Source organism: Lonchura striata, chromosome 1A (assembly GCF_050655825.1).
Source record: "Lonchura striata isolate lonStrDom1 chromosome 1A, ASM5065582v1, whole genome shotgun sequence".
Lineage (NCBI taxonomy): Eukaryota > Metazoa > Chordata > Aves > Passeriformes > Estrildidae > Lonchura > Lonchura striata.
The window spans coordinates 71,645,375-71,789,553 of NC_140741.1; the positions used below are offsets into that span (position 1 = coordinate 71,645,375).

The 144,179-nt window shown below is 38.2% G+C and overlaps 1 long non-coding RNA gene across 1 annotated transcript; it reads right to left on the reverse strand.

The window, feature by feature from the left end:
* Positions 1 to 40,566: 40,566 nt before the first annotated feature.
* LOC146763527 (uncharacterized) lies at positions 40,567 to 96,709 on the reverse strand. The gene is made up of 2 exons (XR_014952210.1): positions 76,013 to 96,709; positions 40,567 to 66,751 (listed from the first exon to the last, which is right to left on the reverse strand). It is a non-coding gene; the product is annotated as an uncharacterized LOC146763527 (long non-coding RNA).
* Between the last annotated feature and the right edge of the window lie 47,470 nt (positions 96,710 to 144,179).

The window sequence follows — 144,179 nt, forward strand, 5'->3', positions numbered from 1 at the left end:
CTAACAAGGTTTTACTCTTGGAGTAGCAGAATTAAAAAATATCCTGAGTAGAAAGGGAGCCACAAGGATTTTTGAGTGCAGTTCTTTGGGGTGCTGTGTGGAGAATTAATTGACTGGCTTTCCCAATCAGTGATACTTCTGCATACTTGATTTCATTGTTTCTGGCTGAAATTGAGCATTTACTGGGTTTATTATGACAAAGAAGACAGACAGAGTTTTTCAAACCCTGTGCCAGATTTTCTAGGCCCACTGGATGTATAAAATTAAGAAAGAAAAACTCACACAATGATTTAACCACAAATTTCACAACTAGAACTACATCTATAGGTATTTTATATCAATTACAGTGGCTGCTGATGAAAGGAAATTACAGTAAAAAAAATCAAACATGAAGGAAAAAAGCAGTTGCAGGAAATAAATAACTGAGAGACAGTGTTTGCAAAAGCCCTGTAATAAGGGGCTTCTCTTCTAAAGAATCACGTTATCTCCCTGCAAAGTCCCAAGTTTCTGAGTCCTTTTAAAGGACTCAGCTGCTCATGGGTGATATCAACTTTTAGCTGGATGAGCCCCAAAATGAGCCACCCAAGGATTAGACCACACTGTTTGCAGCCAGGACTGTGCATGCATAGGCAATTACTCCAGGAGAAAGTGATGAGAGAAAATGTAATGTAAACTCTGCAGTCAGCCAATAAATCTTACAGTAGCCTAATTTTTCTAGGACTGATGCCTCAAGCAATACCTGTGTGGGCCGGAAAGGAAGGAGAAAAAAAAAAAAAAGTCTTGAAGTTTCTAAAATTCCCTTATCCTGTTTATCAGACTACTGTTGCTTCTCTTAAATTGTGACCTTTCCCTTGGGGATTTGGCTCTCCAGATGAGACTTCAAAGTTTTGGGTTGCTGCAGGAGACGTCCTTGACCACGAGTAGACCAAAACCATGTATTATGACCAACTGCAACTAATTTCATGCTGTCAGAGTGGAGAGTAACCTCTGAGTCAGCAGTCACTGCCTGTTTTCAAGTGACTTCGTAGCTCTAACCAATGTCAGCCGGCTGAGGATGAGAAATAAAACCTTTATTTAGTCATATTCTGATCAAATATTGCATATTCAAGATTTCAAACAAGTAGCCAGCTCAGTTGCAATCTGCGTATGAACATTAGGCACTCAGTAAAGAAAGTTAGTTTCAGTCTTGAACATTATATTCCCCCTTCCTGCATCAGGGAGGAATACATGGGATGGTTTCACCTACCTGAGTCAATGAGGAGCCATTGATTTTGAATAGTTATATCAGAGGGAGTAAAAAAAGGCAAAGTGAAGAAACAGCAATTCTTAAGGGCTGAGTTTGTTTGTGTTTTGTGGAGGAGAAATTGAACTGCAATTTGCTTTGTCCAAATTTCCCCACAGACTCTTCCCCCCCTCACACCTTCTTTCTCAATTTTTTTTTTCTTTAAACAAAACATGAGGTCTTCAGTTATTGACTTAGCAGGCATCAGGTTCCAGTCAGTAAAAGAAAAAATTCAATTGTCATTTTAAGACGCTTTGAAGAAAGTTTTTGCTAAGTGGATTTTAAAATATAATTTTGGTTTTGATAGGTTTTTTTCAATTTCCTAGAGGGAATTTTTCTAATTTAAATAAAGTTTTAATGGGGGGAAAAAATATCAAACAGGAAAAAAATCCCCCTAATTTATGTTAGGCTGTAATTTCCCCTAAAAAGACAGCAAATGAATGTCTTGTACGTCATGCTAGAACATAAAGGATATGTTTTTTTTTAAAAATAGAAAATGCAGTCATTTCACATATGCATCGTGTTTATTCTTACTGAAATATAAAGTTGAATGAGTAGAATTCTCTTCCCTGCTTTAAGCCAAATTTTGCCTTTTTATTGCAATTTTCACCTATTACAGCCAAAAATCACATTCAGGGACAGTTAAATCATAGGTCTGGTAACTTATTATGCAATGGTAACCACTTGTGAGTCTGAGCACAAACCTGCATAAATTAGCTACATTAAATTCATATGTTTAATTAATGGAACTGTGCCTACATGGATAGTTATTGTGGTTTTAAAAAAAAACTACCCTGAGAATGCTTAACCCTGTTTTGCTATTAGTTAAAGTCAGAAAAGGGATGATTTTAACTAAGTTGCGTATATTGAGTAGGAAATGAAAAAAATCCAAAGTTTTGATTAGCTTTAATTTTCATCTAGGAAGGTGAAAATTGTTTTCAAGCTTTTTTGAGCTTGTGACTTTATTGTGAATTACTCAACTTTTCCTCAACTATCATGAAATACCCCAGCTATTTAGTGATTGTATTATGCTTATTTGCCCCATTTTTTTCATATATTGAATATAAGGTGAATTAATTGTCAGACCAAAAATACACATTCTTGGAGCACAGAAGACTTGAAATGCATTTTCAATCCCCATGCTAGCAGCACAAAAATTAATTTGTAAAAATTAAAGTAAAACAATCTATTTCTGTGAGAGAAAGTGATGACCTTACCATTCACATTCATTTTTATTTCTTGCCCCTACCCAGCCTCATTCTTTTCTATCACATAATTGTGGTGTTATGTGGTGAACAATCATATTTTATCCATTTTTGACATTCTTTCATTGCTTGTGGTGATATTTTGACTGTTTATTTTCCAGCAGAATTGGTTGCTTGATCCAGTTTTACCCAAGGTCCCACATCAGCGCAATTTATCGGAGGACGAGGAAAAGCAGCGAGCAGGGAGGTGGCAGGGGAAGCTCCTCTCAAGCCTCTCAGCCTCCAGCAGGAAGGTGGGTTTAACCATCCCCAGGAATTTTATGCACCAGCAGGAAGGAGAAAGACAAGGCAGCGCCTGAGCTCCAACTTTGAAAATGTCACGGTGAATTTAGGTATGTAAATCCCTTTAATAGCCCGTCCCTAAGTGATTTGACTGAGGTCATAGTGACATTTTACAACAGATCAGGGAATGAAGCCCAGATGTGCTATGGCCCATATAAGCATCCCAGCTCCTGTTCTAGGTTTCCTTTCTCCCTTTTTCCACTGTAACTTTTCCTTAACACCTTTAAGACGATCAAAACTTGAAGCCTCAATCTTTGGTGGTTTAAAGTATCAAGGACCATCATAAAATTACCATGGGGGACAGGATCTGAAACAACAACAACAACAGTGAGCATGCAGAGTTTTTTTTCTCTATTTCACTCCCAAGGCGAGGAATTTTTACAATACCCTCTGGAGTTCCCCTGGCCTCAGCATCAAACATAGAGTGAAGCAGCCAAGAACAGGCCCACACCCTGCACAACTTGCCAGCAATAATTAATTAACTAAGGAGCAAACAGCAGCAAATATTCCCTGCATAGGATCACACAGTTTCATCTGGTTACATTCCAGTGATTGGAGTGTCACTCCATCTCTTTGTTTTGCCTTTTCCTCAGTGTGTGGGTGTTTTTTTTCTTGCTGTCCATGTTGTTGTTTTCCTTTAAATGAAAACTCAGAATCTGATTTAATAACCTAAATCTCAGTACTGAGCCCCAGGAATGAAAATAGAAATTCAAAAGTTTAATCTCTTTTATACCTTGCTAAACTTGAAACCTCGGTGTCTCCAACAGCCTTTCAAACTGATTATTGCTCCTGCATGGACAGAGCAGATACTTCTTGACAGCAAGAATCTGTTCCTGCCACAAACACTGCTGGAACATCTCTGTCAAGTGATTCATAAGGGACTTCAGCAGCTTGTTGTCAGCTTGTCTGGTGCTGCTGTAATAATGTTCTCCTGATGCCAGTAATAATGCTCTCCTGGAGCCACAGGTGCTCAGAAATGCCTCTTTGAGAAGCACCACCTCGCCAAAATTTAAGAGTTTGGCTTGTCTGCCAGTCCTAACCCAGTAAGACAAATATAAATTTTATGTTTTCCTACCTGCTCACAGGAGTCCATCTGGGACATTGTTTCAGGGCACAAAGCATTACTGCCGAATTAGGGCTAGGTGCTGCAGTCCCATTTGGTATAAGGACTCCCCAGCTAATTAAGCCCCACTGTTAAGAACTTACATTCATTTCTGTCTCCACTTGATATTAGAGACTCGTGGAACCACAGAATCATAGAAGGGTTTGGGCTGGAAGGGATTGTTAAAGGTGACCTGGACAATTAGCAGAGAAATCTTCAACTACATCTACCTTAGAGCTCCATCCAAACTGACCCTTAAAGTTTTGAGGGATGGGGCCCCTCCACCACCTCTCTGAGCAAACTAGATGTTTTACCGCCACCTTTGTAAAAAGCTTCTCCCTTGTAGCTAATCTAAATTAACTCTGTTTCTTTCAAACCCTTCTCCCTTGTCCTATCACGATAGATCCTATTAAAAATTTTGTTCTTATTTTCTCATAGGCCCCCCAGTCTCTCATTTAACAGGTGAGGCACTTAACCAGGAGGTCTCAGGAGCTCCTCCTTTCAGAGGTTCCACATCTCTTGCAAGACTCAGGATGACACTCTGCAGCTCACATCACTGTCCTGGGAGCGTGGTGTGATTAATCGATTATGATTGATTTCAAGCTAACTGCAGGATAAATTTCTCAAGGATTTCTAGGGGCATGGAAGACAAACCTCTTTGCTGAAGCCATTACAGTTTGCAGGGAATAATTCAATATTTCTTACACCCAAAATCAAAGTGCAGGAGGGAAGCTGCTGTTGCTGTGCAGATATGAGCTACTCCTGGAGTTCCCTTTTCCTTGTCTCTCCCAGGTACCTGTGTGTGGATCTTGGCTATGAAGAGATCTTGATATGCCACTGGGCTGCTTCAAAACCTATTTAAGGCATTCACCTGGCTTGTGGGGAGGGGAAGTTTGGATCCTAGCCTGGAAGCCACTAAATATTTCAATACTTGCAATTAAGTATTCAATGCAATGGGGACTCAAGTCTTTTCAGTCATTAAGCTATAGATCTGTGTTTAAATTTGTTTTTTCTTCAACTGAATTAGTGGGGTGAAATAGATGACCAGAAATGTTCCGGCAGCTTCCCCCTGCTCTTCACAACCCAGGACATATATCAACAGGGTGCTGAATATGGGTTAAAGCAGTTTGAAAGAGTTAAAAGATTCAACTAGAATTTCTACTTTTTCAATAAATAGACTCTATTTTGAAGTTGTTTTTTTTTTTTAAGATTAATGCATTTGTTTAACCTATCTTTGAAAAGAAAAGATATGAGTGTCTAATTTAGAAATGTTCTGGGATATACAACTTCAGAGCTGGAAGGCTTGAAACCCTCAGGAATGTGTAGGAAATAAACAAACTTTCATCTCAGCCATTTCTTTCTGGCAGAATTAGGCAAGTTTTTGCTGAATATGATGGCTTTTGTTGCCTCTATTGACAGGCAATTAGAACTCCAGTTTGCAGGTAGCTGCATGAAAATTTGCCACCACAGTGCTTGACACTGTGATACCCAAGTATGCCTAATGGATTGTCCTTCATGAATTAAGAGGAACATCATGAAGGAAAGACTTATGTGCTTTGTCTTTTTGGATGTAGCTGTCATGAAGGCAGGAAAAAAGCCCTGTGATCACCTCCTTGTCAATTCACACCACGTGTGTTGGGCAGGTGGGAACCTGGGGCTGGAGCACTGGGTCTTATCAGGTCTTATCTTTCTGTGGGTTCTCCACAGAATTCAGCCCAGATATGTACACAGCAGATTCTTTAGGCATGTTTCTAAAATTGCACCCTTTTTTCAGCAATTCTTATGCATGTCTAAAGCTTTCAAAGATCATATTATTCCCTCAGAGGCTACAGACTCATTGGCATGGTCCTCATTGCCTGGACCTGCCCTTTGCATAATTGCTCCCATCTAGGCAAAGCAGTTGTAAAACCATCAACAGTTCTAGAAAGCCCAAGTTTGCTACATAATTCAGCTCCCAAATTTGGCCTTTCTTTTATTGGATAAATCTATCTGTTAATGAACACAAACCAGATAACCACTCCTCTTAAAACACTCATTGGGCCAACTCATATTTAAATGTGTGTTATGATATATGGCTTGTTTCATCTTGACCAGATTTTTAAACACAGGAGAACTAAGCAAATGAAAGTGATTTTTGCTATGTGCTGATAGGCTGAAGAAGGCCTTAGTCACAAAATGAAAGTGGCCAGAATTTACCCAATGAGATGTTCTTGGGAAGCATTCAACAGCTGCAAGTGAAGCATTTGAAAGCCCAACTCTTGTGGTTGCAGTTTAATAAACTGTTTCCTATCTGTGCAGCATGATTGTTAGTTATGGAGAAAAGGGTGAAACAGTCTCAGTAAAAATTAGTCAGGGGAGCTCTTTCTCAGCTTTCATCCCAGCTCCTTCTCTGTGTTCACAATTATTCTTCTTTGTTGTTCTTGAGTTAAATTTCAAATGATGGCACACAGGGAAGATTTGCCAGACCTGACTTATCAGGGATTGTGTGTGTAAAGAATTTCAGAGCAACCCAAGGACTCATCATCCCAGTACAGGGAACAAAGAAAAGAAAGAAAAATGTTGAGACGTGTTTTCAGTGCCATTCGTTGCTTATGGGGGAAAGTTTGGCAGCCAAATTGCAAATTTGTTTCAATTAAAAGGTGAATGATAAAGAGAGTGAAAAAGAAAAAGAAATAAAAAAATAGGGTGGATAGAGTTTTCTGGAAAGGGAAGCAGCAGGTTATAGTATTTCTTTTTGCTTTTGCTGGGCTCTTTATTTACTTATTTATCATCAATTAATTAGCAGCACTGCAGAAACACCAGTTCCCAAGCAGCTTGCCACTTGTGCTCAGAGTAAATACCCAGTACACACAACGTAATTAAAAATGTAAATAATACTATCATCAACTGCTAGCTTACGTGTCAGCAGAAAGGACACTGCAGGACTCGGGAGAAGGAGTAACAACAGTGATCTGAGGGCTACAGATCTGCTCTTTGTGTTGACCATGGGGTAGCACATGGGTCTAATCTATTTACTCATCGTGGTGGTACCTCATTGTTGATCACCATCAATATGCACACCGAGCACCAGCCAAAAAGAGAGCAGCCACTGTTGTCATGGTGACGTTGTGAAAAGAGGAAGCAAAAAAAGCTCATCCAGTTACAGGAGGGATGGCTAGGGGTTTGGGAAATGGGGGTTGGAGTCCCTCCCTTGCCACAGGGCTTTGAATAGGATGCTGGCAGCTCAGTCAGTGGCTTGAGAGCCATTCATTTCATTGAAACAGGTGTTTAAATCCTTCTGAGAGTCCTGCCTCAGTTCCCCATCTTTACTACTCCTCTATTCAGTGGCATCTTTATTACTTTGGTGTCTACAGGCACTTATATTTTCCTAGGGTTCACTTATATGTAACATCTCATCCCCTTGTTAATTCTTAAATTTCTAACTAACAAGATCTTTCCTTTGAATGGCAGGATTTTTATCCATTACCTTCCCTAACTCATCTTGGATACTATGAGAAGTGAGTATTCTTGCAAGATCTAAGCCATTGTTGCAAAAATATTTTGAGGGACGTACTCTGATAGACACATATAAACGTTACGGAGATTCCCTATTTCCACTCAAAAAACAACCAAACCAGAACAAAACAAATGAAAAACAAACACACAAACAAAACCAACAGATCAAAAAAGGGAGGAAATGGGTCTCTCAAATTACAGCCACTATGACTGAGAATTGCTGAAATCTCATTGCAATTAAGAAAAGCTAATCATAGACTCAAACAATCATAGAAACATAGAATAGTTAGAGTTGGTAGGGACCTGAAAGATCATATAATTCCCCCTCCTTGCTGTGAGCATGAACCCTTTTCACTCATTTAGGTTGCCTAGGGCCCCTTCCAACCTGGCCTTGAACACTTCCCATCCACTTAGAGCTTTGATTTTGGTGAGAGCTGAGATCAACAGGAAGGCTGAGAGTATAAGGACAATGTGAGCCCTTGCCAAATGTAGAATAAAAATATGTTGTGATTCCAGCATCAACACTCATCCTTTATCAAAAGATGAGAGTACTATGAGGTTTTTGACTTCTGTCTTGCACTAGGCCTGCTGTAGATGTGGATCCTACCCACTGCTTCTCCTCGATTTCTTGGAAAAGGAACTATCTTTTCTTTGTCATTCCCTCCAGAACGCAGGCCTTAAAGAGAAGCAATTGCCATGTCTGGGAACTCACTGCCTCAGGAAAAAAGTCTTTAAGCATTTGTATATGTGGATATACATGCATGCATGTGTGATAATATATGTATATATATAAAATATTTAATCCAGTACATTCAGTCTCTGATTAGGGATACTAATTGTAAACATTGTTTTTAATAAGAATACTATTAATAATAATATTGGTATTGATATTGATGATGATTATGATAATAATAACAACAACAATAGCTAATCTAGGCTGTAGAAAAGGAATACAAAAAGAGCTTTGAAGTGAGGTCTTCAAGATTAACAAAAACACTTTTTTTCATTCCTTAATGCAATCTTAGTTTAATATTCTGATCAGGAATGAAGAAGGAGTTGTGCAAAATCTTTGCTTGGTTTATGCAGGGGCTTTGCATTGTTAACATTATTCCTTCATAGTAATATTTCCTAAACTGAGGGCACTGGATTTGTGTTCTTTTAACATAGAACACTGAAGGGTTTCTACTACTTTAACAGGTTTGTGGTAGCTGCCTTAACAAATGAAAGATATCTTTAAAAATCTCAGATTTTTTAAATATCTATGTATCATTGTATTGATCAAAAAAATGCTTGTGATTGTGTGCTTGTGATTGCTTGTAATTAATTCAAGATACTGGCCAAATTAAAAACCAGGTATTATGATGTTTGTCCTGGCTTATTCTACATATCAATAGGAAAAATCAAATTCTGGTCGCTGCTCAGGGCCTTCCCATGATTTCTTAAAATTTTAATAATTAAATAAAGAAAGCCTAAGATGACTTTGAGGTGTAGTTTTTTGTAGACTGCTCCCTGAGATATGTAATTTGAATACTGATTTCTTCTTTTCTTTTTAAGGAAGCAGCAGAAAGATTTGTTATATTTCTTGCTGAAAAATAAAATGGTATGTTCAGTCACTTATATGCATGTAAAGCCTTTCTTCTTCCCCTTTGACACTAGTATTCTTACTTTTCCCTTCAGATTTTTTTCTCCTAGTGCTGTTTATATGCCATATTACACTCTCTAATTTCCTTTTATCTTTTCTTTATTTTGCAATGTCTCAGTACATGTCTCTTTAAGACAAGTTAATTTAGTCAATTACTCCAGTTTGGTTTCAGATAAAATCTTTAATTTATCCAGGCCCCTCTTTATTCTTTCTAAGATCCTCTTTCCATTAATTTCATGAAACATTCTAATTCTCCATTTTAGGAAAAAGCTAATTTCACTCACTTGCACAGAATTCCTCAGTATTTTTCCTCTATTGCATGTTTTACTTAAACTTTACTATGTGGGGATTGGTGATGTTCTTACCTACTAGAGAAGCTTTCCTTTCCTGCTCTGCCTAGAAAACTACACAGTTCCACTTGGCTTCTCCTGCATCTCTGCACAAGATAGAAAATTATGCATTCCCAAAAGGATGAGGAATTTTTCCTGCTCAGTCACAGGAGAACACCTGTGCTGCAGTCACTGAGGCCATGCCATATCTTGCAAAAGGGTTGTCAAGCCTTGGAGCAGGCTGCCCAGGGAAGTGGTAGAGACAGCAAGCCTGGAATTGTTCAAAAAATGTGGGGATGTGACACTTGATGGCATGGTTTAGTGGTGGGCACGGTGGTGGGGCTGGGTTGACAGCTGGACTTGATGATCTTATAGACCTGATGATTCCAACCTTACGGATGTTGTGATTCCAGATTCTGTACCCCTGGATGGTGGTGTGGGGGATTTTTATTTGGGATTGGCTGGAACACCAGTGGGACAATGCTGGGGCTGCCTGTAGGTCAGCAGGTAGAGGCAGGTGTGCTGTGCAGTCATGCTGGAGTTTCCCTTCACTGGTACTGGAATTTCCCTCCATAGAGTTGGAAATGGAGACTGCAACTCTCTTAGAGCCTCTCCCTCTCCTCTCACCTTGGATTTTGTTTTCCATGAGTGTTTCACATCCTGGCAGTTCCCCAGAATTGTTTTACCTCATCCAGCAAGTTGGTCTCATTTTCCTCATTTAAGAAATGGGAAAGATAAACCCACTGCAAAACAGCTTGACCACCAATAGCCCCAGAGGGCGTGAAGCAATGAGAAGGCAGAGATTGGTTGCTACTGTAAATAATTATATTGCTTCAGAAACAGCTTTTCTTGCTTAGTAATTTTCTTGTTCATCTGCACTCCTTGCTTCATTTAACTGCTCTTAGAGACAGGACTTGACATGTGACAAGTCCAAGACAATATTCAGTCCCCTTGTACCATCCCACTAAAAAAATACTGCAATGTGCTACTGAATTTGGGCAGAAGAAGAGTGCTTTCTGCTTTTCCATGCACAGGCAAAGACAACAGGATCAGGAAACGGAGTTTTCTGAAACTCCACAAAAAGGAAAAAAATAGTCAAGAAACTAAAAAACAACAACAAAAAAAGGAACATGGGGTTTATGTGGCTTGTCAAGATTTTTGGGTGGCTTGTCCAGCTGACCACAAATCTCATCCTGAATACAAGATGGAAGTAGCTTAGTGGCCAGAGTGTTTAAAACCTGGGAGACATGGAGGACTTTTATTGTTAACAAAAGTTCCTGGAAATGGGGATTAAAAATATATCCTTTAAATAAGTTAATACCAAAAATTTATAGCATTCAGCAAAATCAACATGCTTAATTAAGAATAAGTTTACTCCATTTGAAGCATGTTTAAAAAATTACAAGTGGAAAAAAAAAAGACTTAAACAAAACCAAACTCAAAAATAACTGGGTACATTTTGAAACATCAGCATGTTAGCCCATAGGAGATGTATTTTGGTCATCTTCTGCTCCTTGTCTTTATAAATGAGTCTGGTGAGCCAAATTAGAGAAATTATTTCCCTTCTTTGTATTGGACTATGTTAGAACCCCAAAATATATTGCAAAAGATTATACAGTTCTAACCCTGCAAAGTATTGGAAAATGTGATCCAGACCCTCAGCTGGAGGGTAGGAGAGTATTTTAGAAAAAATGCAGTTAGTTCAATTGAGCAATGTTTACATACACAAAATCTCTATATTTCTGTGCAGCATATTGACCTAAACTCCCCTAAAATCAACCCATTTTTGCAAAGGTACTTCAAAAAGCAACCTCTTTATAGAATGCCACCAATGTGAACTACATTTGCAGAGATAACCCCATCACAGTGGACTCACATTTGAAATAATATTTACATATTCAATTTTTTCTATCATGAAATGCTCTATCAACTGTTACATTCCAATAACCATGAACGCAAATGAGTGCAGACTTCAAATGGACAATCATTAACCTATGCTGTAATGATTATACAACATCCTTCAAATACTGAATGTTTTGAATGTGATCAAGTGATTCTTTCTTGTTATTTTGACTTTCATACTAATTATTAAACTTTAATTACCCATTATGGGTAATTATTAATATTTATTGTGCATTCTTGTCATTGTTCATGGGCTTTTATAAAGAGAACTATACTTGATATAGAGAAAAACATCATTAAATTAAATATTCATTTACATGGTTTTGCAGCAACCTATTTTTAAAACAAATGGGTATGAGCCTGTTTTTCTATTAGCTGTTATGTTTATAAATATTGATTTACTGCCCATCATTCTTCTTGACTACATTTCAGTGACTTTCTATACCTTTATGTTTTCTCTATAAGCATTTTCTCCCTTGTTAAGATTACAAATGTGAACAGAATAAAAAAGAAAGTTGTTAGAAAAGCAAGCAAATAAAAAGTTTCTACCAGTTACATTAGCAGTATAAATTATTGCCAGTGTTGGTACCTGGGGTAAGACAGAAGTACGAAATTCAATCAGAGTGTGCTTAAAATAAAATAATGTAAAAATAAAAAATTGTGTATTACTTTCTCTAGAAATTGAGATGGAATAAAGCCAACTGACTTCTGAGCAGCACACAGAGCTTAACTCATTTTAAAAGTGCTTAAACACAGTAAGGGGCCTAGTAGGATTTTCAAAAGTCTCTATGTCTGGACCAAAAATACAAGTGATACCATAGTCCAGGGTTGGTTTTAAATTTAAACGGGCAAAGTGTGGCTTCACAGATGTCCCAGGCCACAAAGTAGGGTAGCACATAGGATCAAAAATAAACTTGGACATCAGTTTCCTTGAAAAATCTACAAATTTGAGCTGAATTCTTTGAGATCTTTTATTAAAAAACATTCCTTAAAATATAACTGCTGGTTGCTTTTGGCCTGAGTCAGTCTCCACCTGAATATTGACAAAGTTCAGTGCCACCAACATGGTGTCTTGGAATTACAGAATGGTTTGGGTTAGGAGGAACCTTAAAGGTCACTCAGTTCCACGCCCTGCCATGGGCAGGGACATTTTCTACTAGACCAGTTTGCTCCATGGCCCATCCAACCTGGCCTTGAACATTTCTAGGTATGGGGCATTCACAGCTTCTCTGGGCAACCTGTGACAATGTCTTACCACTACCACAGTATAGAATTTCTTCCTAATATCCAATCTAAAGCCACCATTTTCCAGTTATCAGTGTTTAATGGGTGTGTGTGGTACCCAGCAGGACTGAGCTCAGGACATGCATTTGACCAGGACATTCAAACACTCAGTACAAACAAATTCATTCCCTCAGTGCAAATTCAAAGCTCAGCCTCAGCCAGAGACATGGCCACCATGCACTTGCTTAAAACATTCCCAGTAGGAAAAGTCAAATCTGAATATTTATAAAAGGTGAGCACGAAATGTGTGTATGCGCTCCATTTAAATGAATTTTACAGATCATCTGCACTAATAATATAAAAAATAAATTTTTGCATTATCTCCCCTTATACATGCTATTTTTTTTAGAAATTTATCATGCATTCATTTCTGTGAGTCTTACATGACTTTATACCCAATTAAAACAAGTTATACATATGTAAAATCTTCACCACCTTAAAGAATTTGACCCATATTGGGAACAATGTGTGATACAGGACTGTATCATCTGTGGTTTTATTTAAGCCTCAAATAATCAGATGCCATATTTAGGTTTGAAAAGCCTTGGTTTTCTGTGCATATCTGGGTTGCTCCCTCAGAAACCCATAAGAACATTGATTTGAAGCAAAGCCCACTCAGCATGCAAGGAGGCAGGAGCAGCAGCTGGTTTATGCACACTTACATGCATACCAATATCATTCTTACAGGTTCATGTAAAAATAATCTCAGGATTTACTTCCAAATAGTCCAAATCCCTCTTTCCCTTTATGATAGGCTCCACTGTGCCTGTTCGGATTTCCAGGTGTCATTTTAGAATGTGAAGTGCTGGTGAAACAGGAGGCAAAGCAGCTAAACCTGCTTCTGAAACAGATGACCCCATCTCCTCTGCACATCAGAGGTGGCCAGTGGATTGACCTGGATGTGTATTCACCTGTTTTCTGGGGGCAGAGGGGCCATTCTTTTATTGGGATTTGTTGTTTTCTTTGACTATAATTCTGATTGAAATCTGAGTAAAATGCATTAAAAATAATGAATGCGTGTTGCCAAAAAAATTCTGCAGAGGTGTAATCTTTGACCTGGTTTCCCTGAAAATGTGCAAGAGAAATGTAGGCATTTCCATGAGCACAGCAGGATTTTTACAGCTCACATTTCTGCTCTGTGGTGCTCTCAGAGGGGCAAACTGCATAGAAAAACATTAGATGCCCGATTAGATAATAGCATTAGCATTTAAGATAAACTTTCCTTTCTTCACAAAGATAAACTCATTATTTAAAACGTGTTTCATCCTCTGGTTCCTCCATAGGAGATACTCATGCAAGCTACCTGCCAATAGCAATTAAAGCTTAGTTTGCAGGGAGAGTGGGTTTAATTGCCAAAGCACTATTTATAGGAAGTCCCCCACGAGGATTACTGAGCTGCAAGAATGCAGATTAAGCAGAATGAGGGCAGCAGGGAGTGTGATGCACTTTGGCTAAACAGCTCTGTCAAGCTCAATAGGTGTGGGAGCCGCAGGAGCGCCGGTGACAGCCCAGCACTGCTTCCCCCTCGCAGAGCTGGGTGCTGCAGACACTCTGCAGTGTGACAGCACACCCTCAGACATTTCCTAGCAAAGCATCCTCTCTCGACAGGTATTTATCCCCTCCCCTCACCACCCAATAACCATCACAGCTGGCAAAATCATCTTTGGGGTTTGCCAGCTTTGTGAGTTGGGGGATTAGGGTTGTGCCTGTCCGCAAAGGATGTAGAGGAGAGCCACAGTTCTGCCCCTAATGGGGCTGGAATACTTCAGGCAAGGGAATTGGTCCTGCATTTCACTCCACGACTTGCAGGAGCAAATGGGTTTATCCCCTGCCTTAGCATTGTCCAGAAAACAAAGAATACCAGGACAGGTAATGAGAGACAGCCACAGTGAGCCCAGGGGCAATAGGGCTACTGTAACTGTAGCTGGGACAGTGATTTCCTGTCTCTTCCTGCCTTCCTCATGATCTACACCTGCCTAGTGAAGGGGAAAAATAGTCTATGTAAAAAGGGGATCATTTAACTATTTTGGCTTGAAAGAACTTTTAAAGGTCATTTAGTGCATCCCTTTGCAATGAACAGGGACACCTCCAACCAGATCAGGCTGCTCAGAGCCCTGTCCAACCTGACTTTGCACATTTCCAGGGATGGGGCATTCACCAGCTCTCAGGACAACTTGTGCCAGTGTTTCACCACCATCAAAATTAAATTTTCTTCCTTACCTATAGTCTAAATCTTCCCTCTTTTAGTTAGAAACCATTATCTCTTTTCCTACTGCAATGAACATGCTAAATGCCCTCCCTGCCTTTGTCTCCGAGATTCTTCATTTGCCCCTTGGTATGTGCACAGTTCACCTGCCCAAATAAGATGTTTGCCTTCTCAAACATCTTCCCCTCAGGCAAGAGACAAACTGCTGTAAAAATGGGAAATTTTATGCTTTCCTGTTAATTCTTCATAATCTTTTTATCATCATCATCAAGCTCAGCAAGAGCATAAATGCTGGGATATTTGGGCAAAGGAGTGACTGAAAATAAATATATCACAGCCTAACATTGATTAAGATCAAATGCTTCAGTAAGCTTTAATATGATTTCTAATTGTTTAAATACATTTTTAAACAATCTTAGCTAAAAATTCATGACAGTTAATCACAAAATGGTAACATATTTTATTTTTCCATGATATTTTCAGCTATGGTTAATGAATAAATTAGCTCATCTGACAGAAATTCACAGGCAAAATAGATGTTGTCAAATCTACAGTTTCACTGAAGGGGTTCCAGCTGAAAAATTACATCCTTCTCTGATTAAATCCCTCATTAAGATTCAGGCCTGTTCTGTCAGTAAATCAGTAATCTGGTAAAAAAAGGATAATATCATCATATTCCTTGTTGGCTTGTCCGTGTCCATTTTATCCCACCTTCTTTATACTCTAAACTCTTTGCAACAGGGATTGTGTTCATCACACAATCCACAACTTGCCAAGAATCCCAGAGTTCTGTCATTGCCTATTAACTCTTGCACTCCCTGGGCTGTAATTATTTCTACACTGATGATAATGAAAGAAAAACATGAGATTTAATATCTTTGAAGGCTTCAGCACTGCTCAAGCATGAGCCTAGATCTAGGCTAAATTTTCAAGATTTCTCTCTGACTGCGAAATTTTGACAGCTCTGTTTGCACTCATTTTTAAAGAAAATTTAATTATCCCTCATAACACCTTGATGGTTGGAGTCAGAGCTTTAGGAAAACACATAGAGAAGGAATTTTACTGAAGGACATGTGGTCTGCAGTAGGACCAGCTTTTGTTATAGTCCATGAAGATGATGATGGCCTCTTGAAAGTCAACAAGACCAAAAGCAGAACCCAATGAGGCCACACCATTTTAGATTACTTCCATAATTTCCACACTGCCTTTTTTTCATTTGCTCAGGTAGAACACCTTATGAGGTTGCCTGGCATCATGTGATTATTTTGTCAGCATCCACAAGAAACAGCTGTTGCAAAACAGACCCTTACATGTCATGTGGAGTGGGGCAATAGAAAACCTGGATTTACCTCAACCTGAAGCCATCCATTTAAAAGCTGAGAGAATTGGGATTGTTCAGGCTGAAGAAAAAAAGACTTTGGGACAGCCTAATTTTGGCCTTCCTTTCATGAAAGGAACCCACAAGAAAGATGGAAAAAAGAGACTTTCAGCAAGCATGTGTAGTGATAGGAAAAGAGGGAATGGTTTTAAAGTGAAAGAGGGCAGGTTTGAATTAAATATTAGGAAAAAAGTCTTGACTGTGAGGGTGGTGAGGCCCTGACACAAGTTGCCCACAGAAGCTGTGGCTGCTCCATCCCTGAAAATGTCCAAGGCCAGGCTGGATAGGGTTTGGAGCAACCTGGTGAATTGGAAGGTGCCCCTGCCCATGGCAGGGGGTAGAAAAGTCTTTCAGGTGCTTTCCAACTCAAACCATTCTATTATTCTATGGTTCAATCACCCCTCCTAATAGGGCAGGTGGAAAACCCTAAAGAGTGAAAGTTACTGGAAAATTCCAGTGCTACATCTGGACAGATATTTAATGACCTAGATTCTGAGGAACAAAACAATGGTTCTCAGAAGCCAAAATCTTAGAAGAGTGAACTACTCTTCTATTATTCTCTGGGGCAATCTAGGGAATGAAGTATGTATATGCTCATGAAATTAAGCAAGGATTGACTGTCTGTTAGTGAGAGGAGAATATTTGGTCTTGCATCACTCAGCATTTCAAAAGCTAAAAGTGTGACGCTTACTTGTTTTTCACAAACATTAATTCTCCTCCTTTTTTTTTATCTATTTCTTCCCTCTTTTTAGACCTACACTCTCACAGAGATCAATGATCCCAGTGACTCCGTGACTTTAAATCTGGGTTCACAAACAGATTAAGCCACACTGAATCCAGGAGTCCCCTAACTTTGAAGCTTGAAGATATCCAGATCTGATCAAGGCTTGGCTCCTCCTCATGCAGAATAGTAATGCATTTTCCCATCCTTTTGACTGGATCTTTGTTCTTAGCTGGCAGAGGGACAACATGGTGATGCACAGCTGAACCACATTCCCCAAACAGAAGGTCAACAAAAAACCAGGGTCTGCCTCTACAGCTTACTCACAAACACCAGGCACAAACAGTAACATGAAGGTTTGAGGGGGAGCATCCTGCTTAGAACCATATGAACTGTGCTCTTTGTTGGGCATGTTTCTCCAAAGATTGTCACTCCTGATTAGTCTTAGTCAGAAGGCAAACTATCTTTTAAACGAACCTCAGAAATTATTATTTTTAAGGCTGGTAATCTATACTAACCAGTTATTGGTGCTATGTTCAGAAGCTCAGACAGAGTTAAATTATGCTTCAGATTAATGTATTGAGCAGTTCAGGGGTTAGACAAACAGCTGTTTCTCAAGCAGACACACTACAAAGCTTAACTGTTCACTGGAAGGGCAGATACAGTCTAGCTGAAGTCCCAGTGGGCCAACTTTTATTTGTTTCTGATTGGGAGATATCCAAAGCTGACTCTATGCTACTGATGACCTCCCTTAGCAGGGGCAGAAAGTTGAACCTCTGGAGCCAGTGTGATTTTACCAGTCTCTGGGAAAAAAAAAAAAAAACACAACAAATCTTCAGTGACTCTGAGATAAACTGCAAAATGTTGCACTTTCACTAATAAACTTTAAAAATGCTGAGGGGAAAAACAAAATAGATGTGCAAAGAGAGAGAGACTACAGGGGAAAACCATATAAAATCCCTGAAACAAGCATTACTTGTGACATTTTGCAAAGGTGTTAGTTAACCAAGCCTGTTAGTTAATGAAGTATATTCTAAACATCAAATTACTCAATGGGAAAAGCTCAACACAGATTGTTTAGTTACCTGGTATCACTTTAAGTATTTCAGCAAAGCACTGAATTCCTTATTCAGAATATCAGCTGCCTAGTTTGGGGTAATGATTAAATACTTACTCTGTGTAAAAGACCTGGTTATAAGGGAAAAAAACATCCCAGTCTAGAATGAAAGATCCTTAAAAAAACCCCAAAAACCAAGAAAACAAAATCCAGAATTAATTGATTCAATGTCAAAAGTCCTATTAGATTCAGTGGCAGAAGCCCTGTTAGTTCCAATAAGTGATTTGATCCTACCCTGATGCAGATATATTTGCCAAACCTCATGACACGTAGATGTGGCATGTGGAGACATGGTTTAGTGTTGCACCTGGCAGTGCTGGGTTAATGGCTGGACTTGAAAACCTTAAATATTTTTTACAGCATAAATAATTCCATCATTCTAAATTTGGTCATTCACTGTTTTGTCAGGGAAAAATGTAGGCTAAGCAATCTTAATAATAACTATGGAGTTTTCTGGATCTTCATGGGTGAACACTCAGAAGAGTTCAGGAATGTGATTTCTGTGACCTGCAGTGGCTTTTCTGACAGTTCCAAACTCCTGTGGACCCTCAGTGTCTGCCTTTCAGATCTTGCTCAGTGGGTAGAGCACTTGCAAGTCCCACTGGTGACCAGAGATAGGACCAGAGGGAATGGCCTGAAGTTTGTCAGGGAAGTTTAGGTTGGATATTGGGAAAAGGTTCACCATCAGAGGGTGATTAAGCACTGGAACAGGGAAATGGTCACAGCACTGGCCCTGACAGAGGTCTAGAAGCATTTGGACAGCTCTCTCAGGTAGGACTCTTGGAGCTGTCCTGTTCAGAGTTGGACTTCAGTGTTCTTTGTCCCTTCTATGATCAATTATAATCAAATTAACTGTGCAAGCTCAAACCCACCAAAAAATGACAAATCTTAAAGAATCCAACATGTTTTTTGGACATGAGCAATGCACAAGTTCTGAATGCAGGCTGTCTTTAGTCAGAGTAATCGACCATCAAGGAGCACCACAGTGATGTTAGACAAGTGTCTTTAGGCTTCTTTCCATCAGGAGGTCACCAAGAGGTCTAATGGGGGTTTGGTATTACCATATGACTTTGCTGAGGTGGCTTGGAAATCTGTCTTGTAGATTAAAAGAAAGTAACACAGAGACAATTCATACTGAGAGATCCAGGGGGAATAACTGGTTATTAGTTCAGTTCTTGTGGGCAGTATGGAAGAAGTGAGTCATTACAAAGGATAAACTCAAATTGCAACCGGCTTTACTTTTATATTGATAACATCTATTGCTAAATTATAGCAATAACAGTGACGTTATCTTGAGAAAAAGAGCTTCAAAGCACCACTTCCCATCTTATTCTGCTCTCTACCTAGAGGAACACTAGTTGCTTAGCTAAAGAACAGAAGAGATGTGGGTTTGATTCCTGGTCATGCTAAAGGTTTCCTGTCTTGCCTTGGGCAAGTCCCTAAATCTCCCTGAGTCTCATTTCCACCTCTGTGAAATGGGGATCATAGAACAGTGTGCCTTTCATCCACCTCAATTTAGAAGGTAAAACCTTTGTGTCACAGGCTGCTTTAACACGTGAACTTCAGCATTTGTGCATGTACAGAAAGACAGGAGAGGGCTGAAAACAAAACTTGCATTTTTGAGGGGTCCCATGAGTACTGAAAACACTGATAAAATTTTATTTAGAATGTACAATAAAAGCAGGGTAGAGTCCTTCTAAACAAATATTCATGTTTCCACCTGAGCTTGTAGTCCAGAATCAGCCAACAGGGATGATGAGATGCTTCTTCCCAAAAGTATCCTGGGCTGCATCACCAGAAGCTTGGCCAACAGGTTAAGGGAGGTGATTCTGCCCCCATTCTCTGCCCTTGTGAGAGCCCTCCTGAAGTTCTGCGTCCAAATATGGAGTCCTCAGCAAAAGAAAGATTAGGATTTGTTAGAGCAAGTCCAAATGAGGGCTACAAAAATAGTCAGAGGTCTGAAACACCTATTCTATAAAGATAGGCTGAGAGAGTTGGAGTTGTTCAGCCTGGAGAAGAAAAGACCCTGGGGAGACCTTGTTGTGTCTTTTCAAAAAGGTCTGTAAAAAGACACTTTTTTAACACAGAACAAGCACCAACAGTTTTAAAGTGCGAGAGAGCAGGTTTAGATTAGACATTAGGAAGAAATTATTTACTGGGACAGTGGTGAGGCCCTGGCACAGGGTGCCCAGAGAATCTGTGTCTTCCCCATCCCTGTAAGTGTCCACTTATAACTTAGATGGGGTTTGGAGTTACCTGGTTCAGTGAAAGATGTTCCTGCCCATGGCAGGGGAGTGGATTAGATTATAATTAAAAGTTCTTTAAAGCCCAAAACATTCTGTGATTCTGATTCTGTGGATCTAAAAGCAGATATTGTGAACTGTTCAATATACTTTATTTCTTTTCAGTACTATAAAGGAATATTTTCCATCACAAGTTATGTGAAATATTCCCCCTTTTCAGCAGTGTGGGGTGGTTTTTTTTGTTTGTTTGTTTTTTGGTTTTGTTTGTTTGTTTGTTTGTTTGTTGTTTGTTGGGTTTGTTTTGTTTTGGTTTGGTTTGTTTTTTTTTGTTTTGTTTTTGTTTTTGTTTTTGTTCTTTTTTTTTGCATATGGCAACATCACTGGAGACCATTGCAGAGCATGTTCCAGGCCCAGGGGTAATGGTTGTTTGGTGCAAGTCAGCAAAGAGCAAAGAGACTTGTAATACAAAAAGGTTGAAAGCTTTGGCTAAAAACAATATTTTCATTTGGCAAAGCTTTGTTTCCATTAGTAACACAAAACGGGCAGGGAGAACCCCTCACCTCTAGCACTGTGCCTCTGAAAAAGTCAGTACTGCTCTGCTGCTCAGAAGAGAGTGGGAAAACCTGGAAGCAGGTAGATTCCTGCAACCTACACCCTGCCACATCCCTAAAAGCTGGAGAGGATGCTAAATCCTGAAATCCTGAAATTTTTAAGCCTTTATTATAATGACACATTGTTAGTTTTACTGTAAACCAAGACATTTTCTTGAATGCTTGAACCTGATTGCTTGTGAAGATCTTGGACCAGTGTTACTTAAAAGCCAAGGACTCTGCTGGAATTGACTCTATCTGCTTATCAGCATTAGTTCCCCGGGTGTGTTTTTAAGCTGCTGTGAACAAATTTCCCTACTGCCACTGATGGCAGCTGTTCCAGGGTCTGATTTCCTTCAGCTTGTGTCCTAAGAAGGAGTAAAAAAGGAGGATTTTTTGATTTTTGTGATTTTTGTCACATGTCATTTCACCTGTTTTTTCAAATTTACTTTTATGCATTCTCCAGGTTCCTGACGTTCAACACAGCTAAACAAAAACAGAGAATAACAGAAAAATCATGGAGTCTTGGCTCATCATCTGGCTAATGTAATGCTGCTGTATTTTTTTTCACTAAAATTTGATTAAATCCTTTTGCAGTAAGAAAAAATATTCTCTTGCCCATTCTTGATTTTCCAATCAAACTGCAAACAGCATACACCTGAAATGAGAAGAATCAGAACCCTAATATCCACTCTGAGTTATAAAACATTGTTGTAATTAACAGTCAGCAGGCTGATTATGAACAGAAGTGTCCCTTCAGGACAAACCAGTGGACCATCTAGCTGAAGAACCCTCTCTAAGTGATGTTAAGTCAGGATGACCACAAGATCCCAGCCACTTTGTGCAGTACATTATTCTAAATCACATTTTACAAAGTACTTGAAGAGTGCATAGCCCTGAGACCAGTCATTGAAATGATTTGGTCAAGATAAAGCAGAAAGTCCCAAGAACATTTTCCAAGGTTTGATGCAAGTTCTGTACCAGGCAGGTGCATTTTTCCACATTTTCCTTCAAGCTAATATTTCACCCAAGAAAAGGGAAAATTTAATTGTGGTATCAGAATTTAATTACGTTGTGACCTCCAGTGTTACCCATTGATGTACTTTTCTTTCAGCTACAATGAGAGCGGAGTCATGGGTTGGCCTGATACTTTCCCTAGAAAGAGAAAACAAGCCCTATAATAATGGTACAGTGTGAAATTGTCCTTCCCTAGGCCTCATTTCTTTAGATTGGCCTCTGCAATCACAATAGAAACCCAGCCCTGATGATTGTGGACTGCAGAACCCTGCAGGTCTTAGCAAGAGCCTGACTTGCCCTTTCTTGCTCTGTGACCATGAGTTCTCTCTTGGATTAGAGAAGGGTGGATGGAGATGGAATTGAGTACACCTTTTCCTCACTCTGGAATTATGCAATGAGTGATGAAGCAATGTCTGACCCATTAAGTTGGCACAAATTATTTTCCCATGAGACCAAATGGAGGGCCAGGAAGAGAATTTTATAAAAATAATCAGTAAAATGTATTGTACTTTTATGGATGAGGCTTGAGTTATCTCAGATTCCCTTCTCCTTCTCCTTCTCCTTCTCCTTCTCCTTCTCCTTCTCCTTCTCCTTCTCCTCCTCCTCCTCCTCCTCCTCCTCCTCCTTCTCCTTCTCCTTCTCCTTCTCCTTCTCCTTCTCCTTCTCCTTCTCATTTTTTTCTCTTTTCTTTTTTCTTTTTTCCTTTTTTTTGATGAGGAAGATTCATTTGTGGTTTCAGCCTGTCCAGTGTTTTTGGTTTTTTTTTTTTTTTTTTTTTTTGATTGAAAAAACTAATTTCATAACTAATACACAGCTAGTTTAAAAAAAAGAATCCTGTTTCTGCATGTTCATGGTAAACAAGGACTCATTCATCCCCAACTCAATGACTTTGAAGCAAATAAACAAGCAAATAAAATGAATGCATTTCTGGTTTGTTGTTTGGGGGGAAAAGTTCATTACAGGGATCACACTGGGGGAAAAACACAACTTGCTTATGGAAATAATGAATTCAAGCCTGGGGCAAATGCATGACAATTCTTCATTTACCTGAGAAAGAGAAATAGATCTGAGAGATATTGCAACCAAGGAAAATCCCAGTTCCTATGTATTTCCATAACTTCTTTGCCATAAAGCAAATACATTTTAATTAAAATATTGGACTGAACTTGACTGTTTTTATAGGCAGCCTCCTGTCATTGATCAAAACCACTTTCTCTTCTTTGAATGTTTTGTTTTATAAAAAATTAACCAGTGCAGGTTTTTCCCCTCTGTCTCGCCTGAAGCAAAACAGAAAGTTTACCCGCCAAAGGCAACAATTTTTGAATTTGCTTTCTTATGAAAACGAGGCACCAGTGTTCAAAGCAATCAACACGAGCTTCTTTCCCCTTGAAATGTTTTTCTAAGCAGCACAAATCCACTTGACATCTGGAAAACTCCACCTGTTCTGTTCACTAGCTCATCGCCGTGAGACGTATTGAAAGTAAATAAGTAGATTGAAGTAAAGATGTGAATGTGCATTAGATTGCATGTGTGAGCAAAAGAGAATTGAGAGAAAACACTATAAAGAGCAAAGGCCAAGGTTTTATCAAATAATTAGAATAATTTTTTAAATATCAGTTGCCAGAATAACAAACAGTTGAGAATGAGGATCCCAAAAGTTTTCCAATCCATTTATTTGAAATTATATGAAGTTAAAGGGGTGCCTCACTAATTCATGAAGCCTGTGACCAGTTTGGAATGTTCAGATCCAAGTATTGCATGTTTTCCATTTCTCTTACTTTTTCCCATTTCTTATGTCTTAATATCATACTGAAGAAATTAAATTGTGCTGAATAGTCAAATACACTGAAGTGCTAGCAATGCACCAATGGACCTGTTTTTTTTTCTCTGAATTTTATTTAAAGTCATAGTAGATCAGTTCTGAACAGTGAAATGGGCTTTACTGAAATAATCTATGGGTTTTTCGTTGGGTTTTTTTGTTTTGTTTTGTTTGGTTGGGTTTTTTTTGTCTTTTCCTGCTGTATGGCTAGGTTCTCTGCAATGAGGTATAGTAACTCACCTAATGCCTTTGGGGAGAATAAAAGCTCCTGGATCTGATGAAATGCTGAAAATTAAAAGTAGCATAGTAATTCATTTAATCAACAAGTATAGCTGCAGTAAAATACCTTTTTTGGGATTGACAGCATACCAGGATCAGAGCAAATGTAGGAAATAAGTACCATAAGAAATCTGGGAAGCAAACAGTCAGCATAGACTGTCTGATTAACTCACAACACAGCGGTGATTTGAGCTGACAAAATGTTATTGGAGGGATCACTCACTTCAACACTGTTTGCTTTGGGAAGCCAGGGAGAGATTTATTATGGCTGAAAGCCTTTACAGCTGTCAGATATAAGTGCTAGTTAAAAGAAGAGAATATAGAGGCTTGAATTAACAGTGGGAGCTTAGGTCTGAATACACGTGAGAGCATAAAGTTTAATCTGAGTGAGGGTATCATCAAAATCTTGCTTGGAAATGCATTACTTTTAGATCATCTTACATACTGGCAATGTGTGTTTACTTTTCATGTATTGTGCCTTTATTGGAATACTTATCAGTGATAAAGAAGTGATGTTGCCATCAGACTAAAAGCTCCTAATGAGATCCCCAATCTCTGTCTTTTTACAGCATAGCTTCTTCACCATTGACTTTAAAAGGACTGAAGGACGTGAATAAACACACACCACTAAAACACTGTTCCTGAATGTTACCTGAAGGATCATTAAAATATAGATACTTCTGCTTAATGCTGATTAATTTTTTGGGCCAGGCCAGAGGAGCAAATATTTTTCAGTAAATGTAACATATTCAAAATCGCAGAACTGGTCTTGATATGAATTCAGCTGCAAAATGTATCGCTTTGTATTTGCTTTGGAAAAAGCATAAGTCCACACATAAGCAAACACTTGAACCTCTATTTTAAAGGGAAGTGGATGAAGGAAAGGGGTAAGTCTCAGTTAATATTTTAATGGTCTATAGACTCTAAATATATCTAAAGACCTGGTCATCAATCCTTCTGAGAATATATTCAAGCTTCTCAGGAATTTGATTTCTTTCCTTAGACATTCTTCCTTACTCAGGTGATTTAATCCAGACTAGCCAAATATAATGACCACACCTCTCTTTGGACAAAAGGATTTCATAAGAATGAAAGGGTGGAATACAGAAAGACTCTAGAAGATGACCCAGAGAATATCAGTTATGGATAAAGTTGTACTTTTAGTATGATACAATTATTAAGGTTGAAAAAAGCTGCTGGAGGTTTGAACTTATCCCTCTCTCAAAGGGCCAAAGCAGAGGCATTAATTTATTGCATCCCAAAATAAACTCAATATAGTAACAACTTAATTGTATGAGTGTGTGACCATTAGCTTGACTTGTCTGAGCTGCTGTGTGTGCTGCAGAGCCAAGGGAGAGCTGTCCTTTCTGACAGAAACAGAATTTGGCTAAGGTTGGCATGGGCCTCTGGAGATCATCTTGTCTAACACCCCTGCTCAAGTCGGCCACCCAGAACAGGCTGTCTAGAATCACATCCAAAAGGCCTTTAAACAAATCAGTCAAAAAGCAGGAGAGAGGAAGAGTAAAAAGTGATGAACCCTATAGTCACCGTGTCACATTATAGTCATGTGTTTAGAAAGAGGTCCAAAGTCTATAAAAAATCAAGGTATTTGTAAACAAACTGCATTAGAATTCTCTTTGTAAAAAAACAACATTCATCACGCCAGATTATCCAGCATTAGAAGTTCCCTTTTATAAAGCCTATTTCTCCTCCATCATACTTATTAACACTTCCAAGAAATAAGAGGGCCCTGAAGTCTGCAGCAAAGCGATGCTTTAGAGCTCATGAAACGTCTGCACGTTCTTTATTATTAGAAGTGACACCATTGTGCCGTCCAAATGGAGGACTGCCAGAACATGCTGCCAGTCACATTCAGAGCAGCATTGAAAAGTCTAACAAAATGCTCTCCTCTCGCAAGTGCTCTCCCAGTTCAGCTCACAAAAATAATTTAGCGAGAACAAGGGTTGTGTGAATTATTAGTGAGCTGTTGAGCAGAAAAAGATAGCTTATAGTTGCAGCTGGCATCGCAAGCTTTTGAGGTCATGCAGCAAGTTGCTCTCTTCATACAAGCTTGCTTAATATGCTGGGTTTGTTTTATGGCAAAAGTCCATTTTTAATAATATAGACATTATTACAGATTTTATATGAGAGAAGGTGTGTGGTCTAATGAGTTGAAAGCTTTGGCACAGATTTCCTGTGTGACCAGGCAATGTGTCTATGCCCAAAGATTGCCAGCTCTTGGGTGAGGAGGGAATATTTTCTCATTTTGCATTTATATAGTGCCTATCACAATGGGAGCTCTATCCCCTGACAGCTAGTAATAAAAAACCCAGTCTGCTTCTTACTCTGGGAGTTCAATCAAAGGAGGTGCCAGCCAGTCATATATTTGTTTTCTGTTAACATGTGATATATATGATTGTCATGTTCACTTGCACAATGCCTGCTTATGTTTCCCCTGATTTCCCCCTACAAAGCCAATACTGTGACCATTATTTGAGGTGTTGCTCACAACCAGCCAAAAGGTGAGGTTTATGGCATGACCATGTGTGAGGATGTGTTATTTTAACTTGCAGCTTGGCTCAAAACACATTGGCTATAATTAATTTGGGTTGTGGTAGATGGAAGTAGATTCAGTCTAGTTGGTGGCCTGCAGTTGCAAAAGTACTAGAAACAATAATAAAGCTGGGCTGTGAAGGGTTGGGTGGTTCTCCTGCCTACTGAGGACTGGGAGGTTAATAGTGTAAAATCTTGATGTACTTTCTTATTTCTTGTTTTAATAGAGAGGAGGCTGGGAAATCCAGTGCAGAATCAGAACCCCACTAGACAGGGGATGCCATGAACAAGTGAGAGAAGACAGTCCCTGAGCTGGCAGCTTTACCATCTCCATGTCAAACAGGATGCAACAGTGGATATTAAATGGACAAGTGGGGGCTGGTCTGGGAGTGTGGGGAATGAGGCAACAATAAACCCAAGTTAATTTAGTGGGATAGAAGAGGTCTGGACTTGTTGCTTGTCTCACCTGAGAATTCATGTGCTGGGAACATCTCGTGAGCTCTGTCGCAGAGTAAGGATTTGCAGGCTCAGGGTGGGTAGAGCTGCAGGTTCCCCCAGTCTAGTGCACAGAGACAGGCAGAGATTTTCCAAGTGTGCTCAAGATTCACAGGGCACTGAATAAGGTGTTTTGCTAAAGTATCTCATGTCCAAAAGTGTCTAGCAACTCTCAAATAATCCTAATGCTTGACTAGCTTAAAGCTGGGCGTGACCCAATTTACATTATTTTAGCCCTAGATTTAACCAAAGAGAGAGGCTAATTCTCTTACCCCATGAAATGGATATTTAAGTTCTTCAGTATTTAAGACTTTATAGCAGTGGTGAAAATTTTGGATACTCTGGAGACAGGTAGCTGCATTTGCATGGTAAATTTGTTCCACTTTATTACATATGTAAATATTTGTAATTTCTGTCCAGTGCACATTCATAAAGTCCTTTGAAAAAGATGTATTTAAACTCAAGAAAGCAAATAACTCCTTTGTATTGATAAGATGCTTGGCAGGGTAAGGACTAGGACAATTTTGGCCTTATATGTGAGTAAAGATGGAAAATAGCAGAAGGTAGAGTTTTAGAGCAGTGTACCCAAGCCAGCAAAGGGCAATAATATTCATTTTGCTGTGGTGGCAAGAGCTACTGATTTCTACTTCAACCAAAACTGAGGGCAATGGCAATGGTTTGGGTGCTGTGGTATAAGTCAGTCACAAGCACTTCCTCAAAGATTTCAGTCCAAATTACCTCACAGACGGGAGTTTTCTCCATTTATCTCTTTGTCTACCATAGATTGGAAGACACTGGTGATTTTTTTAATCTACTATACCCCTGAAAACAGAGGGGATTGAGCCCAAATGTATTCCAAAGTGGTTTTGAGAAATGTTCCAGTTCAAGTTCATCTTGCCTTTAGCAGCAATCCTGGTGTTGCACAATCCTCCTTCAATTTGTTATTAATTCAGTTCATTTTCATTCAGTTCCTTCTGCAATTTCTGATAAGATGGCAAAATAACTGTTTTGTTTAATGAAAATAATCACCTACATGCCCACACACACACGTACAATCAATCACATTTTAAGTATATTAAATAGTGGTGCCTTAAATACTGTGGGAAGTAAGTGGGTTTAGAAAGCATGACCTTAGAACAACTGTGAAACAATTTGCTGCTGACAACAATTTTTTCAAAAGGAACAAGTCTGGATTTATTGTAGTTAAATGGTCCGTTGGGAAACATTCACTATTTTCAATGTCACATACAGGAAACCCGCCACATATATCTTATTAAGAGAAAATGTGTTCTTTCAGATTGTAGATTTTGAGTGAAACATTGCTCATGTGTCTTGTGAAAATAACTCTTTATTTATAGCAACATAGATTTATTTTAACATTTATATATTAATAGATATTTGTGATTGAAGACCAAAATTTCTAAAACTGTGTTTTCTACCATAACTCCAAAGTAGGGAACAACAGAAATTTGAGCTATGCTAGAAACAGACCTCAGATAATAGCAGTGTCTCCAAAGATAAATATGGACAGATGGGATCTTTTCTCCTCCTGTTATCACCAGGTGGGCACCAGCTGTGGTCTGGAAAAGCTGTACAGCTGTGTGAGCTGCAGAAACTGCATGAGCCCACTTCACTTCTGAACTGAAGTGGGCTCACCTGCAGCCAGGTGGGGCTTTGCTTTTACAAACACTTGGCAAAGGACTGGAGCAGCTCTCCAAAAGTTGGTTCCTGTTTGCATGAAGATTAGAGTTATTGAATGACAGAGGTTGGAAGAGACCTCCAAGATCATCAAGTCCAGCCTTTGACTGAACACCATATCAACTGAACCATATACCAAGTTCAGTCATTTCCTGAATACTTCCAGAATTGGTGACTCCATCAATTCCCTTGTCAGCCTATTTCAATGCTTGACCACCCTTTAAGTGAAGAAAGGGTGACAATATTTTTCCAAATATCCAACCTGAACATCCTCAGCACATCTTCAAGCTATTTCCCCTTGTCTTGTTTTCTGTGGGAAAAGACCAAGCCTTACCGGGCTAAAACCTCATTTCAGGTAGTTCACAGAATGCAAGAGAGTAATAAGATCTTCCAGAGTCTCCTTTTGTCCAGGCTAAACAAATATGTAGAAAAAAGGTCTGATGGTTTATTCAGAGTTTGGAGCAACAGTTTTAAGTGCTAAACCACCAAATTCTGCTCTCTCTGGGAGTCCTTGGGGCTGTGCCTGTGCCATGGAACCATAGGTCCCAGGATGGAGTGAAGGGCTGTGGTCTGGTCCATCCCTCCATCACCATGCTCCATGGCACAGACCTGGGCTGGGACAGATAAAACTCTCCCAGGGAATGTTCAGACATAATTGGGATGATAGACAAGACAAGCATTGTTCTCAATAGGCTATTTGGATGTAGCCACCGTGTTGGGGTTTTTTGGGAGGGAGAGTTAGGCATGTGGACATGAGTCAGGCTGCACCACTCAGCCTCAGGGCCAAGGCACAAGGCTCACCTGTGTGGTTCTGCACTCATGAGGTGCTGCAGGAGAATTTCCATCTCTCAGGCCTCCAGATGTAAAATGGGATCACAGTTTCTTGCTAAGAATGAGACCTCTGGAAATAAGTGTATTAAAAAATAAAGTACACAGATTTGTGGGCCAAGTGTATTTTACTTGTGATTTAAAAGCATAAGATACTGCACTTTCGAAAAGCAGATAAACAATTTTATTCTCTTTATCTTATACTGTTTTGCAAAAATGCTAATCTGAAACCAAAATGTAAAACCAATACAATTACCATATTTGGGAGTTTAATGTATTTTCATTTCTTAATTATGCTCTTAAAACAGCAAACTCATGAAACTGAGGTTGAAAATCCTATTTTCTAATCCTCTGGCATACATAAGAAATCTATTCATCTGCAAATATTCTGAATTCAATGGAATTGGTCTTTTTTAAATTAAAAATTATTTCACATTCAATTTTGCAGTCAAAGATTTTTACACATTTTCAAGATGAAAACAAATTGGTGATAAACACATGAGAATTATGAATTTATTTTTCCATTCTTATTTTCAGATTTCCCACCAAAAAAAGTGAGAAAGAAAGAGGGAAAGAGAGAAAGAGAGAGAGAAAGAAATAGAGAAAGAAAGAAAGAAAGAAAGAAAGAAAGAAAGAAAGAAAGAAAGAAAGAAAGAAAGAAAGAAAGAAAGAAAGAAAGAAAAAGAAGAAAGAAAGAAAGAAAGAAAGAAAGAAAGAAAGAAAGAAAGAAAGAAAGAAAGAAAGAGAAGAAAGAAAGAAAGAAAGAAAGAAAGAAAGAAAGAAAGAAAGAAAGAAAGAAAGAAAGAAAGAAAGAAAGAGAAAAGAGACCACAGAGAAGGAAGAGAAAAAGAAAAAGAGAGAAATGTTAAGTAAAATAAAGATATATCTATCACATAAATAGGGAGAGAAAATACATGTTAAATGAGCTGGTTTTAGAGTATCTTATGCTAAGGCTTCAGATCCTGAAGGACAGTATATCTCCCTGCCTCAAGTAGGATAGTTGGGTGTTTGATTTTATGTGAAAATTGGGAGGAATTAGTAACTTTGTTTGTGTGTATTTGCTCTATGTTACAAAACAAATGTCTTTATTGGGTATAAAAGGTGGAAAAGCAGAGAAGAACAGAAAGCCAAACCTGCATGGTAATGAGCAGTGGAACTGGCAGGAGCAATTACTTTACATTCTCCTTGCCTGAAATTATCTATTTCCATTCTATAGCATCTTTGTTTGTCATTCCCCTGCCTATGTGATTATACATAGGCTTCCTTTGTCTTTAAATCCAAAACCATTATCATGTTACCTTTAAAGTTTGGCATACAGCAACACAGGGGTCACCAGAGCCACTTTGTGCAGGGCTTGTATGACTTAATTAGCTAAATAGAACTGTGGGAAAAGATTCTGAATGATCCTCAAGCCTCAGAGAACTGTGGGTTGTTTTTTTTTTTTTTTCAAAATGTTCTTTCAGTGGAGTTTTAAGTGGGAGTCTTATAGAGACACAGATTTGATGAGAATGTAGAATATTTGATGGGAATATATAGGATATACCTGCATTATACAGAAGCCAAGTTCTGCCCCACTGTGGGTATCTCTGAGGATATTGTAAAGAGTGACAAGTTCTCTGAAATGCACAGATTTAATTTTGTCTTGATCACTGTCACCGGAAATGCTGGTTTTTATTCACAGAGTTTACCTAAGGAGCCAAACCATTTTTTCTCAACATCCTGGAATCAGATTTTGTACCTGGTACCTCCTTCCCAAAGAGCTCTGCATGAGTCTTACACACTGTCACATGTTTTTGAAATCAAATCTCCTTTAATGAAGGGAGGCTTGGAAGCAGGAGGAAAAGATGGGAGGACCTGATATTTTTTTCTAACCATGGGAACCCATGGAATTTTTTCTGAGACAGAGGCCAGGCAGAACCATCACTGGGGCTTTGGGACTTTCACATGGTGTTTTAGATACTTGGTGGTTTTTTGTGCCAAATTATTAGTCTCATTACACAGAACGTGGTGCGCAGAATAGAAGGAATTGCAATTTGTCGATTACTGAAATATTGAAGTGTCAGCATTAATTTAATGGGTGTCTTTACTTGGGGAATATCTCAGAGTAACAGGATCGTTTGAGATAGAAGGGACTTTACAGAGATCCAAGTTCCAAGTCCCCTGCCATAGGCAGGGACACCTTCCACTAGAACAGAATATACTGGAATTTTACCAGAAATTTCCACATGGCCAGGATTCAACCTGTTGGACTCATCACAAGGAAAAAGAGAACCATTTTGGGCTTTATATCACATCATTTCTCTATGCCTGTTCACAAAATATTTTACCATAGCTACTTCCTTCAATGAGTGCACCTATATTAGGAATAACCATCTGAGTCCTGATGGGTTTTCTGCTCTGTAGTTTTCAAGCCAAGCCTTTGGCATGTGCTGGAAGTGACTCTATCCAAACAAGACCCTTGCCCCATGGACAGGCACGAATGACACATTGCTGTACCTGAAGTTATTGCCCAATACAATTCAGCCTGCTGGGCAAAATTCTTATTCTCCCACATGTTTCTCCAACTTTATTTTAATACATTAAAGCCCATCCTTACTGACATCATTAATGGCCTACATAAAGTCAAATGTGTAGGAGATCAAGTGGAGGAATCAGTGTTTATATTTGGATGTTATTGTTTAAAGCAAAGCCAAATCATTAGATCAGCAAACAGTACTTTAGCTAGAAACTTGGTCAGATGATAAGCACATAGTTTATTATTAGATAGTACTTTATTATACTTTCAAAGACAAACTAGATTAATAGGGTGAAATTATCGTTTTCCATTAATAATTAAAGTGGTGCAATATCTTTGGAGCTAAACCAAGATGAATTTTTGAAGGGAACTGGATTAGAATTTCAACATAAGGATGGATCCAGACTTTTATGGGCAGGCTCATTTTTATACTGTTCACATGGAGCTTCACAGCCTACTTCAAAAGTCTTCTAATTCCAAACCAATGTCTGTTTAAATTATCTTTATTTAAAAACAATATTTGGCTTGGGTTAAAGAAAAGTCTGTCTCTTTTAACCTAGCACAAATCATGATAAATCCACTCAAGTCAATAGTCAGATTACAGTGTTGAGGTCCAGGTTTTTCAGAGGGTTAAAAAAGGCAGAAATAAGAAAGGAAAGTAAACAAGATTTCCAAAGATTCTTGATTAGATGTTCAGTGGGTTCATAACTCTCCCTAATGCCTACACATGAATGAGGGCCCAGAGGAGGATCTCAGCCTCCCACTCTGACTTTTGATGCAAGTAGATACTACATGAATGTTTGGAGCTGAGCCAAACTATGAGGTTTGGATTTTGGTTCAGATCCAAAACTGATAGAATTTTCTCTTCTGGATTTGTTATACAGTTTTACCTCAGCAAAACAAATAAAGAGATTTCTAGGTTGTCTCTGGGATGAACCTAAAGCCAAAAGAAAAGCTGTATTTTGTCTTCATGCATTTCTGTTTGTTACCTCCTGGCCTATCTCTGTTCACTAGGAAAACCCATAGTATCAGAGGATTTGGGATATTCTGTCACTGCAAACACATCTACTGCATCACTTGGGCTATTCACTGACTCCAACTGCCTTTGAAGCATTTGTTGAAAAAAATGTGAAATCTCTACCTTGGTCTCTTGTATGTGGTATGTCAAGCTATGAATTAAAGTCCCAAAGTTATGCATAAGTCACTGATGTGTTAATTTGGTTAAAGCTAGAGGTGAGCAGCTCATCTTTGTGACTGACAGATACAGTATTAACACCTGTGTCTGCCTTGCTTGGCTTCTCTCTCTTTCCTTTGTAATTGCATCTAAAATCCATACATGGAAAGACTCCGAGTTACTCGTCAGAGTTCGCCTCTCCTGGAGAAATGGCAGCAACAGCTTTTGCTTTCAATTATTACTCAAAAAAAAAGGGGATTTTTATTCTTGTGCTGATCTGTTCCTGGTGGCAGACAGCAAGTAAATTTAGCAATATTTACTATTTCTAAGGTGTCAGCTATTTATTTTTTATTTCGATAAGTTGAGGTTCACTATTGCAGGAGTTGGGAAAATTTTCCACTCTCTCTTTGCTGATCTTTCATAGGATTCCATTCAGAGCCCAAATTTTGTAGTCATGCCCTCTCAACTGACTGTCAGTTTAATACACAGTCCTGCAGAGTTGATCCATCTTTTATACATGCATGCAGGCATCTCTTCCAGTGCAAGTCAACTCCTCAATCTCACATCATCTCCATCAAATTCTCTGTAGAGGGTGGGCTGCTTCCAGCAGGACTGAGGGTCAACCATGTAATTCTGTTTCTTTGCCATTTATGAGAATTGATCTATCTTCTGCTCCTGAAATAATTCTGAATGAATTTCAGATTACTTCATAGTGTTTAATCTGCACATAAGGCTCACTAAAGGAACACTGGAGATCCAGGAAGGCGTACATGATGGAGCATAAGAGCTTTGAATTTTAGGATGAAAAGAGAAGAATAATTTTTGGTTGTTGTTTTATTGCTTCTCTCTTCTTAATCAAGAGAGTTGTACAGGTACATTTTAGTTAATATAATTTTAAATTGTGTCTGTGCAACAACTCAGATCTGTGTATAAACAAGATCGTTCATATATATATATATATATATATATATATATATATACGTGTGTGTGTGTGTGTGTGTGTTTATTTGTCTGAATTTTACTACTCTAAATTTAAGAAAACACAACTTTTCCTCATTTCCTCTTAAAAGTACTCATGGAAACATTAGATAGCTATCAGGAGCTTCCTTCAGCACAGAAATGTCATCCTCATCCATTTGACCTGCTAAGAAATTAATCTCACATCATTGTAAATTTGAGAGAGTTTTTAAGAAGGTAAATGCTTTTTTTTTTCCATTTTCCCCCTTTTAATAGCAAATACTATCAAGAATGTTTGAAAACTTTTAGAATTCCCATCCAAGTTAATCCTTTTAAACCTAGCTATGCTTATTAGCTTTCTTTGAACAGATAAGGCTTAAACAGATGTGTCATTTGAAGAACTGAAGTCAATTTAATAGCAAAGAAGGATACAAAATAGTGGCTACAGAAGGTGAAATGTGGCATTTGATGAAATAGTGGTGATACATTTTTAAATCTCTTCTAAAACTATATTGTTGAAATGACAGAAATTACTAGTGAGCTGTTATGGTTTTAGGAATTATAGGCATCAACCTATTTAGTGGTGCTAAGAAGCAGCTTGAATCCCTGGCTGTCTCTCTCCAGTCATTTCTGATGGCATGGCAGCTTCTGCAGTTCTCTCTATCTGCGACAAGAAGTGCCTTGAATTTATCAGCCGGTGGGTTGAAATGTAAAGATAGGAAACCTCTTTATCCATCTTTAGGAGTAGAAGGAAATTCTTAAGTCATCTGAATTAAAATGGCAATTTTAATTGAGTTCCTGCCTGTATCTCATTGTGCATCCCCCCCGGACGGTGGCAGCTGAGACACACCACATCACCTCATTTGGATTGTCCTATTGTGCCAGGAGATGTGTCTGCTGGGGCTGGGCAGGCTGGTTTAACAGGGATGTGTATAGCAAGTGTCTGCAGAGTTGAAAGACATTTCATTAGACATATCTGCAGCATGCACAGACGGGAGAACTTTACAGTAAGGGCATACGGTGCTGCACCGTCAAGGAAGAGTCAAAGGAAATTTTTCCACTTTGCCATACAAAGCTTATCTTGGAAGGTTATTTACAGTTAATATTCCAAACAGGAGCTTCTGAGTCTCAGAGCCATCTCTGAAAGCATGCTCTGGGAATTTAAAGCAGAGGTAGTTTTGTAAACAGGAGGTGCAGAAAGTTCGGGTGGGGGAGCTGCTGGCTGAACAGCTTTTATCTTCTGCCTCCATTTTAGCAGATATTTGGGGCCTGACTCCCTAAGACAGCAGCCCACTCACCCTGGGAGAAATGTTTCGGCATTTTGGGTCCCTCAGGAGCACTCCAGTAGGATACAGAAGCCTTACTCTAAACATTAATTAAATTCCTTGGTAGCAATCCCTGCAATTAGAAACCATCACAAATTACTTTAACATCTCTTTCCCTTCTGCAGTTGCTGTAATCAAACAAACAAATTCTGTGTGTATTTTTCCAGTATTTGTCTCTGAGGAAAATTAATGCAGACCTAAATTTCAAGGAGATTTTGCAAATCATCCCAGAGGTAACCAGGGAGTTGGGGAAGGGTTAACACCTGTGTCCAGGCTGGACACTGTCCTGGATGATCAGTCCAACAGATGAGGTAATAGGGCTTTGCTGAGGCAGAGGAAAGGGATGGCTTAATGAGAGATGAACCAGAGCTGGAGCCAAATTTAAATTAATTAACTTCAGCTAGACTGAAATTCTATTGTAAAAAGTCAATGACTGGGGCTAGTGAGCAAACTTGGAAACACCAGGCTGGGGAGAGAGTAAAATAATGAGTGTGGCTCTCACAGAGACACTGATAACAAAGCCTTCAATGGTTTGCAGCTGCTGTGACTTGCCAGAGCTGTCTCTGAGCCCATCTCCATGTGACCAGTGTTGCTAAGTCCTGAGTGGTACCTACACACTTCCCTTTGCAAATTCAGCCTCAGAACTGGACAGATCAGAAGCCTTAGATCCTTGTTCTATAGTAATCCCAACCTTCTGGAATAAATTTATTATAAGGCCACTGCAGCTGCTTTAAAGTGTTTCTATTTTGCCTTTTTTCCGTATTTCAGGGAAGAAGGGGTAGGGGACTAAAACCTAAATACATACAAAATGCTTCAGACATAAACACAATCCTGTTATTCATTTATTTTGCAATTTAATTTTTTTTAAGCCAACCTCCTGATTTCGAGTGTATGAAATTCACAACACTATCATGTGACAAAAGCTAACTTGAATAAGCAAGCTCTCCATGACTGAATCTTTTAATATTAATGGTTTTGCTCATATTCAGTAAAGAAAATCCTGGGCCAGATCCTCAGCTCTTGCCAGTGGGGGAGGTACCCCAAAAATAATCTTCATAGAAGTCACTCATACTGTTCCATAGTCTGGCTTTGTAACATAATTTTTTTAAATTTTATTTTAAAAAAATTAAATGTGCAGGCAACACTAATTTCTCTAATTTAATTTATCTAATTTTAATTCATCAAAAAGTCACATTGATTGCATGTTTTGGGCCCCATGGGTAGTTAATGGAGATATCATGACCCTTTCAAAACTGCAGCGGTCTTTGGAAATGTCATCTTCTCAAGAAGTTTTGTAGAGGGAGCCTGAAGAACGGACTTAGAAAGATTTGGGCTGAATGTTCCTAAATTCCTAAGAGAAGCGTAGACAAGAAGGAAAGATACAAATTTGGGATGTTCTCTTGTCTTTGATTCTGATTCAACAAAGTAATCTAAATTCAGCATATGAGATAAAGTGTTGAGAATGTGTGTTTGTGCTTTGCTGATCAGTATTGAGACAAAGTTGTGGATGCTGTTTAGCCAGGATTCATAAGTTTTGTTGCTATATTACCATTAATATAAATTTTGAAGTCTGTTATTAATATAAGAAGAAGGGGTCAGTTGGGCAGCAAGGACAGCACCAGCTCAAAGCTGCTGTGACACAAACCCACTGAGGTACAATAGAGACCTTCCATTGTGCTCCTGCTCTCTCCTTGAACAGACTAAACACACCACACGTGTCCCTCTAGCCACTTAGAAAAAGATGTTATGAAATGGCTGTAGTCACAAATGGAGTTTTAAATGGTTTTAACATAATATGGCAATCTGTTTACAAATCCCAATGTGTTTACAAAACATATCCTTGCTGCCTAATACGTTTATTTTAACACTTTATTCAGGATTAAATGCCATTTTCACATGCTGGGTTTGTTTGGATTTTGCATAAGGTTGTACCACTTATTCAGGAATGTTGGACAATAATGCAGCATTGGGAAAGAGTTCAGCTTTTGTTTGGGTTGAATCACATTCAACTTCTGTTATTCACCATTTAGGGCCTGAGTCATCCAATAACAGTTAGAACTGTTTAGTTTCTGTTCTCAGACAGAACAGGTGACCTTCTCATTGGTATGACCACAGGCAACAGACGTTAATCTCACCTGGACAGAACAGGACAGATGTTAAGTGATTTCTAACATAATCAAGTATTTTTCCATAATGGAGTTTCACTCAGTTAGGAGCAATTATCCACAGCTTTCCAGATCAACATGCAGGTTTGAAACATACTTGGATTCTTCCCCAGTTCTGTAACTCTTGTTGGTAGGTACACAGTTTGCTTTTTATCCCTGCTTTCAGTAGGTGAGGGAATTCTTTTCCTCTTAGGTGAGCAGTTACATGGCACTGGTTGTGTTCTTCAATTCCCAGATGTTTTCAGCACACCTCATACCTGTGCTTCACATTGTGCACCTCGCAAATGCTCCAAACACTCTGAATGTCCAGTTCTGGGCCCCTCGCTTCAAGACAGACATTGAGGCACTGGAGCATGTCCAGAGAAGGGCAGTGAAGCTGGGGGAAGAGTCTGGAGAGGAAATCCTCTGAGGAGAGGCTGAAGGAGCTGGGGTGGTTAGCCTGGAGAAGAGGAGGCTCAGGGAAGAGCTTATCGCTTTCTACAACTTCCTGAAAGGAGATTGCAGCAGGGTGGGGGTCAGCTTCCTCTTCCGAGTAACAAGTTACAGGATGAGAGGAAATGTACTGAAGATGCACCAGGACACATTCAGGTTGGACATCAGGAAGAATTTCTTTGCTGGAAGGCTGGTGCAACATTGGAGCAGGCTGCCCAGGGAGGTGGTGGAATCACCATCCCTGGAGGTGCTTGACAAACTGGACACAGCACTTGGTGTTGTGGTTCAGCTGATAAGGTGGTGCTTAGACAAATATTGGACTTGATGACCTTGGTGGTCTTTTCCATCCTCCATTATTCTATAATTCTATACCATAAGGTACCAGATGACATCTCTTTAGCCACAAACATGACTCTTCATTCTTCCATGATGTACAAGACACAGTAACAAATCAGAAACAGAATTTCTTCCTCCTCAAGGTACTCAAGAGCCAGCATATCAAAAGGATATCAAAACTGTGGAATGAAGATCATGTGAACATATTGTTTCTTTGAGATAATGAACTTCTAGAGAAAGGTTAACAGCTACCTTGTGCTGGACAACAACCACCAATCACATGCCTGGCTCTCACAGGCTTTTTTGAAAGATGTTATTATCTTTTCCTCGTATTATTAATTTCTCGTCTGTCTACTCTACTAAGCAGAATTGACACATAATTTATTTATTTACTTTCACAAGGAAGTCTGCCAATATAGATCAACTTTTTAAAGGAGAAATTGTTAGTGGCATTAGTTAGAAGAAAGGACTTTCCAGTCCCTGCCACTTTCTAGGCCATAGGCAATTTGTATTATAGTTGATATATTCTATATAAAATAAAAATATCATTTATCTTTTGTTGTGGATCATTTAAATAATGTATTTTCACTGCTGGTGAGGACTTCAGCTTTGATGCTATTCGTTGATGGGGATTTAGCCTTCCTTTTGTCATGTTTTCCTACCAGCTATTATCATAAACTCCAAACTTACAGCATAAATAAAGAACTCAATAACAATAGGACATGACTTTTGGTTTGGATTTAGGGGTTTTTTGGCATTTAAACTGAGGGAGTTTCAAAGGAATTTCATTGTAGGTATAGTTTTCTCCAAATTTCACCTAAGCCAAGTCAGCTTGCCCATCAATGATGTTAACATGGATTCAGTCAAACAAGGCAGCAGCAGACCACACCACATATGCCACAGTGTATTATTCTTTCTAATCAAAAGGTTTGCTTTGGTTTTCAAACTGTGGGAAACCTGACACAAGATGCCTGTCGCAGATAGGGAAGGATCCTCTGCTCTTCAGCTCAGGGTAATAATAACAACAACAATAACTTTGATTTTGTTTCAAGACTTCTCACTTGGGATCCTGCAGAGGTTCTAATATCCCGCCATGCCAGCATATTATTTTTGGATTGAATGACTGGATGAGCTTGATTTACATCTTATCTCTCTCCGTAGCCCATAATGTGTTTTTAGGTCATGTCTAAACAATTTACCACAAAAGCAAAATTGGAGGCAGGCAGTGGGAAGCATCTTGGATAAGTCAAGCATCAAAGAGAGAAACCTCAGAGGACGAAGAGGGTTTTATTTGCAGCTGGCTGAGTCATGTTTCATGTGGGGTATGGTCCCTTGCTAATAATAAGCAAACTGCTAAAATACTATTCCACACTTTATTAACTTGCTCAGTGAGTTAGGATGTCCTGTGCAGACATGTTCACTGGTAACTTCTTTTCTCTAAGAACTTTTTCCCTGATAGCCTTTCAGATAACTTTAGAAAAGAGCTTTTTTCCTATGTTTTCCCTGTCTTATGTCACACTGCCAAGCCTCTGAAGAGGCTTCTGTTGTGCTGTGATGCAGCCTGCAAGGCCTGTACACCCTGAATCTACAGCAGAGTCTTCAAAGGAAAGTGTCAGGCATAGCAAGTGAATGGCTGCATTTAAAAATAATATTGATGGGGATTTTTAAGATTGTCAGTTACTACTGTTTCAGTATCAAAAGTGGGCATTTAGGGGGAAAAACAGTTTTTCGGCAAAGATTTTCTTTTCTTTAGAAAGTTTAGCTTTTCATTGTTTTTCTTACAGGATGATTTTGTTTTGATGATGATATGATTATCATTATTATTTCATTTTTAATATATTATTTTCCCTCTTTTTTTTTTATTTTATTTTTTTTGGTCAAAGGGGACAGAAAAGGAGAACAATGTTAGAGAATATTGACTTATGCTAAATTAGTTTGAGACAGTTTCAGGAATTAAATCAGTTTTTGAGATAGCTGTCACTAAATTCTCAAATATGTGGGTACATGGAATGATTAGTTAGATTAGGGAAAAACTGATCAATCCTTTAACTCGTCAGACAAACACCAGGATGGGGGACAATGGCTGACCAGAGCTGGATGTGGCCTCTCTTGTCATAGCTGAGTCCCACAACAGGTTTTGTGTAGCACTCTAGAAACAACTCTCTTTATTATGTAGTGCTTGTGTTGAACAGTAGCAGATTTAAAACAATAATATTATGACTCTTCAGAGATCACAATCAGTGTTTTAAACACTGACTCTAAGACAGTGATTTATCTTAACATAGGTCATGGTTGTCCTGAATAAAATTTAAAATTACAGGGTATAAAAATGCAAGACTTGGTGAAGGACAGAAGAAAATCATAATGAGAAAGAAAATAAAAATTTGTGGTAAAATTGAGATACTCCTAATGTTGTCAGCTTTAGTCTTAATATAAACAGTAGTCCTGTATTTGGAGCATTGTAGTTGGTATGGAGGAGGTGAAAGCTCCTGTACTTAATCAGGCAGAAAAGTGGTTTGCCCCTTGGTCTTCCCTGTCAAATGCAGTTTTTTTTATCCCGTGGATCCTGGTGGATGATCCTGGAAGGAGGATCCCCACTTTGGTAAACAATCCCATCCTTGCTGAAGAAAGCATTTCCTCTATTGTCCACATTTGTAGGCAGTTGTGTCTTCAGATACCAAATACACAATGCTTTCTGTTAAAAAAAAAATAAAAATTAACCAATAAACCAGAAACATTTGAGAAGCCCTTATCTGTTTTATTTAATCCCAGAATGGAAAAAAAAAAAAAAAAAAAAAAGAAAGACAAACCAGCACCAATCAACCAAAACCACCTTTCCCCTTGAGAAATAAGACACTCAATTTTTTTTAAACAATTTTTAGATGCTTCTTCACTGGTTTATGGGGTTTCTTCCACAAAAGCTTCTCACATCCAGAACATAAGTGGTCTCCTGAGCCAAAGTCATGCTGCCTCTCAGGGGGGGACCTGAGGACCCTTATCTGCAATCTGCAGTTGTAGAAATGTTATCTCTTCTCCTCAGAGGGTCAGCACTAGAGGGCAATACAGCCACACAGACACACACCAGTGATTTTTAGTGGACAGTGTTTGCTTCACTGACATAAAAAAAGGGAGGGTGGAGATGAGTTGTCAGAACCGTGAGTCAGAGAGTAAATTGGTCCCACCTTAACCACAGTCCTCTGCCATGCAGCAATTCCCCTTATCAGATTGCTATCAGAAATTAACACTGGGTAAATCTTCAAGATAAATATCATTAGTTCCATTATTAGAGATAGATGATATAATGCAGAGAAGTTTCACAAGGAGGTAGAAATTAATAACTGGAATTGTATGTATGCTATAAGCTACCAGCAAATACAGCTTTATTCTGACTTTTTTTTTTTAATGGTTTCAAGACTGGCAAAAAGCATTTAAATCCAACTGGATTAGCAGCAGCAAAAAATGTCCTTAGACAAATAAGTAAAAGTGATATTATTAATTCCAATCTCTGTTTAGGGTGCTATTCTGAACTTGGCCTTGCCCTCTACTTTACTGAAACTCTATATGAAATTAAGAGATGGCTGATACAGGACAGGCTAAAAAGTTCAATCTGTTGGGACCAGGATTCATTTCAACCCATCAGGGTTCATTATTGCACTAAGTGGTGACATAATTACAGATCTGGGCTCCCCAGGGACTCTCTTGGAGCTGGCTCCAATTTGCAGGCCACCCTGCAGGAGAATGTCAACCCTGCTTATGCCAAGCAGGGGGTTTGTAGGGTACTCCATGACATACTGAACATGAATTCCTTCCTGGAAATCTGTTGCTATCTCCCTGATAAGACTGATTTCGAAACACAGAGAAGACTGAACAGAGCTGAAGTAAATGTTACCCAGCCTGTGTTAATGCACAGCCCTGCATTTCTCCCTCCCCACCACAGTCATGCTTATTTAATCTATCATTATCACCTACTTTTCATGGAAAATAAACCCACCACCTCAAAGGCTGTGAACATCCTTATCTGCTTATATTTTGGCATTGCAATCTTCTTGGTTTAACAGGCACAAATTTTGTATGTACATAGACACCAAGAATGGAAATTTTACTCCATGGAGGAATCTACCTGAGTATTTTATATATGTTCACACTCATGAGCTCATTATGGCACAAGACCTTATAAATATTCGCTAGCAAAACAAGTGGGGTTAGGGACCTACATAAATGTAGATTTTTGACAATTTTTCCATATTTACAAAGTGGAACAGGTCAAGGTTTGTTGCATCTTTACAATTAGGCTGGGACTGGTATCTAAACATACTTAGATCCATCAGCATATCCTACATAAAGAGGAAAAAAAAAAACCCCTTCCCTTTGATTTTAGCCCCTCCAACCATTTATTGTATGATACACTACTTCTCCAGCTCCCTTCTGGCTTTAAGTTTCTTGCAGCTCAACTTCAGCACAAATCTATGTAATGATTTCAATTGAACAGCAACTCATCAAGGCCCAAAAGGTCATGGAAAGAAAGATGGAGCTCAAGTATGCACATCCTGAAAACCTATTGTTTAAAGGACTCCAAATAACTGAAGGAAAGAAGAGAATACATTAAATCAATATGGAAGAAACTTAGAGAGCTGTGTCAAAATGGGTTTAGGTTGGATATTAGGAAAGGTTCTTCACCCAGAGGGTGGTTGGGCACTGGCAAAGGCTCCCCGGGGCAGTGGTCACAGCACTGAGCCTGACAGAGTTAAAAGCATTTGGACAATGCTCATGGACACTCAGTGTGACTCTCGGGGTGTCCTGTCCAGGGACAAGAGTTGGACTCAATAATCCTTGTGGGTCCCTTCCATCTCAGCACATTCTGTGTTTCTATAACATATCAAGGCAAGTCATTGCCTAGGGAGGTATGTACTGACAATTCTCTAGAACACCCCCAGAGAAGTCCAGAACATTTGGAGCAACACACTGGCAGCAGGCAATTTCACATTACCAATTAGACAGTTACTTTTAAGGCAAGGCTGACTGAGCATTGACATATGCTGTCAAAGAAAGTGGAGCATGTATTTTAAATGCACATTCTGAGAGATGTGCTTTATAAGGAGGAAGTCCTGATTTAGTCAAACAAGCTGCAACACTTTTTTGCAGAGGTAGCTGAATGACATGTAAGGGCTTGCTTTGTATAGAAGGTCAGACTAGCTGATCCAATAGTCCATTCAGAGCTTAAAGTCTCTCGGAGCCTATAGTCTGAGCTATAAACTTAAGCCTCTTACTGGGAGTTGAAACACTTTTTGTATTGTCCCTTGATCATGTATTGAGGAGAAAGCAGACTAGACAGTGAACAGTGGGATGCATGCACCAGGGAAGATGAAATTTGAAAAGGAATCCATCTTTATACTGAGTCATAACAGAAGTTTTGTTATTACCTCTCCATGTGTGGGTATAACACCTTATTTAAAGTTGGAAATACAAACTGACTCTGAAGTAAGGATTACAGAGTAGAAAGGCTTCAGAGTGGTTAACAAGGTCTCACACTAAACATCACCCTATGCCAGAAGATGAAAGGAGAAAATCAACAGAAATATAAACACTCAAAAGTCCTTATTGTTGTTTCTAAATGTGCCCATCCTCAATGAATATTTAAGGCTAGGGTGGTTATGCTGCCTTGTGTTTACTCATCCCTGGTCTTTCTCAGCTCCCCTATTGCTTAGGTGTATTAGAAGCAAATAGCACCTTAAAAAATCACTTCTGATTTGTGTCAAATCAAAGGAGTCTGTAGCTATCTGAAGTTTTACAAGTGGGGACTTCACTTTAGTGATGAAGTTTCAATGGCCTATTTCCTGGTACTTAGAGGAGATTTGTGCTACACCAGTAGCTTGTTAAGCTGTTACCCTGTTTTGTAGGTACTAATTTCTTTTAATGTGAGTTTACTTTGTCTTGCTTTGTTTGCTGTTATTTCTTGAGTGGGTTTGGTTATCTCCTCCTTAAAAGGAGATTTCAGACTGATAGTATTTACCTAAGAGAGCCATGGAGATTATCTTAACCATTAATGCATCTGTCACTATTTGGGAGGACAGGACGTACTTTCTACTGAATTTAAGTAAATGTTTCTGAATTAACCTGTGAAAGTGAAAAAACTTCTTAAAAATTACATGTAACCATGAAGGTCATGTCATCATGCTAAATATTTTCTAATTAATTTTATGAAAAGAGGAAAGTTAAAATAGTAGATAGACAGACTTATGTGGTATGTGGTTTTTTTCTCCCTAATGTTTGCTCCAAAGATCAATAAAGCTAAGGAAAGATCCTCTTTCATTCTGTTAATTGGGTCCCATAAAAACCAAAATGGTTGTGTATTTACTACTGTATTTAGAAAACAGATAAAACAATCAATGTGTCTCTGAAAGCATAAGCTGGGCTACAGCAGGTTCCAGATGCCTTTGAAAGCCCAAGAACTGCACATAAACCAAAAGCACTGATTGGAATGCCCAGATCACTCTTTGGCAGATCCCAGTTTCCACTGAGAAACCAAAGGGAAGATTTGGAGAAAGCTGAAAGGAACCTTGTAAGGATTTAATGAGACTTTTCAAGGTCAGCTTTTGGTGTGAGCATTTGGAGGGGGCTGCTGGCCACAATAAAGGGGTACTTTAATAAATGCATCCCTCACCAACTCAATTTATAAAATCATTCTAGTAAAGGTCTCAAACTTTTTAAAGTGAAATGTAAAAATCTGGGAGCAGAGATCAAAGCCTAAAACTCCCTTCTACCAGTTAAATATCCCCTCAGCCCTCTATGTACTAGCATCTCTTGGTGGTTTGACACAACATGACTTTACCAACAGAAATGGAAATTACAAGAGCTAGCCAATTCAGGCCAAATAAGAAACACCAGCCAACCTCATCTGATATCTGAATTTCCATAAAGAGTTGAAAAAACACTTTCTTTTCTTTCTTTTTTTTGGTCTATTTTTCTTGTTTTAGTGCGCACGCATTTCCTCCCCCTCCTCCCCAGTTCCCCATTATCCCTTTTTTCATCACTTTTAGTGGTTTTCACACCTGAAGTGTGAAAGAAACCAAAGACAGCTCAATTAGTAAATTTTTGTACAACTTTTGACTGGGCAGAGCATCTGAGGTCCTAAAATTAGAACACACCATGTTTCAAAGTATTTGTAATTGCTACAAAAATTCCCTTAGTGAAGAAGATTTCAAAATTCTTTTTTTTTCATTACTATTTAAATCTCAGTTGCATGAAAGAAGAATTGAACAATCCCAGCCAAAATTATGAGCATCTTCCAGCCTTTCTCATCATTTTACTGCCTCTGCTAATCACTGTTGTAGACTCAAGAGTTAGTCTTCCTTCTTTGCCTTGGAGAATTTAGGGCCAAAATAAGCAAAAATATTAACAAGTAGAACATTTAATAGAAGAAAACAGCAAAGACTCAGCAGTTTTCCTGAAGTCACATGGGAAGTCCACTAACAAAGCAAAGACTCAAGCCTGGACCTCACATCCCAGTTTACAATTCAAATACTTAGTTTAAATGTTTATTTTAGCCACATATTTTAAATGCAATAGCATGGTTTCAAGTGCAAAACCATTCTAGACAGGTTGTTCATGGCTTAGATGTAATTCTTTTCATATTGGAAGCTCAAGATTTTAATGAATTTGTGATTATTATTATTTATTACTGTAAACTGGATTATGTGACACTGAGATTGCCTTATCATAATGAACCTGACTACAACACCCACAATCCCTCCTACACAAGGGAATGAAAAATTTCTAAGAATCAGATTTCTAAGTATGATTTTTTGGCAAATACCAAAGAAATATGACTCACTTGTCATGAGTCACATGAAAATGTTACAAGGCATAAAACAAGAGCTGTTCACGTGAAACATTTTGCATGAGAAAAGGTGACCAGCTGACTAGGTCAGCAAAGTGGCTGCAGGACCTGTGAGTTTCCACTGAGATGTTTTTATTTTTACATATGTGAAAAAAAAAAAATCTCCTTTCTTAACAACATTTTTGCAGTGGGAAATGAGAATTACAAATAGCTGGATTTAAACCCAAGCCCAACAAAAAACTGTCCACTCTTGTCAAGACCAATTTACCACGCCACAAGTTTCTAAGGGATGTGAGAAGCAGGTAGATCTGAAAACAAAACTATTTAATAACAGGTTTTCTATAGCTCATGCCACGTTAATGCCATAGATTTGGTGCCTGAAAGACAAGCAGTGTACCTGTCTTTAACCCTCTCCTTATTACATGAATCAGTGTTGTGTCTGCTCTGTAATTTGGCTGTAGCTGGGCTCGTTTTGGGTCTCAGCGTGGTCGGAGCTGTGTGAGAGGCTGCTGCTGGTACCTACGTCAGGCACCACAGAGACACTTGGGAATCTCCACTGAAACCACAGATCCTTTGGTGCAGACGTGCCCAGAACATTTCTTTGTGGATTTATTCACATCATCTGCCCGGAAGAGACAGCATTAATATCTTCTGTCAACCTTTTTTTGGAGATGATAAACAGCTGCCTGGTGAAGTGGTGGGGCTTGCCCACACTCAAACAGAGAGTCTGGGGAAGGGCAAGGAGCTGCCCCCAAATTATCTCGATCTTGCTCAAAAAAAAGTGCTTTGCTGCCATAGCATCCTCGTCCCTGGATGAACAACAATTCCACGTGACCCTGGGAATATTTTATATCTTCATTTTTGTATCAGGACTCGTTAAAAGGCCAAATTTGAAATGAAAGATACAAATCAATGTGGGTGAACATTTGGGTCACCAAGGGCAGAGTCTGATTTCACTGTTTGACAGGTGACACAAACACTAGATAAAGGCAACAGATGTGGTTTTAGTTGTCTTGGAAGTTAGGGAAAACATAGCAGTGTTTTTAGTGCACTGCATAAATGGTACCTGACCTGGTGGTTTCCTGGCAAATGAAACAGGAGAAAGAACAGAGAGGACAAGACAAATACAACCAGGTGCACTCACAGCTACCATGAAAACAAAGGGGTTTGTCCCCAGAAAACTTTTAGGATAGCTGATGCTGCTCCAATACAGTTGACAGAAGTGTAAGAAAATGGCAAAAATTTAAAATAGCTTTTCAAAGCATCCATTTCTATCCCCACTACAATGTTTACTTCTCCTTTAATATACCAAAAATAAAAGATTTCCATCCCAGAGGAATGTTCTGGATATGCTGTATTATACAGTCACATTATGCTCTAACATTTCAGTCATCTAAATATTGTTTTTGGGATTACTCATGGAAACTTCACAGTGGAAGAGGAAAGGGGAGGGGAAGTTGCATGGAGAAGGGAGGGGGGAAACATCCCCTATTAAAGCTCCATTAGCTCCAGAAAGGAACTCTGTGAAGTGCATGAAAAATATTGTGGATTATTCAAAGACGTCTATAATTTGAGTGTCTGTTTTCAATGTCAAGTTTCCTCCTAACCTCTACCACTTTTTTCCTCTTTTTAATTTTTTAAAAATGTATTTATTTTATTTCTGCAGAGGAGGATAATGATTATTACAGAAGTAAGTGGGAAAAGATGGATTGTCTTTATATGAAGTGTAACAGTTGGGTAAGGCATTTAAGCGGAACAGAAAATAACTAGGATTAAAAACCTTTTTTAGATCCTGCCAGGGCTGAAATCGTTGTCACAAGGAAGATGTGTTTAAGCTCCAGCAAAGTTTGGGTGAGGCAATTGTGAAGATGACGGTCTAATGACTGTAAAACCTTCAAAGTGGCAAACAGAGCAGAAGGCTTCCCACAAAGGAAGGACACCTTCTCTTCCCGTCCTTCTTCCCCCCGTGACTTTTTAATGTCAGCTGTGAAGCGCACACCTGTGACAAACACAACCCCACAGCTGTCACTCGGGGCTGGGAGCGTGGGCAGGAGTGGGCTGGGGACAGCATCTGCCCTGGTCCCCGCACGGGCTCCTTTCAGCTGGGGTTTCAGCTGGCAGTTCCAGAGAAAGGCAGGTGGGGAAGCCGGGGTGAATCACTGAGCTGGGTGCTTTTGAGTCAAGGCTGAGGAAAGGCTTATTACACAACTTTCACCTTCGGGGTGGAGAGCTCAGGAAAGAGCAAACCCACACCAGTTCATCGGCAGCTGGGCAAAGCAGGAGCCTTGATGCTTTGCTCTCCCCCTTTGCTCTCCCAAAACTCACAGGGAAGCAATTCACAGGTAAAATAATACGTGAAATTACACAGTGGTTGGTGCCGTGCTGATCATCCTTCAGCATCACACCAGGCTTCTTTGCTTTGGACAGCCAGTTTTAGTAGGCTTCAAGCCACGCAGAATGAGAAAAATTGGGAAAAAAGAAAAAAAACAACAACTCCTGGTACACAGGCACAGAGGGAGGAAGCTGATTTGAGAAACCCCTCCCATCTGAAACAGGGCAAAAGCTGCTGGCAGAGCTGTTTCCCCTCCAGCAGCCTCAAAACAGCTCCATTTTTGCAACCTCAGGTACCAGATCCCTGGATCCTGCAGCCTTCCCTCTTCTCCTCAAGCCTGCACCAGGCACCAGCTCACCCCCAGCCTCCCTGCTGGGTCAGGATGACAGATTTAATAACAGGAGTAATGACAGCTGATGGTATAATTAGAGCAGTGAATTAAGTGTGGGAGTCCTGCAATTTGAGAGGTAGCTTGTGACCTCTGGGCTGTATCCATCGTTGATGTGTGCCCTGGGACACCCCTCTGCAATCAGTGGGATGACACAGGCATTTGAGATGGCAGCTTTGAGAGCACATTTCATCCCATTTTTTGGCCAAAAACCTGCTATGTAAGAAAAAGCAACACCACACTCAACCTGCTCCACAGTTTGGACAAGACAGGGAATTTTGTGCTGTGCTGAGACATTCTTGTTCTACTCAGAAATAATCTGCTTTGGTATTTATGCTTAATAGTAGCAGTGTGTAATGTTTCTAAATTGCTTGTACTCCAAGCTGTGTGATCAGGCAGTAAAGGACCTCACTGCAACCTTGTTCTCCCCAAGCAGCAGCCTGAACTCACAGAATGGCTTCTGGTTCTTAAGCTCATCACTGCTGCACACATCACCTCTGCAGCTGGAGGGATCAAAAAGTTGTTTTTCCCTTGTGTTACACAGTGAAATTTCAGACCCAGAACTTTCTGGCATTTGCTTCTGAGGAGAAAGTGGGGAAATTAATCTGTTCTGTTTGTTCTGGCTTAAATATGGAAACATCTGTTAAACTGTCTCCTATTGCCTCCTGGCTGCATTAAAGTGATGACAAATTTTGCCACTGATTACTGAGTATATTTAATTTTTTTTTTTTTTTTTTTTTACATGCACGTTCTGTGCAATGCTCAGGACTGCTGTACCTGGTGGTTTGGCTGCCTGCAAAATGGTAGGGACTGGATCTACATTTCAGCCTCACATGTATTGATGAGCTGCCCCACAGCTATATATCAATGCAGAATTTTGTCAATTTTCCAGGAAGGTCCTGAATATCTATATATTTCTACTATATTAAATATATGTATAATATCTATACACAGAGCACATATATATATATAAAATCTATTTTAACATATGTATTTTTTTATATATACATGCATATCTATGCTTGTACCTTGCCTCTGGCTTTGCTTTCTGACCAGAAATTGATTTGAGAAATGGGAAAGGATTTGAGCAGAAATCCTATTGCTGAACACAACACATCAGTGCTAAGCAAAGAGTTCAAAGTGGGGATGCAGAAATAAGTTCTCAACCAGGCAACCCTGTCAGGGACTGCTCAGTGCTTTGCTGGGGAGATGGGCCAAGTTCAAGCAATGGTCACCTCTCTCCCAGGAATCAGAAGATAAATCATAGGCCAAACATATCCTACAAGGCCAGAAAGTAATCAGAGGAAAAGGGAACACTCTAAGGGAGCAAAAACAAATTCATTCAGATGTTTCTGGGTTAAGGAAAAATGCTCCTGAGTATCTGAGTGGAGAAGAGAGAAAAACATCTAGAAAAGGATGAACAGAATGAATAAAGAACTGGAAGGTTTGGGTTCTACTCAGAAGTTTGGTTCAATACCCAGTGCCCTCAGGAAAGGGCACTGATGAGCTTTTTGGGATGCCTGTAATCCTTCCTCAGCTGCTGAGGCAATCCCAGATTGCAGAGAGCATTCAAGTGGGCTGAGTGTAATTACCTGATTGGCATTTAGTAACAGAGTAATTAACACTTTTTGGCATTTCTTCCTTTGAACATATGGTGTTCAATGCTTCTGTAAATAAGATATTTATATGACACTCCCAGCAATACACTTAATGATGACTTTAAAGGTTATTTTCCACATTTTCCAGAAGTAACACTTAAAGTAAGTGTGCTGGACACAGGGAAATTCTGGTGAACTGAGAGATGAAGTTAATGGGCTAAATTCTGCTGACTGGTGTAAACTGTAATCAACAACTTTAGGGAGAAAACTTTTGAGGCTGTGGTGGTAGAAGCTAATGCATTCTCACCAAGAAAACTTTTCACCTGGGGAATTCCTTACTGCACACCAAAACTAAAGCAAGACACAGAAGAATGGCTCAGGATTTTTGGGAGAAATTATTTTAATCTAAACTGTTGGACATTTAAAATTAATCTGCAAAGGAGCTGAATTCTGTAGCTCTCTGCTTGGATCTAAGCACTTAATCCAAAGTTTCATGAAGTGAATACCACAGATAAACAACCTCAGTGCATTTTCTGCAATTAGTCTCTGGTAAAATAAAATCCCAAATCATCACCAAAGGTTCCCACCTGCTGACAAGAGGAAAAAAGTAGAAATCTCGTAATATTATGATTATTAATATTGTATAAACCCCCTATTTTTAACAGAGATTCTTTGCATAGATACACATTGCTATCTCTGCTTGTAACTGACTGAGAGTAAGAGAAAAATTTCTCTTGGGTTGCTTAATCTCACATTTTCTGCAGGGTTTCTTGTACATTCTTTAGTAATGTTGATTCAGATCTTGTGTTGAATCAAGCTTCCTTACTGGAGGATTAGGAAATGTGATGGTTTGTTCCAATAGAAATGAATATTTTAGACATTTGGCAGAACCCTGTGGCTGACCATGAATCACAACTTTTGGTCAATCACTGCTCAATACCTGTCTACAAAATGCTGGGGGAGGAGGGGGTCAGAAATTTAATAACTCCGTGCTTTCTCTGCAAAATTAAATTATTGCAGTGAGCTTTGGATGACGTTATTAAAGTGACACAGTGAGAAATACAACTTTTTTCCCTTTATTGCCTTGAGTCAGTTGATAATTCACAGCAGTGAACAAAAGAAAGCCAGTGGATAACACATGTTAGCAAGGTCTCTGCAAAATTACCTTCCGTATTAGACTTTTTCTTTATCACTGAGATCCACTGCCAGTTCACATTAAAATTCAGAGTGCTGACAAATGCATTTCTCTTAACAAGATCACCATTATTTTTTAATTTTTGCTAGGCAAGAGCAGGGCACAGACTGGCAAGCAGAGCCCCTGACACCCCTGAAGGTTTTTTGTTGAGTGGGAAGGATCTTATCATTTCAGGACAGCTACATCTAGCTCATGGGGTCTGAAAGTCATGTAGCCATCAACAGGAAGAATTTACTTCTGGCCCCTTGTACCTCTGGGGAAGTGGAGGCAGCATCTCATGCACTGAAACAACATCCCAGTGCAGCATCTTCCTCATCTTCCTCCCTCTCCCGCTTCCCATTCACTTCTGGCACTGCTGCCCACCACATGAGCACTTGGAAGGGGATTACTGTCATGGCTTTGCACATGGAAGTTCAAAGAGGTCAGGCCCCCACAGCAATGGATTGTCACAGGGAGTTTCTGCTTTAGCTGGACTCCAGCTCAAAAGCATTGCCTGATGGTTACCAAAAATGTCTAAGAAAGATTTTTCTATTATTATTAGTAGCATTAGCATTACCATTAGTATTAGTATTAGTATTAGTATTAGTATTAGTATTAGTATTATTAGTATTAGTATTAGTATTAGTATTAGTATTAGTATTAGTATTAGTATTATATTTGAAAATTTTCATGGCCCAACATGAAGCTGAAGTTGCCACTCATTGCAGCCTCTCTCCTGACCCGTGTCCCCAGGCAATGAACTCAGGTACCAAGCTGCACATATCTGACTTTTGCACCAAAATGTTTTGCTGTACTAGATTCAAAGTACATATTAAAAAAAAAAAAAAAAAAAAAAAAGAGAGAAATCTTTATCGGGGACACACATGGGGAATCAGCACAGATTATCAGTTTTGCAAGATGGTCAGAATGAGTCTCACCTTCTGACCGAAGCTATCACCTCTTCTTTTGATAATAAAACCTGCACAGAAGCAACTTGTCCCTGATTTGGGACAGGAAATCTCCTACCTGTTTGTAAGTATTGGAACTGTCAAATCTGACAACAAATATGTTCCTGCTGTAAAATCTGTGCCTGTAATCGGTGTCTTGATCACCAAAGATCTGGATGCTTTCAGCAGATCATCTGACCTCTCCAATAAAAATATCCAATATCATCTGATCAAATCCTCTCAAACCTTGCCAGCCATTTAGGAATCACACACATCCTGCCAGAGTGCTGATGCTGATAAAAATTTAACTCAGAGATCATTGGTAAGACAAGCATCTGTGTGGATGCTGAGGCCCAAATTCTCCTCTTAGTGTGGTCATCATGAGTTTATCATGGAGAACAATTCAGAGATGATGTGGCATTCAAATCTTTTTTCTGGGCTTGCAAACTCAGTTTTTATTATTCATTGAAAAAATCTGAGAAGAAGAATTACCAAAACCAAAAAAACATCCAATAAATCCTAACTAAAAGCCCACCATGAAACCTCAAAACAGGAGAAGAAAATTACCAAATATTTGATTTGATTTCCCCCCACATATCAGGACTATTGGAATTAGAATATTTTTAATATCCCTTCCAACACAAAACCTTATATGATTCTATGATTTTTTATTCTTGCCAGCTGTTCTGTGCACCAGCAAGCTTTTGGTATTTTTACTTTTTTTCTCCCCCTGAAATCTGGAGATTTAATGTTCAGTTATGGGAAAAGGAAAAACCCAGGCTCTGCACGCACCATATTTTGTGTATTCCCCAACTGAGTTTCAGACTCACGATATTTAGCTGAAAGCTAGAATTCTTCTGAGACACTTCTAATTTTCCAGAGGAAAAGAGATTAAATCTGAACTACCGAGTCTTTTTCAGTTTCAGTGATGGTTGATGAGAGAAGACCTGAAACTCTTGCGCTACACTCATTATTGACTGTACATAGCCAGGCTCCAAATAGGTAATTAAGAGTCATTTTGCTGTTTGCTTAATATGATAGCCATGGCTCTAATCTCGAGTTTTAAAGTGTTTATTGCAAGGCAATAGCATAAACATTGAGGGAAGTTTCTTATGTGATTTCTTGGTGCACTAGATGGCACTAAAGCATGGCTTTTATATGCATAAGGAAAAAATCCCAACAAAAATTGATATGTAGGTTCAGTAAACTTGAACTATTTTGGTCAGGTATATTTTATGAAAGTTCTTTGATATATTATTTGTAATTTTTCATTTTAATTTTCAGATCATCAGAAACAGAATTAATTACACCCACTTTGATATTAAAAGAATTTCAAATTGAAAATAAATAATGTTGGGGAGTTGAAAAAAAACCCTGAAGAAACTAATTTACCCCAGGCTAGATGCAAAATTATTCTAATGTTCAAAGATTAGGGGGCTTGATGCAAGTGAAAAAAAAAGTTCTGTACCAATTACATGGCTTTTTCATGAACTTTAGATATCAAAAACATTAAAGTCACAAAAAAATGTAAAACATCTTCAGGTTTCCTATATAGAAAAAATATTCTTAATATATAAGCAAATAGATAGCTCCACACTGTCTCCCAGGCATACCATGTTCAAAACATCAGGTAGGGCCATCCTGTAAGAACAGGGCATTTTTTTCTCCCACGTAAGTATCAAGAAAACAAAATTAAATTTTAATTTTTCTTCACTTCTTCCCCTCCCTTCAAATGAAGAGCTACAGCTCAGCTCCTTCGAAGTTTCTTTTAAGACATTCTTCTGTGTTGTATACAGCAAACTTTGCTCTCTTATATGATCATAATAAACAACAACAAAGGAACTATGAAGGGTGGATCCCTTGTAAAACTCACCTTCTAGACAAAACCAAAAAGAAATATGTCTTAGTTCATCTTGGGTATTTTTGACTCGTAATGCTGAGGGTGCTTACAGAGACATTTCAAGTCTTTATGATGCTTTGATGATTCCAGAGTTATTCACTGAGTGTTTCAGAAAGAAAGGAAGCAGGAAGAAAAGAGCAAGGAGTTAAAAGAAGAAGAATGAAGGAGCAGCGAGGTGCAGGCTGAGTGGGAGCTCACTCCTGCACCAGCAGTGGTCCTGCAGCCCTGCATTTCCAGCAGCTCTGCAGCAAAAAGGAGGTAGCTCCATTTAATGCTTCAGTCACAGAGGTTAGATGTGAAGTCCAGGAATATGTGTAAAAACAAGCAATATATGGCTTGAGCTTGGGCTATAAACCAGAGGCTGCAGAGGCTGTGGTTTCATGCTCAGGCTTCAGAAGCAGCCATTTACCTGCAGTTCTCCCACTCAGATATGCAGCTTCATTTAAGCTTCCAGTTAAGGGGCTGCTCCATCAAGCACTGGCTCTGCCATGAGCAGAGCTGCTTTATTTTGGCTGCAGAGACCTGAGAATTTGCCCTAATGCTTATAACAATGCCTACATATAAGTATTATTTGATTTATTAAATTTTTGTCAACTGAGTCAAAGCCTGCATCTCAAGAAATATTTTGTACAAAAAACCTAAAATGCCTACATGAAACTATTGAATATACCAAGAGCACAAAATCCTTAAATTACAGAGTTTGCAGCAGTCAGCTCATGTTGTTCTGAGGGTCAATATTTTTAGCACCTCTACAGAAAATAAATTCCCTTAGAATCATAAGTGAAGCAGTCTCAGTGATACTTGTCCTTAGCCTTTTCCACACTGCAAATGCAGAACTATGGGGAAAGAAAAGAGGAGAAATACATGGTTTCAATATTTTTTTTTTTAAGTATATATTTGTCTGACAACTTCATCAAGAATAAAAAAAAGGAGATATTAGAGGTGCATCTTCACTAATGCCTGTTGGTGTGATTTCACCACAGAGCTTGAATTTTACTGTTTTAAATATGATACATGACCTTGCCTGTTTAATGAGGATACTATTGATCTAAAATGAACATCTTAAAAAAATTAATTACTGACATTATCGATAACACTTCAGGTTATTAAAAATTAAAGAATATTAAACTTCCAATTTACTTTTCACTGTGCTGCACGCGCTTCATTCAGTCTAGACAATTTCACCTTCTTTCTCATTTGGTTTCAGCTGTTGATCCTACTGTGATAAGGTTGCAGCCACCAAAGGGGACTTTTTGAAAAAATAAAGTTTCTTAACAAGAATAAGAAAAAAAAAGTTAAGAGCAAGCCGCTTGTCGTGGTTCTCTTCCCCCTTGCTTTTATGACATGTTTGGTTCCCACACAAGGGGAATTACAGCAGATAATTCTTTGATATTCACAACCCTCCCAAGTGCTCGGCCTCCAAGTCACCCCTGTCATTCTTTGGCTGAAGGGTTGGGTAGTGCAGGTCTTCTACCAAGCTCTGAAGTTTAGATCTTTATTCCACCTACTATCATGGAGTGACCTTAAAGACCTCTTGGTTCCAACCCCCTGCCATGGGAAGGGACACTTTCCACCAGACCTGCTTGACCCAAGCCTTGTCCAACCTGGCCTTGAAAACTTGCAGGGATAGAAGTTGCTTCTTTAGGAGCAACAGCCAAAATATCTAACACAAATTCACGTAATTCCCACATCTGTTGCACACTGGTAACATCTTTTTTCTCCTGCAAGCTCCCAGAGCCATCTGTGAACTCTCTAACCAGAGGAGAATCACCCCAAAAATTGTTTCTGGCCCCTGGGTGTGGAATATCAAATGTAAGAGCATTGCAGACCCCTCTCCTTGAAGCTGAGCCACAGGTGTCAGAAGAACACTTGGGTTGCTGATGGGATGAAATATTTCTGATGTTGTTTTATCTTTCTGTATTGACTTGGGAGCAAGACCTGAAAGTCACTTACAGAACTAACTTAAATCCCACACAGACACTGGCCACGGAGCTGGAGAGCCTTTGGACTAGTCCCCAGTTCAGCAAGTAGTTAAGGACATTATGATGATTATTTAAGCACACAGTGTTGATTAGTGACTGTCTGACTTTGCTGTAGCATTTGCATAACTTCAGGAATTTACTAGCAGGTTACTTTAGTGTTTCAGAAAAAAAATGTATATATTTTCCCATAAAAAAAATACTTTCAGCTTTTTTTTTTTTTAAGCAACTAAATTGTTTTTTATAATGATTCTTCCCAATTTGTGTCTATTGAGATTTTTTCTTATTTTTCCCTCCTCCAGTTTCCCTTCTTTCTTCTTTTTCAACAAATAAGAAAACAAAGGAAGGAAAAGTAGAGCAGAACATCTGATCTAAAGTATCAGCAAAAAAATTTTCAGAGCTTGGTTTAATGTTTTATTTTTTTCCCCATAGGTAATTCACACACAAATAAATTATTTCATTTAAGTAGTAATATGTTAACACAGCCAGCTGCTGAGGTCTTAAATAATTGCTAAACACAGGTTTAATTTTTCATTTTAGAAAGAAAGATAAAACATCATCACTGCAAAGGCGACTGTGTAATTTAAAAGAAACTTCGGTTTTCTTTATCATTTAGGTAGGTGTTAAAAATTTCTATGCAGATCAGACCAAGGAATAGAGACATCTTTTCTTTGCATTTCCATTTTAGTTTGAAGAAATTAAAGTGATATTAAAAACTAATGAATCCCTTCAGAGAGCTAAGTTCACTGGAGCCTCATCACATTAATGTCATATTCTGATATTTTTTTTCCTTAAGTCGTGTTTTTACTATTGCTTTCACTACCTAGTGTGGAATATTATAAAAGAGGAAACACTTCTAGATATCTAATTCTGATCCAACATAACTCTTCAAAGCGGGGGATGCAAACAAATAAAATTTAGAGAAAAATCAATGCAGCATAAGAGGTTGTTTTATTTAAATATTTTCAGCATGATCCATCTATAGTTGACAGGATGCACTGTGAGAATTACTGCATGCTATTCTGAATTTTGTGTTTGCAGAAGATTTGGTTGTATCACAACCATCTCCTGTGACCTTAGAGCCCATGAGTCAGTGAGAGGAAAAATGGTGAGCTCCAGGGAAAGATCTGGGCAGCCTGCAAAGATCAGAGTAAGGGGATTCTGCTGCGTGGGAGATTTTTGTAGACATTCTTCAATGCGTACGTGTGGGTCTGTACGTGTCAGAGTATATCTATAAAATTAAAGTTGGTTACAATAGATGCTCTTATCTGACCTACTTAAAATTGTACATGAAAGCACAGTTAATTTCATCTCCTATCTGTCAGATTGATACAAATCTCCTGTTCAGTATTAATTATTGTATGCATGAATATTCTTCATTTTTGGGGGAGACCTGATGATTAAAGCTACTGCCGACAGAAATCCTGAGCTCATTAAAATTCCTTCCCCCACCCTCACTGAATGTGCATGCAACTTTTGAGTCAGGATTCATCCCCATTCTGGCTGTCATGCAGTCTTTTGCAACTTTGGTTAAGGGGTGTAAAATGCTGCCTCTGTGAACAATTCAGGCTTTTAAACTCAGTTTATATTCATTGCACAGTGAAGTAAATCAGAGCAAAGTGGTCTCGATTTCCATCTGAACCCCACCTAAATGCTCAGAGTTCATTTTTCTTTGGTTTCTGCTTTTAAATCCTCCAAAGTAACTAGACCTCAATAATTTAGGACGTGATGCAGGGTGTTACTGACATTTTTGCTCTCTTTTAATAAAATAATATGTCCCTGTTCAAAATCATGTCAAAGAAGAAATCAGGAATTCAAAGCTAAGGTTAATCATCCATAGAAATGTCTGACAAACAAATCCTGAACAAAAAGTTGCTGTACATCTGGGTCTCTGTTTATGGCTTTAAACCTCATAGATTGGGGTTTCCTTCTGCTTGGAAGTTTCTTCCACTGTGAAATCCCTGATGCTGTCCCAAGCTGATGCTTCTGAAAAAGATGTGCCCTTCACTGGATCCAGAATCTGAACCAGATCAACACTTAACACTGTCCAGTTAGGGTGTTTGGGGAAAAGAGTACAAATTGTGTTTTAGTAGTTAGATTTTAGTTATTTGTCTTGTATGTGGGGTTTTTTTCACAGGGACAAATGTATTTTGATGAAGAAAAGGGCCAACAGAATATAGAGGAGGCTTCAGAAAAAGAATCCAGTTTCACTCAGAAATGCTGCAAGATTAATGAGTTGTTTTCATTAGAAACTTTAAATTAACATGATAAAAAATCCCTAATAAGACACCACAGTCCCCCAAACTAAGAAAGACATGTCTCAGAATAGTCAATCAAGTCATAATTACATGTTCAGCCAAGGTGCCTGAAAATCAGATTAAGCTCCTTGGTCTGTGGGAGCTGACAACAGAATTGTTTTGACTTGTTAAGTGAGTCCTGAAATTAGTGGACAGCTCTGGCTATGACAAATATACTGAAAACAGCATTAAAAAATGATCTTTTTTTCCAACTATTATTAAGGTTTGATTGTTTTTCTTAAACGTGCTACCCAGGGAAGTGGTGGGATCACTGTCCCCACAAATGTTCAAAAACTGTATAGATGTGGGACCTGGGGACATGGCTCACTGGTGGCCCTGACAGTGCTGGGTTAATGGTTGGACTCAATCTTAAAAGTCTTTTCCAACCTTGATGATTCTATGATTTTATGAGGATGAATTCGTCAGAAGCAGAAGAGATCCACAAATAGCACTGAACAGAAATCTTTGAATCTGCAACATTTCTCTGTGGTACACTTAGAACTCAAACAAAAATAATAATTAAAAGAGTGATGAAGAATACATTAGCCTGTTGTGCTAACACTGAGAAAATGTGCACTTTACTCTTAGGTAGTTCTAGGTACCTTTGTGTGGCTTCCTTATTCTCACAGCCAGGTGCCTTTGAGAAATATTTGGTAAATAGTCTCTTGTGCTGTAATCAACAACCCTCATGCCACCATTTCCAGTGGGAAAAGCACCTTTGCAGTGGCCAGCTCATGATATTTGGTTTAAAAAGTACTTGGTCAGCACAAAGCATCTTTACTGAACCAGGCATGCCTGCCAGGGTCAGATTTGAAGGTGAGATTTTGAAGGAAAATAACAGAACAGCAGAAGAAGGACAACATAAACTGGTTTAATCTAGATATTCACACTCTAATCTCGCAAACATCTATGGTTTTCCTTAACCCTACATGAACCTTTGCACAGTGTTTTTTAGCTGCATACTGCACTGTTTCTTTCAAAGTCCTTTAGCTTGAGAGGAAAAAAAGAAAGAAAAAAATTGCCTCTCATTTTAGAGTCGTTCTACAGACCATTTATTCTTCAGAAATAATTGTGGTCAGACGTTTAGCTGAGAATGCTGGTATTTGTCCTAATGTTCTGTAAATGTTTATACCAAACTTAAATGAATGTAAATACCCCATCTCTGAGCTCTGTGGTAAATGATTTGTTCTGCACAGGGAGCATTTGGCAGGGAAGTTTTGCTACAACCCATTCCTACTGAAATAGTTGACACCAATGGCAACTCGCCATCTAATCCCTGAGCTCAAATGTAAATACTTTGCTCCGCAAGCAAAGTTAAAAAAAAAAACCAAAAAAAAAAAAAAAAAAAAACCAAAGCAAAACAAACAAACAAAAAAAAAAACACAACAAAAACAAGCCAGTTTTGTGCCAGAGCAAAAATAATCTGCACCAACTCTCTTCCTGACACAATTTATTTGTCTCTGCATGCTGCTGAGCTCTGCAGCTTGATGTGTTAGAAGTCAAGTCTGTGCTCTTCTGCACCTCCCTCCATCTCAGAGCTCTGGTATTTTCTTGTTTCCCCATGTTTTAGCTCATGATTCAAAGGGATGAGTAGACAGCAAAAGTTTCAGTTGGCTCTGGGTGAAACCTCGAGCATTTGTTTTCACTGCAGGGATAACTCCCATTGATTTCAAAGGCAAGCAGGATTGCAGGCGTGTGCTTCCCTTCTGAAAATCAGAGCTCCCAGATGCAAATTGAAGGCTCGAAATAGACAGGTATCAGTTCTGCTAATTAAGTCTCATTTATCTTAACCATTTCACTGCTTTATCAGATAGTGCAGTGATAAGACACTATGAAAATATATGACAGATAGTCAAGGTCTAGACTTCTCTAATGTGGCAATTTTTTATATTATGATCTTCCTTTGTATATGCAGATGAACTGCTCTTTTATTAACTTCCCTTTGTAAGCATTTCACATGCCAAAAAATCAGATAGGGCTTTGAAAAAAAAAAAAATAAAAAAAGCTTTCCGAAGTGATGAGAATGAATTAGCCCATAATTGGACTGATTGGTAAAAGTTCAGTACAATGCAATAAAAGTGCACCATTATCAGGATTTAAACTTGCTATGGGAAATTTTTATTGCTGTTCATTTAAAATATATCATCTTTGGCTGTGCTCTGCAGGGACTTACCAGTGTTGAAGCAAGTGAAGAAATCTGTAGGGGAAAAGGGCCTCTCATACAAATATAAGTAGAGCAAACATTTAGCTATTAATATGTATATTACTGGAATTACCCTGATTTTCATGGACTGTCATCTGTGGTTGTGGAGAGAAATAAAATCACAGAATTTCTAAGGTTGGAAAAGACCTCCAAGATCATCAAGTCCAATCTTTGAGTGAATACACCATGTCAACTGCATGTATTGAAGAAGAGTGGCCATCTCTCCTCATAGGATGCCTGTGTTACAAACATCAGCAGCAGTCTGGAACCTGTTTTCTCAGTTTTGCTGTTTTCTCAGTTAAAGTAACAGAGGAGTAATACACAGAAGACTAATACACAAGTGTTCTAATCTCTAAAGTAGAGATTACATTATTTAATGCCTAGAAACAGAAGCTGAGCACCAGCCTGGCTAGAAATCCACCACATATTTTAATATTGGAAGCAGATCAATAAAAATTATGTTGAAATCTTTAACTTAAAACAGGGAGTGTTTCTCACCCCAGTGTTTTGTCTCATTCAAACAAGGCCAGAGAAAGTGTAGGGCTTCTGCTTTGCAGGTGATCAGATGGTCTTTGTTTATTTCACAATCCTTTGATTTACAAATTTCTGGATATTCCTCAATGGGGAGGCATCCTATGATCATATGTCCTGAAAAGATATTTCCTTCATAAACTTGTCTTGTTTCCTTTGGGGGCCTTCACAATATCTTGTGATCTTGATGGATGCCAAGAACCCATCAGGATCTCATAATTAATTTTCAAAGTCTTGCCATTTTTCAATACCCTAATTCCCTCCCAGACTCTTGGGGAAAGAGATACTCAGCATGACTTGAAGGTTATCTCATTGGGAGTATTTCAGAGGAGAGAAAAAAACATTCAAAGTGCACATAGCAAACATATTAACTCATTAATGGCAACAGAGCCTCAGTTGGCCCATATCTGTGTCACTAAGAAGAGTGATGGAAAGATTATTGGAATTGTTGATTTTGCACATCTTTTCCAACCTTAATTATTCTATAAGAGGTGATATTTTGAGTAAACAAGTAGAACATAAGGGAGCTGCCCAAGATGAAAATTAACATCTTGATCTAGAAACTTCTGGTTCTCATGCACAAGTTAAGCAAAAGCAAAAAATGTGGTCCTAAGAAAAAAAAAAAACAAAAACTAAACAACCCAAGGGCTGATCACAAAATGCTTAGCAAGCAAGGAAATACACAGAATTACCATAAATTTAAAGGTCCCTTTTGATGATCAGTAACTCCTACAAGCATCCGAATGGTGATGAAACTACTGAGCTGTGTAATCCCGCTATCAGAACCGCATCTCTTGTTCAAGGAAAATTGCCACAGCTTCTCTGTGTCTTTCAGGCTGCTGAGTCTGACCTTTGTGGGGCTAAAAGAGGCAAAAAAGAGAATTTCAAGGCTTTCAAATATTCTTGCAGTACAAAAATATCTCTGTCTTACACAAATATTTTATTTTCACAATTCAAGTCCAGATTTCTCCATTCACACAAGGGTGTTGCTCACAGCAAAAATAGATCTTCAGGGCTGATACTGTAACTTCTGCTTTCCTACAAAATGAGAAGATTTCAAAAAAAAAAAAGAAAAATTGGTGCAAGAAGTTGTTTACTGTTAAATTTTAAGAATGTCCAGCCTTCTTGCGGACTGACTTTATCCTGAGCCTTGGTACTGTTGTGAAGGAGAAGGAGTAACAGGGTGATGTATCACAGCTTTGTGCAATATTATATTGGAAAGAACAGGTTGAAATTTCTGATCTGAGCTTTAAAAGGGGAAAAAAAAGGATTTACTTGTTTATAATCTATTGTGTAGTGTTCTAATTCACCAATTGAGATTTCATAGAAGTTTCGAATGGTTTGGGTTAAAAGGGACTGTAAAGATCATTTCACTGGTGAGTAAACTATTAAGATGTATCATAACTCATATTAACAATGGTTTAAAAATATATTTTTTAATAGCAATCAGTGACCATAGCACATAATTCCCTTTTGAAATTTGGAATACCTGGCATAGTTCACAAGTTTGTACTTAATGAAATCATACAGACCAATAAAAATTTAATTTTTTATTACAGCAAGTCTTTAGACCTTAGCACTGCAGAGAGAGATTTTTATTGCTAAATCTCAAATACAGGAAAACAAAAGAAAATGCTTAAATACAGGAAAGTACCCTAAATTTCCTGTCTTTCCCATTATTATATCTCTTGATTCTGTGGCTTACCTACCAACTTGAGAATGAGGTGACTTATGAATATTGAAAGAGTGAATAATTAAAATTTCAACAGCAAAGAAAGACCCTCTTAGATCTTGATGAACTTAGTCATGCTTTTTAGTTGTGCTTTGTAGAGTATTTTTATTAAAATTATGATGATTTATGATTAATTGACCCATACCAAAGAAATGTAATATAAAAATCAGAATTTTGCACACTTTTTCTTCCTCTTCTTATTTCTTGACATTTATGTCTTCAACTGGGAAGCTATTTTTTTCTTTGTCTGACAATCTCCAACTTATATTGGAAACATATTTGAATAGCCTATGCCTGTTTCTTTGAGATTGCATTGGGCTATTGATGACAGTTAAACCAGAATGCATTTTTAAACTGAAATTCAGAGCGTGTCAGAACAGAAACTGAAGTCTCTTAGGTGTTTGAATAGATTATCAAGATGATATTTTATCAGCATTAGGGATATTATAAATGTATTTTTGTTGCAGGAAAATAGATTCTAAGGCATTTACCACCAAAGATACATTATATTGATTTCTACCAATCCCTCAGAAATTCCATTCAGTAAAATTTTTTTGTCCTGTGGTTCTAAAACAATGTAAGTTGTGAGGAGATAAAGCTCCTGCAGTTTTAATTGCCTTTTCTAAAAGGGAAATTACTCTGCACAGCCCTCTACCTGGTCATTTGTTTTGTGCATGCTTTTGAAGCAGAATCCTGTACTGAATTATTAATACATGCTAAAATTTTGTTATCCTCATCTAATTAGAGAACAGCTGGACAGATGTGGTAGAGACACCCTTTCTCTCTGCCTTATTCTCATGCAGATTAAGTTATATACCCTTTTTTTCCCCTAAACACACAAAATTAAAGAACAGAGCAACTGAAAGACATTTGGGATAATTTTAGTTTATTTTTCTCTCCACTTTGTTTTTCCTCTGCCAATAGTTACTCTCCCAGAAACCAAATCTTGTCACTGGGACTTCAACAGCTGCACGTTGGTGAGATATGGGAGCCAGAATCCACTGGGTGCATTTCCATTTCCACCACTGTTAAACTTAGATCCTCATTTTCTTTCTGCTCCTGGTAGCCTCGGTGTCCAAATTTCTTGGAAGTTATTTGGCTCTCGGCTTCTCTTTGGGTGTGAATCAACTCCTGTGCAGGGTTAAACACAACTACAGTTCCAGGGACAGCAAATGAAACATGGTGAGGGACAAACTGGTCTGGTTTTGGTTTGTTTTGCCTTATGCTTTCCTCCAGAACTGTTCCAAGCAGCTTTGTACCTTCAAACACCTCTCTCAGTATATCAGCACTGGTCAGCTGCAGAACATATATTTTCAGGTTCTGCTACAAAAATAATGTGTTGATGGGCTTCAGCATAATCCCTGACTTATTTCACAAACTTTAAAAATAAACAAGAAACAGAAAAAAAAGCCGAATAATGGTATTTTATGACTACAAGGCGCCTCTTGGAAACCAAATCTTTACAGATGAGAACATGGGATGGCACTATGCTGCAGTGGCCATGTGGTGAGCTCCAAACTCTGTCAAACCAAACATTTTGCTCAGGGTTGATTTATGTTTGCCTTTTTTATAACCTATCTTTGCTATGATCTTGTCCTGGGAGGGGAAGGAGTTATGGAGTTGTGGAAAGGGTGACCCTGGATATTCCCAAAGGAGGTGATGACCACGATAAATATGCCATGAGCAGCAAATCAATTTGTAGGCTCCTAAAAGAAAGAATTGCACCACTCCTTCCCTTGGAGGACAGCAGAGTTACTCAGAACAGCCCTGTCATTGCTCAGCCTGAGACTGAGGGGTGTGAAGGGAATAGCCCTCACAGATGCTGAGTTTACAAATAACAGTAAATGACTGATTCTGATACTTGCTGTCACGCGTTCAGAGAATATTGGGGTTTTTTCTGCCTACAGTCCTGTTTGTCCTCTTGGAAGTCCCTTACAGGCCGATGTACACTCTCAGGACGATGGCATCCTCTTAAATCAGGTGTTCTTAATCCATCCTTCATCTTAATCCATTTTCCCAAAGCCCTTAACTTTAAATAAGTGCTTAATTTTAGACTATATGGACAAACTGCACCCTGTTTCCCTAAGTTATGAAGAAGAAAAATGCTGTTGAAGTGAAAGGATTTGTATTTTTTAAGAAAAATTAATATTAAAAAAGGGTTTTAAGGAACTTCAGAAAATTATTTGTGTTTTGCATCTGAGTAATCAGAAACACTAGAAGATTTAAATAATCCAGGCTCAGTAGCAGGTTAGATAGGAGGAGAACCTAATTTTGCTAATGTAAGCCTGTTGTCTCTCACTGTCACGCCACTGTCACCAGTAAAGCTATCACAGAACAGCTCTTCCTTCCTCTCTCATGCTTTGCACGAAATGACAAATGGTAAAACATCTTCTTGCCATAGACATCAGTGAAATTAATCTAAATGTTTTTGTACATGGGCCATTTAGCTTGGTTTCTTTGGGTTTTGACACTATATGCTCACATAAAAAATATTTTAGGCCTTGGAGGGACCAATGGAAAAATATTTCCCAAACGTTGCTTTTTGAGAGAAAATTGGACGAGCAGGAGCCAATCTTCCTATTTCCTTTCGTTGGCATTTTGTCTACTGCATCTGCATGTAAAATTATTTTATAAGCTAAAATGAGTGAACCAAAGATCATAGCCAAGAGCCAATCTCCACATTTTAGAAATATTTATTGAGTAAACTTGATTACATGAGTGAGAATATCTGACTTGAATTTTGGCAGGGGATCTTGCCCCTCACTTCCCTCTGGTGGAAGCACCAGCACCATGCTTCCCATCCATGCACAATGGTCTGGGAGAGTACCTACAAACCTTTTGGAGTGACCAGGCAGAACTGAAGATCCCATGGCTGGAAAACAGGCACACATAGGACACAAGACCATCCTACAACAGTAGGAGTTGGTAAGGTCTGGTGAGGAATGGACAAGGCCCTTTATTATATATAAATATTCTGTCCTTATGTGACAAAATTCCCACAGCTTCAGGACTGGTAACATTTGTGCACTCCCTGAAAGCCTCACAGGATGGACATTGTCCTCCTGCCTCAGTTTCCTTTTCCCTCTGGCAGAATAAAAATGCTGACCTCTGTTTGCAACCACCAACACAACATCTACAACCATCAATGCAGATTTATTTTAAAAAGAAACAGTATATGAAATTTTATGAACATGAAGATTTGTTGAAGGATGCAGTTGGCTGGTACAGCTACAGTGCATCCAGTGGAACATCCCAGGCTACACCAAGCTGCTGAACATTCCCCTGGTTATACAAAGGACTAAGTATTTGACCCCCTGGGCTACTGTGGGGCAACTACAGAGTGTTCCCTTGTGGCAGATGTTGCAGTGTTTTGTAGTTCTTCTTTCCCTCCTGATATGAACACTGTGAAGAGATAAAGAGCAAAGGAAACAGAGATGAGCTGATGGGCTTCCTCCTTCTCTACAACAAACCAAGGTTAATTTATCAAGAGGAACTGCTGCAGATTTTATGAGATACATAAAGCTTTAAGCCCAAGTAATCACCATTGCCAAACTAGTCAGCTCAATGGGATAAATTGTCTTCCCCCTGCCCACTGAGTGGGAAATCTGTGGATCAGAGGCATTTTCACCACCAAAAAGCATTTTTGCATGCTGCCTCTAAGATGACCTTTTATAAATCCCACCAAATCCTAGCTGGCTTCCCACCATGTTGCTAATAGTTTGATCTGTGACCTGCTAATGAGGTACATATTGTTTCACCTCCAGTAAAGGTATTAGGATGTCTACTCAGTTCTGCAGCACCCCGGAGATTATAGTTGCTTGCACCGGGAGGAAAAGGCATTTCCAGGGCATAAGTCATCATTTACAGTTATTAACAAAGGGATTTATTATGTTGCTGTGTTTCAAACAGCGGTGTGCACAATGCCTAAAGCATGCCAGAGTGCAGCTCCCTACCACATAATGTCCTAATGAATCACCACGACTGGAGGAGCTGTAGAACCTCAACATTCAATCTCCCCTTTCTCCCCCCACACACCAAATTGACAAATAAAGACATAGTGGCTTTGCACTTTTATCAGATAAAAGTAATCTCAGGAGGATGAGTACATTGAAACCGCATCGAGAAGAATGTGGGGTGGGGGGGAAATCCACTTTTGGGAAGGAAAAAAAAAAAAGAGAAAAAGTCTTGGTGTAGCAAAACAGCTTTACTGCAAAGTTAAGTGTTAACCCTTATCCCCACGGGCACAGGGGGCTGTGTCTGTGCCCACACAGTCAATGGGATCTTTAACCATGACTTCAGGGCTTGCACAGTCAAGTCCTACTGTAAAAAGAACCTTGCTTTCCAGAGCTGGGAAGATGAGGCTGGCTAAAGGCTATTGAATCCCGCCTGTCCACGCTTGCCCTCTCTGTAATTTATTGTAATTGAAGGCCAAAGGCTCTCTCCTCTAAAACAAGCAGTTAGGAAATAATTACTGGACCAGGGTTTTGTGAGTTTTAATTAAGCAAAGTTTAGAGTACATAAGGAGTTCTCCAGGTGGCAGGAGAGACAAATTATTATTTATTTGCTTTTGCTCATTTTATTTGCATTTTCAGCTTAAAGGCTAAAAGAACTATGTCTTGTTCTGATTTTGCTTTCAGTAAGGCGCCATAAATTTTCTTATTTATTCCATATGGAAGCAGACTCAATTAATATTTATTTGTCTGTGGTTAATAGCTCAGATAATCTCTGAAACACCACAGTCCTCTCTGGTTGCGTTTTGGGAGAGGTGGAAAAAAAAATCCCAAATATATCATTAAGCTTTGTTTGATAGCTGAAGAATTGTTAGCATTTTTCAACACTGTTTTCATTTCAGATTCTCACTAATATTTTTTTTTTTATGGACATATTTTCCCCTGGGAAAACTTTCTTTCACCCTCATGAGAGCAAGCTGCTCTATCTTGGAAGAGAGACAGCCTTTAAATGGACTGAGAAACAAGTTCATCTCCCTCCACAGTGTCCTTCATCCTCTTCCTCCCTCTCCCTCTCCTAACCATGGCCTGAGTTAAGCAGTTGTCTATAAGACTTGAAACAAGTCTTACAGACAACTTTGGCAGATTTCAGTATTCCTCCTGCTTCCATTTATTGATCCTTCCAGCTCATAACTTATAGGCATGTGAACTTTTAGCTTTTTGCTTATTGGTTCCTTTTGATAGTTTACAAGGCTGATGGCATCACAAATGATAATTCTTAGGACCATTTAGCATCTCAAAAGAAGGAGTTTCTAAGAAAAGTGAGAGGTGATAGTGGTACCTTCTATTTTTAAAGCAAAGCATGGGTCAAATTCTGCTTCCACTGAACTCTATGGCACAGCTCTCACAGCTTGTGTTAGGAAGAAGCTTGGGCCCAGGGGATGATGAAGCCAGTGATTATACAGCACATTATGCTGAAGAAAAATTAAATCAAGTGCAGCTGCTTTCATATAATTCAAAGAGAGAACTCAGTGTTTTCTTAAATTCTTTTTGGTTTCTTTTCCCCTCTCCACTCTCTGCACACTGATTTCTTGCCTACAAAGAAAAACTTCAAAGAACATAAGCAAATCCAAACCTTTTATTTAAGTTTTGGTTTTTTACCCCCTTTTTTATCCATTAAAAAAAAGTAAGGGAAATTTTTTCCACTTGATTGTGATGCAAAAAAATCTTGCCTCTTAGTTCCTTTGGTGATGCCTTCATGGTATTAAGGGACTCAAAACTGCTTTAAAGGGGGACAAGCTGTTGTCTCAACCTCAGCTTTAGAATCATTCCACCATCCTCTTCAGTCAAACAAGGATTTCAATGCCTATTCAGAAAGACTTGTTTTCAACTACAAGCTGCTGCTTACTGGAGCCTAACCTATCTAAAAAGGTAGATCAGAAACCCCCAGTGGGTTTGATAAAAACTGCATAAACCAAGCTTGAAGTTCACGGGTTTCTACAAGGTGGAAAAAAGTATTCAAGTCAAGAACAGGGTTTTAATGTAAACAGACACATAGCAAAGTGAAGAATACTCTATCTATTCCAAGAGATAGAGTAAAATTTGAGTTTAGCTGGAAAAAATTGAGTTTTTATTTAGTCATTTATATGATTCTACAGTTAAGGGCATTTTCTTATTGCTGTTCAGGTGCTGATTCATCAAACTTCTGGAGCCCACATGAAACCTGAGCATATTTGTGGTTCCACTGAGTTCAACAGGGGCACAATTACATGAATAAAGGGAGATATGTGAGTGCCTTTCTGAATCAGGGCCCTATGCCAATGAGAAAACTTTCATTAGCAAGATCTACCATCAAATAATTTCCACTAGAAGATAATGTTTGCTTTACTAAGTAGATTGTCTTTTGGTTCTGCATTTGACTATAAGCAGACATCATTATTAGCAGGTCCTTGACAACCCGTGTTTGTGGAAATAACCTTGCTGATATAATCCTGATAAATGTTAAGGTTTGTACACTACTTCACATCCGTCAAGAAAAAACAATTGCAACCACATAAGCAAATTCCCCTCAGAGCTGGAAGAAGAATGCTTTTGATGTAACCCTACTATTTTTAATTATTTTGGGGACGTGTTCAATTGCTCTGAGAGGATCTGAGTTTGTAACTAAGTAGATAATTTTACACAAAATGAGATGCAAAATTTAGCCCATGTATTTTGGAGAATAAACTTTTATTTTCAGGGACAGGTGTGATAAAACTGCCAAGGGGAATAAAAAAAAAGAAAGAATGAGAAACAACTTTTTAAATTAAATTGTTAGGAAAATGGCACACTATCCGGGTGCATACATTCATTTTGCACATATAATGTACTTTGTCCTAGAAGAAATGTTCATAAAAGCCTCTCAATTCAGGCATTTGACAGATGAGATCTGTTCTTGATGTCAGTCACTGAGTTACATGCCTCTTCTTCTATTTTGCTGCTGTGATTTTTATTCCGTTTATCTTTGTGCCCACACAGTATATCAGTATAAATTTATATGTGTGTGTGCATATTCTATACATACAATCTTTATTATGCAGATGATAGCAGTGTTAAGCTTGCTGCAGAGGGCATCTCTTTCATATTTCAGAGGAATGCTGGGCAAGGAGATCTATTCTTGAAGCCCACAATATTAGAATAAGAATGAAATAATTTTCATAGCCTCCACATAGTGGAGGAAAAAACAGGACAACTCTGCAAACAATAAATGCAGAGCCCTTTTTTATGACATGCAGAAAAACAAAACCTTGTGTTGAAAATATTTAGAACAACCTCAGCACTAAGGAATGGAGTTACTGGGGTTAGTTGAGAGCAAAGTGAGTGGAAATCATTACTTTCCTCCATCCTGGCATGGGCTGCTTCTACTTCCACCTCACTTGGTATAAATGAGCAGAGTGCAGTGGAAACATGCAGCCAAGGTTCTGTGCAAAACAGCAGATTCTCTGTGCTTTTAAAATATTTTTCTACTGGTCTTTTTTGTATGCTTTTAAATTGATGCTAGTGCTGCCATTATTATCAAATTAAAACTGACACATCCGTTTTAGGGCTCAGATCTCTGTTTTCTACCACACATATAAAAGAAAATTTATTAAGCAAGTTCTACAACCCATGAAATTACTGAAGTCTCTTTCTGAAGACTTCCAGTGTAGGTTTCCCACAGGCTGGACATGAACTGTTGTCTTCCATGACCTCTCTGGCACCAAATCATACTGAGGCTTTTCTCTAAGTCCAGACTAATTAGGACTTTCTCATTGTTCAGGCACCTATTTTTAAAGAATTCTTCAGGATTCAATATCTTCAGAACTTCAACTCTTTTGATGAATTTTGTTTAAATCAATCATCAATATTTCAAAACAAAACAAAAGAAAACCCCAGAACATCTGAAGGAGATATGGACAGCAAGCAGCCAGTCACAATCAATCATTGTGATTGCCTCTGATCGTTTTTTTTTTTTTTAACAAAACCAGATTTTGATGGTCTTTTTCACAAAAAAAACCATATATTTGGCTTTTTTATTAATATCTCCAGAAGGGAGGATTCATCTTATTTGGCCTCGGTGCCCTTTTAGGCACCTCTTTGGAAACTGGCACCTGGGGTGGTATTCTGGATAACATTTAAATGTTGCTTCCAACTCAAACTACATGATTTTATGCTCTAGGATGAATGGACATGTAGAGGGAGAAGGTTTCCTCAGATATATACCTCAAACAAACACAAGCAACAGATCATATACATATGCACCTATAAGAACCAACTTAGAGATGATGCAATGTCAAATGTTTTCTGAGTCTTGGGTCCTAATTTTACCACAAGGAGTGCCTACTGCCACTTTTTGAAGTATAGCTGGTTTTGAATAGGATTCACAAAAGTCAGCTGAAAATGCTGCACAAATTCTAGCTTTGGTTCTTTGAAATTATGCACAATCCATCCTCAGAAAATCTAAAAATCAAAGAATTGCAAACTGCGATGCCTCATAGAACAGCCCTTGGTTCAGATTACACATATACATGCAGAAAGGGAGCTGGAAAAACAGCCTTCTTTTTGTAGTAATTTTTTTCATTAAAAATAATCTGTGTAATTAATTAACAATGCATTTGTGAATGATTAAGTGCAGAGAAAAGCTGTTGAGAAAGGATTTTAAAAGCTGTGCTACTGTAAATCATTGCAGTGTAAGACTTACTTCTACAGAGATAATATATCCCCAAATGCCTTTGAAATTCTGCAATAAGTGAGAGGAATAGAAAATGAAGGGTAAGAGATACTGTAAGCAAACTGCTTCTTAACATCTCTATCAAGACAATACATTTTACCTCGGTGTGCTAAAAATGCAAACAGAATCTTTAACTCCTAAGATCAATTGCAAGCACACAGAAACTCTGGATTTAGGAAAAGCATTCTGTCTTGTCAAGCTCACCTTATCATCATGGAAGAATAAACAGCGTAATTATTCTCACCTTTTTGTTTGTTTTCTAATTGGATCATTTATTACTTTCGGGAAATTCAAGTCCACATCAGATTTATGGCACGAGGATTCTGAAATATTGCTTTGGTTATAGAAATGTCAAAGCTGGCAGGTAAGCTGTCTTGTTGCCTCAGGAGTCTTTTGCATGAGCAAAAATTATGGAAAAGGCCTTTAGAATGAAATAAGTTCAACAATTTGTTTCTGTGTTCTGCATAGTTGAAAACTCTGTTCTTTTACCGATATTTGAGGTCCATTTATCAGCCTATGGTTTATAACATTGGTGTGCCTGGATCAAACACACAAAGGATAGGATTGTAACTGTTCTGTTTTGCAGAATGTATTCTGTTTCTAGGTTGGCTAAAACAGGATTTGGGTGATTCTTAACACAATTCTTCTGGTTAGTTACCAAATATCTACCAATGTGAACCATGAGTGATCTTGAAATGGCTCCTCTGCATTCCTTGTAAACACTGAAGTGCTCAGACTGTTTCTTATTTAGCACTGAATGAAATTTGCTTTCTCTGCTGCTCAGCAACACAAGTTTCTGCTGTGTCTTTCACTAAAAAATGCAAAGCAAGGCCTGAAATACCACCATCTCAAACATGTACTATAGGAAATTTGGTTTAACTCTTTATCTTTTAATTTCAGGAAGTTTACTCATGAGTTCATGACATTTTGTGAGTAAATCCTAACAGATAACAGATATCACATAGTATTTATTCAGCTATACAATGAGAACATCACAGAATGGTTTGGGTTGGAAAGGGCTTAGAGATCACCTAGTTCCAATCCCCTGCCATGGGCAAGGACAGCTTCCAGTAGACCAGTGTGCTCAAACCCCTCTCCTAGCCTGGCCATGCATATCCTTCCAATTAGGCATTTGTATATTAAAGGGATTGATTTTCTTTGTTCAGCAAAAAATCTCAGACAGCAAGGAGTTCAAGCCATTTGATCTCAATCTCACTTGAAGTCACTGGAAAAAAAAACAAACAAAAAAAAAAAAAAAAAAAAAAAAAAACCACAAAAACCCAGGTTTGAAATCAGCCACCAGCCTAATAAGCTGCCATGACAAAAAGAAAATTCTGGCCACAACTGATGACGTTCCTACAGGTGAGAATCTCCCATCAGCACAAAGTGGTGGTGATGGAAGTGGTTTTCTGTCTGATAAGCTTTATCTCTGCCACGACAGGAAGATGCAGTTGGGGGATATGACTGTGTGTGCACATGAACACTGTGCTGGTCCCCCTGGGTACCTTTTACAACCAGCAAAGGGAAATGGATGTTTTTAGGACTTGGTTCATCTAATTTCATTTAGATGCTAAATATTTTTAAAAAACAACATTGACTAAGCAGTAGGAAAGCTCATTTGTCTTCTTACCCTACACTGGAAGAATGCAATTCCTAAAGACTGTAAAACTTTATGAGATAACAAGCAAAGGAACCAAGACAGAAAATAACTATTCATGTATAAACCTCTCCTTAGAGTCTTTGCTAAGATTACATTTTTAATATGGTGAAGGAAAAAGTAATCCAATCCTTACATATAGGACTAATGAATTTTGTAATTTTCTTATTTCTCAAGACAAGACCAAATACTGTTCAAAAGTTGTTCAAACTCAGTTTCTAGTGCAAAGAGGAAACATACAAAAATTTCAGTTTCACTGAACTTAAGTAAAAACATTTAGTTTTTCCTAGTGACTTATTTCAGAAATGTGCCATTATTCAGCAAAAATGAGTTATTATTCAGTATATTTGATATAAAAATATTTCTGTGGGATAATATGAAAATATTTCTGAGGCAAAATGTTAGTCCAAGGTATACAGGACCATTTTTAGTTAAGACATTAATTGCTTTTAGGCATCAAGAATTGGGGTGTTATCAGTGTGCTTCTTTTTAGAAAGCCCCATGCTAAACATTCAAAAATAGAAAACAAAATTTAAAAATCCTTAAGAACTGTAGAAAAAGAAGTCATAGAAAATACATGAAGAGCAAGAAAACAAATCACAGATTAGCCACAGGGGATTTTTAAGGAAATTATAACAAAAATTGAGAGTTTGTCACGTATTTCCACAGATAGTACAGAAAGCTAAAATGATCAGTGCAATCACAGATAAAAACATGGGATAGCATGGCAAAAGTCAGTATTTTTATGTGCTAAGATAAAATGCTGCAACACTTTCTGTAAGTATGTAAATTATTTTTAAACAAAGCATGACAGCAGAACTCCTCTGCCCCTGAATATGTGGACAATATTGCAGGAGAGGAATAAATTCATTCTAAAGTCCTGAACCTCTGTTGCTACAAACACAAATATATACAGCAATAAATTCACAAAACCAAGCAGACTCTTTAAATAACAACAAGTTTTGTGTGTTTATGTATTTATTCTTTTATTTTGACAGATCAAGGCTGAAGTTTTTTGTCGTGGTCAGGAATCAGCATGTAGAACATATCCTACTGCTGATGAGATTCATTAAGGTTTTATGTCACATTTAGATCCATGATAAGAAATCCCCCTAAATGTAACAAGAATGAGGATTGATTCTTTTCTTTAGCTTTTATTCAATTACTTGTCTAAATGACAAGCAAGAACCCTGAGCCCAGGTGGGACCTGCTGCAGTTCAGTTATTAAAGCCAAAGATTAGTAGTCATATCACCTTGAGCTTAATCCTCTTTTTTTTTTTTTCTGGCTCACAGTAACCTTAGGCAAAATGGATTCTTTTTCCTTTATTCACCTGCAAAACAACAGGTTGTAATAATTTTGAGCTGCCTCTGGGTTGCTTCCTCATGTTTATTTTAAAACATAATAACTACATTAAAAATTATTTCAAATGATAACTGCAAAGAACAATAGTACCAAAAACTATCACCATTATGACCTGCAGAGCTTTGTCTAGCAATTGAATGAGCTCTTAATGGCAAAGTAATCTTGTGGAAGGCTGTTACATCAGATGACTTGTTGTAAAGTAGTGTAGTTCAGTGATATGTGCTCTTGGAAACCAGATTATCCCAAGTGAGGATGTAACCCAAATCCTTTTCTTCCCAGAAATTTAAGCCTGTGGGGAATCTTTAATATTTTATTGTTTATTTAGGGTAGAGTGTGAAGCAGCATGGCCGGGCTGAGCTGGGATTGCTCCAACACTGCCCAAAGGGTCAGAGAGCTGCACTTTGCCAGGGCACCCCATGGTGTGGCCATGGAATTTTCTAGACAGACATGGTGACCAATTTATGCTCTGGAACGTTAAAATATCTGAGTACAGAATGAAAACAGTGACCAATTTGTGGCCTATGTCTGGCAGCCACATTCTTTCCTTATGCAAATCAAACCTCTCACAGAGAAAAGGCCCTTCTAGTCCACTTTTTTACAGGAAAGAAAACCCAGCTTTTATCGACATGGGTCAGATAAAATGAAATATTCAACTTTCAAAAAAGGAAAAAGAAAAAAAAAATTGGCACTGGTTTTCACAGAATTTCTTTTAGCTCTTTTCAAAGTATTCCTTTAAATAGATCTTTCCTTTTCTCAGCTTTTTTCCTGTATAATGCATATTTTTTTGCTATCTTTTTCCATACACACCTTTTGTTCTAAACAGAGCGAAAACATTTATTAAGCAAAGCAGACTTTGTCTTAATTCATTTAAGGTCTTGCTCTTTTTCTCATTACAAGCTGAGTTAAGCAAAATTATTAAATCATTTTCTTAATGTTTTTGACTTACCTTAATTTTTCTTTTTCCCTCCACTAATGGGAAATGCTGTTACTCATTCTCAGTCCATCTGCCTAATGGAAACTAACTTCTGAAAATTAAAGTGCTAGCTTGTAAGTTCTTGAATGACATACCCCTATCTGAAGATTAATTTGTGCAATTCATGACTGATGAGATGCATTATTATCTGCAAACTTATCACCTCTCTTACCCAAGTTCCAGCTCAATCTGATCTTTGTTAAAGCTAAATGAGAACAAATGCAGTTCTTCAGAACAATGGAAAAAGGTGCAGAATGCAGTACATTTTGTTTAAATCATTTTTAGAGACACCGTCTGTGGGTGTTAGTATAGTTATGAATCATTTTATAACAAAACTTGAAACAAAATAAATAAAGAAACAGAAAAGAAACTTGTTCTTAGAGAACAAGTCCATTAAAATGTTTCCCATCTTAGCACCAAAAAGTGAAAAAAAATTATCTTCAAAGGATTTGAAACTGCAAAATTATGTTTAGGGAACACAGAGTCAAGCAAATGCTCACTGACATTTGGATAGGGGTTGTTTTTATTCTAGAGAAAATTCCTGCATTCACTCAATCTCCTTTGTGAGTAGTCATGAAAGCCTTCCACACCTTATCTTCAAGAGTTTCTTCTAAGAAGATTAAATATGATGATTTATTTTTGGGGCTTGTGTGAGTGACTTGCTGGGTTTGGGGTTGCTCCCACAGCCCTGGCATGAAGGCTGCTCCAAAGTCACTGTTGTGACACAACAGCAGATCTGAGCACATTGAGACAGAGCAATGGAATCAGGATCACCACTCCATCCCCACTTATCATGATCCATGGTCAATCTCACAGTCCAAGCAACACACACACATTATTTAGTATTTTTTGCCTCCTGCCCCAACCTTGTATTTGTCAGTGGAGGCCTTAACTTCCAACTGGGGAGCATTGGATGAATATAATTACAGCTGCAAGGTCTGAATTTCAGTTCCATGCCTTAGAATTGTAGAATCATATAATTGTTTAGCTTGGACAATTCCTCTAAGATAGGGTCAAACCATTAGCCTACCAATTCCAAGTTCACCATGTTCCTAAGTATCACACTTATCTGCATTTTTAATGGTTTCAGAGATTGTGACCCCTACAGTCCCCTGGAAAGCTGTTCCAATGCTTCACAACCCTTGTGGGGAAGAAATTTTTCCTAATATCTAATCTAAACCACTGGCATAGCTGGAGGCCATTTCCTCTTGTTCTACCCATCTTCTATGGATCTGCCTTGCAGGGTGGTTTTTCACCTCTTTTGGCATCTATTCCCCCCCACCCTCCTTCACCTGTCAGGTCAATTTAGGCTGCAATCTCTCTGAGCCTCTCTGTTTTTTTAGTGTGAGGTGCTGATTTCTAAAGAGCCTCTCAGTATTATCACAGTAAAACTAAATCACTGTGTCCAGGAGACACCAGGGGTTGAAATCTGGTCTCACATGCCCTGATAAATGCTGACAGAGTCATTCATACCAAGTGACATGTCACATTAGATTTGAGCTTCTCTTACTAAGCACTGTAGTAGGATGATGCTTTCTACTGTCAGAAAACTGTTCTGGTTTTGGATAGAGCAAAACCTCCAGTTTCTGTGGCTCAGTCTCAGGATGTGTGACTTCTGTAGCTCTTCAACCCAACTATCCTGGCCAGAGAAAAAGGCTGGAATGAGCAAAACTTTAAAGTAAATAGCAGAAGGAATCTGAGGACTGCTCAGTATTGAGGACATATAGATGGCTTGCTGAAAAAAACCAAACAAAACCCAGGAGCCTTTACATGGGTTTCAGAGAGCTTTGGAGGAAGACCACAAACAGCTCTGATACATAGTTCTGGTTCAACTCTTACCTCAATGTGAAGAAAACCTCTGTAACATATAAACAGCACTGCCAAGGGCAACGGTTTGTTTTTAAGATCACAGGGGAGTGAAAGGGCTGGGAGGGGAAGAGAAGCCTAAAACTTCTCAAAGACTCTTGCAATGACTTTTCCTTCCTGTTCTATGCATTGATCTCTTTTGCTCAGATTAAAACCTCCAGCATCTGAAAGACACCCACAACTGACACGTATTCCACTAGACTGAAAACCATTTAAAAATTATGCTGTACTGTGGGTTTTTTAGAGTCACACAGTGATCAGAGCAGAATAGATTTAAGACAAGGTTATTTACATTAAAAAAAATTTGATCGCTTGTCTAACAGCAAAACACTGTTATGTCATTAAATGATAAGCACTGTATATGGGACAAGGATATCTTTTCTTTTCATAACACTGAACACATTTCTTATCCTCCTGACATTACAGTAATTTAACTTTGCAAAGTTATATTCAGATGCTGCTAGTTTTAAATGCTCCTGTACATGCTTATACAATTCATATTATGATATCCGTTCTCAAAATAACTGTCAAGCCCTCCTGCTTTAAAGAAGACACAGTATATTGCCCTGAAACACTGTATACTGCAGAACCAGAGCAAGAAAATTGTTAAAGAATGTTAGAACAATGATGTGGAATATTATTTCCTTGCATGGTAGAATTGTCATTTATCAAAATCTCATTTGGCAAATTGCATTTCAAAAGAGATCCTACACAGCACAGGACTGAGGCCTTAGCTTGTTTGAGGAACAGGGTAGTTTGAAGTAGGTGTTTTGTTCTTTTTTTTTTTAAATCATATTTCGTGTCTAAGGACATGGGTGATGTCCCTGGATATCTGAAAAATGAACACCGCATTCAACTTGTTTCAGTGGAAGTACAAGGCTGAATCCTAAAAAGCAGCATTGTGTTCATAATCTATTCAGTAACTCTCAGGCTATGATTCAGCTCCTTTGGGTTTCCCAGTCACTGAGTCACCTTGATCAGGATCCTGATTGCTGATGGTTCCCCCTGCAGTCAGTGGGGAAAGAAAAGCTCTCATGGAGACTCACGGTAGGAAGCCTGAATCACCCTGGGGCATGACATCAGCCAAATGGAATAACCCATGCCCAAGAGGCACATTGCCGCAGACCACCCCCGGACATAAAATTCAGGAAGGGAAATTATTTTGCTACTATTTCCCTTTCTTAATGAGCAAATATGCTTGTTTTGGAAGGGCAAAGCAGAGAAATAGTTGTCGTGTGTAGAGCAAAGACCGGGGAAGTGAAGCAGATGCACTTCAGAGAGCTCTTTCATGGCAGGAAAGGGAAATGGTTTAAAGATCATACAGCAGTACAGTAGGTTTGCTCACCTTTCACTTCAAAGGTTCACTCATCTTCTGTTCCATTTTGGACAGTGGGATGAGTTATGGGTTATGCTATTTGCTTGGCCATATTTAATGTAGCCTTCCCATACCAGACTAGGCTGGCTAACACCAACCATGGTCAGCAACCCACTTGCTGTAGTACTCTTGGCCAAGATTTCTTGAGATGGCACAAAGTACAGGAAACATGTAAAATAGCCTGAGCTGAAGACAAAAATTAAAATATGTACACTAATATCAATCCTTTTGTTTTCACAGGAAAATGCTGTGGCAGGAGTGATCTAGGTCATTGAAGATTTGAATAGGACCTTCAAATACCACCTCTGTTTATTACAGTGAGTGTTTGGGGATCCTCAGTGGTGGTCCTCAGGGATCCATCTTGGGCAGGGTGCTGTTTAATGGACAGTGGGATTGAGTGCACTCTTAGCAGCTTTGCTGATGACACCAAACTCTGTGGTTGACACACGGGAGGGAAGGGAAATGTCATCCACAGGGACCTGGAGATGCTTGAGAGGTGGGACCGTGCAAAGTTAATGAAGGCCAACAAGGTCAAGTGCAATGTCCTGAACCTGGGGTGGAGCAATCCCAAGCTCAAACACAGGCTGGGCAGAGAATGGATTGAGAGCAGCCCAGAGGAGAAGGCCAAGTATGTTGAAGGGAAGCTGCCAGGTTTGGGACATGCACCTGAGCTGGCTTAATGACATTTATGCCAAGACCTCATTTTAAACATTCTTTCATTTAGAAAGGTTGTAAGATACTTAACCATTGCTGATTAGCTGGTAGGTTAAAGAATCTGTTAGATTCTATTTACCCTTACCAGACACATCAACTTCATTGGTCAACTTACAGATCCAGGAATTGTCTCAAACAGTCAGGTGGGGGAAAAGAAGGACATGTACAGATGCTGATGAATAGAGAAGACTTGGCAAATTCCAGTTGTACACGGTTAAATGAAATCTAGGGTACAATCAAACTTGCCATCCCCTTCCTGCCTAATGACTGTATTTGGAGGAAAAATCTAGATAAACAGATAAAATAGGAATTTTCCATTTCTCTAAATCCTATGTTCTTGGAATTCATGCACACAATCACATATCCATGTCATTTCAATGTTAGCTTTCCTGTCAAAATCACTACCTGCATCACTGTTGACCACAAGTGCAGCAGCATGGGGTCACCTTGTGTTAAATACTGATAATCTGTTGAGTAGCCTTTTCATTTCTAGGGTGCAGCCTCTGTTAGGTAAACAAAGAAACATCAAAATAGTTAAGAGGAAAATATTTTGCAAAGGTCTTGACAAGCAGGGGAGGTTACACATTGGTTAGAAATGCTCACAGTAGAATCCAGTTGAGCACAAGTCCCCAGCCATGGCTGAGGAGCTCTGGGCTCTGCCAGTGAGCAGTGCCAGGGTACTGGAGTGTGCACAGTAAATTGTCAAAAAACATCCTGGGAAACGCAAAAGAAATAGGCTGAATTCTGCCCCATGAACCACCAGGCCAAATTAATCAGAGGCTGCTTGACAAGTCATGAAAGACAGATTCTGTGACAAGGAAGGGGGGGAAAAATGTAATCAGAATCTGTCATTGTGCCAAATCAATCAGAATTTGTAGACCGGATCCTGAAACTCACTTGTTAAAGTATGTTTAAAAACAAAACCAAAAACACTAAACTGGGATAAAACTTTGAAGTCTGCCAGTATGCTAATTCACTGTTCAAAACTGATAAAAATGGGTAAAGCAATCTGAATATAAGCTGTGGCATTAAAATATGGGACTTAAAACTGAAATCTGATGCTCTGAAAGTCATAAATATGGGCATGTTTTAAGGTAAACACAAGGATTTTTTTTCATGTTTATCAAACACCAAAAGAATGCTCTGTAATGAGCTGCTGCTATCGGACCTACAGCTTCAGGAAGTGGTGCTGATGATAAGAATTTTGATCAGCATATCTGCATCCAGTGCAAAATAGATATATACCTCTTCTCCTTCTGCACAAAAATCATAGAATGCCATAGTTTCATACTGATTTGCTAGATGTAAAATAAAAAAACACCCAACCTTTATAATTCCGTTTCCCAAAAAAAGAAGTTGGAATATCTATCACTGAGCAGATAGAAATTGTAGCACTTCAAATTAAACTTTCGCAATTAAGTCTATCTCAAAATTCAATTTCCCTTTTACCACTCATTTTGTCAGTTCATACAACAAAAAATAATATGAACAGCAACACCTTTTACAAATTCCTGTCATGCTTCCTATTCAAACTGCTGCCATCTAAAACTATCTCAGACTATGGGAAATACTGACATGTTTAGGATGCAGTTGTTGTGTTTCTCCTAAATTGGATGCAAGTGCTGAGTTCTGACATATACAATTTTAGACTCAGTCTGGTTTCCTTTAAACTAGATTTCTTTTGTAGATCTCATTGAGACTTGAGGAAAATTGTTTCAGTGCTTTCAGTCTTTCAGCTGCTTAAATTTGGAAATATATAGATTAAAGTGAGATTAAGTTAATAAAAGAACAACTGGGAAATTGAAATAAAATAAAACAAAATATTTTTTTTTAAAAAAAGGAAATAAAATTTCCTTTGCATATATTTTAATAATTTTAATAAAATGCCTAGGAAATAAACCTATGCTTTTCATATTCCTTCAGCATTTTCCTGCACATTTCACTTGATAATTAGGTTACTACATAAAAAGCAAAGCATGGTCCTCAATTTTAAAATACCTGAGCACATCCTCAATTTTCTGCATAAAACTACAGCCACATGAAGCCTTCAAAACAAATAAGACTGCTCCCTAATATAAATGCATGTAGGCATGTTCACAGGTCTGTGTTTCAAGGTTTGATTGTTAATAATTTTTTTTTATTTGTCCTAATTACATTTTTAATTGAAACATACAAGAAAAAATGTGTTAGGTTCACTCTTGACTAATTCACACTCAATCATTTTAACACAAAAAAAATAATATAAAACCCCAAACATTTGCCTTTCAGTTGAATCCAAGCATAGATAGTCCAGCCCCTCAAATTTATTTTGAGAAAGTTATGAGTGTTTGAGAAGAAAGGGGAGGGAATAGGCTGGAACTGATTTATGAATGCCATATTGTGTAGCTAAATCCTGTTTCCCTCTGTTATTACAGAATGTTGCTCCTTCCCTGCAGATTAACAAATAATGAAAAATATATACTAGAAAGATTCCAGTCTTTCCAAACTATGCATTATAGACACTGCTTATGACTGCTTTGATCTTTTCAATTTCAAAATTGTAAGTCTATTAAAGGTTTAGGATACTAAGTATCAGGAGCTAATCTTACATTAAAGTGATTTGACTCACAATAGTGTGAAATGTTGATACAACCATATATGCTATTTATTTAGATGCCACACAAAGGCCTTTTAAATGATGCTCTCACTTTTCATAGCTTCAGGGAACACACCTGAGTCTGGTTCCTTCCTTCTGTAAAGAAGCCACCAGGCTTCAGACCTGAGAAAAACTCAGGAAGAAGCTTCATGAGATGTCCATGTTCATCACTCTTTCTGCAGTTAGCTTGGCCTGTTACAGAAACTCCATAGAAACAGAGAATAAAACCAGCAAATTAAATCCAGCTGAAGCTAATATACACTGGGAACTGTCAGTGTCGTGTTCTTTGTAAATGAATCTGGTTTCTGTGTGCACAAGAGGTATCACATAAGTAATAACAGCTTTTCAGTGCTCTTTTTAAAGTTCATTCTAAAGGACAGATCAACTCTTCTGTCATGCATAAGATGAAAATGTCTCAGTTCATGTGCCTGAAATGACTGCAGAAATAACATGACTGGAGAAATAACATAACTTGATTAATGATAACTTATTTGATTATAACAGATCATGTAATTTGCTGTGGGAATCAAAAGCCCTGATGTCAATCATTCATGTTAATTGGAGAGTGAAATAAATTTCTGCAGAGTGTTTGTTTGGTTTTCACTGAAGAATGGTGAACCTAAGTGTTTTATGCTTTTAGGTCCAGGATTTAGGATTTAAACACACAAGGTCTTGAGCAGACCTGTTCTGTTCCTAAAGTGTCTTAAACACATATTTAAGTGCTCTGCTGGGTCTCTCCCAGATGAGACAGCACCTTCTAGGGCCAAACCTTCAGTGCTAACTGAAGAAAATTAAAAATTTGATCTTCTGGTTCCAACCCCAGCTGCTAGCACACAATGAGTTCATTACACCAGCTCAATTTCACTCTTTCCTCTGATGAGGTGTGTTCATCAGGGTGATGAAAAGTAAACAAAGTTTTCAGACTTCCTAAACTCTGCCTTCCCAGGCAACCACAAACATCTGTAGAGGTGGAGATACCACAGCTATCATAGTGGAAACTGGGCTTGTCCTCCCTGTGCAGAGGCAACAGTGAGAGAAATCCCAGTAACACACTTTAACTGTGAATTCTCTTCTGCTTGGTTCCCCTGAGCACCACACAGCAAAGGAGGCTTGAAAAATAGCTGAAAATCTCATGGTGAAGTTGTAAATATTTAGCCTTTCTTTATTATATTCTAATGTATATATTTGATAAAGAAGACATTTTCTAATACTTCTTTATTTTAAAATGTTATATTAAATGCATGGGAAAAGAAGGTCTTTTTGCTTGATTGATTTGGGGATTTTTTTCACATTTACAAGTATCAGATAAGATTTGGTCTTTAATAAACCGCTTTATGATTGCTTGGCATGTGACAAATATTATGACATCATTGAGTCTTGAATAAGCAAGCATTCATCATTATCTATTTCGTGTGATTATAAGACTAACAATCTTTATGCATGATATGGGGTCTGAATATCTCTGAAACTCCGTTACAGCAATTTTTTTAAGAAATAACACACTCATGACTATGTAACTTGATAAATACCTTTGTTTTACAGATTTGTGGTTTCAAAACATTCAGGAAAAGCACCTCCTTTGCATTTTTTCTGACTAGATAAAAGCCTTATCCATTACCTGGCTTTGTTGCTAGTCTTTCAATATCATAAACAAATAAATAATAATTTAATGTAACTCTGAAAGGATAGATATGGCATGTAAGGAATTGGTTTTCAGCTCTTAAAATGATAATGGCTAAAAGTGTATTTTGAACCCAAACCTGAAATCCTCAGTTTAAAAAAGTATTTCATCATGGTAATGATGTTGTGCTAAAACAACTTATTCCTTTATTTCAAGTCAAGTGCAGCATTAATATTCCCGCTGTTCAAACGAAAAATACAAAATTCACTTTATCAATTTGCATTATAAACTTTCTTCTAAAAATCAGTATCTGAGAATCACATGTAGAGAAAAAACTGAAAAAAACTGAAATCACCCAGAAACAAAGCTGCATAATATACATTAGTTTCAAACTGGGAACATATCTGTACAGATTTTTCAAAACAACTGACCTTGTCAAAACTACTTAAAAAAGAAAAAAATATTGTATTTAAATGGTCTGGAGGATTGTTGCTACAAAGAATGGGAGATTCATGCAGAAGGTTCTAAAGGAATTACTTGATAGGAATGAGGAAACAGTAGTAGAGGGATAATTTTATTTTAGGGTTGTTAAGAAGTAGCAGAAGTTTATGTAAGAGTGAAATCTCCTTCCTACAACTCCTACATCTACAAACTGCAGGTCCCGTCAAGGTCTCAGTGGGACAAAGGCATAGAACTCTATTGCAGTGATTTCCATGACCTGATATCTTTTTATAGAAAATTATTGGGAAATGAAAGATGGTTCTGAGATATATTTCATTGTTATGAGTTTCTAATCTACAACATTTTGAAAAGATTATTTGTCCACTTTCTGCTTGGCTTTTAAAGCTGATGAGATTTTCATAACTTTTTTCAACATTCCAAAATTTTAAAATTAAAATCTTCAGCCAAACCTCTTCAGATGGCTTCCTTATTGCTAAAAAAATATTTATGTTTTAATCAGAACAAATTAAAAATTGAATTGCAATATAAAAATAAGCAAGTAGAAAATTCTAAGCTAAAACCCGATTCAAATTTTTCAGAATGTTAAAAAAGGAGGATGTGCCAGTGTAAGAACTTTGTGACTAATCTGCTCTTGCACCCAGGGCTGCTGGAGAGGTGAGGGGGTTCCTTTCACAGGGTGGGAGATAAACATCCAGTGTTCATCTTTGTCTATTGGATAACTCAGATAAATTGTAGGTGACTACTAAAATGCAGAATTCATAATACCATAGAACCATGAAACCATGGAATCATAGAATATCCTGAAATTGAATAGATATACAAAGATCATCAAACTCCAGCTCCTGGCCCTGCACAGGACTGCTTGATCTCCAAGGTCCATTGCAAACCCTTAACATTCTATAATCCTATGGTTACTCCTGAATTCTTGCAGTAGAGTGCCCTAAGATGAAAATATGTTGCACAGACTAGCTAAGTATGTAAGGACATACTTTTAATAGGAATTTTTTCAAGTACAATACAGATTCAGAACATTCCCTATTTCATCTAGTATGTCTGATGAGTCTTTTGAGTTTAGCTTTTGGAGACCAGTACATCTGGCATTGGGGGTGGGTTTCTGCAGCCAAGCCCAGCCTGTGTCTGCATTTTCTTGCAAAAGCATTGATCCTTATGATGCTATAGTGTCAAGCTTCACTCCCAATAGCCTGTAATGACACCAGCAGATGTGATTCCTCTTCCAAATTTCAGCTCGAGTCCTGACCTACCTATACATTCAAGTATAAAACTTTTTGAAATGACTGCTAGAAACCACAGGTTGTGACCTGAAGATTCCACTTCTAATAAAAATGAAAACACCAACCCAGCAACAGCTGATGTCAACAAGTTTCAGATGCCCGACTTGCAGCTCTGCAAGGGAGTAGATCTGATTTAGACTAATGGCAGCAGCTTTCCTTATCAAACAACATCAACATAACTTTTCTCAGGGCCCTGGTGGTTTTCACAGCCACAAGGCCTTGATCCTAGGACTTTTTTTTTTCCCCAAAACTTTTAGCTACAGTTAAGGTTCATAAAAAAAGGAGAGAAAACTCCAAAGAATCCGTTCTATGTTGTATACAAAATTCAGTAAGTCCTGAATAATGGAAGTGTCATAAAACTCACACTAGTGGCTGAAGACTTTGGATGAGTGAAAATATCAGGAAAAAAAAAAACCATGGAAATATGCTTTTGAGGTAAAATGTTTCCGAAAAGATTCAAATCCCAGGCTGAGTGGTTTCTCCTCCTTAGTGAGGTACTGTTGTGTTACTTCTCTCTCCCTGTAGGCAGAATCCTGTGAGGACATCCCAGTCTGATGCAAGGTGAACCTGCTGCCACATCTCATCTAATGAATACTCTGATGAAAGTTCCAATAGAACCAAGTAAGAAAACCCAGCTTTGCGAGACAACAAAGATGTAACAAAACAGTTTGAGAACAAACCTTTTCCCCTTCTTACCATGTCCTTGCCTGTCAAACACTTTTTCCCCTGCTACCCACCTTCAGGCTCTTTATTACACCACATGACACCTTCTGTGTGGCTACTGCTGTCCAGGGAAATGATAAAAAATGAATAAAATATTTTTATTGTATTGTAAATAGTTTTGCATTCCCTGACAGTAATGAAACCTTTTGTACCTGGGTGTACATATTGTATTTTCAACAGACCAATGGCTGTATGAAAGAGCTTATATAGGACCTCAAAAAGAACATTTGTTCCCAGACACCAGCACCTCCTTGTTGACTTGCAGTGTGAAGAGTCTAAATGCTGATTAAATTCAGGCTTTTGTTATTTATTCAGGATAAGGATTGGGACTGCAAATTTTCAGAGAACCTGTGAAGTCAGAGGTGAGTTTTTTATGTGCTCATGAAAAAACAGCTCCATTCTCTATTTCTGAACAACCCCAGCCCTCCCAGCCTGTCTTCACAGGAGAGGTGCTCCAGCCTTGTGATCAACTTAGTGGCTCTGCTCCACTAAATGCTTGTGCCAACAGGGTTCCTGGTGTTGGGGGCCCAGAGCTGGACACAGCCCCTCACAAGAAAGCAGTAGAGGAGGGGAACCACGTCCCTTGACTTGCTGCTCATGATTCTTTTAGTGCAGCTATCAATTAATTTACTCAATTAATTATGAATTGGAGCATGATCAAGCACTTATTCTTTTATGGATTACACTGCAGTGGGGTGTAGAAATATTATAGTAGTGTGTGAATTGCAGAATAAAATGAGAAAATCATAAGAATATAATAAGAAAATAAGTTTAAAAGAGTTACTAGATATTTTTCACTTTCCATGCAGCAAACAGAGGTTTGCATTCCCACTGCTTTGGTGAATGAGGACATTTCTGAAGGTCTGAGTCACTTTCATACTGTGTAATGTCTGGGGGTGGCTCACAGGACACCACTTTGCACTTATTGCTTGGTTCAGATCAGCACTGCTGAACCTGTCCCAGAGGGTTTCAGAATCATTCATGATCCCAAATCTTCAAAGCTGAACAGTGAATGAAAGTTGAACTCATTGAAGAACACTCTTGAAAGGGAAAGTTTGATGACAATTTAGCATTTTTTATTTTTCCAAGGAAAGGATGAAGCTTTATTCTGTCTACCCTGCCTGAGACTAACAGAATAAATTTAGTAAAAGAATAAATTAATTCTCTCTGCATGTTTATGCTATACTGAATTCCCTCTTTTGAGATTCTTCTTTTCTCTTGAGTACTGGTTTGGTCTGAAACATGCAATATGCTTACCATGTTTTAACATAAATCCTTCTTATTTAAAGCAACTTTTGCCATCTATAACAGATCTTATTAATGACAACATAATCCCAGCTCTGGTAATGAGTCACTTGGGTCACGAGACAGGCATCTCCAGAGTGAGATTCCTCCCAGTTTGAGAAAAATGGTCCAAAATAGATAGGTTGACATGTCTTTGGAAATGCCTGTACTTGTGAGACAATATTCAAATCTCTTTTCCTCAGTTAAGCCATTTTAACTCTGGAATTATTATGCTGCTTTGCTTCACAAGACTGTCACTCAGATCGTTCACAAACTGCTTTGAAGGTGGAAAGTGTTGTTATGACTCAGAACACATAATTGTGGCCTCCCTGTAACGACAATGGATACCACTTTTGGTTGAAGTGCTAAATAGGAAATAAAGACATAAAGCAAAATTTGCAATGTGTTTGTTAGGCTGTAAACATCAAGTATCCTCCATCAGTTGGGTAATATTTTTTTCTTCACACTTGTGTAAAATTGTAAAGTTACATACCTGAAAATAGTGTACCATTGTATCTGTGAAATTCCATGACGTATTTGCAAGAACCATTTTGTATCTGCTTACAGCTCAAGGTTAAAATTGAAACTTACTTCTTTATCAAGAATGGATTTATAAACTTAGACTTTACACTGCAAGGCAAGTTTCCTATTGAGAAGTCAAAATCTCCACTGAACTACTTCCCCTTTTTAATTGTTACAGACCATTTTTATATCAATTTAGAATTATGTCACAGAAATAAAAATTCTTGAAGAAATAGTTGCTTTTCAAGCAGTTGTAATAAAATCAGGTGTTTTGAGAAAAACTGCATCCAGTGCCAGTATCAAAGTACAAGGAATTAATATAGATAATTTTATACAGAACTAGAGGGAGAAATGGACTTTAAATGAGATAAATAAAGAAATAATAAATATAGAAAGAATGAATAAGGAAAAAATAAATAAAGTGTTATCTCATTTACAGACTAACAAAGAAAACCCACACCAAAGGTCACTTTTCAATTATCTTGTTGTTGAATGAGGAAGAGTTATGGGGGAAAAAATGAACCAGAGAAGTCTCAAATCACAGAATCATAGACTGATAGAATCACAGAATAGTCTAGGTTGGAAGAGACATTAAAGATCATCCAGTTCCAGCCCTCCTGTCATCAGCAGTGACAACTGCCACTATCCCAGGTTGCTCCAAGTCATGTTCAACCTGGCCTTGGACACTTCCAGGGATAAGACATCCAGAGCTTCTTTGGGCAACCTGCTCCTTCCAATTCTCATTGCAAAGGATTTCTTCCATTTCTCTGATCTAAATCTAACCTCTTTCCATTTAAAACTGTTGCCCCTTCTCCTGTCACTACAAACCTCTGTACAAGTCTCTTTCATAACCCCCTTTTTAATATTGAAAGGTTGCAAAAAGGTCTCCTCTGAGCCTTCTGTTCTCCATGCTGAGCAACTGATAACAATCACAACTAACTTTAGTTTTGAACAGGAATGATGAGAGCCTGAAGAGCAAAGGAAATTTAATCTAGTTTTTTCAAGAGTTTCTTCAGCCTTTGGGAAAATTCATATTTGTCACACGCACAGACACCCCCTCCTCCTCACTTTTGTTTAAAGGAAGGTTAAAGTAGCAATGTTTGCCTGCCTTTATTTCTGTATAAATGATTCATAATAATATGCATACATAGCAAATTCAGATTATATGGGAATGAAAATGCGTGTTCTTACTAAAGGAGTGAGATAATCAATGGTGTTTGGCATCAGCACTTGTACACAGGAGTGCAGATAGAAAGAGGTGGGTGGCCTTGTGGTAACAGGAGGAGGAAAAATTAAGTTCTAAGAAATAAGAAGGGGTGAGTAGCTACATGGAAAAAGGGTTATTTTTAGATTTAAGGAGCACAGAGTGTTAATATGAATGTTTAAGCCTTGAGCATTGCTTTGCTGCAAAAGGTCAAGTTCTCAAATCCTATTTTTCACACTGACTTCTTATGGTCATAAAAAGTTGTAATAATATAAGAAAGACAATATTAAGTTAGGTGTAATAATTTATTTTGTTATGTAGGGTTAAATTGAACTTTGTTGTTTTAACTCCATTAATTCCATATTAATGCAGACCATTGCTTTAACCTCCTGAAGGGAGGTTGCAGACAGGTGGGGTCGATCTCTTCCACCAGGCAGCAACTGGCAGAACAAGAGGACACAGTCTCAAGCTACGTCAGGGAAGGTTTAGGCTAGATATTAGGAAAAATATTTTTACTGAAAGAATAATAAAATATTGGAATTGTCTTCCTAGGGAGGTGGTGGAATCACCATCTCTGGATGTGTTTAAAAAAAGACTGGACTTGGCACTTGGTGCTACAGTCTAGTTGAGGTGTTAGGGCATAGGTTGGACTTGATGATCTGAGAGGTCTCTTCCAACCTCATTATTCTGTGATTCTGTGAAGGTATGTGACACGTAAACAGCAAGCAGAACAAATAATCTTTTCTTCACCATCCATTCTTGACAGGTGACTCTAAAACTGATGTAACATTCCATACCACCTACCACTGATTTACCTGTTTTCAGACTGCACTCTGCCAGCCATTAAAGAGGTGTGGGAATGTGGGGTGGGGAAAAGAAGAAGAAAACTCTCAGTAGGTCCCAGTTATAAGCTCTCTCCTCTTTCAGGACAGATGACTGATTTCCTAAAGAACCTCTGTGGCACAGGGAGAGTTCATTCGGTTTAATCAGTCACTATCAGGTCAGTCACTGGACAGTCACTACAGCCTATTTACAGTATTTTCATGGGACACAATGTGACAACCACTCTAGGCAGAGAAAGAATTGTAGAATTATGGAGTCATTAAAGTTGGAAAAGACCTTCAAGATTATCAGGCCCAGCTGTCAACCCCAAGCAGCACCACCAAGTTGAGCTCTGAACCTCATCAAGTGCTGTAATCCCGTTTGTTGAACTTTTCCAGGGATGGTGACTCTACTACCAGGGCATACATAAACTAAGTGCCCAGATCTCCAGATATATCCTAACCACACTGTTCAACACACACATATAGCATATGTTGGACATCTGTTTCAATGTTTTACAACCCTTTCCATGAAGAAATTTTTCCTAATATCCAATCTAAACCTCACCTGATGCAACTCAAGGCCTTTTACTCTTGTCCTGTCATTTATCCCATGGGAGAAGCGACTGACCTGCACCTCACTACAACCTTTCAGGGAGTTGTAAAACAATGTTTTCCCTCAGCCTCCTTTTCTCCAGGATAAATGACTACAGCACCCTCAACTGCTGCTCATAAGATATAGGGGAACAAAGAGCCCCCAGTGCTGGAAAATAATTCCAAAAATATCTCCACAAAGAGATACACTTCGGGCCAATAATATTATTTCAGAAATATCCTTTCTGTAAGGACATGTGTAATCAGTACCTCAGTCACAAGCAGGGATTTGTATTGCTCAGAGGGTAACAACAACACTCAGATGTGCCCAGTTGACTATTTTTTTTGCTTATGCTGAGCTTTGCATATAATATTGCACAGACTGCATGGACTTAATTGCAGTACAACCTAATTGGTTGCACTGGCCAATCTGTGAGATGGAGGTACCCAGTGCAGATTAGTCAAACTCTTTACCTGCAGCTCATGGAGCCATGGGTGATATCAGGATGAATTAGATGGCAGCGCTACTCTCACTGCTCTGAATTCTCACCACAGCACTGCAATGTTTCTGTTTTACATGTGGGGACACATGAACAACTTTTTCCTGTGAAATGGTATTCAGAGAGACGTGGGTGATCAAGCTGACCGAGGCGAGTTGAGCTCTTACATTCTAACTTAGGTCATATTTGGTGTTGAGTTTAAGCGAGAGAGTCTCAGAGATATTTAATTTCACCTGAAAATGCTTAAATTAATCATATTCATGAGATGCCTATTCCTGACCTTTGAATTGATAGAGAATCTGTCATTCACTTACTTACATTAGATCATTAGATGTCAAATGAGAATTAAATCTTCCCAACATAGAATAAAAATAAGCCAATAAAGAGATTTGGATAGGCAAAAAAAAAAAAAAAAGCTATTAGGAGTTTTAAGGTGTCACATCAGTTGCTCCTCACGAAGGAAGACCATGCCATTCACAAGCACACCATCAGTCTTTGTCTGGATTACTATGCACAAGGCTGATTATGAATTACACAAGAAAATTAGTTTTAAATAGAAGAGCAAAGCTGTAAGGGGGCATAAGCCTGGGAACGAGTACAGCGGTCTACAAATACATGTGGGAGGTGAATGCAAAAGAGAGAGAATATAAACCACAAGGTTATCATGAATAAGGATGATATAAAATGTCCATTTGCACATTTAGCCTGGAAATAAGGATATGATCATGTGTTTTAGCAAGTGGCTGACCTATATAAAGCAGGATTCACCATCCAATTCCATGTGTCTGTGATACAGCCTGTGCAATCTCCTTAGCTATTCATGTCTCATTATACATGACACATCCTTCTTGATTCACATTAGCTACAGAATGCTGGTTTTTGCTGACTGCATCTTTCTCTTAAAAGACATTAAAAGGGGGTGAGGGGAGTGAGAAGAAAACCCTTAACTGTGAAAGCAGGAAAAGAGAAAAAGAAGCTTAGTGCAATGTGTACATGTGTGTACTCATTTCTAGATGTCCTTAACACTAAAAACAGTTTAAAACATATAGCCAGAAATGTATTAAGATCTCTGTCTGGAACTGAATTTCTTTTTTTTTTTTTTTAATCTGTCTCACAGTTCTTAGTATATTTGAGATTTCTTAGCTTATAAATTTTCTCAGAAAATTCAGTGAACACTGAGACATGTGGCCTGGTAGCAGCGTTGTCCAAGATCTGTGACCACAGACATGTGTACAGAAGTAATTTGCCTCTTGCTGAAACACAGGACAGGTAGATGCTGGGCAAGGTCTCAGAAAGGGTTCATTTGTTAGGCTCAATGGCTCCAGCATGGGACAAGGTATTGAATTTCTAGACCACGAAGACGGAGCACTTAGTCTTTGACCTAGTGACTAATCCAGTTACTCCTTGGGAGAACATCCCACCCAGAGGCATATCTTGAAAGGCAGAGTCCATGCTAATCAGTGCAACAGCATGACCTACATCCTACCACAAAAATCCATATATGTGAAATATCCCTGTGAGGCCTGGGGCACTCCAGAGGTTAAAATAAGAAACATATTTACTTAATAGTTAGCTAAAGCCTTACCAAAAGCTCTTATAATTATAAAAGCTCCTAACCTTTTTTCCATCCCCCTTTCTTCCTCCTTCCTCTGAAACTACAAAGAGAACACACGCCACACTGCTGGTTTAGGGCACAGAAAGGCATTCAGTCAGATCTTTTTGGGTTATGTCATGAGATGCAAAGGTCAGAAAGTATGAGGAAAAATTAATCAAAAGACCTAGTGAGAAGCCAAGCAAATTTCATCAGCAGAGCAGAGGCTTTTGCAGATGTGATTAAGGAAAAGCAATGATAACTTTCCAGAGCAGGATAGGAGTCCAAAGGCTCTTCAGTTCACTCTGGTGTCCATGCCAAGATGTATGCCTGGGTAAGGGCAGCAAGGGTCAGAAAAACAGGTATTGCTTATAGGCAAATGCCACACAAACTGCTTCTATATATATAGATAGACCCAGCTCTGTTTTCCCCATAGCTTTTGAAAAGCTCTGCTTTTGAATTGCAGTATTTTATCAAGAAGAAGACAAGTTTTAGCTGCTGAACCTACAGAGAAAGCACATTGGGAACTTTTTTCTCAACAGGCATAGTGTATTTTAAAAGAAAAATATGTAAAAAAAATAAGTAAAAGCAAATATGCAAAATACTGAGTTTGTGCTGTTGCCAATACATAGAGGATAAAGTGGCAGTAGTAGTTGGAGAAGGTGCATCCTAGGACTTGCTCCAGACACCAGTGTGCTCTTCCCATGCTGTTCCAAGTATTTCTTCCAAAAAAAATCCAGCTTCTACCCTAAGTGCACTCATGGAGAGATTTTCAAGGGTTCCAGTTATGTGTGAATTAATGTTAGGCTTCCCCGCCTCCCAAATGGAGCACACTAAGAACTTTATTCTTTTACCATTTCTGAAAGAGAGGAAGGGCAATGTTGTTGTGATAGAATTGAAAATACACAAAAATTTGAAAATACACCAAAATTTGTCACCAAAATGGGAAACCAAACTGACAGACAAGATAGTAATCTTCCTTATTCTTTTCATTTACTTTGTTCCACTAGGATCTCAAAATATAACCTAATCCTGAAATACAGAACCCGTGTGGTAGCAAACTATTCCTGTGTGCTTTTTACATGCCCACCTATATAAATAAATCATTAAAATTTATGCAATATTTACTGCATCAAAGCATGATTTTGGTGCCTGTGTGTCAGCATTTTATTTTTTTTGTTTTCATATAATGGATATCTTTCTTCCTTTGTCCATCTGTGGGAAAGTTAATGGAACTGATGCTGAACAGGGAAGAGTTAGAAACTCATGACACTGACCCTGAGAAATTAGAATCACAAGCAGAGTATATCAGCATGGGATTAAGACTGGGTAAATGGCAACTCCCTTTAAATCTGGTGTTCATTATCAAGACAATATTTCCAGAAGAGAAGCAATAAGCAGAGGTCCAAAATATCTAGTAAAAAAGGTAGAGAAAAACCCCAGACTTTGGATATTTTCAATGCCTTGTGGAGTAAAGCAAGCAAACAAACAATAAAAATAAAGAAGAAAATATCAGAAGAAACCTAAATCTTAAATTATTGTGCTTTGTCATTTTTGTCTTCAGCTGTTGGTGTGCCTCATTTTTTTCCCTTATTCATGGACCATCTCATGCCTTTATCACTTCTGATGCAAAACCATCTTCTCCAGGGGACATGAAAATTGTGTACATTTCAAAAAAAATCAAGTTTTTAAGGGACTCTGCTGATTTCATCTTACAATTTGAACAATTCTTTTTTTTTTTCCCTTTTAATATCGTAAGACAGTGGATATGTAGAGAAAAGTCATGGGAAGAGCAAGAGAAATTGTGGATGCTCCATCCCTGGAAATGTTCATGCCCAGGTTGGAAGGGGCTTTGAGCAACCTGGTCTAGTGAAATGTGTCCTTGCCCAGGGCAGGAGATTGGAACTGGATGGTCTTTAAGATCCCTTCCAACCCCATCTGTGATTCCATGAAAACATAAAAGGAGAATTACAGGGAGGCAGATGGACATTGCCTGGCAAAGCTGCAGTAGAAGAATTTATGTAACAAGCAGACTTTGAAGGGTTTATCTGGACCATGGTCTGAAGTCAGGGTGTGTTGAAAACCTTGGAATCAGCAGGAAGGTGTCCATTGATTTAAGCTATTGATGAACCCTAAATCCAGCATACTTCAAAACATGAATACAAAGACAAAAGTACCCATAAATATTTCCAGACTTGAAGTCCATCCTGCAATTCACACATAGAAACTTTGAGGGTATTTCATCAATGCTGAGTCCTTTTGCATGCATGTATGAACAGCTAAACATCTCCTCCCTGTTCCTGAGAACAGACATTTTCCTGCAATTCTAGTACATCCTTTGTCATTTGACATTATTTCAGGTGACTTCTCTGCTATTCAATCATGCAAGATAACCAGGAAGATAAATGCTTTTAGGGACAGCAAAGAACAATACAGCAGTATTTTAATGTGTCCTGAGTTTCTCTCTTCTTCTTTCTTGTTTTCTTGTTGGTGTTCTTTTTTTTGTTTGTTTTTTCTAATTTTAATTCCCCCCTTTAAAGTTTACTTGACAACAGCATTTATTTAATGTTGCTGTTTCTACAGGTTAACACTATTGTTTTATCAGGGAACATTTATCTTCAGAAAGAAAGTTATCCTAATACAGGACATATCTTATCCAAGGGCAAATAGAAATTTCCAGAGGGTAATGTTAATGTTCCTAATGCTATAAAAATAAATGAAATCTGATTAACACCACTATAAAGAAGTAAATCATAGCTTGTATATAAAATATAGTTGCCTTGATTTGGAGCATTATTTTTGGCAGTTTAAGGCAGTGCAATAAAAAATGTGATGGCACTAAAAAAATGAAAAATATCTTAGTGCTTTGGCATTATAAAGAGAGCTTGAAATCTATAAAACTGGAAAGCTTTTAAAGTCAGCTTTTCTCCAGTGAGAAGGAAGTAACACTGCATGTCTTTCCTTAGGTTTCTGACATGGAAAGTTATACTTGAGCTGTGGCGAAAGTAGGTTTGTATGGAAATGAGAATTTGATTAATCAATTTCCCTCCTCCAAATACTGATACATTTTATAGCAGCCTCTGATACACTCCAAGATGTTGGAGTTTTTCTTCCAATTATGTTACCTCATGGAATTCTGAGTGGAGTGATAAGAACTGAGCTGCAGTGCACATACCCTTCATCTTCCTCATCTCTGCAGAGGGCAGAATATCCAAACATTCAGAATATCTGAACATTCAGACCTGCCAGACTCTCGTTAAATCAGGATGAACTTCTAACCAGAGAAAAAATCTAAGATGTGAAGTCAGCCAGGGACAACAGGTCTGTCAGGAAAATTGCCGCCTTGGTGGCAGATCCCAATGGCTGTTACCGTCCTGCTGACTGGAGAATGGCAGGACAAAGGAGGATGAAAGTTACAGGAGATTGTGCTGCAGCACTCATGTTCTGGACACTTCAGGACATTTTACCTCTCTACCAGAGAGGTAAAAACTAGCAATGACCAACCAAAGTAACCACCAAAATAACAACCAAAGTAATGACCAGGATGGCAAGAAATTTGATCTGCTGGTGAGTCCCTCCCAATTTTATCCATCATAATTAAATTTCAGAAAGGAAAAAAACTTGTATATCCAAACGGAATAACAGCCATCACCAAGAAGGAACAAAACTAATAATTCTTCTTCAGAACACCAAGATCATGTTTCTTACCTTCTTTTCTTGCCTCTGGTATACAACTCACTAATGGGGAGAATAAGCAAGAGGAGTTGAGATGTGCACAGGGTGTTGATCTTGGCATGGAGGCATGGAGGAGTGTTGGAGTGGAAGGATGCAGGCTCTTTAGGAAGGATGGGCAGATGAGATGAGGAAGGGAGTTGTTGTCAGTGACCAGCTGGAGTGTGTGGAGCTCCACCTGGATGAGGATGAGGAGCCAAACAAGAGTTTATGGGAGGGGAGGGTCTCGGAAACAAGATCATCAATTAAGTTGCTGGACACCAGCAGCTTCTAGGGCTATGTGAAAGAAATTTCATCAGGCACAAAACTGAAATTTTGGTGTCAGATCCAGATGCAGTTTTTAGATGCCGACAAACTAAGATGACTTTTCCTTGAAATAAGCTGGGAGCTTCTCCACTTCTGAGCTGGCAGCATAAAAGTAGTTTTGGCCTTCTATTGCATCTTGCTGTTGATAATCATTAGTATGAAACCTAGGAGGAATTAAACAGGAATAAATACAACATTCCTGTTGTATCCTGTAATATCAATTTCAGGATACAACATTTTGAGGTAAGCTGGGTGGGATCTCAAAGTTCTCTACTAAGGAGATTTATGCTGTGATTGATTTAAATTTTGTAAATGATGTAAACACAAAAGAATCCTCTTCTTTTCTGTCCCCCGAAGCACATAAATTCATGGGCCAGATTCTGCTCTGGTTTTTATATCCCATAAGCAGTCCTGTGGTTCCTGTTGTAGAATTAAATAGGATCAAAGATTCTGCATTGGCTGTTCTGACACTTATGCAGAGAAGACAGGCATGGCCACAGGGATCTGGCCAAGAAGTCAGCACCTGTGTTGGATCTAGGCTGTAGGTGTTAAAAAAAAAGACCTTCCTTAAACATCTGAATTTCCTATATGCTCAACACAAAGAAATGAGGTGCTTTGAAAACCTTCAGAGACAGGGCTCTTAAGAATTTTAGGAAATCCTTAAAACAGATAAATGAGAGCTGACTTTGAAAATCTTCAGGGCTTTGTATCTTGCCACACTGTACAAAGCAATGTTGTTGTAAGCACCAAAACTGTCAATATTCCCAAAATGTACAATGAGGAAGACTATGTTCAACACTGCATGAGCATCTACAGACTGAAAATGGAAAGGCACATTTTCAAATCAGAATTACAAGAGCGGGACATTCTGGCTTTCTGCAGAAGTTTCTCTTTTGTAGTTTCTCTGAAATTCATGTTATCGTCAAAATTAGAAAAGATGGATTTTTCATTCGCAAGTGTCACTTAAAGGAAAATTCAATTTTCCATGCAAATATATGCTTGATCTTAGAAAAGTACGGAATTTAAAATAAAGGATTTCCTTCTCCAGTTGCCTGGTGTACAGGAAACATTTGCAGTGACAAAAAATTTACCTTCAACTCCCTGTTTGTGTATCCAGACCAGAATGCAGGTATTCTGAGGTCCTATCCAGCAGGTCATTTGTTTTACATCAAAACAACTGCTGTGAACTTCCAGAGAAAATTCTGTGTATTCTGAAATTACACTTTTTTGTTGAAATAAACCATTTGAGGCAATATCAAACAAAGAATGTAGGACCTATTTCTGTTTTATTTGGTTTTTTTCTCCCTATGTCTCTATATGACAATGATAAAATTATGCAATATTCCCTTCATGAACACATCTTCAGTACAATATAAAGTCTTTATATCGAAGATTTTATACCTTAGACAGGAATTGCATCAACTTGTTTATAGAAATGGGAATAATTTTAGCAGTGTAAGGTATCTTTACATGACAGCTCATTGCTTTAAGCATCACAGTTTAACTGATGTTAATTGAGAAACAATTATTTCCCTGTGAAAAGAGGAAAAGCCATCTACTCTCTAAGGAAGATATATTGCTTCATCTTTATTTATTGCATTCATATGTACTTTGACACGTTGTGGGGCTCCAGAATTAAGCTGAATTAAACTTGCAAGACTGTGGGGTCAGCATTGAAATTCTTGGCTCCAGCTGAATTTTAACAGTGCTATGAGCCAATGTCAGACACAGCCGTAGTCTGAATAGGTGAGGTTCTGACGTTGCAGGTCTGCAGCTGGAATAGTTTGAAACATAAAACAGAGGGAAGACACTCCCACGTGTGGAAAAAGGCTGGAGTCTCCCCAGTAAATACATACCAACGTTCAGCTGCAGTGAGCAGAAGGAAAGATATGAACAGAGCCAAGGGGAAAGTTTCAAAAAGTGACATACTGAACACTTTGAGAAAAGACTGGATTTTTTTTTCAAATCCATCCTTGTTGCCACAAAGTACACAAGACAAATTGTTTTCAGAAAAGGGAGAGATCCAGGGCCATGTCATTTCCCACTGCCGCGCTCCCGCCCCGGTTCCCTTTGTCTCAGCCCCGGCTAGCTCTCGTCCTGGGGCGAGGGCGGGCGATGGAGGCACCCTCCACCGCTCCCAGCTGGGGTTTGGAGAGTGCCTTTGTGGGTTCCGGGCAGCGCTAGCAAGCCTTGCGGTGGTAAATGAAGAGCGGATCCTGCTGGGGGCTAAGTCCGAGTTTATTGTAGCCCAACGGGGCCAAATATCTTAGAACGATGCCAGCCAACAGGAACAAGCACAAGGTGCTTGCACTGGCTTATAAACTGTAAGGGAGGGGTATCCAACGACCAATGGGGATAGGGATAGGGGGTGGCTCCGGGATGGGGGGATATGGTGGGGTCCAATGGGGGAAGGATATGGGGGGAGCCCCAGGTCCTCGCCCAATCACCCGGTGCCCTGAGTAGAAGCTTCTGGATGGATGGGAAGGGGCACCGAGTGATAGACAAGGCACCCGGGGGGGGTAAAATGCCTCTTTCAGGGTGATGGATAGATACTGGGAAGGCGGGAAGGGAGGACAAAGCGGGAAAACTGGGGATAAACCAAGTTGCACACGGGGGTACAAAGGAATAAACCAATACATAATACAGGGATAATAAAACATATACATAACGCAACTCCACATCCCACCACTTAATTCATTTACTTAATTAAAAATTAATATCTTCATATGTCCATTATGTCAAATTTCCAAGTTAGCAAAGCCTGTGAGATTTTGCTATTGAGCTTGTCCATACTTCAACATTTACATTTGCATCTCTTTTTCTGGTACATTATTCATTACCTTATTTATCTATCTTTTTAATTTTTATGCCCATCTGCTTAATTATCTCCTTAGAAAGATTATCAGTGCCTTCCATTTTCTTTGATGTCAATTTGAAAAGGGACAATGAGCTTAGAGACAACCATCATTCCAGCCATTTTGATGACATGCTTTGTCCTTTGACCAGCTCGGCAATCATCTGACCCCCCTCCTGACCTTTGCATAATTACCTATCCAATTTCCTTATCGCCATTCTCCCTTTGAGTTCCTAAAAGCAATATAGCTGTGGTCACTGTCAAAGTCACGGTGACCTTGTCAGGAATCCTTCTATTGCCCTAATGAGATAACCAATTAATCACTTATTCCTTTATATCAATCTCAAGTAATTTCTAAAACTCCTGTTATGTCTTCTTTTTTGTTTTGAATAAATGTTAATTAACTTGACCAACTTTAACTCTTTTGCATTCACACTTAAAACAATAAAATGTATCTGAATAGATTTACTCCTATATTTCCTCCAAGTGTTCAAAAAGATCAGTTATTTTCCAGATTAATTTTCTTCCTCTACTATGTACTCTTTAAAAAACGTCTCAGGAAATTTTGTGGAAGCAAATTCTGTGAAGCTAATCCACAAATACTTCACAATAATAAATACCAAAGTTTTTTTCTGAAACATTTATGCTTCAGCTTGCTTTTAAGCTAAAGTTGGGGGATATTCTACCTGCCTTCCCTGCTGATTTCCTAAGTCTTTCAAAAACTCCAGGAGAAACAGATGGACCACTCCTGGAGACCACTAGAGAAAACTATAACAGTCAAAAAAGTAAATTTGTTACAGATTTGTTCATTTGGCATTCCTAACCCCTTCCTCTGCTTCTTAAACTTGCAGAAGTATGTTCCATACTTCTCAGAGGATTTTGCCTCCATAAAAACACTGCCCCAGTTTAAATGTATCAAGGACCTGTGCAGAATGGAGGCAGGAAATATCCACAGAGCCATAGATTTATAAAATTGTTTGGGTTAGAAGGGTTGGGACCATCAAGTTCCAAGGGCAGGGATGTCTCTCACTACCCCAGGTTGCTCAGATCCCCATCCAACATGGCCTCTGGGAAACCTGTGCCAAGGCTTCACCATGGGTGAAGTAAAAAATCTCTTCCTAATATCTAACCTAAACTCACCCTCTCTCATTTTAAAACCATTTTCCCTTGTCCTGTCACTATCTCTCCACATAAAAAGACACTCCCCCTCCTTTTTAAGGTTAAGGTACTGAAAGCCACAGTGATGTCTCCCCAAAGCCTTCTCTTCTTAATGTTCAACAGCCCCGGCCCTCTAAGCTTGTGTTCCAGCTATAAATAATGGACTAATAAAAGAAAAAATCTGTAAAGTCCATACAAATGCAACAGAGTGGGTTCATGCCAAGACAATTCCAGCTGTTGCTGTGCAGCATCAGTCCAGATATCTGTAGCCACAGCATGTTTGTGCTGATTTTTAGCCTGAGTTGATAAGCTTTAAATGCACACATATAAAGCCAGCTCAGCTGTCCCTGGCCTGTATCTCCTCTCAGGTCTGATTCCAGGGGTAACATGTGAGGAGCTGGCTCAGGTGTATGCAGCCACAGGATATGCATTCCTCAGGAGAAGTTGAATCAAGGCTGAGAGTACAGGACCCAGCATGTTGTTAGGGATATCAGGCAAGCTGGCTTTGAGAGAAAAGACACTCATGGGAAGGAATATCTTCCAGGAGATGTCAGGTGAGACAGGCATTCCATAGTCTTTTAATCTGAATCCCAGACAAGTTATTGCAATAAAAAAACTGAAGTGAAACCTTTTGATAGATATATATATATACATATATAAATTTTGAGGTCAAAAAGGATTATTCTGATTCTTCACTCTGATCTATGAATAGCAGTATTGTGGGCTCCTACTGCACCCCCATCAGACTCTTTGCCATCCCAGAAAAAGCAGAAAAGTCTCATCAACAACATTTCTCTGCAGCAAGTACTCTTAATTTTGTCATGAATCTCTCCAAAACTGCACATAAACAAAGTCAACAGATGTTAAATGTATGATCAATAGGAAAAGACTGTAACTGAACAGCATTCATCTCTCCTTCAAAACTGACATATTCGTGGAGGGAAACAGTGCCAAAACAAATACAAGCAAAGCAATAGCCTGGAAATACTTTAAACATATTATTTGAATTCTCAGAAGTATCATTTTTAACTTAAAGTAAACATTGGCATGCAAACATAACAGTCTGCGTAATCCAGTCTTGAAGTGTAACTTTATTTGTTATGGGGATTTGCTCAAGGAAAGGAGGAGGGAGGGCGAGGTGGGAAAATAAAATAAAAACACCCCTCTTTCCAAAAAAAAAATCTCCTCCTACTACAAAGAGGAACCAGTTGTTTCTGCAGTTCTGCAGACATTTCACAAGGTCATGGAAGCAGCTGTTTCAAGCTGCTTTAGCAATCTGGGAGGGAGCAGGGATTGAATTGTTTTGCACTTGGATGTTCACTTGGCACACTGGGATGGGGAGCCTTTGTCACTGTTTTAATGGGAGTCGGAGACTGGGATGTGCCAGCCAGATTCCCACCCTCAGGAGCACAGGAGATGGGTTCTGTGGGATTACTCTTATGAAAGGAGGAAGGGCCATAACCCTCTTTCTTTGGGAGCTGCTGGTGTCATGCTGCAGCTCACCGGCTTTTCCTGAAATACTGCTGGCTTCTGGCAAACTCCAAATAAAGTCTTCAATTAGCAGGGAAACAAAAGCCAGGATGTGCTGTTAAATGGGAGATGTTGCAGGCACCTTTTCCAGCTGAGACATAAATGAGGAGAAACATACTCAAAATATTTTAACAAGAGAAAACTGGCAGAACAACCCTCCCTTGCTGGGGATCAATTTTATGCACTAGGGAAAATCCAGAAACCTTTATACAATAATAGAACAATAATAGAGCCATTAAGGTAGGAGAAGACCCCAAAGATCAAGGAGCCCAACCACTAAGCCAAGACTGTCTCCACCACTAAGCTACTGTGTCCCTATGTGCCACATCTACCCATTTTTTCAAATACCTCCAGAGCTGGTGACTCAATTTTCCTGGTCAGATTGTTCCAAAGTTCGACAACTCTTTCCATGAAGAATTTTTTCCTAATATTCCATCTAAATCTCGTCTGACATAGCTTGAGGCTGTTTATGATTTTTCCCATCTACATACTAGCCAATAATCTGAATTAACTAATAAAGTGGATGAGTCTTCTTGGCTTTATATGCATTAATTCTTCATCTCAATGAATTATCTTTCTTGGTCATACTTTGCTTTGACTGTATCTGCAAAGCTAAAACTTTATTTTATTATTAATTTAATGTTATGGCTATTGGCATACTCTTGTAAACCATTTATACTCACTACCCAAAAAATACAGGTTTCACTTTATATGTCTAAGACTCAAATGCTTAATTGAAGCTTATTTTCTAGATTATGTCTCTGGACAGAGAACTGGAAACAAAATATGAAAAAAATCATTCTGTCTTGAGGTATTTTAATAAAAAAAGAGGAAGCCACTGCTAGGGACTGGCTGGGTATCAGTCAGCAGATGGTTGCAATTGCATTTTGCATCACTTCTTTTCTATATTCTTATAATCATTGTTACTTCCCCTCCCTTTTCTGTTGTGTTAAATTTTATCTCAAGCCATGAGTTTTACCCTTTTTCCAATTCTCTCCCCCATCCCATGAAGAGGGAGTGAGTGAGCAGCTCTGTGGTGTTCAGCTGCCTGCTGGCTTAAACCACAACACTGCTCCATACAGAAAATCAAGGAGAATTTGTCCCCAGTTAATATTAAATAATTAAATATTCATTGGAACTAAAAGACAAACTGGTTAAATAGTTAATGCTTCTGTATAGATCACATGCAAGATCGTATTTTAAGTCTCTGCCTTAATGACTGTTTAATTATGTATAGAAAATGGAAGCACTTCAATGGCAAGTTCAGAGAAACACCTCCCTCCATGCTGCCACTGTCACAGGAACTCAGCCACCTCCCTGTTTTAGTGGTTCTTATCTGGACTGTGGAAATATGAGCCTGAGTTCTAGATCTCACAAGAAGAGGACTTGAAGTTAGATTTTTTCCATTCTTGGTGAGTCCCAGAAGGTATCAGAAATCTGCAGATGGACATGGACATTTTTCCTCCAAATTTCAAAATTGTCCCAATCTAGAATAGAGAAGAAGGTGTGGGACAAAAATCGAAACCAAAAATGAAAGTTATAGCCAGTGTTTTGAATCTTGGCAGCTCCTGGTTTCAGTTTTCTCATGAGATTCTCAACACTACTTTTGAACAGCAACATATTTTCATAAGGTCAATGCAGCCTCACAAACTACTGAGTGACCAGAAGCATTTGTTATGGTTAAAAGAATAAAAAAGAAAATTATTTAAAGAAAAGGGGGAAAAATATTTTATATCCCACCCATTCTCCCCTTCCCTACTTTCTTTAAAAAAAAATAATTAGAAGGGAAGAAAAGAAAAATTCAGCCTAAGCGAAAGCCAACTCACCTCAGGAAAATAATTTGGCATCAGCCTTTATCAACAGCTGCACTTCACTGCAGCACCTGTGTATCACTGTAAGTGATAAATGACTGGGGAGGCTGTATTGAGTTAGAAACAGGTTGTGGCAAAGCTTGTTTTTATATTTACAGGATAAGCTTGAGTTGGACCTCTCTTGCGAGAGAGACTCGGATCATGGTGGTAAAGGTGGGATGTGTTGGCTGTGTAGATATTATTAAACTCAGGTATGCCTCCAGATTTTAACGTCTGAGTAGATACATTGGCCATGTCCCAACTTGGTGCTAGCGTGAGACTGTCTCCACCCTATCCCAAAGTTCTGATTTCATTGAACACAATGATTTTGATAAACAGTCAATTGTGGGGGTCTATGCAAAAAAAAGGGGAAAATATATGGCAAGTAATAGCCTCACTGAAAAGGACAAACTTCTGTAGAATCAAAAGTAATCATGTTGTTTAATACAAATTTAAAAATAACTTCAGGGAAGATAAGGTGGGGAGTGGAAAAGGAACTGAAAGGAAAAAGTAAAGAAAATCATCTTATTTTGTATTTCAAAATGGCATTTTCACAAAGGGATTTACTTGCATCAGAGACGAATCTTAAAAGGAGGATAAATAATAAACAAGCCTAACATAAGTCATTGGGCAAAACACTTGTCCACTGAAACTATAGAATTGTTTCACACACAAAAAGAAAAGAAATTCTTTTGGATTAATCCAAGCTGAAAATACTTTTTCTGGAGATTTTTGGTTTTCTCATTAAATTGAAAGCTCTTTGTATTTGTACTGCTTTAAGATATTTATTTCCAGAAGCTTACTTCAAATCCCATTGAGATCAGCAAAAGACTATCAGGTGACATTAGTTATTGTTCATTTGAAGTCCATGAGATTAAACCTTTTTCTTATTTTTCTATAACTTTGTGGAAGTTCTGTGCTGTCAAAACCAGAGAATCTTCTACATCTGGTTCTTCTTAATCTTTTCTTTATTGCATTTTGGACAGATTATAAATGTTAATAGTTTCAAATGACTTACGAAAAACAAGACAAAACACACAAAAGCTTTCTTCTCTTCCCACAGTAATACTTATTTTGGGATATATTTGACTTAACATTATCATAATGCTGGAATTATGGGTTCTTGGCAGTGGAAATTGCAAAAATCTAATTGATGGATCAGCAACATTTAATGCTCTTTACAGTCTACTTCACCATTTCTTCCAAATCAGATTGTCATAGAACACAGACTAGGCTGCAACAGGACTGAATAATATTTACTTATCTAAGGTGCAATAATTCCAAGATACAGGAATGAATTTGCTGCGCATCAGTTCTGTTACCCAAACTTTTCCCCAGACACCAATCCTCAGATTTTTTTTTTTTAATGCTTCCACCAATATTTTTGGTGGAAATAATGCAATCACATATTAACAGGTATTTATTTTCATTTTTCTACTTATTGATGAGGGTTTTATAAATGATGTTCATCAGTACAGAATAATACACCCATAATAATTACTTTTTAAAAAATCCCTGACCACTATTAAAATAATTATATACATTATCAAGTACCAATAAGAAATTCCTGAAATCTAAAATCTAGCAGGAAGTGCAATTTTTGCACTAAGCTATCCCAAACACATCTTGACCTCCATTTATCCTCCAATTTACTCATCTGAGTGGCTCAGATGCTCAACTGAGTTTGTCACAGTTAAAATCTTATGCATATAAGGCCATCTTTTTCTGTCATTAGAATTGTTTCTCTGATTTTCTCTTTCTATGTACACACACACACACACACAGAGATATTTTAACTTGAAGGTTAATAAAGTTCTTTTAAATAAGGAATATTTTTTTTTCTGAACTCTAAAGAAAAACTCCCTGGCAAAAAAATACCTTTTAAGCGGATCAAAATTTAATATTTACACTCTCTTTTACACTGTATACTTACAATATACATATTGACAAAAAATTAAAAAAAAAAAAAAGGAGAAAAATTATTCAGGAATTATAAACCTCAATTGTTTATATTTACAGAAAAAACACTTAATTTAAAAATTAATTTCTCATTAATTTTTTTCTAGTCTATAAATCAATTTTCATGATGAAGTTCTCATGATGGAGTTACTGTTATCAAACAGATGAATCCCAAGATCTAATTTTTGTCATTGTAATTTGTTTATATTTGAAAAATAAAATAGAGTATATTAATAATAATAATGAAGATTGCACTGTTATTTTTACAAATGATCTTTCATTTTGTCCATTTTTCAAGGTAATCGTTGTGTTACACAAATAATTCCTTAGGAGGATGAGATAAATTTGCCTAATTACTACAGGTGTGATATTCACAAATGAAGTGATTGCCTTAAAACAAGCCTGATACCTGCCATTGGTGTCAAGGGAATTATCAATTTGCCTGGATCTAATTATGTTGAAGGGAATCTCAAACTCAATTAGCTGTTTCTCCCTCTTTCGTACAAGAGAAAATGAGCTGCTTATAAAAGTGTGTGTTGGTGCTTTAAATAATTATGATATTTCAGGTTTGGTGTAAGTTTGTTTGCTTGCAGAATGCTGTATTTGTTTTTATTAAAAGTCTCTGTGCAATACTTGAGAGGGAGATCACCTTCCCCAAGCTTGAGCAATTTAGTCCAAGCCACTCATCAGACACAGTCTTTGGGATTCAGGGAAGACAGGCAGGAATGGCTTCTGTGCTCTGCCTACAGGACACACATGGAAAAATACTTGAGTTAGTGGTGAATTAAATAGGCTTGAGACCAATTTGAATGCATTGCTTTCAGAATCTGAACTTGAGTTTTAGCTAATTATGGTAGATCTGCCTAGTCAGACCAGAGGGACCAATGTGTTCCCCAGCACTTCGGTATCTGAGCATCTTCTGTGGGCCAAACCATGTGTCAGCAGGGTTGTGATTTCTGCTTTATTGCAGGTAGGCTCAGAAATTGGAATTCACATGATGCAAACCATGTCAAAACTTCTCTGGAAAATGGTGGAACATGGTAAGACTGACTTGCGCCTGGAAGAGCAATACAGATATAGAAGGAACTACTCAACTCTTCTTCTGTGACTTTTTTGGAGCGGTCACCTGCATGGCTGTTCACAACAATTCCCTGAGAAAGCAGACAAGACAATGATAATATAATTTTGTCCAAAATAAACCCTGTTTTTGAGCACCAGTTTTGCAGGATTTTCCTCCTGTGTGTTCTTCCTTGGAATTGATAATGATCTGCCACAGCTCATTTCTGTCCATCACCTAAATTTCTCTGTATTTCTCTGCATGTGCTTCTCATAGTGATTCTTTTTGAAATGTACACATTTATGCATTATTAACTTATACTTTGCAATTATTAACCCTTTTTGTCTTACACTGGAAATTTGCTTTGCTTTCAAGCTGTGAAGATGTTTCAAGCTGTTCAGATGCCAAGTCATCCTGTAACCTTTTAAATAAAAATCATGACATCTGTCATGACATCCTGCAGCATCACCACTTTGCAATCTCACAAAAGCAGAACTTTCACTGGGCTGTCCTTAATGAGGAGGGAAAAGATCTTCATGGTTGGTTGCAAGGTTCTCAGCCCTGATTATCCATATATTCTTTTATCCGGTTTTTTTTTTTTGCTTTTGGTCTTAAACGTGTCCAGGATTTACCAAATTCATACAGATTTAGCATATTTGTCTCTGACTTTAGTTATGTGTCTCTCAAGGCTGCAATAATTATTTAAACCAAGAACATATCACTATCTGATACAATTACCAGATCTTTTAATGAAACCAAATTTTTTTAAATAAATAGAAGAATCAGATGTAAAATCCAATCTTGTTAGATATATAGATATAAAGATATATAGATGATATATAGATATATAGATATATGGTATATATAATGTAAATATTTTCCTGTTGCAATTTTTCTCTTCTGCTTCATCTGCTTCATCCTCGCTCCAATCCCTTTTGTATAAATTTTGGAATTGTTTCACTCTGTATTCCATTCTCTCTGTCCTCTTAGTTATTCCATTCTTAATGATCAAACTATGTTCAACATTAGGAATATATACGTTTATGGCATATATATCCTTTTTATATATCCTTTAAGGTTTCATCAGATGTTGAAGAATACAAAACAAGATTCTTTGCTATTATTACAATACCCTTACTTTACTGCTTCTTTTGAGGATGTTTGCTATGTCACATAAATATTAATCTATTATTATTTTAATTTATAAGCACATTTATCAAGGCTCTTTTCTTATCCATGAGGCAAACTGAAAACAGGTACAACTCAAGATGGTAAAACCAGTCAATGTTCTTTGGGACACTGTAGCTGGTTACAGAAAACTTTTTTAAAATCCTCCATACCCTGGAGGTAGAATTTGTCAAGATGCTCACATAATTGAAATTTTCTATGGCTGTTAAGAACCAAGAGAATAGCAGTTCTTCCCTCTAAATGAAATCTCACTGCCAGATTTGTATGACATTTCATGATCCAAGCTTAATTTGTTATACATTGTTCCCAGAAGGTGAGATGAGATTACATGGAGCCATACATTAGTTAGAAGATTTATTTTACACTTACCCACTCAAAGTTCCTTTCTAGTTATTCAAGCAGAATAGAGTGATCTTGATTAGTTAATCTCTCTACATCAGCATTTTTTCCACAGAGCACTTCACAGAAATGTTTTAAAATTTCACAATTAAAAAAGCAATTAAAAAGGATTATCAAAATCAAAGTTGATCTTTAATTACTGCCTATATCTAGATCTTTATTCCATGATATACCAGATAAAATACTCTTAAAAATGCTTTGTTAATAGCTTTTTATTACTGAGAACATAGGAAATTTCAGTCTTTTGAGGCGCGGCCCTTTTTAGATCAACTTCATTTTTAGGTTGTCATCTAAAACTTTATTTCCATCAATCTTGTCTTGCTCTAGCTGAGTAAGGCATTCCTTTATCTTCTGGCCACTGAGAATTTGCCACCTTGCAATGACTTGGGTAGTGTGGTCAAAGTACTGCTGTAATTTCTCCAGTAAAAAATTGCTTTCTATCTCCACCTTTGTGAGCAAATCTCTGCATCTGTTCAGTCAGGTCTTCCTCCGTGAATGCCATCAATTTTTGGATATTTAGACTTCTAGAAATATTCAGGGAAATATTCAACTGCTCTTTTTTCCTCAGACCAGTGCTGGCATAATGGTTTGTTGATATTCTTTGCAGCTTTACAGTTCTTGCTGAAAAATAGCTGTTGTTGAGCAGAAGCAATAGCAAAATAGCAAAGGTTCTCCAAAGATGATTTCAGCTTGATTAGCTGTAACATTCAAATGAAAGGAAGGAAGAGAATTGAAAATTCTGGTAAACAGGACAGCTCTGTGTTTGAACATATTTAAGAATATTCTGAATAAGAAAGGAAGGATTTTTTTAAGCTGAAAAAAAAAAGAAAATAAGAGCATATTCATAAATACAGATATCACTGGATTGAAAATCTCACCATAGCAAAATTCCTGCTTGGTTCAATCAACATTTTTTTTCCTCTTGCTAACCTCAGATTGCCAGTGAATTTTGGCTTCTCAAAAAGGACCCCATTTCACATAGCTTTATTGTGAAAACAGTGAGGAGGAGGCTCAGGTCTCCAAATTTCACAATTTCCTTTCTAATTGAATCACCTAAGGCTTAACTCAAACACCTCACAGTGCTGAGGGTCACCTGAGGTGTGCTTGGAATCCAGCATTGATTTGGTCTCCAATTGCCTCTCCAAAGGGAATCTTTTCCAACCTCATGTGAATACCTCAGATTTATGGGGGGAGCTTTCAAATGGTACTGAACACTTTCTTCAAGCAACATGAAACCAGATTTGGTTTCCAAGGTGTGGCACCAAAAATGCAAAATTATGAGTAATTTTATCTAATTTGAGTGTCTTAATCTACATGTCAGAGCCCCCAGATTTTGGATTTCTACAAATAGGTGTCTGGATTTGAGTTGGGGTTTGAGGTCAGCAAAGTTTGATAAATGCCAGGAAAAACAACAAAAATTGGGTCAGCATATAAAAATAAGGATTTTTATATATGTATATAATGAAAGTTTCCTGAAGTTCTTCAGGGTGGAAAAGACAAAGAAAACAATAATTCTCAATTCTCCACCTCCCATGTTGAGACATCAGAGAACACCCTGTATCCTTACATTATACTACATCCTACTATAAAGATCAAAAGCTCAACTTTTGCCCTTCTGCCCTTAGAGTCTGTGGGACCCTGAACCCAACTTGTTTGGACTAGTGCAAATTGATATATCAAAATCAATATATCCCTTGTTGGCCTCTTTAACTCCATCTGAACTCCTTCAGGTCCCAACCACACTGAGCCCCTAAAAAGACACTAAAAGCACAAGGCAATCAAATCTTAGGGCCAGGTGAGGCTTTTCTGAAGTGACAGCTGAGTGAGAACCTTGTCAAAGAACTTTATTAAAGTCACTCTCCTCTCCAGCACAAGCACTGTGCCTCCATCAGGCAGTGTTTTCAGATTCTCCCTCACATGGAAATTTTATGCTGCAGTAAGACACAAAACCACAATGTTCTCAAAATCTTTCTTTTTTAATATCTGGATTCTTTCCTAATTATTTTCAGATTAATTCCCAGCTAATACATAAGGATGAAATTTGGTGTATGACCTATAACCCTAAGCATGCTGTAATTCTGTTACCAATCTCCTGATTTCATGGGGGGCTTAACAAGCCCCATATGTGACACAGTGTGTTCCTGTGCATTACTGTGGCCTAAAGATCCAGGGAATCCCTGGCACTATCCTGCACTGTCAGCAGCTAACAATGGCAACATCAAGGTCTGATGAAATGATTTTTTCCAATGTTTATGTCCTCAAGGCTGAAAAGGACTCTCAGGCACCCCATAGTGTGCTCGTCCTAACCAGTGTGGGATTTGGTTTGTTTGCCTCTGGTTGGTGCCTCTCCTCAGGTGATGAACAAGGTAAATGCCATTTTCCCCCAACCCTTGTGCTGACTATACACATGCTGTTCAACTCAGACACAATTAACCAAGGATGCAAGAACAAAATTCCATGAACTGTGTTAAAAAGATTTACACTGAAGGAGAATTCCTGGGGGTACTTTAGAAAGACAAGCTGGCTTAGGTCTGAGAGAGGAATTGTTAATAGTACTAATGAAGAGATCAGCATACAATATCATAGCAAATCAAAAGGTAGAAAGGATTTGGCATCTTAGCAGCCAAGTCAGAAAAGAGGCCAGCATTCAGAGATGAACACTCTACTGATCCAAGTGCATCCCTGGACACACATGCTTGACCCCAGGCCCAAAGACATCCCTGGGAGTATTTCTACCAGCTTCAGTGGGATGTTTGGATTGCATCTGAAGGGCATGGCACATTTCTTGCTGCTGGAAGAAAGTTTGGCTTCATGCAGAAGAAATGGCTGTTAAATCACAGGCTGTTCCCCCTCTGAAACACAACAGAATCATAAAGTATCTTGGGTTGCAAGGGATCTTAAAGACCACCTAGTCCAGCCCCCTGCAATGGCTGGGAGTGCCACCCAGTAGAGAAGATTAAAGTGTCCCTCAGCCCTATCCTGGACCTGTTTCCTCCTTCAGGAGGGACTCAGTTTTCCACTCTTCCTTCTCTGTTTCCCATATGTTCTCCTCTTAATCTCCTGTCCCTGACACCAACCCATAAAACCTTGCAGCACTAACTACCCTATTAATCCTTTCTTAAACCTATATATGCAATGGCTCTTATAAACCACCATGGATCTTTTGTATTGTCTGAAAATGAGCTTCAAATCTAAAGGTTTTCAGGCCTGTGGGGGAGAAAACCCATTATGTGTGATAGCTCTCTGCAAATGTGGGCAATTACAGACAGAAAAATCCTCCCTACCACCGCTGAAACTCTCTGTGATCATCTGCATTCACAATTGTAACCTATGGACTGTAGGACTGAAAAGACTTCGCTAATGATTTCTACATTGGACCAAATGATATCCTTGACAATAAGGTAATCCCAGGAACCTTCATTCACTTCCAGCTGTCACCATCAGGGCCACAGGCTGGCACAGATGAGCCAATGTGCTCCTCCAGACCTGCACTTATGTTTCAATAATAAAAGACCAAATGCAGAATGTTTTCTTCTCCCTCTCCTCCCTCCCAAATGCTACTGATCGTCCTATTACCATGGCAACCAACTCCTGCTGGCATGATCAAGAAAAAACCTGATTTGGGATTTTAATTAATTGCTTGGAAATGGAAATGTAACAGTGACTGGCAGTTCAACTAAGCACGTTTGCAAAGTGAATAAAAATAGAGTTTCTGAAATACTTGAAATTGTTTCACTGGATATAACCCACAATTTTTACGAGACACCTTAATTTATTCTACTTCATAAAATAAATCTGCCAAATGTACTAAGCCATTTTGTCAACACAAATCATTTTGGCAAATACTTTAATCCTTCTTCTTAACAAAATGTATTGTATTAAGAAAAAAAAAAATCTAACCCATCAGTATAAACCCATAGGTTTGATCTGAATGGATGCCTTTTTCACCAGTAGGTCATATTTATAAAAGGCTTTCATCTTGCCTTCACAAAAGAGGATGTTCTTCTTTTGATGCACGTGATCACTCATTAACATTGATGGCAGCTACACCCCCATATTCAGCAGAGAATGGAGCAGAAATGGCTTTTGGTTGATTTTTATGACCCCCAGTCTCCCTGTTTTCAAAGAAAATAGAGTTGTCATTGTCTGGGTATGGCACTACCCTCTCCTGCATGCTGCCAGTGCTGCTGAGGTGGTGTCATACGTCCTGCATTGCTCAGCCAAGAAAAAGCCCTTTTCTCTCCAGATTTTTAGGAACAAGAGGATTAGGATATCCCTGTTGCCTCTATGCAGGTCTGGGTACCCATAGGTTCCAGCATCATAGCATCATGCTATCATGCTAATTTTGTAGGCCTTGTAGTTTCAACTTATTCATTTTATATATTTGTAAATAGATATATCTAAAACTTCTTCCTTTAAGAAATTAGAAGAGGTTGTGAAGAATTCAGAAGCCCATCACACCTGAAACTGAAAGTAAACTTCATCAACTCCATGAAATCCTCCAGTTATCTCTCCTGAAAATAATAGTGTGATGGGGGTCAGTCAGTCTCTACCTCCAGGTAACAAGTGATAGGACAAGTGGAAATGGCCTCAAGGCATGCAAGGGAGGTTTAGATTGGGTGTTACAAAATATTTCTTCACTGAAAGGGTGATCAGGTATTGGAATAGGCTGCCCAGGGCAGTAGTGGAATTACCATCCCAAGAAGTTTTCAGAATCATAATACATCATAAGTGATGTATTTAGAGACAGAGTTTAGTGGTGAACCTGGGTTAATGGTTGGACTTGGTGATCTTAGAAGCCTTTCCTAACCTTGATTCTTTCCTTCCTACATGATTCTTTGATTCTCTACCTAGGAGATGTTGGCCTAGTGGGAAACCTGAAACATGGCTGTATTGCAAATGTGTCACTTCTCAAATAATGCAGTGCCACAAGGAGACAAAAATTTTCAAATTACTGCTAAAGGACTTCCTTATTCACAAGCAAGAGTCAGGGAACCTGCGTGGAATCAGGAACCTTCACTACCAACTCCTTCCTTACCTGTCGCCTTTGAGATTTTATCTTTCCACATATTTTTATTCTTTACAGGTCTCTCTTACAATTAAAGCTAAGAATAATTCTACATTAACTCACTCATTTTCACATATTTACTGATTTTCCTCCAAGCAGATTTTGACAATCTTCCAGATGTAAATACCCTGCAAGTCCCACTGCCAAAGTATTAATTCACAGGATCACATGGCTGACCGAGAAGTTACAAAACTTCCTTACTCAGTCACTTAATTATATCTGACTGGTTCTTGCTAGTTTTCACACATTGACAATCTTGCTCTTCAGTGAACACTATTCTCTCATCCCCTGAACTCTACTCCAACTCTTGGTAGACAACCTCTGAGGGCAGATTTTACTTAATGATATGAGTTGAGTTTAATCAACTATTTTTAAAGATTACACATAAGGCTCTGGAGAGGTCACTTTGTTTTCAGAATTTTATTATATTTAATATATTCATTAAATAAATATTTAATTTATTTAACATTTGTTCACCATTCCTCACCACTTTTCCTTTCTCTGTGACATCTTGAAAATACAAGTAATAATTTCCATTATTGGAACATCTTTTAGAACCTAAATATCATTAAGCCAGTAGAAATTGTGAGACAAAATGAAAACACAAGAAATCCGGTGATTATCTATCTCATATGCTCTCTGTCATCTATTGGTATTTCTAAGACAACTATCTTTGTGTTATCTAAGCACTGTAATATAATACAATCACTTGCAAGTTGTATCTAAGCACAGTGGGTTTTACTTATTAATAACACAGCACTTATCTTCAAAGTGCTTCACAAATTAATTAATTCTCCCAGCACCTTTTCCCTGTCAGGTGGGTGAGACAACTATTCTTCCCATTAAACATATTATTCTGATTATTACTTGAGGAAATAAGGTTAAGTTACTCCTCCTATCTCCCAGAATAGACAGTGGGTGCTTGAAAGAATACCTGAGCTCAATTATTAAAGAACAGGGGGTTTGACCTGATTTGAGACCACCTCAAAGTCTCTCATGCCTGGCCAACATCACTGGTAACAAAATTATTATGTGCTTCTTTAAAAATTAGCATGGCAAAGCACGATGGGATTCTTTGTCTGAAACTGACTATTTTTTGTTTGTTTGGCTTTAAAAAGGGGCCTGACCAACCAGCTCCTATCTGCTGTGTGAGTCATCCACATGTATCAGGCTTGTGAAATGATTTACACTGACTTGGCTGCTTCAGTTTGATGTGTTCCATTATGTTGGCATTATTCCTCAGCCAAGCAATTCCTGCATTCAAGTTTCTGCATCTTCCAGGTAAGGAAAATACATGGGAAAGATATTTAACAATCATGGGAAAAAAAGAAATCATAATAATAGGGCCTACCTGTTAAATCACTCTAATTCCTTGATTGCTCAAAAGCATTTCTGCCTCATCAGACTGTTTATAGCTCTATCACTCTGTTTTATCTGAAGGCATAGATATATCTCAGGTCATGTGAATACAAATTTAAGAACTAATTCCACTCCTCAGATCTTCAATGGCTAGCTTGGAATTAGGATCATGCCATGGGATATTGCACAACTATTGGCAATAGCTAATGGAATTCATCAGAGGAGGTAGTTCCAGGAGGTAAACAAAGATAAAGGCATAACAGTTGCCCAAGTGAAGGTCTTAAATTAATTACCCCCATACAACACAGCAGCCTTATCAAGCTGTAGGGTGGCCTAAATGCTCCTTGAGCTCCAATTCATTGTGTAAGGATGGCACAGTGGGCAGAAATCCACCAGCTGCCTCCTTGCAGGGCAGTACTTTCCTCAGGGTCCCTGCCAACAGAAATATTGTGAAGCAGGACTAAAATATGTTTTAATTATTTGCTGAAGGTCAGCATGACAGTGTAGCCATTAAGTATATACAGACACATACAGACACACATAACTTTATTCCTATAGAATTAAAAACATGAGAAATTGGATATTGGCACACCTGTGTTCTATAAGGATGAAGAGGGAACTTCAAAAGGCTGGTTTGAGTTTCAGGAAAACACTCCAAGCCTTTGAGGTAAAATTCATCTGCCCTAACTTGGACGTCTTAAAACCAAACAACTGAGTCTGAGCTCATCACTCCAAGCTCCCTTTGTGGGGAGAAATGGGCATCTGCAGGGTGTAATTCATCTTGTCCCATCACAGGTGTCTGAGAGAGACTGGATGAGCCACTCTCTGGAGATCCCCATGTGTCTCTGCTGCCTCTCAGAAGAGCACAGCTCAGATTTAGACATTTAACTTTTTGATACATAACATTGTGTGAAATTAATTCCACCCTTATATCCTCGTCTCAGGCTTGGTTCCAGCCCCTTCACAGGCAGTTGGTGTTGACATGGAGAATGTAGAACAGGGTGAGTGAAAGTACCTGGGGCTTTTCTGCTGCTTTTCCCTCTAGAAGAACAGAGTTCCAGAAATAAAGTGGCACAAGACTAGGAAGGAAAACAACAACTTCTTCCTCCCGAAAAACAGGCAAAATTTGTGACATCCTGTAATTTATTAAATAAGGGATTTGCTGGCAGGACCTTCTCCATTTGATATTTCCTCACTGAACCTCAATTCACAGGCTCTGTTTTAGCAGGTGAGTAATGTCTTTGACTCCAGGAAGATCACAGGGCCAGTGAAAGTTGAGTACATACATAAATGTTTTCAGGATCAGGCACATATAAATTAATTCGAATTACGTATTTAAATAGCTTTGTGGATCTTGGCCTTTGTTCCTAACCTTCATCATCTGAGGCCTGACTCTGCAACCTTCAATACCAGACATTCATTTTCTGTTTGGAAGGGTGATGCTGAGGAGGAAGCAAGACACTTTTACAGTTTTGACTGGACATTTTGATCATGAATTCAGTGGCAAAACTTTTAGATCATCCCTGAGATGTTTCTATTTATGTAAAAATGCTGGAAACCTTATTTCAGGGGGCAAAAAAAAAAAAAAAAAAAAAGGGGGAAAAGTGTTTGCCATAGGAGGTCTGAGCTTTGAAAGGAGATGAGGGTAGTCTTTGCATTTCTATGCATTTATTTGCATAAATACACAGAAACTGGGGGGAACACATGGCAAATTTCAGCCTATTTCTAGTCAAGCCATTAAGTCACTCAGGAATCTGCTTTAACTGTAATAAATTTTAACTATAAAATTAGCTTTGCATAGATTTCTCATGTAAAGACTATTCCTGTTCCATTTGTATAGCACTTAGAACAAAAAAAATAATAAAAGCAAGAGCACAAGCACACACAAAAAAATTATTTTCTGTGCCCAAATCAATGGAAAATAGAGCAACCACAAGAATTCACCCACTTTCAACTCACAGAAAACTCATTTCTACACATTTCAGAAGTTTGGCCTTGCAAGGAGTCCGTCCCCCACTTTCCTATGTCTCAATTTAAAATGAGAACGTCAAGGTCAGTGGAAACAGCAACATAAAAGTACCCAATTCTTGCTAATAAAGCCTGGAATAGTGGGTGGGCCGCCTCTCAGGTGAGAAAAGGCAAGCTGCAAAGCAAATACCTGAAGTGACTTCTCCTTGTTTGAGTCTGCTACCCTTAGGGCTGTGTTCTTTTGGCTGGGGATATCTGTTGATCTTACCTCTTAACAGTAATTATGCCAGACAGCTTTTTGGCTTTCAGTTCTGCTCCATAGGTAACATAAATCATACAAATTATTACCACAATGCTAAGCTGTAATTACCCACAGACCCTGACATGCTAAAAGGTGTATTAATTTGATAATATAATAAATACATTACTGCATAAAACTATAATTATTACTTCAAAATTGACACTTATACCAGCTTGACTTTTTTTCCCCCCCCAGCAGGCAACTCAATTGTACATTGACCAATACCAGAAATGCTATTTGAATTCAGTGAGACATATTGAAGTGTAATTTGGTAACATGTGTGAGGCCTCTCTTAAAGGAAAATGTCACTAGAATTAGTTTGGGTTTTGGAAGTTATAATTCCATGAAGCAATAAATTACTCTGTAGTTCAAGAGGAAATATCTGACAAATAGCCCAGGAAATGGGAATAATATCAACATAGCTATCAAATAGCCCAGGAAATGGGGACACTATCAACAAAATACCTAAAATGTTACCAATGGGGAAAATAATTCACATAATAACATAAATAAACACCCTTATTTATGTCGTTTCAAATGCTGCTGGGTGAAAAAAAAAGTGACTGACACTATAGGGGGAAATTCTACTCTTTTTTTGCATGGAAAAACTGACAAACACATCTGTGGGAAAGACCGAGGTCCCAATTCTGCAACTGTTTGGGTGTGGACAACCCCTGGCACAGCTCCCAGGTTTATTTTATTCAGTGACTGCCTAATGTAAAATGCATAAACAAGCCTGGGAACAGAGGTTGCAATCCAGACCTGCTCCTGCTCAGCTCAGCAGCCCAACTGCTGTAACACCAACTCAGGATTCTGTTTTCCATTTTCTTTATATTTTGTGTCTTCCACATGGTCAATATAAACTTTTAGGAAGTGAGTCTTGTATATTTAAGCCATCTTAAACCCAGGATAAAAATGAGCTCACTTCTTGCTCCTGGTTGACCTCTTTTACTGCTGGTGAATGGGCAGGAAGCAGTCATACCCACCTCTGCTGGGATATATGGAATTAATATTTATACACTGAGTGGTTTCTGTGACAGTTTCTCTTTGAGTTTCTTATTGTTATTGGGATCTTAAAACGTGTAGCTAAAGGAAATCTTCAAAAGTATTTGATCCCAAGTTTTCTTTAACAGCCTGAATACTGGTGATTTTTTAAGTCCTTCCCTTATGTTTTATGCCCATTTACACTTTGGCTTGCAGAAGGAGGGGGAAAAAGTTTCAAAGGAGAAGGGAATATCAAGTTTATTTCAAGTTTTTATTTCTGGGTGGTATTGCTATCATTTAACTTTATGTATTTACATTTACACCAGTTGCCATAGGCATACTCTGTATTCAAAGGACAGCTATAGGCATCTTTGGAAGAGATAAATCAGGGGATCTTCCTTCTGCAGGTGTTTCCATTACAAAAATAGTGAGACTGGTGATTAACTCAGTAAGCTCCATCCAAAGTTTCTAGGATTTTTTCATTACCAATGTAGAAATAAAGGTACGGGAAGAGTTGCTCGGAAGGAAGAAGTGAAAACTGGAGGAGAAATTAAGAATAAAAATACTAGAATATTAATACAACAAAAGTGCTTGAACACAGTTTTATCTCTTTTCTTTGACAAAAGAAATATGTAAATGTGATTGTTGAAAGACCTTAAAATGTCCCCTATTTACATTTTTTTTAGAATAGTTGAAAAATAAAATTTAGTAAAAATTTATAGGGGGAAGGTTAGTTTGGTATTAAAAACATTTTCTACAGAATCAGAAAACTTAATTTCAATACCCTTGACTTCTGTTAAGAGGGGATTTATTCTCTACCTACTTGTAAGATATTTTCAAATGTGAGGGATGGTGGGAAGACACCTATTTTGAAAAATATTAATTATGATGCTCGAGACCATACAAAGGAATGAAAAGGCCCTGAATCTCTTTATGTAAGTATGTATTCAACTTTTGTGTAAATAGTCTTAACAAGGTGAGTTCCTGGGTTGCACTTAAGGGTCAGTGAAAATGAATAAATGAATGTTGTGCAGCTTTATCTTTACCTTTAGCTGTTGCTCCTTCACTGACCAGGTTGAATGATGCAAACAGGTCACTGAAACTGCTTGGCAGACACAATTCACCTGGCTTAGTGCATGTATTATATAGCACTTTATTGACATGGTTCTCCTCAAATGCCAGTTTGGAATTTATCAATAGCTTTGGCAGAGCTTCTGGTGACTTTCATCCAGTTGGAACAAAAGGTGAACTCTGTGGGGAGAGCAGGAAAAGAAGATTTCCTCAGTATCCATCACTATTTTCAATGAAACACAAGCTGAAAAACCACCATGTTGTTGCTGAGATCTGGGTAAAATTATTGGCCAAAAGTGAAAAAAAACACTGGGGAAAAAGGAAAAAATAGTAAAAAAATCCATAAAAGTATATGGTAGTTTGGTACAGAAGACATGAAACAGGCTGTTGGAAGTTGTCTAACTTGGAAAAAATATTAAATAAAAATATTAAATAAAAATATTAGTATAAAAATATTAAACCTGGAGGTATAAAGGGTGTCTGTGTTAACCTCTTAGAGAACAGCTACTGCATGCTGGAGCCTGGAGAATCCTGAAATCACAGAATCAATTAGGTTGAAAAAAACCTAAGAGCCAAATAATTAACCCAGCATTGCCAAGCCCACAATGTCCTCATGTGTCACATCTACATGTCTTAAATACCTCTGGGGGTGGTGACTAAACCACTTCCCTGGACACCCTGTTCCAATGCCTGACAAACCTTTTGGTGAGGAAATTATCCCTGTTATCCAATATAAACCTCCCCTGGAACTACTTGGGGCCATTTAATCTTATGGCTTCTTTTTTGGGAGAAGAGCCTGACCCCCGTGTGTCTACAGCCTCCTGTCAGGCACTTGTAGAGAGCAAGAAAGGTCCCCTGAACCTCCTTCCCTCCAGACTAAATAAAGTGAATTCTAATCTTTTTCCAAATTACAGGGTACATGAATATGGCTTTTTGACTGAATTTTTTATTCCTTCTGCTCACAGATATTTTTGGTCTCAGCAGATTGCTTGTTTGAATGCACATGCTGACAATAAATATGATGTTACAGAAAGCCTTAAACATATTTTCCTGTCTTAGGTTTTTCCTATGTAAGTGATTATTGCATGAATCATTTTGTTTGATAGAAATAACAGCTTACATACACAACTGGAATTTCCTTTTCCTCTTACAGCACTTTGGGGGAAGGAGGGAAGAAAATAAAAAGGCAGTTGTGATTACTTAAATCTGTCTTTTTAATAATGTAGTAGACAGTCAGCAATGATGATGTGATTCATTACTTGCCTATAATGTTAATTATACATTATTAGCAGTTTCACTCTATGATAGCTGGCAATCGGTGATATGATTCATGAATTGCTATTGTTAAGCCAATCTGAAAATCTGTTTGATTTAGGTTAAAAGAAAGGGCGATAGGTCATAAGAAGTTGAAAAAAGAGAGACGGAGAGAGAGAGAGAGAATAAAGAAAAGACACCGACATAATTTGCGGTTCTATTTTTATATGAACAACAAGGTTTACAGTGAAGAGCTGTTGGATACAGTTTCGGTGAGCAAGGATTTTGCAGAGAGATTAGATCAGTTACAAATTGCTAAATCTGATGACTTAGATAAAAATTTAACCAGAGGCTTTGAAAGAGGTAGAACATGTTTCTGTGGAGAAGTGATTGCCCCGCACTTCTGAGATAGAGCTAATCAGAGAAGGCCGCAGTGGCTGTATCTTCAGTAAAAATTGAACAGGGAAGAAATTGTTCATTTGAGAATGGAGATGATTTCCAGGCTGAAAACTGCACTTCACCCTCCAAATACACCCCATATTTTGGGGAACCCCCAGAAGGTAGTCCTGCAACTGTACTACATGTTCCCTTCCAACACATCTTTCTCAGAGCTGAGTTACCAGCTGAATAAACTGAATAAAACAATTGTTCCCTCCTCCACATTCTTTGTAAGATTCCAAAACCCTTTCCCATTTCCACAGGAAAACCACCAGCTTTAACCAACCACTTAAAAAACCCAAAGAAAACAGATTTTGCCCAGAGATAGCAAATACTCCCAAGGTTAAACATTCATTCCAGACTGGTTCATATCTGCACTTTATCTGAGCTAGCAAGGGGAATTGAAGCTTCATCCTTCTTGCTCCAGCAGGCACCAGCTCTGGCAGAGTGGACCTCATTCTTTCTCTTATGTAAGTCAAAAGTGAGTTATAGATCTGAGCTTCTGCTTCCCAGTAAGGGCACTGTCCATAAAGGCCCATCTCACAAACAGATTTCACCTGGAGTAAACACTACCTGGTTAGGAACAATTTGTTAAAAAAGGTAGTAAATCCACTGAAAAAAAAAAAATAAAATTAAACAATCAAAGTCATAAAACAATTCAAACAAGAATTTTTCCTTCATTTGCTTTAATATCCCTGTATGTCTTAGGGGAAAGAGTTAAGATGAATATTGTATCACATTGTTCTCACAGGGATTTATGTCTGCTCTTATCCCTGATAACGCCCCTAAGGAATGAGATAAATCACACTGACCACACAGTTCTCTCATTCATTTCCTCACATACCCAGCTCTTCTGTGCAGTAACAACCCTTAAAACAATCTTTTCAGAGCAGGGAAGTGATGTGTTTTCAGAACTTCAATTGCATTAAAATACAGGACCTAGAAATGCTTCATGGAAACTTTTAAGGCTATTTGCTGCTATTAAGGCAATAGTTTTGTGGGACAAAGATAGGCCTGGGAGCTAGGAATTCCTGAGTACTGTCTCCAGCACTGTCTTGACTGTCTATTGCCTACATATCACAGTGATTGTGTGATTTATTTATAAAACATAGATTAGATTAACCCAAACAAGATTAAATTAGATAGAACAAGTCACTTAAACTCTCACTGACTATTTCCTCATCTGTAAACCAGTGATATCTGTATTTACCTATTACATGGTGACTGGGAGGATTACTTAATCTCCCTAAAGAATTATCATGATTATCATTAATCTGGAACACACAAAACAAGTCCCGATAAGGAAACAAGCTAGTGAATCAGCTGAGGTGGAGTAAAGGTACCAAAGTAATTCTTCTGCTGATCTTATAGTCAAACATTCTTGATAAAGGTTTTGGGATGGCTTCATTTTATATTAGACATCTAAAATATAATGTTTAATATAAGATAGCTGTCTAAATTCCCTCTGTAGTCCAAATGTGGATGTAGATGGACGTCATGCATTACATGAGTCAATAATGTCATAATTCTGGGATGAATCACCTAATGGATTTCTCTTCATTATCTGTAGAGGGAGCCTGGACAATTAGACAAAATATATTTTAGATAATTAATGCTATGTGAGACCAAACTGAAGGGTTTAGTAACTTGCTTGAAGTACTACAGCCACTTGACATGTTCTGCCCACATAAGAGCAGAGTAACAATCAGTACCAGTTTACTCCTAAATTCTTATCACCACATTCCTGCATCCTAAAAATTTACCATCCCTTTTATAGTCCAGAAGACCTCATGGCAGTTTTGAGAAATACAAATTTAAAATTTCTGTTAATTAAGGTAAAGTATCAAAATGTTGTCCCATAGTATAACATGGTTAAATATTTCATACAGGGAGCCCTTCTATTTGGGGGCAGGGAGGGCAGAGGGGAACAGTTTGGGGTAAATTGTGTTTCTTAGATGATCTGTTCTTTTGGGAAGGGGCAGTTGTTGTTCTGGAAGAAGTCACTCCCTTTTGGAGTTTTACGCACAAGAGATGATTAATAATTTCTTCCCTCTGGAATTTCTTTTCTGCTCCACAAAGAAGTGCAAGTTCTCCTATAAGACTTTCCAGCCCATCTCTTCTCTTCTGAAGGCTAATGCTCCATCCCTCTTGTGAGAACAGGTCGGGTTTGTTCCAGCGTTAACCCAAGAGCAGAACATCCTGCCTCTGTCAGAAAGAACGAAGGAACATCTCCCACTTTGGCTCCTGCTCTAAAAGAGAGACCAAAGGACAGAGAGGCAAAGGCAGAGGATGTGAGTGGGGACAGGCAGAGAGGACAGGCTGAGAGGAGCCTGGCTGCACAGGCTGACGTGGAGCTGGGCTCAGGTTGGTGTCACAAACTCTGCACTTACCCCAGAGCCTGAATTGCTCGTGGGTAGTTTGGTTTCACACAAATGTAGAGCTGCAGCAGTGTCGTGGTGCAGCTACATCACCTCCCAGGTCTGCTCAAAAGCAGGAAGGAATTTCTCCTCCAGAGCACTTTAACAAAGGCTGATCAGGCAGCTGCTGCCCTGATGAGATATTTTGTATGTGTATGTTGGGGGATAGAAGTGAGAAATACCTTCCTAGCAAGGGTAAGGGCTGGAAGAAAACTGAATATAAGCAGGTGGGAGCAGGCTAAGATTTACCTCCCCTTAGCAAGGCTCAGCTGCAGAAAGGCTTTTAGGTTAGATCTAAAGCTTTTCTGAGTCAAGAGGAAAGCTGCTGTTGATGTAAAGCAAAATACGTGGGTGAAGGTTATAAGAATGTTCCTTGTGAAGAAAAAGCATAATTCAAAAACCTATACACACAAACACACATATATATATATATATATATATATGCAGTGAGAAGCTCTTTAAAAGCCAGTGTTTCTTCTTAAGAACAATGGCAAAAAGAGCAATAGGATTGAGCAGACTTTTAGAAGTTTTAGAAGTCAAAACAGGGCTAGCCTTTAATTTGTTATAATCTTAGAATGGGGGAGGAAAAAAACCTTTCTAAGCCTAAACTATCTCTTTGTTTTCTTAGAAAAAGGAAAACTATTTCAGCTAAAATAGAAACCACCCTGAAAAGCCATCTGGAATTTGAAATTAATCCAGACTACCTGTGAGTAAGATGTGCAAGGAAGGATCTGCTTTCAGTCGTGTCTTGTACTGAACTAAGAATGCTGTCAGCACTTAATAATGTTAGTAGTAATAGTTCTTCTCACACCCCTTTTCACTTCTTGGTGTTGGCTGAGACTGGAAAGAGCAGAGGCTTTCCAAATGGAAACAGAGAGCACTAAAAATTACATTTTAAAAACAAAAACAAAAGAAAGCCAAACAAACTGAAGCTGTGCTGAAGTTTTCAGTCCTTCAGTCCAACTTTGAAAACTCATTAGTGGTAGATAGTTCAGATAAGCTATGAATCCAGATGTTACTGTGTTTATCTACAGCATAACTGAGTTCAAAATTTGATTGAAAAAAAAATGGCTGGGCTCCTAAATCAGAAATTAAACATGTAAGAAAATGCCTTGATGGGTAAGAGCATGAAGACATGCAGCTTTTCTTGACCTTAATGAGATGTTCAAGGTACTTAACACTTTTGAAAATCAGGCCACAATTCAGCAAAGCATTTCAACATGTGTTTAACATTAAACACATATTTAATCAGATTAAAGCATATACTTAAGCACATTCCTGAACCAGGATCAATTTAAACATGTGCTTATGATCTTTGCTAAATAAGGTTCTCACTTAAGTTTCTAAATAAGGTTTTGAGAGCCTAAATTTAGTTTTTTGATTTTATAAAAACTTCAGTCTGTTTTGTATGAAATAAAAAATTAAGTGAAGGGGAAAATTTTTAATGCCCCTATTTGTTTTGCTAATCATGTTTATCAGTGCTTGACAGACACCAGAAGAAAAAATTTGAGTAATTAAGGAGAAGTAAAATATATATTGTAGGAAAATGTGGATTTTTTCACATGTAATCCAATTTTGACTCCTTAAAAGTGCTTCATATCAGATATATTTTCACCCAATATTGCCCGAAATTGGAGACCGAAATTAATTTTCACGGTGTTTTCTCTAATTTTATCCATAGTGTTTCTATTGCTAATTTTACCATAAGGAACAAAATTATTATTTCTCTCTCTTTATTTATTTTCCCTTCTATTATCCTTTAATTTCTCTTTACTTATTTTTTCTTGCTCTTGTAGCAGAACAAGCCACATTCCATCCCTTTCTGTTAACACCCCTGCATACATTTGAGTTTCCATCCACCTCCTGTCAGTCTACCAGTTGTGCAATTACTTGTGTTAAGACAAAAGCAGTGTTGATGGCCACAATTTTGATTAGGGTAGGAGTGACTCACTGGGACAGCAGCAATCCAGAGCATGTCCATGCACACGTTTGCAGCAAAGGCTACAAACAGACACACAAATAATATTGAGCAAGAAGGGTGAATTTGAAGTTTGATAGCAGTTAGACACACACCATTCAAGATGGATGGTGGCCAACCCTGCTCCATCCTCTCTGGCATTCCTGCAAGGTAGAGGATTGCAGTCCAAGTTGTGGGATAGTCCTAAATATATTCCCTTTTTCTCCCATTCTCATTGGAAATATATCAAGTCCTGACTGCTTCAGAGGCTGGATGGGGCTCTGAGCAAGCTGTTTTAGTGGAAGGTATCCCTGCCCATGGCAGAAGGGCTGGAACACAATGATCGTGAAGGCTCCTTCCAAATCAAAACTACTCCATGATCTTATGATTTAACATGTGCAAGTTTTCACCCCGTTTTAAATAGGGTGGTATTTGCAGATAGGTTATCTCTGGATTAAAATTAAGTTTTTTGGAGAGGAGGTGCTCAGGGTTAAGTGCATAGCAGGTACTGCTTAATCATTTGCAAGCTGTAAATTCATTTTCTAGCTTATGCCACGATAATTTGTGTTCAATTTCATAGCCTTACTTAAACTAGAGCAAATTCCTGTGTGGATACACTAATTTCAGTTTTAGAGTGGTTCATCTCAGTTTATCATAAACTTGTTCTGAATCATCTTATGGTGAACTGGAATAAGCTTAATTTAAAATTGAAATAAAAGGATTAGGATAAATTAAATTGGTGTAAAATCACACCTTTATTTAACCCAATACAACTCTGTATGCAGATAAGAACCTAAGACTTGTGTTTATTTAAAAATTAGTCTTAAAAAAAATGGAAAATAAAATAGAAAAATATAATTAATAGGGTAAATATTTCTAAACCCTGTTGAGAGACTATTAGAACAACAAAGAGTTAAAAATAATGCCATTTGAAAAGAACTATTCTAAAATTCCAAAAGAACTATTCAAATCTCCATGGTTCAGAGCCTCTCCCATTCAGCCACATTAGACAGCAAGACCCTGCAGGCAGTTAATAATACTTTTATATAGTAGCACGTTACATTTTCTGTGCTGTAAAAGCATTAGCTAATTAATCTTCACAACAACCATCTGAGGTTGAGAAGTGAGGACCAAAATCCCTTCCTTAAAGATAGAGAAGATAAAATACCAGGCATGTCATGGGCCCCTGTTCCTGAGTATTTTGTGTTCTGTTTTGCAAATGAGGAGGCCTCTGACACCAAATATGATGGGATAAAATCAGATAGCCAGAGCTGGAGTCTCCCTACCTCCCTTCCTCCCTTTCTTCCTCTCTCATGACAGGCTGCTGTTGAAAATTTGGCTTCAGGAGGTATATTTTTCAGACTCCAAGCCAGGAAGGCCCTTAAGCATATGCTTAACATGAATCACAAATAACATGGGAAAGCCAATGTTCTCCTGTGAAAAAATATGTGTGTATCGCTGTGCTTTGGAGGCTCAAGTCCAGAGACATGGATTTCTAAAGCAGCTTAAGTGCCTAAGTCCCACTGGGGAGATGAAGAGTCAAAATCCCAAACTCCTGGGCCTTGATTTCCAGAACCTGACTAGAAACTCAGAAGATCCTGGTTCACATTTTAGTTTCAGAATTTCAATCCTATGAACTCACATGGGGTACAAGGCATTCACAAAAGCCCCTGGTCTCCTAGAAATGTCAGGCCCTTTAAGGCAATTAAGGTATTCTTGATCACCTCCAGGGATTCTGCCCTGAACCATCTTCTGGCCCAAATTAGTCACTCAGCCTAATCCACACAGTCTCATAAATATGGAATTATAGAATCACTAAGCTTGGAAAATACCCCCAAGATCATCAAGTTCAACCTTCTCTTTGAAGACATATGCAGTTGCATAAAATGGTGAATTTTCTCAAGCAAGTGGTTGAAATTTCTTTATTTCTTTACACAGATATTTCCCTAAGCTCCCTGGGAGGGCACATCTATGTGTGTATTTGTGCTTCACTGCAGGGAAAGGGATATTCTCACCATGAGACTGCATTTGTCTCAAAATTTAACAGCTGATTTTTCATAACTGCACCTTCTTGAAGGCGCTGGATGGAGCTCTGAGTAAGATGCTCACAGGTGTCCCTGACCAATGCAAAGGGAACAAGATGATTTTAAAGGTCACCTCCAACCCAAACCATTCTATGATTCTATTCTATGATACTATAATTCCATTAGCACAGCCTCAAAAGTAACCATATTGAATCCCAGAGATTTTGTGATGGATGCACCTTAGAATCTTAGAGTGGTTTGTTTTTGTTGGAATGTGTCTCTGTCTCTCACCTGTAGAGGGACTTTGGATAGCTAGTTTACATTAAATAACCAAATTTAAGATAGCTAATATTAGATCAGGCAAATATGGGTGTGGGTTGTATGTTATTCTATTTTACAGGAGGCTGAAAAATTATTCCTGATAAACGTACATGATGGTTTCTAGTTATGGTAAATGGTTATGTGGTATTTTTGAATGTCAGCTGGAGTAGGACTGACTTGAAGCTTGTTTTCCTTGGTAATAGGCACATACCTCAGCCTCAGGTTAATCCTGGTGTACTATTCCTGTTATTGCTCTGTGAATTTCCTCCTCAGTATTTATTTTAAAGCATAACTTAGATACAAAATCCTCCTTTTTTACCATTAGTTGAATACAATAGGAGAACTTTGTCCAGCAAAGCAAAGGTGTCTGCAAGGAGAGCTCTGATCACGTCCTAGCATGCCAAGTTGAGATTTTGGCTGGCACTAACCAGCATTGCAACATTTATTAATTCATTACTTGGGAAATTGTCTCACCCAATTTCTTCAGGCTGCACCTCACTCATTGCTACACGTTTGGAGAATAAGTTAAAGATGCCTCATGTTATTTCAAAGTCTTAGTCACTGTTGTTTGGGTGTGGGCACTCCTTAACCTGGGCTTCAAAATTTGAAAATAAAAGAGAGGTGGAGGTACAGAAACTATTCTCATCAAAACCAGAGGGAAATGAAGAAGCAGAAAGATGAACCCTCAAGTAATTAAAAAAATATATTAGAAAATGAAGTTGTCTCCTTAGTCCAAAAGGTATAAAAGAATCTATGTTGGACACTAGAAATCCTGAATAAGTGGTATTTTGGGTAACCCAGAATATTCTATGTTACCAAAGTATACAGCAGTAGAGTGCATGTGTTATCTGAGGAACATCACATCAGATAATCTGATATGCATCAGTATTTTGGCATTCTTTTCAATGTATAAAAATGCCAATGGAAAACAAATAAGTAGTTAGTAAGGCAGACTAGGCCTTCAAATTGATGCAGACAATTTAATTATTCTGGTGTTTTTCTGGTGTGTCTTCTTTTAAGAGAGCCCTACGGATTTGGGAATATTTTATCCAAACAACTACTTATTTCTGAATGTCTGCAAGCATTTTTAGAGTTCACAGTCTAGACTCACAAATGACAAAATCTTAACTTAGGACAGATAAAGAGGAAATTCTTCCCTGTGAGGGTGGTGAGGCACTGGCACATATTGCCCAGAGTAGCTGTGGATGTGAACATGAAAAAAGTGCCACATGGACAGATATGAACAAGATCCACTGAAATACTTTTAAATCCTACCCCCTCAGCTGTAAGTTCAAGTTATCCCTTGTCCCTTCCCTGAGTTTTAGACTTCAGAAGATTGAGATTCCTTACTGTTATCAAAATTATGAGACTCAGTATAAAAATAGCCAAGGAAAACTTAATAGTCTGTATTACACAGAACATCAGTATAACATCTTGTTCTCAGTTCCACACTGTCTTTAATGTTTAATGAACCTTTAGGAGTTTTTTTTAAATGTTATTTTGCAATATCAATAAAATTTTGTGAGTCTGCTAGCAAACTAAATTGAGCATGTGCAGTATTCTAAAAAACAACCTTAACTAGTTAAAATATAAGAATAACTAAACTGGCTTTCTTTAGATGAACAATGGAGTATGTAAATTGCAAATCTAGACTTAGTCTAAGCTAGTTCATATTAAAAATAAATTGAAAAACATTGCAGACATTGTTAATTTAGCATGAAGGCAAAAACATTGCTGAAAGATTACTGTAATGGAGTATAGTTAATTCCATTCAATTCTTTTTCATGGTTCTTAAGGATAGGTCAGAATAAATATTAAATCCACAGGAGATTTATTGCTTCCTTGGAAAATCAATATGCCGTGAATCAACATTAACATGAACTTTGGACATTCTGTGTGTTTTCTTCCCTGGGAAATTTTTGGTAAGCCTGGCTGAATCCATGGATATTCTCACCACGACTCATGAAAAACTGTATGCAGCATCTTGCCAGCTAACTGTAATTAATACATGGATTTAGCTGGGTCTGAGGCTGGTGAGATCTGAGAACATTCTTAAGGAAGGTGGAGAATCGAGAGCTAAGCCTTGAACGCAACTGAGCTTGGTTCAAACTTACTTGAAGTCACGGTCAACATTGTGCAAGTGACTCAGACTTCACCAACATGTTAAACACAGCCAACATTTGTAATGGATACTGCCCCACCTGCCCAGCCTTTGCTAATATGGCACATAATTATATGTCATCAATATTACCAGCCTCCGTTTCTGGTATCACCCTTTCCATCTACTCTTTCTGTCTGTTGCCATCACTGATTAAAATTTTGCTTAGCTGCTACTGGAATGTAGGTTGGGTTTGTGTTCAACTCCCCAGCACTTTGTACAAGGTTGGCATAGCCTGGCAACCTGTTTGGACCAAAAGTCAGGAATCTGGGCCACTATTTCATCTTGAGCGCTACGTGCCTAACTGAAGTGTACTAAAATTTGATTTTGGTTTTGTTTGGTTGTTGAGTTTTTTTGCCCTGCAAAATCTTCTGTCAGAGGTCAGTTCAGCACAAGGCTGATGCTATTCAGCTTTAGAGGCAGACACATAAATTTAGAGGTATAATGATACAAATATAGACTTGATTCAGTTGCCCACACAGATATTTACTGCCACTTGAGAAACCATGACATATCTGATATGCTTCTAGACCTTACGTAATTTACTTGGGATTTATAAGGGACCCTCAGGCCCTCTCTGACCCTTTCTGGTACCCCAGGGTATCACAAATGCCAGAAAGAGACCATGGATAGGAAGGTGGACCACACACATTTGGTCAGTTGAATCTCTCTCATATGGACAAAAATAGGAGTTTAAACACCAGCTGACACAGGCATCTGAATGGAGACACCTAATTTGGGTAAGGGAGCCGGAAGTCAAGATATTCTTCACCTGGGCTGGTTTCTGTTACTTAAATAAAAAAGTCACACTGGCACTTTCCTACCCCTTGGCCTTCCCCACCTTTTCCTAATCCATAGAGTCTCCATCCCTGGTCCTACACCACAAGGCTGGGCAGCTTTGCAGACCTTGGGCAAGGCTGATGTAGCCCACAAGCTTTTTGATCACACTGCAGGTGAGAGTTCTGCAAATTGTCTCCAGTGGGAAGAGGCTGGATCTTTGATTCTTGTTATCAGAGTTAATGCACTGAACCCAGCATGCCTGATGAGATTCCTGAAATAATCTCACTGTTGTATCTTGTTCTACAGAAATGAATCATGTTTGGGAACAGATTTACTTGCAGGTTAAACGAATAAGGAGGAACGGAGAACTGTCAGATATTTAGCTCTTCTAAGTGACATCTCTTACTCCACCACCAGGACATTTGCTAACACTCATGCTCCTGATCCAGTGTAGCACCAAATTTTCAGTTGCCTTCACACAGCTACAGGGATCTAGGGAAAAAATATGTTATACAACAACCGCAAAGGATCTGTCAGGGGAGATGGAATTTCTACCTTGGTCACCCACCTAAAACCTTGGACATCTTTTTCCACCCCCTGAAACTCTCCTCTTTCTATATGTTTTACTTTTTGATTGTGAAATTCGTCAAACTCATTCAGGGTTAAAAAAATGTCTGAAACAGGTATCGGCTTGAATGGGAACTAAATAGGAACAGTTTATATTTAAACTACAGTGGAATTTAAAAATACTTTGCTAAACTCTCTGAGGCAGGGTTTATGTCCTACCACTGAAATGAGAATTCACAGCAATTGGCCTTCAAGGTGTGTTCACATTGCAAGTAATGGTAAAAATAATAAATACAATGATGCTGATACTGTTGACAATATAATAATGATAATAGAAGATAATATTATATTAATTGAGGAGACCTACTGCCTGAAAGTACAGAGAATGACATTCCAGTATAATTTTTATTTTTTAATATAATTCAATATTTTTATAATTACTAATGGCTTTTTGGTTATCCATCAGCACATGGTGGGTGGAAATAACTTCGGGTGTAACTAATGAAGCTAGTTCTTCTTTTTTTTTTTCTTTTCTTTTTTTCCTTGCTGAATTTCTTGATGTGTATGCTTTTCCACACAGATGGCACCTTTGGCAACAGCCTACCTGGCAGGATTTCAGGGCACCATTAATCTATCAAAGCAATGCTAATGAAGTTGGACTCTTAAGAGTTTACTCACCATCTGCTTCTAACCGTCATCCTTCCCTGTGCTGTCCCTAATGCTCTTCTCGTGGAGGATGGGAACTCTGAACAGCACTGATTAATGTGTTTTACTGGTACAGCTACTGACTTCATGCTTTTGCTGAAAAACAGTGTTAAAAAGTCAAAGGCACAGTTTTTGAAAAATTTTGCTGAAGCCAAAGGTGAAGTTTAGACCCTCCAATTTTGCTTGACCCTGTAGACACCTAGTTTCTTCTTAAGTTTCTGTCTTTCCTTTTGACTAGATTACACAACAAAAGTAATTAAATTTATACTAGCATAGAATACCATAGTTTGTTATTGACATGAAATATTTCTAAGTTTGTTGCACGCCTGAAAAAAAAAAATGTTTGGGGCTTATTTGTCTAAAACACCTACCTATTTTTTCCAGTGATATTACTTGGTCTAAATAAAGCCAGTGACTGTCCACAAACCTCACTTCACATTATATCCCCAGACCAAAAGAGTTACCACAGCCACCATTCTTCCAGTAAAACACTCTTCTGCAATAGGCTCATGCTGCCAAGGCGTTCCACACCTATTCTCATTCCACTATGGACTGGATTTGCAAAATAGGTGGTTTCCCTGCCTATCTGGCTTGCAGGACTGAAGCCAGAAACATTCTCAGAGCACAGAGAAACTCGTCCAAGAAAAGGAGATTTATAACCCTCTTGCTGACTCCTTTATATTCAAAAGTCTCATGGCTTCACCTGGAACAGGCCAGTGCCAGGTGCAAGTTTCTCTTTCTCCTGAGGGGGTTTGAAATGACATCTCTATTTCTCTACCTCCCAGGAGAATACCCTAACCACCAAGAGATAGTCCAGGAGATTGTGGGTCTCACAATCTCTTCCAGTAAATCTGTTCCTCTTTAATTAAATATTCCTTGTGTTTTTGGAAGAGATAATAACTCCAGACACAGGCAGAATGGGAAAACTTGGGTTTCTAATCCCATATCTAACAGATACGCTCAGCATGATGCACTGGATTTGTTAAACTAATTTTAGGAGTCGTATGCCTCATTCCATGAGTTTGACCAGGGAGAGCACAGACTCCCTTTGAAGATTCAAACCCAACCAGCAGACAAAATCAGACACTGCAGCAATGAGCAAAGTCTTAGTCTTTCTGCATCTCTAGTGGCTAATACACCACTACCTGAATTATTTGCTTATCATTTGGAAAAGGAAAATAATAACAACAACTCCTCAATGTCGTAATTGTAGACACAGAGTGATTTAATAACAATTGCTGCAAACACATGGGCTAAGCAACTTAGGGCAGTGAGTAAAACCATCAATTATAACTGCTGCAACATTTATAGGACTAGCCAATGACAGTGACATTACAATTTATGTGATTATCAATAAAATGGTGGGAAAAATGGTGGAAATCTGAGCCTAACTTACTGTCACCACCAAAGCAGAGGAAAGCAAGGGCTTGACCATGGAGACTAGAAAAGTCTGAGGCACCAAAAATGCTTATAATGAAAAATAGACAGGAAAAAAAGAAGATAAACAAACATGAGGGATGTGATAGAGATCATGGAATTGGTTGTTCGCAATTACCCCATTTCATAATACAAGAATAATGAAGCATCCTATGGAATGGGATGGCAAGACATGGAGAGAGGATAAAGGGGAAGACATTTTTTCACAATAGATAATTGACCTGTGGAACTGATTGCCACACGATAGCTGCAAGTCCAAGAGCTTAGCAGGTTTTAAAAAGGATTAAACATGTATAGGGATAATTAGTTCATCCATTATTAAACAAGATAAGTTTTATTAGTCACTAGTTATATTAAACAAGATAAAGACCTTGTAGGAAACTTTAATTCTTACCCAGTGAGAAATTCCTGAATATCAACTTGCAACAGAATTTTCCAAAAATAAATATTTTTCTACCCTATTTTATGGGAAATTTTGAATTTTAGTTTCACAAAAGCCAGCATGCCTCTGTCTAATATAATTAACAAATAATGTGATTTCATCTTTTCTTAAAGATGGATTAGCACTGACATGTCCTGGCTAATAATTGGTTTCTGCACTGAAGTAATTCCTGAAGGATGAAACGGATATCAAGGTTTTCCTGTAGAAAAGCAAGGAGAGTTCAAATACATTTCCAAAGTGTTCCCAACTAAGATTAATTTTAGTTTCTAGAAGGCATTTCTACCCAAAGAAAATCACATCCTATATATATTTAGAGTAATTGGATACCTTGCATTTTAGAGTGACAGTGCTCACCCGAGAACTCCACCTATGTGCAATCAACCACTTTTCTTTGTCACTCATTCTGAAAATATTCCTTTTTCTTGGCTCAGGTTCTATCATATGCTGGAATTTACCAGAAGGATCTGCAGGAAGGTGTTCCTCCTTAGCATTCCAGCCTGTGGAGAGAGTGGGTACATGCAGATGGTGGTTCCAAGAATCATGGGACCACACAAACACTTAGGCTAGAAGGGGCTTTTGGACATCATCAAGTCACAGCAGAGCTTACAGTGAAACTAGACCAGGTTTTGAAGGGCTTTTTAACTTCTGAATCACTCTATGGAAGTGGGTATCTCTCTACCTACAGGTAACTCTGGTAACAGCAGAAGGAACCCAGAAGAGGCCTAAATGAATAGCTCCATGTAATTGGAGAAAATCCAGGACATTCTCAGAATTTCATTTCTCTCCCACATGTCATATCCTTTCCACATCCCTTGCTCACTCATCCAAATTTGTCATTAACCCCTAAATGGGCATTTTCTAATAGTTACAACAAAAGAAGAGCTGTGTCCTGAAATGACTGCTCTATTCTTTTCTGGCTCTATTCCCTGATAACTTCACAAATAGATTTCAGCTCATTCCTGAAATACATCTTGTGCCTTGTACTTCTTTTCTCTCTCCCTCTTACTCATCTGATCACATTTCCCTCCCTTTATCTTACACAGTCTATTGCTCATAACTGGGGCTATAACAGGTTTGGAAACAACCTGTACCAAAGAATGTTCCTTTAAAAAGTAATCTATAATTGAGGAACCATATTTCCTTTGGTGGTTTTCCTACTAAAGTAATACTTTTGTCCACAATTTTTCACCATGGTAATACCTTGCTTAGAGCTCTGTGTTGAAGTGTTTAGGTCAGAACTCTGCTTAAATCTAACACAGGTATCTCAACACTCTGCTTGCAACTAAAGTGGAGACATACCTTACACACAGATCTTGATGGCAATCTTGTCAACCATTAATGTAAAAGAAACCAGAATCTTGTTCCAAGAATTCATGAGATTGACATCAAATTGTTTCCTTCATTTGGATTTTGATTATTGTGCCCTTAGGGTTATTCAGGTACAGGCACATCATCAAACTTCATTTCATTTGTCCTGTGTTAATAATTTTTTATTGTAGTCAAGTATGCCATGGATTATTGGAGCACTGTGTTTTTGAATGTATTTATCTTCACATCACTCTTATGAGGAAATCAAGTACACTCATTCCCATGTCACAGATTAGGAACTGAAGCACAGAAAGAAAAAAACAACTAGCTGAACAATTGTGTCCATGGCAGAGTAAGGACTCCAAAAACCAAACCCACCCTTCACTTCAGGGATTCATTTGTCCTGTACTGAAATTCGAGATAATTCCATAATCACATGCTTCCATGAGCTGATACAAAGCACAAACTATAATAAAAATTCCCTTGAAAATCTAAGAATTTAGGTTTCTGGAGCTTTCTGTAGAAAACTATAGACTGGGACACTTCAATTCTCTTTTTGGTCCAACTCAGTATTTCCTTTTAAGAACCAAATGGTCCCCATCTGTTCCCAAGACACCACCAACAAAAGGTAGATGTTACTCTAAAAAATGGCTGTGTACCTCAAAGTGCCACCTTTCCCCCAGTTCTTAGTGAAAATGACACCTCATTTTCACAGAGAAGTACCTCTTGTTCATCCTTATTCCTTTATCCTAAACACCCTCAACACCCACCTCATTCCTAGTGTTCATTTTCCCATTCTACTTCTTTTTTTATCCCCCCTCCCTACCCCATAAATCATTCTGTTTTACTTGTAAGGTTTTGTTTTTAAACTCACACTGCTCTGAGCTCTGGAAAAATCAGTCCTACATTACAGGATGTGTGAACAAACTGGCCAGGTTACAGAGCAAGCAGCTCATGGTTAAGTCACAATGTGTTCCCAAAACACCTGCTAGAGTTCTCCAAAACATTTCACTTGCAACAACTTGCTGCAACACATAGAGACCTTTCCAGAAACATGTTCACCTGGGAACTTCCTGGTGCTGGTGCTGTGGCTCTCTCTGCAATGCTCAACTTTATCTCTGAATGTTTCAACAATGATGTACAATACTAGGAAAAAAAAAAAAAAACACTAAAAAGGCTGGATTCTGTTATTTAGTTTTAATTTATTTTTTACTATAGATGGGCTGTGGATAGGTGGGTTAATCTGGAGATATCTCCAGGCAGTTGGTAATACCAATTTAACATGTCTCTGGCTGCATTTTATCTCAGCTGAGATGCTAAATTAAACATGCATTTAAAAATAATGGCATCTGAACTGGGTGTCTCATTCCATTTTAGCCGGCTGCAGTATTTTGTTATGTTTGCATGTTACTCTGTAAATGTTTGTGTTCCTTATCCTGATTACAGATGCAATTTTACAGCCTGTTTATTGATTTTAAAACTTTAGAATACCATTGACATCAACCATAAGGAACCTCATTTGTCTGGCAAGAGATTGCAGAAGGAATTTTAGACCTGATTAATTTGGTCTTGTGTCGCTTTTCCACTTGAACTTGTAATAGGAAGGCTACATATTCATTGTATTCTTTGTATTTGTAAAAAGCCAATACATCACATTGGTGTATTTAAACACATGCAAGATTTTTTTCCCTTTCTTATTCGTTTTAGTTATCTTGTATAAACAGTTTGAAATAAATAAGTGTACACATGTAAACAGATAAGAATTCACAAGGTTCTGTTAAAGAAACACACACAGCTCAATATGTATTTCTCCCTGTAAATAACAAGTCTAAATAATACTGCATTTTTAATATTCAGTCATAACCAGAGGAGTTAAGTCACTTTAAATTTTACCTGAGTAAAGGGTTCATGATCTGAATTAAGAATTAGCATAATATTTAGTATTAACAGTGCAAAAAAGAAAAAAAAGAAAAAAAGACTTCTTCAAGGACACCTTTCAGGCTGGAGCTGGTGTCTAAGCCAAAAATAACAACTCATTTAGACTTCACAGCAATCCTGTGGACTAAAAGTCATTCCACTTTACAGAGAAGAAAGACAAAACCCCACAGTTAAAAACTCCCTTGCCCAACACCTACAAATTCATTGTTACCATTGAATGAATGAATAGTTCACAAATTCTTTAGAGGAGCCACAAAAGCAGCAACCAGAACATTGTGTTCAAGGATATTGGTCCAATGTTAAAGTGTCATTGCAGGGTATTTGATGCAGAAAGTGACAAATAAATATTTATCTGGAAAAATTTTATGCTGTTTTAAGCACATTATTCTCTAAACCACAGCCTGGACTGCAGTACTATTGTAGGTAAATAGAGCTGGAAATTCATGAGGTCAGGGGGTGTCTGTGAGGTGCAACATCTCTTGGCTACCTAAAGCTAGATAAATTCTCCTGTAGCTGAAGACATCTTTCTTCTTAGTTCACTGCTTATGCCCTGGAAACCTCATTACTGGAAAAAATATAAGGGATTAGATATTTTTCCAACTTTTCTTAGAAAAAATTGACTGTTTTTTTAAGGATTTCCTATTCACCTTAGACAAGTTGGCCAACTGACTTGTCCAGAGACGTGAAAAAAAAGTAAGTCATTTCAAGAATGAACATTATTAAATGATTGACAGCATTTTCAATTAGCATTACCTAGAAATATTTAAACTTTTCATATTAAAACAGACTGATATGTCAGTCATTATGAAAGAAACAAAACTTTTCTGAAGAGAAGAAAACAAGGGAGATTAAAATTATTTCAGAAGCTGAATTTCTTGTAGAAATTACTGTAAAACTTAAAAAAAAAATTCCCCTTTTATCTGAAAGCAATCATAATTTATGCAACATAATTTCAGAATTCAGTCTGAAATAGAATGGTATTTCTAAGAAAAATTAAAATTTCCTCTATTATTCTGTAAACTGAGTGTTTTCTTTGATTATAGCAAAGAAATAGGATTCCATCTCAGCATGGTCTTAAAAAAAACTGAAAGTCACTCTGTGGAGCATCAGTCCAACGTGCCTGGTTTTCAAATATGTGATAAACCACACCTTGGCCATTTTAGGCCATGTTTTGAAAATCATCTTATCTGATGAAATCCTAACCTAGTGAGCCTCCCATGAAGTCCAGTTGGATACCAAAAAGTTTGAGGTGGTCAACTCTGTGCAAAGAGAGTTCACAGACTGAGGAGTATTCTGCTCTCCAGCGCCCAAGTGTGCAACCTGATATAGCAGCAAATACAGCACTGTGCATTGATATTCTGTTGCCTTCTTATTTGGCAGTTTTAACAAAGGTTATAATGTGAAAAAACTCAGGGGTAGTTGAAAGCCAATATTCTCATTTTGTCAACAATTGCTGTTTCTGGAGAGAGCAACGTATCAATCTCACCTTGAGCAAAGAAGATCCTTTTGAGTAATCTGAGAAATCATCAGTCTCTAAACAAGAGTCAGAGAAGTGCTACCAAGGAAAACAGGAAAAATTACTTAGAAGGGAAGGGCAGAGTGCCACAGAGAGTGAGGGGAAAGAATAAAATGACAAATAGCAGGGAGAAGTATATCCTAGTGCTAAACACCAAGATGAAAGCTCTCTCACATAAAGCACTGGGTAGAGTAGAGCAGAAAGCAGAGGAATCCTCCACAATTTGGAGTATTTCTATGAGCCTAGAAAATGGTCTACACCAGCAGAAAGATTAAAAATTTGGATTAAGGTCACATGTGGTCGAAAACAGATAAAAGTCAAAAGGGATCCAATGGCTGGGGAGTCTTGATCCTTGGAGAGAGTTAAAACCTGACTGGACACAGTTTTAGCAACCTGCTCTGAGCAGTTGGATGGGAGATTTCCAGAGGTTCTCTCCAACCTCAACCACCTTGACTTCTGTGATTAACCTGATAACTCGACACGTGCTACTTTTGTTTTGTTTCCCATCAAGACCAATCTCTCCACACTGCATTCCCTTTGGACAGGGGTGTCCATCTGCCTTTATTTGTGTGGCCAGGAGGGGTGAAGTTCCTTTAAAAGGCCAGTGGCTCTGGCAGCACTTATGTAGAAGCACATTTTTCATGAATATAGGCTCTGGAATTAGATCAAGATATTCTGGAGGCAGGCTTGGCTTCATTCTGCCCTGCAAATGGTATAAGTGACACCAGTAGATAAGTATCAGGCCTGGCATATTTTCAAACACTCTGATAGTGATAATAAGAATAACCCAAACCTCCTGGTATAACTTCACTGAAATCAATGAGCTATATAATACAGACACAATCCTGCGAGGAGGAGCCTCAAATCTGAAACATAACATTCCTGACATCAGGAATAAAAAGAAATTGGTCCCTTTTCCCAGCGCTTCATAGGCAGAGCTTCCCCATCACAACCACAGAGAATGTTTCACTGAAGATGATGTTGGACACCACCCTCCAAAATACTCATGTTCTATAATCATGGCTCAGATTTCAAATGAGACACAACATAATGTTGCTGTCACCATGTATTTGCTGTTGAGGCATTCAAACATCAGATCCTTTCAAAAAGGAGATACTACTACATTCCACATGATGGCAGGAGATCTGTTTTTCTTACTGCAAAACCAGAGCTTGCAGTTTAAGATTGTCCTATTAAACATAGCAAGATAAGCAATCTCCCATATTCTCCAAGCTGTTTTATAATAATGTGTTCTCAAGACATACTCAAAAGGGACAATTTTTCTTTGTATATTAAAAAAACCCAACCAAACATGCTGAAATAGTCTTGCAAAGTTTACCTAAATGATTAAATAAGTGCTTTGTAAAATAATACTTACAAGTCAACTGGTATTTCTGGGCAAATTTACAATGCTTACCTTGTTTTTGTTGTACATAATTAGATTAACTCACTATAGGATTTTTTTGTATATTGTTCTTTATTCTGTCCTTGTTTTTACGAAGAAAGAAGAACTTTCAGGAGCAATTTAGTAAAATTGATTTTAGATTTTTTTAATACAAGAATTTTCTGCTTATATTTTTAACTGAAAAATGCTGTAAACTCTAGGATTTCATTTTCTTGGGGCTGATGGGCTTTTTTATGACTCTTCTGGAGTGCTTTTGGAGCCCTCTAATTAAAACATTGAACATGGTGGTTTTTTATAAATATATAACAAAGATGTTCAAGTGTTTAATAGGCAGAGGAATGCCAAGAAATATTCTTTAAAACACTAATTTAAAGTGTTTATCCTTAACTTTCTTGAGTTGGATTATGTTATTATTATTTTTTGTTCTCTCTCAGCCATCTCCTATTTACGCATATGAAAAATAAGGACAAAATCAAAACCAAAATTTTATATTTAACATCACGCTTCATTGTTTGCTTATATATTGCAACAAACAAAGCAGGAAAAAAAATCTCACATGATTTCTTGTTTTTTTCTTGTACGAAGCTCATCTTTAAGCAATATACATGAATCATTAAATAATTATGCAAGATTATGTTCTGCTAAAAAAGTGCACCAGGTTCATCCTGTGTTTTTCTCTACCAGAGAATGTGAAATTCTTTTGGCACATTTCTCTTTATTATCTTGATTTTAGGGCCAGAAAACAATTATAATATGATATCTTGATATCACTTTATGCTCCCATTACCTGTATCAAGTTTTTTACAAGACTGGTCAATGAGACAACAAAATCAGATGATAGACAGCCATTGGCAGAAGTTATTTAGATATTAAAGACACTTAAGAGACAGGTTAAATGCACAATTCCATCTTTTTCATATATGAAATGTATTTCCATGGACTCTTCTTCTGCTTCAAATGCCAGCCCCGTATGTGGCCGAGCTGAAACTGTGGGTGCAGCAGAAGTGGCGGTGGTTCCACAACTACTCCTGACACAATGAGGGGGAGGAGCAAGTTTTCAGTAAATTTCCAGGTGAAATTTACTGAAAATTTAATGAAGTTTTCAGTAAATTTCCAGCACCAGTGTCAGCAGCATTTTGGACAGGGTGACATCCCCCCACCAGGCAGAGGAAGCCAGGAGACCCCAGCCTGAGACCTCTGCTCTGCTTGTGTTGGTCAGGAGCTGCACAATGGTCACTCCTTCCCTCTGGTGTCCCCAGATTTTAGGCTATGGAAATATACAGAGTACTGGGGATTATTTGATGCTTGGGAAAACATTGAGCCAATATTCTTAAAATTTACCTTTAATGGCTTTAAACCTATCTTCTCAAATCCAACAAAAGAGGAGATATTCCCCTTTGGTTTTATAATGCAGGCAGCAGAGAGTAAAGCATGCTGCTTAAAGTATAAGTCCATCAAAGGCTGGCACCTCCTTGCTAAATGAACCTTTCTATTTGTATATTTGACTAATATTTGATCATTTTAACTGCATTTGAGTACTCGTAGCTCTGGGGAAACAACTCAGCTTTTGGCTCAAAGACCAGGAACGGAACTGAAGGATAATTTTTGATTATAATATCCCTCGTATTGATGATGAATGATACTCAAGAAAGAAAACAAAAACCTGAGCATGATAGCATAGTTTTAACTTGTAACCTGAACAGATGCAGTCTGTGAACTTTGAGACTTAATAGCAATGGAATGCCACATTATTATTTTCCTATACTTTCTGAAGAAGAATTTCCCAGAATGAGTGCTGATGACAATTTAGAAAAACATTTTTGGACTGATCATTTTTGGACCCCAAAATGCAGTATCAGCTAGCCAAGCACATTCACTTTGCAAATCTTCCTTGTTTGGTGCTCTGTAGCTTTCTTTCAGCACATCTTCTAATTTGAGAGAAGAAACAATTATTATTTTCATAAAAGATTCTAGTCTGTTTCATGCCCCTTCACTCAGGAACTACTACAAAATTTCTGTGATTAACTTGTAAGAACTTGAAGGTGATTTTTAAGTTTGAATTCTCTTTATGCCCTCATCTCCTTTGTTTTATATATCTTTACTTGATTGGGCTTTTGAAAAATCAAACTAAAAGAAAAAGCAACAACAACAACAAAAAAAGAACAAACTAAATTTTGAGCAAAAATAGTCCCAGCCATGTCCCTTTAGTAAAAGTGAGAGTGAATTTTGGAGAAACTGGAGCAACTGTTTCTTTTTTCAGGATAAATGTGATCTGGAAAATCCACAAATCAAAATGCTTATCTTGTGTTGGTGCCAGCACATAACACATGACTCCTTGGTAGATGAATGTCTACTGTAGGATGCATTATTAGTCTTTTCAGCCTCATGTGCTGTGCTGACCTACTTTAACTTATTCTTCATAATGCACAGCACTGAAGCAACGTTGACTCATATACTCATTTCTCATATACAATGAGGCATTAATAATACATTGGATTTTTTTTTCCCTCCAAGGCAAAGATATGGTTAAATCAAATGGATCCTGATGTGAACATCAACAAATGAAACAGATTGGCCCTTGTACAAGCAAAATGATGTTTTATAGGGAAGGCATTTCATTCTGCTTCCCCTGACAGATGTTTCCTTAAATATGCTACTGCTATTTTTATGCTGGGCAGGGTGAGGTTTCTGGTGTTGTTGGGTTTTACTGTAACTTTTCATGGTAGTTTTTCTTACCTGCAATTAGAAAGCAAACCAAAATAAAACAGAAAAAATGAGCATGTTTTAAAACACATTGACAAATCCCTCCAGAAAAACAGGAACAAACAGGAGCCAATTCTGAGCCAGTAAAAGCAAAAATCAACATAATTTATATAAAATGAATAATTTATTCCAAGGAGCTTGTAACTTCTTGAGTCTAATGAGACCAAATTCCTGATGAGGGAAACTAAAGAGGAGACAAATAAACACCATATAAATATTTTCTTTGTATTTATGGCAAACTAGAGGACAAATATTTTTCTACAAACAAATCTTGTAAGTGAACTTGCTTATTTGGTTGAATCATTTTAAAAAGTTTCCTGTCCCTTGCTATACTGCTTTTCACTTTTTTTTTATTTTCTAGAGTGAACCAGCAGATTCTGTTTCATGACTGGACAGACTGCAGTGCTGAAATGCAAGAACTCAAAGAATTTCTACTTTCCTTTTGTATCAGGGTAACTTGCATCTAAAAAGCAACAACAATACAAGCCTCCAGTCCCTGGACATACAAAAATAAATTCAGAAGTTTAAAATATAACATTTCACTTATGATGTTTTAATTTCAAAGCAGGCTGTGCTTGTTTTGAAGATATACACTGAAAATGTCAGTAGCTGCTCTTCTTGCAAAATGAAACTCAGATGTTAGAAGCTCCATTAGCTATCCTTAACTCCTGTTTTATTATTTTTATAATTTTAAAGGCCAATGCACTCAGGTAAAAGAAGAG